Source organism: Drosophila pseudoobscura, chromosome 2, assembly GCF_009870125.1.
Source record: "Drosophila pseudoobscura strain MV-25-SWS-2005 chromosome 2, UCI_Dpse_MV25, whole genome shotgun sequence".
Taxonomy (NCBI): domain Eukaryota; kingdom Metazoa; phylum Arthropoda; class Insecta; order Diptera; family Drosophilidae; genus Drosophila; species Drosophila pseudoobscura.
In genome coordinates, this window is record NC_046679.1 from 15,703,408 (window position 1) to 15,827,216 (window position 123,809).

The window sequence follows — 123,809 nt, forward strand, 5'->3', positions numbered from 1 at the left end:
ATGAGCCCACACATGGTGGCTCTGATTCCCCCCTTAAGTGTGCAGGCGACAAAAGGTAAGCGATCGAATTGGATAATGAAATTGAGATAATATAGTGAAAATATAGTGAATAAACTGGCTACAAAGATATCAAATGCGGCTGTAGATCGAAGAGAAACTTAAGATATCAATTCAAAAAGCATCGACTGGGACTACTAATTCTTATATACATACATCCATAATGTGGAAAAACACTGAGAGAAAATGGCATAGTAACAAGAATCACAACCGTATTTAAATAAATATTTGGTTTTTATATACAATGATTTAAAAAAAATTGATTAAAAAGTATTTTTATTACAGCCCGTATTTAATTTAAATAAAAAACAAATTAACATATATATAATTTATTAATTTGGGTACGAAATATAATTAATTTTAATATAAAATATATTTATATTAATGTCAAAATATAAATAAAGGCACTTCTTGTTTATAAATCTCCACTTTCGGTGCAAATTAAATTGCATAAAAACGGAAAAAATAAGTGAAACCATTCGGATCTCACTGTATTTTTTCCTAAAGAGCACCTATTTTTCAGTGGTTTCTTTAAAGTTTAGTGACTTATGTAAAAAATGTGAGCTCACTCCGTAGTTAATTAAATCAGAGACAGTGCTTAAAGAAAACTAATGTTGAACAAATTTGGGAGTGTCGGCAAAAAGTGCGACTTATTATTCTTCGAATTGTGGCTCGAGATAGGAACAGATTTAAACTTTGGTCGCCTGATATTCACACGGACACATGTATACATATACAGATACATCCATATGCATTCGTATTAGTTACTTTGAAAAGTCCTTATAGACTCTGCACTCACTGCGTTGGATTCGTTGAAATCCTACGGGCTTGTGCCGTTTGTGAGCCCACAACTATTTCACACGCACGCAGTTTTCCTCCAATCCTTGCCTCTCTGGGACCAAGAGCAGACCACTTTTGCTTGCCTTTTATTTCAGTTCTACCTTCACCTATTCATCCACGTTCGGCATAAGCTCAGTTTTCAATTTCATTACTTTTGCCCATGCTGGTTCTGCTCCTTGTTGGTCTTGTTGTTCTCGCTGCCTTTGTTTGTGGTAAACAGTTATGTATTATTATTTTGTGATATTATCAGTAAATATTTTCCCATTTTATTAAACTTGAATGGGAGTGGGGGCGGGAGCGGGAGCTGGTGGAGGCAGATGGGCCACCGAAATCGTAAGCCAAATGCCAAAAGTGGTTGGGAAAAGTTTTTGCCGTCTGACGGCTGATGGCTAATACTCCTAGTAGTTTGTTTTGCATCTGATTTAATTTGAAATACACTTTCTAAGGCGAGTATACTATACAGGACTCAGTCATAGTTACACAGGTGCCTCGAGAGGGATGGATAAGCAAGGGTATCGCATGCTTCGACTCCAGAAGATGGCTTTCTTTTTGGTTTTATTTGGTTTGGCTTTGCATTGTTGGGTTTTTTGTTTGGTTGTGCGTGCCATTAATTAAATATGGAAAAGAAGCAAAAGTATCTTGAAGATAAATCTGTTAAGTGGGCGAGCAATTAAATCAAAACTAAATGCCGCCTTTCAACATGCCAAAGCCATTTATAAAAACCAACAGACAAAGAAGACACACAGCCCCAGTCCCCCAGTCTCCGCCCAGCCAGCCACCATGCTACACCAGTCAACCCACAGGCACTGGCACCCACAAAACCATAAAACAAAAGCCCGAACAAAAGCTAATTAAGTTTATGTCACCGGAAATTTGTTTCACCTCAAAAACCTCGAATTGTGTTGAGCGCAGGGGCCCACCAGGAGCAGCAGAAGAAGCAGGAGCAGCAGATAAAATGTACGTGGCCCCCACTTTGGATGCCACACGGAGCGGAACGGAGACGCAATGGAGCAGAGACAGATGGAGGAGGATGGCGGCTAAGAGGAAGAGTTCTGAAAAACTTTCATCTCGAACTTGTACACACTCATTGGCAATTAATCTGGTAGCCAGCCAAAGACAAATGTAATGTGGAGCGAACATTTGTTCCTTCTGCGACTGCCATTGCAATTCTGGTCGTGCATTTCGAATGAAACTTTAGGCTGGAACTGGGAGTAGAACAGGAGCCAGGGACTGTGGCAAGCTGGCCACCGCACTAATGAATTGATTATCTTAATTTGCACCAGCTCTCCGGCTCAAGTTCATTGTGCATAACTTAGATGGTGTCAACAAGAATTATTAGCTGTGTGCCCCGATACGGACGGGGGATGTTGCTGTCCGGGTGGCTGTCAGTTCCGGAGTGGGCCTGCTGCGTGTTAAGTTGATTTACGAGCAGTTTGTGGCAAGCCAGCTTGACGCTTTATGGTCGATTTTTATGGCCTCTCCTCTGCAACTTTGCAAGTGCAAGTGCAGCGCCGCCTGAAACTTATGCGCCATATAACCCAAAAGCGAACGATTGCACTTTGAACTTTTGCCCTCTTGGCATAGCTCCGCTCGCACTCTTTTTTCTGCCCCCAGCTTCAGCTGGTGGTAACTTTTTGCACCTTGTGCACATTGTCATTTGGCCAATTACATGGTGGCTTCTCGTTGGCTTCCTTCTGATGTTCCTTGCCTTTGGTTTCCTTTTGCGGATGAGCCCTAAATGGGCGTGGACAAGCGCACACTTGACGCCGTATTGACGACGCTGCCAAGAGCTCCCACTCAAGTGTGTACTTATGATTCCGCCTCCTAGTATTTTTAGGGATTTTTAGTTTGTGTTTCTTTGGCAAGTTCTGGCGCTGGTGTCGCCTTTTTCACACCTCGATGACTGTTGGCGGCTGTCGATGCTGTCGATGTCAACCGTGTGGCGCCGCCCCGCTCGCTGTCAACAACTCAAAATGCTTCCGTGCAATCGCTTTTTACAGCTTCCGAACAATTTGATTTGATTCCATTAAAAAAGTTGCTCTAGTGATTTCCGTCAAGTTCTCACCTCTTATCCCCTCTCTGGCATGCGGGAAGTTGGCAGCAGTTGCAACGGATACGACATCTTTTTTGGGCTCCCCACCCCACCATCGCCTTCCTGCTGGTGGAGGGCTTTGCTTTGCTTTGATGGTATGGGGATGGTGATGGGGATGGGTTCTCTAAATAATTGTGACATTGGCACGTCAGCATCGTGCATGGCGGCGCCAAGTGTTGCATGCTCTTAAGCGCCCCACTCATCGTCGGCGTCGATGCATGTCATTTGCTGGCAGATTGACAAACTTTTGTGCGTTCATCAGTATAGCTGCACTGAACGCAAATACTAGCTAGAAACGACTCAATCTGAAATCAGAGCTAAAACAATTTATAATTCAAATGATGAAGGTTGATTGGGATTCAGCATAAGCCAAGAATCATGTCTGACTGAGACTTCTAATATTTTTAAAACTACAATTTCTTTCTGTTTACCAGAATATATTGCATTTTCCCTCAGTGTGTGTGTGTGTGTGTGGGAGAACGGAAGTGTGATGTATATTGAGAACGTCAGCGCGTAATGAGAACTTCAGCTGATGCCAAGCAATTTCAATCGAGGACACGAACGATGGCAATTGCCAGCTTTAAAGGCACGTAAGGATAAGACCTACATAATGATAAAGCATTAGAGCTTCTGGAATTGTCATAAAAACGCTCTGGCATCGTGACAGTCGTAAACCCCGAAGAACCCTGTGCCATCCCGGACTACGGTAATGAATGCAAGTGATGCTCGTAGTTATAATTGCAGAGTGGAAGTTGTTAAACTTCAAGTCGATAAAAAATGACAGGCCACAAAAGATAACGCAGGGATGGTTGAGTAAACGGATGGTTGACAGCTTAGGGAACTACTCGTATCTGGCATTTATGCAAATTCGAATTCGGGTTAACCATTGCAAAAGGGTAAGTATGAAATTTACTAGCCAAGCTGTTACCGATTGTCATCTGTCGGCAATGGAATTTAAGCTCCACAAATATGCATTTAACACACTTCCACACTTTCTGACAGCGGGGACAGGGGCCGGGTGGGCGTGTCGAGATGTTGCAACACTCTGCTGGGTATATGTATGTACATACATCTCAACGTATGTATAAATAAAAATCGCCAGCAGCTGTTGGACGGGATGGATGGTTGGATGGATAGATGGTTGGATGCTTGCGACTGTGGGACTGTGGGACAGACCGTTGCGGCATTTTGAGGAGCATATGAAAAGTTTGGCTCCCATGTTGTCGCATGGAATTTATGATGAATTTTCCAACTCGACGCATATTGCAGAACATTTTTGGGTCTGTTCGGCCGGCCTATGCCCCTTCCATGCCTCCCCCTCTGTGGGGCTCTGGCTGCCATGAACTGCAACCACAGCAGCCGCAACGTAGGCAGATCCAGAACCAGAACCAGAACCAGGACAGCATTTGGTCCGATGCTTGTTGCAGGTTCCTTTTTTCCCCCCATCTTTTTCGTTTGGTGCGTCGAGTGTTATGTCGTTCCTGTCGCTGTTCCTCTGCCCGTTGCTCCGTTGTTCGGCCACATGTTCAGTCCTCGTAGTTCCCAGTCCCAGTCCCAGCTTAAGTCCAGTCCTCTCCCTTCACGGGCCCGTATTCTGGAATGGTTTTAATGCTGCGAATGCGATTGGCTGCGGAAAGGCCAAGGGCGTGAATAATACTAACAAATTCTGTTAGAATGCATACCGCAGTTAGCTTTGAGTTGATTATGGGATCAGACATTTTTGGCTTTAGCCTATTAACAACTCTGTTTGCAGCATTTAGATGCTTGGAACGTCCGTTCTATGGGAGCTGGAATGCAATGCATAAATGTCCTCTACTGTTTTCTCTTGAGTTTAAGAAAGAGACAAACAGCCCTTAGTTGTACTTTATATAGAATAGCGATTGTATATGTTCAGGATCACTTTACTAGGTTTGGAATTTCCCCTTGCGATAACCAGGCCTATTTTAGGACCCCAAAAATAAAATATGATTGAAATTAGCATAATCCATAGTATAATGAGCTTCTCATCTTGCTTATAATGATGCTTGCTTCTTGCTTCTATGACTTTAAGAGGCCCTTGTAAAAGGTTGGTTGGCCTTTGAAGTCCCTTGCCTGTCGCTCGGTATGACACCTCCCATCCCACTATTCGACTTTTCAGCTTTTTGGTGTCATCCATTGTGTATGGATTATGCTAATTGAGGCGCTCTTTGAGGTGCAGTTCCTGCTGACTGATAAAAAAGGGTGACAAGGAGTTGCTGAGGGATTCATGGCATGTGTTTGGCTTTCGTTCCCATGAACGATTGCCCCTATACCAGTTCAAAGTGACTTGCCAGGATGGTCATGTCAAGCTGATGGCCTGAATTAAGTTACAAATGCCAGGGACCATCTGAGTCCTTCTTCGCTTGCTTAAATTTAAATTGCTTCGGAGGTTCTCAGGAAACAGACAATAAAGGGCTTTAAAACTAGATGACCAGTCAACTAGGTTATTGGTAATAATATACACATATACAATACATTTTAAATGGCTTTTTTAAAGGAGAGAAATGATTTTAAAGCCTTGCCATAATCAAATCATTTAATTATTCACATTTTCCTCATATTTTCGGCATAATCCGCTTGATTATGGTGCTGCTCCTTCCTCGAACTCCGCAGATTATTATGCCATTTTGCCAGGCCATAATCATAATCATAGCATTTATCTAATATGCCAGCGAAAATATTTGCTCGTTTAATAAGGGAGCGCAGCGCGCTGCCGACGGCTATTGACGGCTATTGACGGCGAACAAATCGAACCCAACCGCACAGGATCGACCCGAATGGGGCGGATCTGAAACGATGCCCGGCGCAAACAAGTCGCAAATTGAATTGATTGGCGGGTAAATAGAGCCCGGATCCCTATCTGTCCAGCCGCTCCCAAAAACCATAGCCAGACCAACACGACCAGCAACCAGCAGCCACAGCCCTTAATTGAGCGTGAACATAGAGAGCATAATGCCGGGCATCAGGCCGGGCCCTGGCCGTCCAGCTCAATGCTCACTTCAATTTTGATAAGAAGCTGAAAAGCACTGGCGCGGGGAAAATTCACAATTAGCCCCAACACAAAATGGCCAGGAAAATTGTCAAAGAGCAGCCAAAATTGTTTACAAACCAATTACAAGCATCAACTTCCAGACAATGGCAACAGATTTCCAGCTTGCTGACCTTTGAACCCCATCTCCAGTCCCCAGCCCCCCAGCTCCTAACCGGAGGCAAAACCACGGAGGCAGCTGTTTGCAAGAAAGTAAAATTAAGCAGAGCGCCAAGAATTGCGTTATCTTAATGAGTTTAAACGTTAATCAGACAAAGAAAAGCCACCAAAGCTGGTCCGAGAAGAGAGTTTCAAGAATGAGAGTAAAGCTCTATATACGGACTACAGAGTACCCGCTAAACAGACCTATTTTGAGAGGACAAAATATCCAGCATTTCGGTAGATAATGGCTTATATTATCAGAACCATATTCTATAAGTTGGTGATGCGTCATTTGAGTATTAAAGCGAATAACATCAATATTTAATATTATATTCTTGAATCTCATCAATCCTTTGCTCATAATTAAAGAAATATAATGGTTCTGCTGCTCACATGCGGTTATTCTGCCTATAAGATCCAAATGCAATATACCCTCGAACTCAACGACTACTGGGTAGAAACAGTGAGTGGGAGCAGCGGAAATGGTGGCCATTTTGTGGCCATCCCGTGTCATAGGTCTTGAGTGGGCCAGTGGGCATCCAAACAGAATGTATAACCCACAAAAATGGTTGGTCGTGGGGCAAGTTGACGCTGCGGCAAACGGAAGTCCAAAAAGTCCGAGTCGGCACGGATGCATATTAAATTAATAATTTGACCTCATCCTGAAAATGCTGCGAGGCAGTGGCAGCAGCAATAGAGGCAGGAGCAGAAGCAGAAGCAGGAGCAGGCGGACAGAAAAGCCTTGAGAGAGAGTGGGCTAATTTTTGCATCCGCTTGGAAAGATTTTTGTGTGCTGATTGCGACAAGGACAACATCGCTGTGGCGTGGCCATGTTGCGCTAATGTTTCGCCCGAGACCGAGATAAACAATTAAAAACTTTTGCAATTTGCGGTAATTCCACTCTGACCCCTTTAACTAGCCCCAATTGCGCATAGTAAGTAGCCAGTAACGTTTATCGGGGGCTTTGTAAGACTAACTGGGGGACAGCAATCTAAGGGGATTCCATCCCCTGTCCCCTATCTTATCACTGACTGATAAGAAGGGTTCCCCAACTCGTTTTCTGTTGACTGCTGACTGCAGTCGAGTATGTTCTGTTGATTTTGCACACGTTTTTCTTTATCAAACGAGCAGAGTGCAAAATATTTACACGCGGCCCTCAGCTGGTGGTCGAGCCTATAAATACTCAGGCACAAACCCGCACTGACCAACAACAAGTTGTAAAGTACAACCGATTCAATCTTTAAAATGGTTTGCAAGGGCTGTGGATCTAGTGAGTCGAAGGTGTAACCATTGTCTGGTCGCTCATTTTTTAAACAAATTCTATTTTTCAGACTGCAAGTGCACGGCGACCAAGTGCGGCGATAATTGCGCCTGCGATCAGGAGTGCAAGTGCGTCTGCAAGTCTGGTCCCAAGGATAAGTGCTGCACCACCAAGGCCAAGTGATCCACCAGGGTATCCTGGCATTCCCTGACAGAATGAGCAATAAAATAAAGTAAACTTTAAGCTATTACATCGTTTATTACGTCGACTGTCGCTTACTGTCGCAAATGATATTCGCTTAATTAGAATTGCGTTTGCCGCAGCTAAATTCCAGCAAAACACATGTCGAGGACAAATATTTGCCCCTCGCTAGCGTCATAGCAGAGATGACGGGGCCATTCCAGTTTTTGCCTCTCGGGTCGTTTAAATCCTCTTTTGGCCTAGTGTCACATTTGGCCAGGGTCACATGGTCAAAACGCGCAGTTATTGCATTTGCGGCGCGTGGCGCGTGGCAGTCAGGCAAGCAGGCTGCAAAATTTATGCGGTCTCATTTGGACCAGCGAGGACACTACTCGAAATTGTGACACTTGTAAGTGAGCGTGAAATAATTTCTCGCATTAAGTATACGCAACGGGGACCCCACAACAATGCGCGGTTGCTGTTAGAGTGCAATTGTTTAAGCAATTAATTAGCGCTGCTCCAGGACATCCATTGCCACCCAGTCCCACCACAGCGAAGATGTGACAAAGGGAAATCAAGTAAAACAAACTCAAGAACTCAAGAAAGCCAACTTCAGAACCGAAGTTATGATACTCTCATCATCATACTGTTTCTCGATCTCGCCCTCTTTTACTAAGTCTACCTACAAAAGAAGGAAGACTAGGTGCCAGGTCTTGCCTTGCATATGAATATAGTTTTTGATATTATGGAGTAATCCTGGCCAAGAATACATCAAGTTTGTTGAGTCGGAGAGGGCTGCTTCTAAGTGTTGCAATTATATGACCAAAATGATAATACCCTCTTAAATATGAATTGGCGGCCACTTAGGGACTTCGCGCAGAGCTGCTGCTCTCAGATTGCTCAGCAAAAGCCTCTTGAAAGTAAGTCTGAGCCTCATGTTTAGTCTAACAATGGTATTGGGGACTGGCACAGAAATGTTAAAAATCCCAACCACAAATTGTGGAAATGCCTGTCTGGGCTGCTGTCCTGTCTGCCTGTCTAATTGTCTGTACATAATTTAGGCAAACATTTTTAATTAAGTGCACTGCTCAACTCATACACAGGCAGCCACATTACATGGCTTGGCTTGGTTTTTAATTCCATCATTAATCTTGCAGAGCCATGGGCGAGGTGTGCTCGAACAGTTGATTGCAATTAACAATCGGTGCAAGTCATAAGCAGCTTTTAGACTTTGGTGTTTGCCTCCTCGGCTCTCTGGGTCTGGGCCACAACAAGGCAAACAAAACCATCCGCAAACACAGTTGCCACACCAAATCCCAACACTTTTTGTTGGAGGCGACCAACGCACAACTTTATTTAGTTGGCTGCGGTTTCTTGTTGTTTGCGGCTTGCCCGGCATACCCTTTTGCTAATGGTTCTATTAGCTTAATTATAGAGTTTGCCCAGTGCCGTCAGATGTCGGACATCTGGTTACCGCTGGGGTATTGTCTTTTAAGCGTTTAAAACTTGAGATTCCTTTCCATATGCCCAATATACGAGAGTGCACAGAAACCGTAGTCTGTTAATTATGAAAATACTCGTATCTCTGGCTAAGAACTTGTTGAATTACTTTGGCAAGAGGATGAAAACTTCCACACTTTGCGAAATCTTTTCTTTCACATCGTATCGTTTTAGTTGCTATACCCGGTAATCGCAGAGTACAAAGGAATATTTTATTTCTGATACATGCAGCAGACAGCTCTTCCAAAAGCTTTTTTAACCAACCAAAATAGGTTATCGTAATGTCAGTCGCTCTGTGAAATGAAACGAACTTATTGCCCCTACTTAATTATTTTTATTAAATGCTATTTCAGGTAATTGGTTCTTGAGTAGTGGGTATCTTTTAGTCGGATTATTGTCTTTAGCCTTCTGTCTTGTGTTGTGCTTGTTTTGCTTGTTCAGCCGCTGTCTGTGGCACTCGTAACTTGGCCGCAAAATTGCTTGTTTCCGCTTCCGCCCACTCAACCCTCGACAGCCCTTGCTCGGCCCTCGTCGCCCACTGATAGATGCCATTATGACCTACACTTTGGCATAAGTTTCCCCCTTCTTGGGCGACTTCGGGCGCTGACGACGGTGTCGGGGATGCTGGAAGCAATTAAAGCCAATTATTCTGAAATAATTGTTTTAAGCAGATTTCTTGTGAGCCTCCCCATCTTGGCCAGTTTATTGTGGTTTCGTTCTTTGTATTTTTTTTGGTTGAGGATGTTGTCTGTTAGCTGCTTGGGGCTTTATTCGGCTTTGGGCCTGACGTTTGAGTTTTCTTTATAACGATTTTTATTTTCAATTTGCATTGCAAAAAGCTCGTTAAAATAATTTGTCACAGTTTGCTGTTTAATTAAAAAGTTTCAAATGAATGTGCCATGCCATTAAATGGTTCTCTCTCGGGCTCTCTACCTTCCTCCTCCCACTATATTGTATTGTGTGTTCCTCTTTCCCTCTGTGTTTTTGCATGCCTAAAAACAATTAACCCGAATGCAATGCATTGCAATGGGATGCATATCCACATCCATTCGTACGAGTGCGTTCATTTGTATACTCTTAGCATAGTAGAATTTAACATAGTGACGAAATATGCCCTGTGAAAATGTACATCAGGGGTACTTTGGGTCTTGAATTTTGATATTCATTCAATAGTTGCTATAATCAAACTATTAAGCCAGCTATTGACCAAACTTTTCTTCCCTCAGTCGGTTTAATTAGTTGGAATTAAGGACATTTTGCCTTTCTTAGAACTAATCCATCTTTGACTAGAAAGTAGTGAGTTGATGTTAAGTTAAAGTGATCTTGGCCTTGCCAAACAGTTCAAAAGGAGCCCAACCATCACTAAATACACCTTACAGAGAACTGGATAATAATAAGAAATCCTCGAATATTTTAGACCAAGGCACCCGGTTAGTGCTTCTGCTTTCTTTACGGATCGGTTGCTTATCTAATGTATATATTTCTGCGTGTGTCAGAGTGGCTGTCTCTATGCATGTGCATTGCTCTACAATTTCATTTGCCAACCAAATAACAGGAGTACGAAAAAAGAGCGCCATACAAAATTCGCAACGAGAATTTTGTGTATGCACAATAAAATTTATTGTTGTACTAGCAATTGTTGTAAGCCTTTGTATTTGTCTGTGTGTGTCTGTGAGTCGCCCACAATGTCCGTCAGGGGCTTCATTGTTCAGCCACATAATTAATTGTCGTAGTTTTTGGGTGTTAAATAATTAGAAAACAAGTTTTTCAGCTATTAATCACACGGAGTGTGGCGCAGGATAGCAGGGTGAACAAAGTAAGAGAACTTTTTATACGAAAACTAGCAAAAATGTGTTGTTAAATTTAATGGCCAGAGAGCACCCATCACACCACATAAAAACTCGAATTAACCTCAACACCTTATCAATGGGAAGTGGTTCCTAATAGGCTCCCTAAGCTCCAATTGTAACCCATTCTAAATCACAACATAATCCCATAATTTACATAAAATTGAGCCAAATAGCCGCCACAAGCATACCAAGAAGCACCCACAAAAGAAACGCTCCTCAGACTCCTTCCCAACCTCGGGGCTAACACAATTTGCCCCACTCAAATATCATTATGTCATAAATTGAAGTGGAATCCTGGTTCATTTATGAAATTTTCCCATTCCCATTGAGGGTCCGGTGCGTGTGTGTGTGTATAGAAATTTCACAAATTCGATTTTCGTACAAGTTCAATGGGGGAAAAGTGAAAAAGGAAGAGCAAGTGTGTGCTCGAATTTAAGTTTTTATGAGTGCCATCATTGGTATCATCACGTCACCATCATCATCATCATCATCATCATCATAAGCTTGACCTTTCTAATTGCCAAGACAACAACTTTAAAGTGAGTGTTTGAGGATGGAAGTGGGGAGCATCAAGTAAGTTGGACATTTGCATGGTAAATCTTCTTTAAACAGAGGCAGAGATGCTGCTAATGAAACGTCAATTATGTGCGACCGTTTACAGGGCGGGTACCATCCAGGAAAGAAATAGAAGAAACGACTAAAGAATACCGTATGCTCAGACTGTGTTGTCCAATGGAATGTATCATTTTGATATTCAATGAATAATTAGATATTGGGTCCAACAAAAATAAAATCTCAATATATTTTTCTAGATACGCACTATGAAACTCCTCTGAATTTGAGTTTGGAGTACAAGAGAAATGTGGGAATCGACTGAAGCTCGCTTTTTCCTGTCATATAATATACCCTTGTGCCCTACGGGTAGCGGGTATAAAAATGAGCACGTGACCAACTTTGTCAACGCTTCAAGCATATCCAATTTAACCCTCAAATTGCTGTCATTATGACAGCCACCAGAGCAGAGAACAGAGGCAGCGGCATCAGCATCCGGAGTAGCATCGGTGGAGTCGCTGAGTTATTAGCGAAGCGTGATTGGCATAAATCAATGCAGAAGCAGCGCGACGTCAGAGGTGAGGTCAACGGAGGTGGAGACAACGAGGACGACGACAACTGGAGACAACAGAGAAATGCACCTGCCGGAGACACTTCGCGAACTCGCTGGCCGGCTCTTTGCCCTAATGGGATTCAAGCCAGTGAAAAATTTATGACTGCCATTCCTTACCTCCCACTCATCCGCCCACTTGTCGATGACATTGTTCCGCTGTGGGTTCCGCGTGTAATCCCTCTTATATCAAGACGGATGTCGCTGATGCGCCATTTATGCTGAAATCGAAAGCATATTGATTCGTCGATCGCATTAACATAAATATATAGCTGCACCGGATTTGTGGGCGCCTTTGGCTTCCTTGGCGCATTGCAGATGGGGATACTCGTACTCTGATTTGCATAGAGCGCGGGATTGTTAAGGAATGTAAATGCTATCTTGAATAACTTTTAGCAAGCGATCTGTTTATACACCTCCCTCCCACTATCCCACTCTCCCAGCTCTCGTCCATTTCATGTACGAGTAATCCTATTTTTTTTTTGACTTGCTTCTTTGTTTGACAAAATGTTGGACAAAGGATTTAATTAGTTTTTCTTTCATTTGCCATGGGAGCAGAGCAGCTCTCTAGTAATTGCATTTGAACAGATATCACGACACGCGAGAACGTTTCGTGCACGGAACGGGTGGAAAAGCCAAATTGAAAACAAGAAACGGATGGCTAGTTTCGTGGTCGAAACATTAGATACCTTTTCGAATCCCTTGTGCATTAAAGAGGTATATTAGAATACTCGTTTTTGTCCCATCCGTCCTTTGGGATCTCTATGAACTTGGCTTTGACGTGAGTTTCAGTCAGAGGTTCTGTGAGCTTCAATGACAGAGTTCCCTTTCCCGCATTTCAAACACTTACTAGAATTGATAAAGCCCCAATTCAAAGGGTAACAAATTAGGGGAAACACTACTGACGAGTGACCGACTGGCAGTTGGGGCTAGGAGGTTGCCGCCTTCCTTTCTCTCTAATGAAATACTTGTGTCGTGTGCCTGTCGACATTATTAACAGCTTCCGAACTTTTGAATCTACGAATTGCAAACTGCAAAGGGAGCGAAAATGGGAGCGCCAACACGGTATCAACAGCAAAGGGAAAATGTGAAAAGTGTGCTAATTTCCATTAAGAGTGCAGGAGCAGCAAAGGCAACATCCACAGCAACATCATCCAGAGCAACACCATCAGCACAAAGGCAGCGCCAGAAAAGTGTTTAATTCAAATTGTGGCTCAAAAGCAGCCACTGTGGCGCCATTCTGCCATGACCATGGCCGGAAAAGCAGCTCCTCTTTGGTTGAGTCAAGTGCAGTGGCAGTCAGTTTATTTATTCCTCCAGCAAGAGTTGGGATTAGGTTTGGGCTTGGGTTCGGGTTGCAGTTCCAGCTCCAGTTCCGGGGTCGCATCGAATAAGTCGCTGCTGCCTTGGCGACAGAAAGCCAATTTATGTGCTTTGTGCATTTTTTGTTTGAGTTTGCTATATTTTTTATTGGCAGCACAATTTATTCACAAATATGGTTGCACTTCTCCCCGTGCTGTGTATGCCTGTGAGCGATGTTTATTGTACAAAGGATATATGGTATTGCCAGAGCAACAAAGAGTAGTATTTTTTATATACATATATTCTCCGGCCCCCGCTCAGCTTAGACGAGACTAGTTTGTTTGGCCAGATTTGATAAATGTGGGAAACATTTTGAGAAAACCAAAGTTCACTTTTGCACATTGAAATCATATAATAAAAATGGTATAAATATTTAAAGTGATGGCTAGGCTAGGCTAGGAAATGTGATGATGTTATGAATATTGTTCGATTTGGATTTTATTTCAATTTCATTGAATATTTTCCTAATTTGTCCAATTTCCCGATCCTTCGCTTTTTATTCCGCTCTATTTCTTCGAATTCTTTTCGCATTTGATATTTTTTGGGACATCCATCTTTCAAGTATTTTATTTGACTCGCATTAAAACTCTTCTTAAACTCTTGAAAAAAGAGTAACAATAGTGTTTTCAAATTTGTCTCTTACCCAAGAATATTTTTCAACGCGCCATGTGAGCAATTTCCGATTGTACTATACAGGCAACAAAAGGCCATGAAGCGGCTGCATAAATCCGATATACCGTATTAAAGACCCAGGCTGGGACAACCCAACATGAGAGTATTGTACGTATACGATACCTTTGGCATTTTCTGAAGTCAGCATACAATATTTGTCGTTACTTGGTGGCCCGATGGTGGTTGGCGGCTGGCCGTCGCCCTGCCTTTTGGCTTTGTTGTGGGCGAAGCTTTTAAAAGTTAATAAATCCTTTTAACTTATTCCATATTTCAATGCTGCTGCTTTTTGCCGTTACTGCTGCTGGTGCTCTTGCTTTTGCTGCTGGTGTGGCGGGATTCGTTTAAATCGGGAGAAATGCCAACCAACAATGTGAATTTTCTTGTGTGATGCTGCCGTGCCCTGGTATGCCCTGGCGTGCTCTTGTGGACAGAATCAATGGGGAAACTGGCTGAATGAAAGCAATTCACTTTATTGAACAGCATTATTCAAATGGAGTTTCTCTGCTCTGGCAAAACGGTCTCTAGATTATGAAGCTGTATTGTGTGTACGATTTGTACAGCTCATCGGCAGACATCATTCATATCAGTTTGAACATAGAACGGAACTATCATTAAACTTTTCATCTATTTCAATTTCTATTTTCATTTCTATTTCAATCTGTAGGCCTCTGTGTCCCGTTCCGTCCAGAGACAGCGGGATTGAGTGACTGGCTCATCATATATCATGGCCTTTGTCATCCATTGTCTTCCATTTCCGACATACATCTCTTGAATATTGCGTTATTTTTCCGTTTCTTGCCATTGCGTTACACGTTGTTTTTTTTTGTTTTCTGATTTGTTGTGGCAACCAACATTTATATTCCTTTATAAGTATTCGAATATATATTTATATATAGTAGGTCTGTATGTCTGTGTTGTGTGGCCGTTGTGCGGCCTTTTAACGATTCATTTTTTATAAGAGAGAGCCCGCGCCGGCGAAGACTTACTATAAGCTCAGTTTCCATTCAGGACTGGCTCGGGTTTCTGTGCTGCCTTCGCCTGAATCGCCCTGTATTTTTATTATTTATTATCCGTTTTAAATCCCAGCTAAAGATCATTATACACATCAGTGCGTCCGATTGTGAGAATCGCAGCTACTTCTGATTTTCTGATTTCTTGTTTTCGACGTTTTCCCCCAGTCACCAGTTCCAGCAAAAGCTGGAGTCCCCCAGCATTTGGTCTCCCCTCTGTCCCCCAAAACAGCTCTCAAGTCCCTTGCAGAATCCCTGTGCTGGGGGAAGGACGCACAAGCGCCAAACGAAGGCAAGGAAAACGATTTAACTGAAAATTGAGGTTGAACTTAATCATAAATCAATGCTAATGATGCTAAAATGCTAGAAAATTTCTTACACAGCCCAGCCCGGGACGCGCCATTTCGAGTGGATATCACTTCCACGAAGGATGGAAATCTGTGGGAAGGAAATCCAGATTCAGGCAAGGATTTGCAGAGCTGGCATTTGCCAAGGCACCATTCGCAACCCACACCCACACCCCCAATGCCCACGCCAGCGCCCACGCCCACCTCCAAGCCCACGCCCACGTCCTTGCCCATTTGGCAGATGTCTGACTGTCATTTATTACAATTGCTTTGACTTTTGTTAGTTTGTTGTCGCTGGCATTTTGTATTATGCATCTCATTGTGGATATCCCTGAACTCAGTTGGCCCTGAGATTTATAATCTGTTTTTCCGATATTGTCACTTTCGCAATAGGCATTGTAGGAACAGTTTCGTTACAAGCAAAATAGTTTTCGGAGCGCACGGAAAGGATTTTTATTTTAAAAGATTTTTACTAAAATTTCTCAACTTTTGTCGTACGTTTTTTGGGAATATTTTCAACCTTTTTTAAAAGAACGATTTCTGAACGCTTTCTTTAAACGGTTTTTTTCAGATTGCTGAACTTTCGTGGAACGCCGCTACGAAGATGAGCTCGACTAATTTGGATTACGAGCATATGTCTCAGCGTCGCGAGAAGCTGCCACAGGATGTGTGCCGTCTGATTATGCAGGGACGCCAGGCCAAGGGGCTAAGCCAGAAGGATCTTGCCAGCAAGATTTGCGAGAAGCCGCAAGTCATTGGTGACTACGAGGCCGGCCGCGGTATACCCAAGGATCAAATTCTTGCCAAGATCGAGCGCATCATCGGCATCAAGCTGCGCGGCAAGAACCGCGGTATGCCACTTGAGACCATGGGGAAAAAGAAGTAAAAAACCACCAGAATACCACCAACAGTATCTGTTTGACCACGTTATTGATTAAAGGCTTGCTTGGATTACCTGAAATGCTATGCTTTTCCCTTCTGCCCTGATCATTGTCTAGTCAATTTCCGCAGGCCAATAGCCTCTTTCAAATGCCTTTTCTGCCAAAAACTGCTCGGGAGTGATAGCTCGTTAAAGTGACGCCATAAAAGTGGAGCATAATGTGACGCCCGAGAATTGCAAAATTCATGAAGGCAATGCAAGGGAAATTTAGGTGCGATATATACTTTCCCTGTTACCTCAAAGTTTGTATACTCTTTCAGGGAAATTGTTAATTTTTGATATAAGACATTCGGTGGAAGAATTTATTTGACATTTGCAGCTGAAATTTTTGGAAGGGAATTGCTTTGTTTTCTTAGTTCTTGTTTTCATAATTTTCCATTAGATATCATTGGAACTCATTTTAGTCATCAAAGGACGATTCTCTAAGGTATCTAAAGACTTTATTATAGTAGCTTGATATTAAGAATTATTATAATACCAGGGTGCAAGTCCCCGACTCACTCGTTTAGCTCGCAGACACAGATATGAGTAAAATATCGGGCCACGTGCCAAAAGCGCTAAAGCTAACCAATCTTGTCGTTTCAATTAACATTTTATTTAGAAATATAGAACAAAAATTGGATTTGTTCATATGTTTCAGTAAATAGTCAAACTATCCCCAGTACAGGGCATAACGTGCACATTATATATTCAAAGCACTTTAAGTCATTTATATTTCGATAAAAGTGTTTATGCAAATCTTGTAAAACGTAATCGTAAAGCGAACGAAGAACCGCCAACGATACCGAAGCCAATGTCGATGCCTGAAAGCGCATTACCAGAGCTGAAGGCGGTTCCTGGGGAAGGAGGACGGAGACAGAGCGAGCGAGCGAGAGAAAGAGAGAGATGGCTCCGAGTTGTAAAAATTGAAATAAATGTATGCTGGGACACGGAGACCTCCACACACAGACATATTGTATGCAAAACATGTGTGTGAGAGCGAATATACGGGTGTGCGTGAGTGTCTGTGGCATAAGTTATGCCTCGCTGGTGCCCAAATGGACAGAGGGTGGCACCTGACTGCTACTCAACATACACACCCTCATGCACCCACCCAGCAGCAGCACCAGGCTCAAGCCACCTCCAGTTATTCTGACCTCAGACGCAGACCCAACCACAATGGAACAAACATTTTTGCAAATAGAAAATTGAGTTAGCGTCTCCCGCTCCCTGAAATCATGTGAAAGTCCTATAGTTGAGTCGAATTTATGTGACCCTATATACGCTTCAGTGTTGGCAAAGAGAGAAGTATTGCAATGTCAGAAAGGTGCATGGCTATTGACACTTGTAGATTAGATTTGGTTAGCCAAATGAGCTTAGTATAGTCTGGAAGTTTTTGGAAGTGTGTTGCTAATTTAGTCGGAAAATATAATTATATTTGCATGTCCTCCAAGAACATAGTACACCCCTGAGATACCACAATTACAGGGTACCAAAAAAAAAAAAACAAATGCGTGAGAGCTGGGCCAGAGGTGGCTGAGGTGCGTTGAATTTGTGGAAATTGCCTTTTTACGAGCGTATTAGCATGCGTGTGTGGGTATTTGCATTCGAGCTGGGCCGCGTGTGTGGGGCCCGCGCCTAATGTGTCCCCAGTGAATGAGTGCGGACCCTCTCCCTCCAGCTCCAGGCCACCGACTTGCCTCCCCTTCTTGGGCCGCAGATAAATCAATTTACTCTCATTTTATTTGTATGCATAAATTTGTGCGTAATAAACAGTGCGTTGCGTCGCAGTAACCAGCGTTTTTTGAAATGATTTTCTTAAGCAGCTTCTCCCCTCCATATTCAATTTACGCACGCCTGCAGTCAGGCGCCGCTTCTTAGTTTTTTGTGAATCATTTTGATTATTCTCGTTCTTAGAACTCAAAAGAGAAACCATTCCTTTTGTTTAGTTTAATTTTTTAGCTGGTTTGGATTTGACCAGCTTACGAATTCTTTTCTGAATACTGACGAATTTTGTTCTTAATATATCGTATATTCAGTCCCAAACTCTATTGGCCACCTAAGGAATGTTTTCCTGTGCAAAAATACTGTCACAGATACAAACTGACTCTGCTGATGATCTTTTTAAACTCCAATTTTTTAAACACTCGTATGTGAACATAATTATTTAATTTGAAATTTGTGCTCGTAAGAAGGTATCGCTTTTTGAATAGGCAATGATGTCCTTGTAAAGGCACCTGCTGCCGTGTGTATGTGTGAGTAATGGAAGCAGCTAACATAACATTTTCCAATTCATTGAGTTTTACAGATGCCATCCATTGGCGTCATCAGTGATTTAGAATTGTATTGTAACCTCCCCAAACGGAGAGGGATATCGATGGGGATAAGGACGAGTTGCTATCCCCTTTGTCACGTTCCCGAGCGTGTATTTGTGTGTTTGTGTGTGACGTCAACAAATGTCAACATCCGATTTGTCAAATTGTTGAAAAATCCATATATGTATAAGTATTGCAAACACACTGTGAGTCAGAGCCTAAACTCTGGCGGCTTTCTATGGATGGATCTGGTCGAGCGTTAAAATGAAATTAGATTGACGTTTGACACATTTGCTTTTTTTGGGTATGCCTAGAAGATGATTTTGCCTACAGCCTACAGACTACAGCCTCTTGGCATTTGCTCTTCCGAAGCCCCACCTGCCAGACAGCAAGCCACCGCCATCCAGCCGGCTGTCACTTTAAATCCGTGGTAGTCTGTCAGCAGAGAGAGCCCCACCTGGGGGAATTCTCGTGGCACACTTACAGGCGTATCAATATTCGGGAATTCGGGAAGTGCTCGACATGTTTTCGATTTCGGGGATAAACAAAGAGCACAACAAATCACTAAAGTGAAAAGTGTTCGACGAGAGGAAAAAAGAAAAGCAGGAAAAAACATGAAAAACAATTTACAATTGACATGTAAATAAGCGTTGAAAGAGAGGAGCCTTGGATGGGCCCTAGAATCATCGGGTGGGGTGTTGCCTGGCAACACAGCTGCCAACAGAGTTTAGGTCTTTAGTTTTTCCTAGTACTTCGCCCACTGCAGTGGTCTAATTGAACGCTAAAAGCTGTCCCCCAGCAGCAGAGCCTAATGAGCCTATCCTGGAGACTGCAACACGTTTTGCCACTCACATACATATTTATGACCGTCTTTGAAGGCAGGATCGTAAAATATTTAAACACATCATCGTCCTGAACTTTGTGAACACTTTCACCGCGCATAAATTTGACCTTTACACCAGTTTTTGGGCTGGCTTCTCGCTTTGACGCCATCAATCTGAGTCTGGAGGCAATCTCCCCTGGAAATCCATCAGCAAAGTGCACACAGCCACACCACATTGGCAGCCTCCGGCCCCGGCCTGGCAGTTTGACAGTTTCTTGCCTGGAGCCTGTGCGGCAACACTGCGCGCTTCATTTTTCTTCATTTAGCTGCAAAACAGCTTGAGGGCAGGCGCCTCTGATTTATCTGCCAGCTAGCTTATAAATATTTCAAGTTCTTGCATTTTAGTGCACGTGTGCTGCATTATCATCAGTGGGCAGAGGCTCTTTCCGGGAGCGCATTTAATATGCAAAGAAATTTCACGGAGCTTGTTGAGATTTGACGCCATCTCCGAAGCTAAAATACTTGCAAGCCATTAAAGAACGTGATTCCTAAAGATACGGCAGCCAAATGCTGCACTTTATGGACCAGGGAGTAGTTTTGGTCAGAGTCAAACTGATGGAAAGATTGATGGTTTTGTGACTGGTCAATTATTTACAATTATACACAAACTCAGATAAAGATAAATACCGAATTAATTAATTACATAGAAACTAATAGGCAACGCAAAGATTGAAATATGAAAGAAGGTGTTTGTGGTATGCGAATTATAAAAATATTTTATGGCCAAAAATGTGAGTGTGAATACACTTTATATTTTGATAGTTTTTTGATTGACCTTTTATTTGCCTCTATCGCTTTCATTTTAAAGGTGATTTAAGCTAATTACAATATTTTACAAAACCGAAAGACAACATCTTTAAAATGCCATCAACAACATATTGCTGGGGCTAAACGTGCTTCCATCTCCATGTGTGTGCGTATGAGTTTGCAAGTTTACTTTATGGTTGAGGTAATTTAAAGCCACATATAGACACAGACACAGACACTGACACACCATCGTGTGTAATATTAACTAACGCACACACGTACAAACTAAATGAAATTCATGGCATATGTGCGTGCGTTCCATGCGTGTGTCCGTGTTTCTGTGTATCTGTGTGTGGTGCTTTCCCTGCTGGTGTATGCGTGCATCTCTGCTGGTGTGAAGCGACATGCATGGCATGGCGATAGTATCTGGCTAGCTGGCGCTGCCTCTAACAGCCACACTTGTGTCTTACAGTAACCGAGCCAGCGTCCCAGAAAGTGGTCTTCTTTTAGTACCCTTGGAGAGGGCATTACAACTTTGACCAGAATTCTGAAACGGAATAATTGGCGCAGTTCGCGCAATGTCCAATAGCTATGGGCAAACGTATATGATACTAAATATAATTTACCAAACAGTTCGCTGTCTCCATCATATATGTATGTAATTATCAGCTTGGAAGTGTATCTACGCCTCGGTCTTCGTCTTGCGTTTCGATATTTTTTGGTTCTTACTTTTAAGAAATTCCTCTGCCGCTGCAGGCCAAATGAGATTTAAAGAGGGGATATGGTGGCAAGGGAGCGAGAGAGAGAGAGAGACACAATTATGGCACTTTCTGCAGTAAGTTCTGGCCACACACTTGCCCCTGTTTCATCTTTTTCTGTGTTTTTTTTTTTCGTGGCTGGTCTGACTTTTTAGCATATTTTCCCTTAGCATATTTTTATTTGTAGCATTTATAAGTGAATAAATGCGAGCATTTAAATGCCACTTCCTGGTCGCCCCATCTCCCGCGTCCGTTCGGCTTGGGGCATGGCCTGGTTTGGTCTGGGACGGTCCTGGACTGGTCTGGTCTGGTCTGGGAATCGTATTCGCTCTGAGGCTCATTATGTATGCAGTGGAACAGTTTTTTCTGCTGCTGCTCAGCATTTTATGCACGTCTTGCCAATTTATAAATCATTTTTGTTTGTCTGTTTGCATTTAGCTTGTTTGCTGCCGGATCTCAGGCTGTAACTGGGAGAGAGGAGAGTGTGTGTTTGAGCCTGGACGTGGCCGGCTACGTGGCGTATACGTAATGTCTGCACTTGCATATGTTCGCTTAGCTTCTCTTCTTTATCCCTCTCCTCTCTTAGGATCTCTCTCTTTCTATACATTATGATTTATTTTAATCATTATGCTAAATGATTTTTTCGGAGCCTCATCTTTCACTTTTACGACCTCGACTTCAAGCTCTGACAAAATTATTTTCTTGTAACTGTCTGGGTTTGTAATATCAATAAAACTGAGGCGCTGATAAATCATAATTCTTACCTATATGGCAGAAAGTTCCCAACTTCATTAGAAACACAGAAACTTGAAGACACTCACATTCGTAGATATACTGCTTGTGGAAGGAAGCAGGAGCTTGGAGGATTTTTCATCGTTGCCCGGTTTATATTTCGACGAATTTTGGCCTGGCTAAAAGCATTTCCGTGTCTCAGTATTAGATTTTCGTGTTGCTTTATTGAATTGTTTTTCGTTTCTTTTGTACACCAGAGCCAGAGCCTGGTAGCAAAATGCTGCAAAGAGATACATACATATCTTTGGCTATGAAAATCTCTCAAATATGATGTCGTCGCACAGCAAATGACCCGCATATGTCTCCGTGGACCTGGTCATCAGGTCGGTGAGCCAGATGGACAGAGAGCCTGAACGATACGGGGCACTCTTGAAGGACATTGAATAACACGCAACACTTGAGCGGAGCGAACACATCTGACTAGATTTCAATCTTGTGTGAATATGGATGCGTTGGGCACAATCCAGGAACAGCTGTCAGGCATGGTAAGAGAGAATGGTGCTGGAGTGGTTTGGTGTGGAGCGTAGCAGTGTGGCAGGGTGGTGCGGGTGGGAGTGGGGGTGGTGCCACAAGTGCGCTTGTTGTCCGCTTGTTGCGCACTGAATTATTTATTAGGCATGTGTTCTCCTGTTTTGCACTAAGTGTCATTTTGTTGGCCAACAGAATTTGCCTTGTACCGTTTTTGGGTTTTGTCTGCCCCTCAACCAAAGTCCGAACCACTCTCTACTCTGTACAGTCGCCAGATCAGACAACCAAAGTGTGTCAAAGTGTCTGAATATTTTATGGGGATGCTCAAATGAAGCGCACAAATAAAATAAAAAGCAGAGAACCGAATAGAAAAAGCGGTAGACAGAGGAGAAAATTGATTTAAAGTTGAGCTGTGCTTTTCCTAATTAAACTTGAGATTTGCATAATTTGGTTTTCGCTGAAGTGGGAAGTGGGAATGGGAGTGGGAGTGGCAGTGGCAGTGGGAGCTGCAGCTGCAGCTGCACGACCCTCAAAGTGGGTCGAGGAATGTAATAAACTTGCACTTTGGATATGTACGAGTATGTATGTGGGGGGTCTTTGACTTTTGTTTTGGCAATTGGAAGAAGCATTCCCAAAGTTGCCAGAAAAAATGTGCAAAATTTGCACTCCTCGAAGATTTCATATTTGAGCTTCTCCTCTTCTCCTCGACCTTCTCCTGGCTTCTGGCTCGGCACAGGAATGCAATCAATTTGCAAATTTTCGCTACTTTGCCGCGTTTGCAAATGCTCGAGTATTTGGCTGCTTAGCAGTTTTTTCCCCCATAGTATACACATATATTTTTGTATTTTTTAGTCTTCTTTTGCCTCTTGCATTGCCATCTATTTTGTGTTATTTCTGCACTTGGCTGCTTGTCTGGAGCGCATCGAACGCTGAGACTATGCCGGAGCCGGAGCCTGAGCCGTCTATCTGTCTTCGATATTCTCTTGAATTCCACTCCTCTTCGGCTTTGTTCTTCTCTGGGAAGCAGCGAGTTATGCAAATGCAGCTCCTGAGGGTCCTGGCCATGTTTTGTTGAGCCAAAGGTGGTCGGGCCTGAGCCTGGGCCTGGGCCTGGGCTTGGGCCTGGCCAGTGTTGGCCTGGCTTTTTGGCCTGGGTTTTTTGGCAAATGGCGTAAAAATAGTTTGCGACTGCAGGCCATCAAAAAATGTTCACTGATCATTGGCCACCGTAGCGCTCTAATGAAAGCTAGAATCGGGTCTTTGCACTTGCCTGGAATACCTATGTACATACCATACCTATACTTTATGCATAGATGACTTCCTCCTTCTTTTTCATTTCTACATTTTCCTATGTGCCATGTGTAAAATCGACAAATAATGGATGCCTCCCCTCTCTCTGTGTGCTGGCAGTGCGCATTTGAATATCAATTCAATTGAATTCTTTGTGCTGCTGCGGCGCCTCCTGCTGAGGATTCTGTGGCGGTGGCTTCTTACTCAGGCATCCGGCACTCAGCCTGACTGCCTGGCAATATACATTCCCCACAGCGTTATGCAAAGGAATTCGTAATGTGTAAATGCGCCAGCCAAGTAGGAACTCTTCTGTACGAGTGTACGAGTATTCGCAATAAATTGCAGCGGAAAATGTTGCATCTTTGCATGGCCATGTCGACACGAGTTTCAGCTCGACTTTAACTGCGTTTTTTCCCTATCGAAGTCGCTTGGCAATTAATAAAGTTTTCCACCTTAAAGCTGCTATTAAACGTAAATCCGTTGATATAGAGCAAGCCCTATTAAATGTACGTAGAAAAAAATATGTTCTGTATGAATGCTGAAAGGGGAGCTTCTTAAACAATTGCGAGACGATAAACCGATTTAAATACTTGGATCTGGCCATTAATTACCTCAACTCAAATCAACTGACAGCCAGCACACTTGCCTTTTCGCATTAGTCCAAGCTCTATACATACATATATGGTTTTATTTATGTTCGAAATAAATTATTCTACTCACTCATCAGCATTATGCGCTGTTATAAACACGTTTTTAATTAAAATTGCAAAAACAGGCAAAACATAGAAGCGGCAATAAAAGCAAACAGCACGAGGATATGTGGGCTATGCTTGTGGGGGAGGTGAAGAGAGAAAAAAAATGTATATGTATATATGATGGCAGCAACTTCAATTAGCGCAAAATAAAAGGCAATTCCAAGTAGAACAAAGCCAGCAGCAGCCACAGAAACAGCAACAGAGTCACAAACAGACAGAGAGACAGAGACAGAGACAGAGACCCACTTACCCCAGCAGCTCAGCAGCGCTGGGGAGAGGGTATGGACGGAGAGTTGTAGGCGCAACAGTTTTAGCCATAAAATGGGAAACACGTAATCATCGCAGCCTGATAAATGTGCGTGCAACAACAGCAAAACGGCCACGCACTCTCTGGAACACTAGATACGAGTACGAGTATCAACGAGTATAAAAGAATTAGAGATGGGCGGAGACTGTTTCATTTTCAACATCTCTCACGAAAAAAGATATACCTAGATACCTGTAGGTATCTAGAATGTTTTCTTTTCGTTCCATTCGGGTTGGTAAGACTTGCAGGAGTGACGAGGACGCACGGCCCAGATGCACATCTCTAGGGCGTCCATCCTTACGCTGTATCTGTATAGTATAGGCCCCACATCATCGACCTTCAGCATTTGTGCCATTTTAATGAACTGGCAAGCCCGCATATACTCACTCAGTGCCTCCCCGCATTCATTACGGTTCATTTTCAGTTTTGCTATTCAGCCATCGTTCTTCCCCTGTGAATGATATTAAATGTGAACAAATATATGTATCTATGTGAAGCTGATTATTTATGGAAGTGTATAGATATTGTATGAAAACTTTGCCACTTAGCCGCGGCAGGTACGAGTATAACAAATTGAATACAAGAGAACAAAAGAACACAAACAATTGTTTACAATCTTCCTTTCCTTGCCGTCAAATCAAACCAAATACCTTTCGAATTTATGTATATGAGTCACACACCCATATGTGATTGTTTTCCTCTCGTTCCTTTTGTGTGTGTGTGTGCCCACACTTCGCTCCCTCTCTCAGGCGTTGTGTGATTGTGTGGAAATTCGTAACATTTTAACCCCTCACGTGCCAGAAATGAATTGGCTCCCAGTCAAAGTATGTGGCCCCCAGGCCAAGACATCGAAATTGTCCTCACGTCTAGACATAATTTCTTCAATCATTTATTACCTAATTAAGTGGAAGCATAAATGCCGAACTCAGCCACCCGGTATGCACATAATGGGCGTGGCAGGTCAGGGGGCACAGAGGCAGAGAAGGAACTCTAGCAGCCTCGTGCTATTTTCATTCTCTTCTGGGCCAGCGCCTTTTGTATGCGAATTAACTGGCAAAATTCCAATGATTGACCTTACTCTTTGTTGCTCTCTGGCTCTCCGGCTCTCTGGCGCTCTGGCTCTCTGGATGGGTGTGTTTGTGTCGTCGAGTGCGGCGCATTGGAGTGGTTCCTGGGAACTTGAGTTTAAGCCATGAAACGGCGTGGCGTTGCCTTGAGCAAGTGTCTTTGTCTTGTGCTCATCTTTTGTTCCTTGCAAAAATACAAAAGCATTGTGTGGCTTTTTCTTTTTATTTTTTTTCCATTTTCTTTATTCTTTTCTTGTTATACCCTGGCAGAGGGTATTCGAATTGTATCCAGTATTTCCGACACTATTTGATGTATATATCCTTGATCAGAATCAAACAATTAATATACATCTGTCTGTGGGTTGCTAGTCTTTTAATTTCCACTTCCCTAAAATATGTATAAGTTGACATAGCACAGTCGATATGTGTCTGAATCGAGTGTCCTATATCATATAGTTGTCAGAGAGAGTAACGATGGATCTGTAAGGGTATGCAAAGTTTCGGTCGCCAAGCATGTTCTTCCTTTCTGGCTCGTTTTGCTGTAGCCTTGTTTATGGATATGTTTGCTCCTGAAGCAGGTCTTTTTTCCAGCTGTCTTTGTTGCATACGTATCCTCCGCCTTGTACGTATATTTTCCATTGTAGTCCTGGCTTTGTTCGACTCAATAGTGTCACATACTTAGTTGCCGATCGCTGTGGGGCTTTTGGGGGTCAATAATGAAGTGCACATCGAGAGTTGCACGTGGCCCACAAAAGTGAACGGTTTTACTCACCAGAAAACAGTTTCCAATAGCTTTAAAATCCAGATCAGAACAGAACAGAACCCCAGCCTAGAACCAAGAAAACTTTAAAAGTCGATTGTTTAATTTTACTTTCTATATTTTGTTGCTTTTTTTCTCTTACAATGTTTTATTACAAATATCGCTTGGTTTCTCATTTATGTTTCGCTTTATTTCATAATTTATATTTAACTTTATCCATGTACTTCAGTTGGTTGTATACGCTAACATAAAGCCCACAAATGTATTCCTAACATATCGTATAGATCCTATTTACTGTTTACTGTTTAGGTTTCCACTTAAGGTTTTTCTCATGCAAGTATGCCCGATGCACAATTGCCAGAGTTATGCTCTGCTTTAAGTTCATGCTACTTTTTATGCATCCATGCTAGGGATTCGTATTTGTGTGCTAGTTTTTATTTCCTTCATTTTCTTTGCTTTTTACATTAATGCGTCTATTTTGTAATTTCCTTTCGTTTTCCTTTCTATTTTTATCATTTATTTTCTTCAACGGTACTTTACATTGTAGCTACGCTTTGTCTTGTGCCGCACCCCGAGTGACGGGCTGAAACAATACACTCGAGTGGACTCCGATATACCCCCAACTGATAACGATATAGTAGCCATTAAAACGATATGCAGTTGCCCAGCAAATGAACAACTGCTCCACTTATAATTCCCATAATCCTAGAGATACAGTTTCCCCTCCTCTGCTTCATCTTTGTCACTCCTCTGACTGCGGCTGTTATTGGGGCTGGCCTGGTTGGTTAGATTTAAATTCGTCTAATATTTAGCTATAATATAGTATGCCTTAAGCAGGTTCTCAATAAACTTTACACACTTTTTGCTAGATGTATTTCTTTATTTTAAGGTTAAAGCGCTGCTTTTTCTCTAGAGACTATTAAAGTAGTTGCCAATGCTCTCTAACGTTTATAACTTTACTCGTACTGTATGTATATTTTGTATATATTAATATGTATAATTAGTTAGGGGTATATTTGCTTAGATATGCTGGGATTAGTTCATAGTTTTATGTCAACAGTGGTATAATTTGCAAGGATATTTGATAATGATATGGTTTAGCCCCTTGCTATATATGCACTATATAATCGTATATTACATTATCAATTTTCTAACTGAAGCGCAGGCTATGGTCTTGCCAGAAATTGTATATTGTATAGGTATATATAGATATATATTTATATGTATATAAACATAATACATATCGCCATGTATATGCATTAAGGAAGACATTTTTTCATGATTGTGACCATTTTCGTTATGCGCACATTTTCCACATTGCTCTCCGCCACAAAGTATGTGACAAAAAGAAACTCGTACTGCTGTCTCTTTGTCAAATGGTCAAGCTTAGGCTTAGAGTGTGTTTGTGTTAGTGTGAGTGTGTTTGAGTGTGTGTCTGTGTGTCGAACACTCAATTAATATTCATAGAATTTTCATTCAGCCAGGTGTTGTTTTTCTTCTTATACTTCTGCCTCTTTCCCCCCATACTATTTACAATAGTTTTATTCTTTACATATTTCGTTTAAGGCTCAACTGAAGTTTCAATCGATACACAGTTCAATTTATCTGATAGTTTCGTATCCATAACTGTTGTATATTTATCGTATGTTATATTATATCGTTGTATATTGTTATAAAGTACTATATACAAAAGATTCGAGCAGGGGCATTGTAAGAACTTGGTTTTGTGTGTAAACTTTGTTTAGGTGTTCATATTGATATGTACTGTTAGTATTTAATTACGTTAATTGAGTTTTTTAAGTTGTCGGTTGTACGATATATACAGAAAAACGGAAATGCTAATCGGGATTCTGGGATAGCAATGAAACCTGTTGAAACGAGGCGCGAATATGGCTGCTGGCCGGAGATCTTCCTGCGGCTTTGCGAGAGAGCTGTGTGTGTGTGAGTGTGTGGAAACAATTGAAATGCAGAACGCATAATGGATAATGAAACCGTAATTGTTTTCGCGCCTCCAAACGAAACGGAAAACGGTGAAATAAATTAACAATAATATTTCGCTTGGGAGTGTTAAATGAGTTCATTCGCTTGGCCGTTGGTGTTGGCTGTGGAAAAGGCCTGCGCCTGACCGACCGGTTCCGACCGTTCGCACACATTAAAATGTAATTAAAAATCAAAAGAGAGAAAAGTAGTATGCATGAGAAATAAACATTGTTAAGGCGGTTAATAATTCTTTTTAATGGAGGCGGCCAAGAACTTTATAGAGCTTAAATAGCAACAAAAAGTAGCAATGGAATATTGCCTGCAGTGGATATGATAATGATGAATGACTGACAGAGTGTATATATATATTGTTTACCGTATAAAACACTAGCTACGGGTAGTACCATATTTTAAACCCATTCTATGTACAGGCCACATCAAATCCAACTCTCGAGTGTCTGTTTTTGTTATTAGCTAAGAATATTATTATGTAGACAGCAGTTTTACTTTTCACGTTAAAGTATAGATAAATCTAGGTTGAGTTCCATATTGTATATACTCGTATGTACTGTATCGTAATGCTTCACATACGTCTCAAAACAGACATCGGCAACATCGTCAGGGTTCAACAACAAAGCATTACAAAAATCGCAGCTAAACACAGAACTAGCCCCTAAATGTATACAACATATATTCATATCATACGCTACGCTATATAAGATACGTTTTACCACTCGACTCCCCGATCCCCGATGCCTGTCATGGCATATATTCAGTTATAGCTATCATTACACACGATCCGTATATCGTGTATAGTTGCACCACTCCCGCCCTTACAGATATCTACTACGTACAGTTATCCAATTGCAATCCTCAGCCCTTAGCTATGCGGCTGTCATGTCGCTAGCCCTAGCCGGCCCTGTCTGCTCGCATCGCTCATACGCAGCGTGGTCGTGGAGAGATAGGCAAGCGAGAGGAGGAGCGCGAGGTGGAGCAGCCTGTGGCAGCCACGCGCCTGCCCATGCCCACTCTGGGCAGCACTCGTGCTCTCCGGCCAGATGACCTCGACTTCGGACATTTTGAAAATGCTCAGCAGTCGGTGGGATTGTAGCTCATTGTGCTCGGTATTGATTTGATGACTGATGGTCTTCAGAATCGCGGTGCACTCGTCCTGCAAGCAGCCAGATAAGCCATAAATGTTGGGTTATTGGGTAAATGGATTATTAGGGAAAAGGAAATAGATTTGCTGGAGTCTGTCTCTGTGTGGCCTCTGGCATGTTGACCCACCTTCTCTTTCCGCAGCAGCTCAATATCTTTGAGTTTGCCATCGTGCGGCAGGCGTGCAGCAATGATGATGTTCTCCTCGGTCATATTGAAGAGCGTCAGCGTGCACTGGGTCTGCGCCAGGTCAAAGTAGAGTGGAAAGTGGAGTGGAAAGCATCAGCGAAATGCAATTAATATACGTACATTGTTGGCCATAGTTCTTTCGCTGGCTTACCTGATTATCGATGTATGTGGTTACGTACTGCTGCAGGGCACGAACGGCATCCTGCACCCCCAGATTGGTGTGTGGTCGGAGCAGTGCCTCATCTGCAGCACTGTAGCCCAGCAGCAAGAAGACGCCACCTGGTCAAAGAACGAAACAAATAGGGGGGAGAATGCAACATCAATTGCAGCAAACGTAATTTACTGGTGGCCATCGCACGGAGAAAAACGCACGCAAGTGGCATGTGGCAAGCATGGACAAGAACCACGCAACATTTAACCCTGCACCCTGCACCCACAGTGGGTTTTTGTGTCAAATGTGGCCTGAAGTGCTCTACAGAGTGAAGAAGATGAAGCCCCCGACAAAGGTTTTTCAAGTAGAATAGAGATGCGTTGGTGCCGTGAAAAGGGAGTAGGAGGAGCCGCAAAAATGCTGCGTACTTGACAGCCCTGCATCGTCATCGCCTGTCGCCGGCGATAATCGTTAAGTGCTCAACCCGTGGCGGACCCCCGACACGTTCCATAATGGGGCAGTGACGTAGCCAAAGTCGCGACTCACCTGGCAGGATGTACTCCCCGAGCGGCGGCTTCATGCAGATGAAGCGACCCGAGTAGCAGAGGCAGCGACCGCGGAACGCTTGGTAGGCGGGCGAGGCGTGGCTGTAGAACGCCAGGGCCGTGCGGCAGGGGGCGAATGGCACGCAGAGGGCGTGGCAGGTCAGGGTGAGGGACTCCCCGCAGCTGCACAGCTCGCTGCACTCGGCGTCGTCCAAAGAGTAGATCTGAAAATAAATCCCCCCAGAATACAGGAAAAGAAACGGTGAAAAAGGGCTCCGATTAAGGCTAATATTACGCGCACGTCATGTATAATAATAATTAAGGTCCCTCGTAGTCGAAAGTGAAATTAATTTCTTGTTAACATTTCTTGCTCCCATTCTATTTATATTTTTGTTTTATTTGCTGCCTTACCACGTGCTGACACGTATGTAAGCTGTGAATGCCGGGAAATGCAGCTTTTCCACATAAATATTTTCCACTTTTCGCTGCCATTCCGTTTGGCTTTTCACGTTTCGTTGCTGTTTGCCGTTGGCTTAACTTTTAGTTATGTAAATGCGCCAAAAAAGCGCTTTCTCAACTCCAACAGAAAAAGCCCCAACAAATATGTAATCCAAAACGACACACAAAATTAAATATATAAATTTTGCACTGACTTGCAAATGCCATTCAACTTAAATAATACTTTAATCGCTGTAAATTGATCACGACTGCACAATTATTTTTGGGGGAACGTGTGTGTGGAATATGATGGATCCAAAATTATTAATTAACTCACCCGTTTGCTGCTGCCTTCTCGAATCAGCTGATCCGATTGGTAAGGACGTTGAACCACACAGTTTCCTAAAGGGGGTAAAAAGAAAATTAAATTTATTGTACATAAAGCTGTTTTTTCTCTATTCTATATTTTCTCGATACAGCTTATTTTTTGTTTATCCCGAAAATATTCACTATTTAATGTCTTAAGAAAAACTAACTCAAATCATTCATTTTGAGGTATAATTCAATTTTCACTACTTTGCTACATTTAACATTCAATTAAATGCAATTTTCACTTCTATTTAAGCTTGTGGTGTGGCCATGTCTGTGTGGGCCATAGTCTTGCCTTGTGTAGCTGCAGCCATGGCAAACACAGACACAAACAAAACCAAGCATGCACACACACACAGACACAGACAGTCGAGTCCTTTATATTTTTTTTTGGTTGGTGGCAGGCAGCGTACACAATGCGACCCTGCCACTCATTCGCAAATAACGGATGTCCGCCACTCATGTGGAGTATTCATCATGTCATCAACGCCATTACGAGTTTTTCCAGGCTGAAGTTTATGGCTGGAGAGGGTGCAAATGTGTGTTTATGTAACACACATTTTCACATTCGAGACTTGAGTTGGAGCGGAGACCTTTCGACTTTCTCCACTTAATTACGGACAATGGGCCGGGCTTTGCAATTTTAAATTCTGACTAACTGTCAGTCTAACTGGCACCCTGGGCTTTCACTAATCAAATCCATTTTGCCAAAAACTTTACCAATAAAGCCGCTGCGAAATGTGCATAAATAATTGAGCTCAACAATAGTTAAATATAGTTTTAAAATTTCCGCCTCACTGCCAACGAAAATCAATTATAGATGAGACACAAACAGGCTCTATCTGCCGCCGGGGCACAGCAACATTTCATGCAAAATTCAAAGCCAAATGTCCCAAGTGTCTAAATAATTACAACAGTCGAGTTGACCACACAGACTGACAGACTGTCTGACAGCCCAACTGGGGTCTGGCACACGTTTTGGGCTCTCGGACACACCGTTTGATGGGCGGACTGATGGACTGGATGGCAAACAAACAAACTCATTTACATTTTTAATGATGTTGGCAAACACGTTTCGCCCTCACCCCCTTTCTCTCCCTCCTTTCGCTGGATCTCTGTTGGAGTTTGTTTGATAAATGAATGGACAATAAACGATGTCCTCTGTCGGAGATTTTAACTAACGGAAGTATTATCACAATGCAGTCGAGTGATACGTTTTGATGGGTATCCCCACTCTACGTGTGTGCGTTTGGACACACAATATAACATACTCGTGTATAGTCGCATAATCGGATTTGGAATGTACCTAGGATCGCAAGACGCATTCTGGCCGAACTTTTCACTAGAGAGAAGGCCGCACATAATTGCCACATCATCCGAAAGCAAACTCATTTCCGGCCACAGACACAGACACAAACAAAGACACAAACACACACGAATAGTCGTACAAATACAAATATGCAAGCGGATATGGGGGTAACCAATGTGGATACTGAATTTTAAATGATTTTTGCACAAAATATTAAAATAATAATGATGGTCGGGCGCTGAGTTATGCTTTCAATTAGCCAAACAACCGCAGCCACCGCATCAATTATGTGGAGGACTTTCAAAACGGAAACGAATCCCAAACACGAGGATGACTGATTGGTGGGAAAACCCTACCTCCCTATGCAAGGTGTGTGAGGAGGGGCCCATAATTGGTATTAAGCTGGTCAAAACTTTAAATTAGGCATGAGAGAGTCGTGCCATGTTTGTTTAAAATACAAACTTTTCTTTTATAAGCGAACACGTGTGCATACATCAAGGAAGAGGAGGTCCCAACTCCTGGACTCCAGCGACTCTGTCACCCAGCTCCAATTTATAACCCACTTGCATTTACTTACTTGGCGGCTGCGTTGTTGTTGTGGTTGCCATTGTTGTGGTTGTGGTCACCGGCTCTGTGATGCTGATGCCCACAAACTCTGTTGTTTCCCTTGGGTCAACGAAAATTACTGGATCATCGAAATCTACACTGCCGGCACTGGCACGTCCCTTTCCGCCATTTTTACGTCGGCTGCCATTGCCATTGCCGCTACCGTTGCTGTTGCTGTTGCCGTTGCCATTGCCGTGGCCATTGCCATTGCCATTTCCGTGTCCATTGGCATTGCCGTTGTGATAATCGTCATTTCCGCCATTTCCGCCGCTCTCGACGTTTACGCTGGGTAACGGTATCGAATCGGGCGGATCGAGATAATTGTGTTCTACCGATGCTGGCTCTGATTTCTCTTTTGGCTGCTGTTTCCATCCGTTCGTCCGCGTTTTCCCCCCAGTTTTTTTTTGTTGTTTTTTGTTTGGTTTTGCGTTTCGTGGTTTTTCAATTTTGTTGTGCAGTGTACGTTGGTTTTTTTTTTGTTTTTGTTTTCGTACATTTTTATTTATTTATTTGCATTTTTTGTGGTTTTCGTTGCGGTTCATTGTTGCAATTGTTCGCAGTTATTGTTATAGTTGTTGTTGTTGTTGCCACATGAAAGGGAAGGACGAAAAGATGTTAAAGAGTTTGAATGCGAATATTTTGTGTATGGGGGGGGCTTAATCTTTTTGCTGCTGTTGCTGCTTCTGGTGCAGCTGCAGGTCAGGAATTGATTGCTTTGTCGGTTTGCCAACCGGAGGAACTGGGCCAAAAGCAGAACCAGAACCAGCAACAGACCCTGGCTTGGGCCCTGGCTCTGCACCAGAATCAAAGCGAAGCGAGGCGGAGTGGAGCTGGATGTGGACTTTGGTCTGGCTGGTATGTTGTGGCATATTGTACCCGCCGCCACCGCTTCCCCTGTAGAGCCACTGATTGAGTGCTGATTGGAAAACAGAAACCGGACCGACAAACTATATGGATTGATAGTCCCAGTCCCAGAAAGGGGAGTGGGGTGCGAGAGGGAGAATTGGACAGGTAACTGTTGTTGATGCTTGTTAAAATCGGGTAGCGCTGAATGGACGGCCACTAGTTGACCGCAGTGGGGCAATTAGGATTCAAACATGCCCCGCCTGGACCTGGACCTGAACCTGGACCCTACTTACCGCATTGAAGTCCTTGAAGATGTGCGTGGCCGGCTTCCGGGCCGTTTGCTTCGGCTGCAGGCTCGTCGTCGTCGTCGTTGTTGTGCTGGTCGGTGGTGGCGGTGGGGGTGGTGGTGCCCGGGTTGTTGTCGTTGTTGTTGTCGTCGTGGTCGTCGTCGTTGTTGTGGTGGTGGTAAGGAAACCCAGCTCAGCCAATCGCTTCATATGGAAATCCTTTTGAGCCTCAACTGTCAAAGAGCGGAAAATTGTCGGTTAGTGAGGATGCAGGAAATGTATACAGCAAGCTGTCATTAAGATAAAGAGACATATAAAGTAAAGTTAACTTTCAGTAGGAGGTTTCTGCACTGAATTGATGTGTATATTTTAAAGAAAAAGTATTAAAAGTATAGAGGAATGACTCCAGGAGCTACAGTGGATAGGGATCACTTACCCACACACGGATTCATCCACAACAGACGCCGCCAGCCCACACACTGGTACAGATGCTGGGGATCGGTGCCCTGGCAGGCACAGGTGGTCCGCAGCATAGTGCCCAGGATGCCAATCATTGCCGTTCGACAGCCGCTGGGTCGCCCGGCACACTTCTTGGTGACGCTGTCCACGGCGCAGGCCTGCTCGTAGTACTCCAGCTTGAGCCTGCCCCAAGAAGTGAGAGAAACACGAAGTTCAGATAATGCTAAACAGAACAGAAAAACCCGAGTAAGCTGCTCAAAGGTAATGCCCATCCCCATGTCCATGCAGGAAATGTCTCTGTTTATGTCTTCAGGTTTGCTGTCATGCGCTAGTTAGCTCCAGTTGCATGCCTCGTCCCTGCTACATGTGATGTCTGTGAATGAGTGCCAGTTACCGTTACCTGCACTGCAGTCGTCGGTGGCACATTCTCTCAGCACCCTGGCCTGAGATTGATGTCGTCCAATTTATGCTGAAATTACTCTCGGCATTCTACTGCATTTCATAGTCTTGGGCAAATGCTTCTTCCGCTACAAAATTTACGAGGCTCCTGGTTTCTGGAATCTGGGTGAGATTTTTGTCAAGTGCCATGCGACGTATACGTAATATTTCACTTGCGGATTATTGACTGAGGCTCATGGCTGAGTCGTTAGCATTCCAATCAGATTGGTTGCAGCCTAATTAGGGTTCAATGCATCGGATGCATTGCTGTAAAGCAGATTGCATTTCCCCAAAGCTTAAGTCTCCAGGGGCATCGTTTCAATAAGGAAAAAAAGAAATATTTCCATGGGAAAATACTCATAATTGCTTTGAGGAATTTTCTATGGCGAAGCTGCCTTGAATACTCTTTCTGAGCCCACCTTTTTTTTATGCAATCTTCGCAACTTTTTTCCCCCATTAGCCTCGCTGAAACTTTGCCCACTTACAAGATGAATATTTCTCCGAGTCAGCGCCAGCGTCAGCGTCGGCCCAATCAACCGCTGACGCAATCGTTCGGAGATTGTAAGCCTGGACTGGTAGTACACTGCGTGTAGTCGCTTGTGCAACGAAAAGTTGCAGCACGCAGCCGGCCAAGTGCAGTTTAAGACATCGGAGCAGCTTCAATGAAACGGCAGCCAAACAAATGGGCATTCAGTTGGAACACAGCTCCCTCTCCTGGGTTCTCGGCAGGCGCAGGCACGTGTTGGCGCACAACCCGTCGTATACGTAATAAGTCAACATAAGCACTCGACACAGAGAGAGCGTGAGCGTGAGGGGCACACGTTGCATAGAAGTTCTCAAGCATGGGGCAGACACCCACCACCACCTCCACCTTCTCCTGCTCACTGCCTGTCCCTGTCTCTCTGCAGCATACAAAATGAGCGTCATTAGTCCAATTTAGTTGTTTGCCAAAGCAAGTGCGATTCACTTAAAAGGCAATTAATTTCCAGAGCCACAGCTACGACCACGTACTTTGCGGTCGTTCAGCCGTAACATGGCAACAAACAAACACCCAAACACTCTTGTGCCCCCAGAGCTATGCAAACACACACTCGCACTCTCACACACACACACACACATCACTCTCCCTCTCGCGCTGGAGATGGTGTTGCTGTTGCATGTGGGTGTTGCATCCTATTTATAACTTAACTTTGTGTTTGACACATTCGCGCGGTCTGGCCCAGCCTAGCTGGAGAGGTTCTTAGTTTGGCTGTCAACTCTCTGCCGCAGCCTGCAACTTGGCCTGCTTAAATGGCAGCCTGGTATAATGAAGAGCATGGTCTGGCGAGCGGAGTCTGACAGTCTCCCGGCCAACTGCCAACAGCCAACTGGTAATTTTATGCCCCGCTTGCTTGCAACTGCTAAATTTGAGAGAAAATCCAGCCGTAGCACCTCTCCTGGCCACTCCTGTCGGTTGTTGGCTGTGGGTCCTGTTCCTGTTGCCGTTGTCAATTTAACGAGTTTAGCAAAGTGCCATCAAAGTTGCGGCTTTCGCCGACTTTGCCGTGGCTAAACGCTTCTAATTCAATATGAACGCGAGCGTGTGACTAAGTCTATTAAATGCAATTTGCCTTAATTGAATTGAAAACGAAAAGGGAACCAGAAACTGCACTAGTAAGGAAGTTTGGGCCGACTATCGGATTTCCGTTGCTCAAATTAATTTGATATTTTATTACGTGAAATTCTTATAACCTTCTGAATGCCAATACTTCAATAGATAATTTTCGTTTGCCTCCGAGAAGAATGATATTTTTATTGGGTAAATAGCAGATCAAAAACTGCGCAAAACCAAAATGGGATGGACAAATGGGGAAGAAAAGAAAACACGTCTCTTTATCGCGGGATCAGGCTGAAAACCCTAAGGTGCTACCTGACTCAAACGTTTTCAAGGATTCGATATACCCTTCCACTCTCTCGTTACGTGGTACTAAAAGAGATAACCGCCATGTACTTGTGTATCGTTTTCATGGCGAGAAATTTACATTGCGCTGCGCATATTTCCGCTTCCGCTTAACGGTAAATTTTTGATATATGGCCTTTGTACCCACCTGCACTCGCGATCCTCCTTGCAGCTCTCGGCCACTACATGACAGGCGGGCGGTGGATGGTAGTAAATGCCATTGGAGCTGGCCGGATTACTGTTATCGGGCGGCCGCTGTGCACAGACGGGATGCAGTTTTTCCTGTGCAATCATGCACATGTCGTGCCGATTGCTGTTCTGCTGCATGCTGCTGGTTTTTCTGCGACGAACAATGAGAGAATTGTTGGCGATTGTTGGTGGTGCGTGGTGGTGCTGCTGGTGGTTTTTGGGGAATTGCTGCTGGACTGTCCAGCCACTTACTTGCATAGACAAAAGGCAATGTCTAGATTGAGGTCCTCGTGCGGCCCCTTATAAAAGGCCTGCAGCGATGTCATGCACGCGTTGCGATTGCACCGATGCAGTTCACAATGCATCAGCATTGGCTGCAGGGACGACGAGCAGGACGGATCTTCCCGGCAGGTGTCCAATGCTGTGTGACAGGTACTCTAAGGAAGGTTGTGTTGGGAGTGGGATGTGAACAGAGGAAAGGGAAAAAGTAATAAGCGCTCAAAATTGTGTACTGCTGCAGCAGCACTTGGAATTGTCCTGCGTGCCTCGATTTGGGCTTTTCTTTGCGGCACTCACCTGAAAGTGTTGCTTGATTATTTCCGTTGAGAGGTCAACTTCCACATCCTGACCACCTGCATCGGCAAACGGACCGAAACGTGCCCAAGTGTGGCAGTGGCAATGGGATTTGCATTTCCATTTCCATTTGCATTTGCATCGAGCAAATGTTACCCAGGAGAGTCGGAGTCGAATCGTTGGACAGAGAGTTTAGTGACCACAGCGGGGCAGGGCAGGCGTGGAGAAAATGTTTGAAATAGTTCATTAGTTTTCAATTTACCCAACCGTTCTCAACATATTCGATTCGGGTTCGGATTTTTCGACTTATCCGCTATACCCACACCCACACCCGCATCTGCATCTGCACCCGAACCCGAACCCCATGTACACACACCCTTCCATCTGTCGACCCCAACCTGGTGAAACTGCATTAGCCGGGTAAATGATTTGGTTTGGCTCTTTTTCTGGTTAAAGCCCTCTCCAATCCACATCCAATTGTACGTGAAATCCTTGATTACGCCAATTGAGAGAACTTTGGGACTAATTAAAATGTTAAATAAATGCGAGCTCTGGCTTTGCCTTTGTTTGTGCATATTTGCCGCTCTATGCTCTTAATTAATTTCATTTATTTGTTTTAATTTCGCTCTCAATTGGCTTATTTATTTATTCCATTCACATATAATTTACACATGGAACTGTATTTAATGTTTAACTGTTATGATTATAGGCGCTTAGGGCCTAGCACACAACTCAATTACGTTTTGGGGAGGATGGGGGAACAATTCCCATTTATATTTCCATAACCAAATCAAATCGAATGTTCATATGAGAATATCAATCACAGAGGCCGCCAGCAAAGCAGATAGCCACCAGGTTGTCGCGGGTGACAGCTATCGATTGCTTTTTAATTAACCAACTTTTTGTTCGCTCTTCCCCTCGCCGCAGCACAACACAAAAAAATTATCAAAATTATTGAATAAAAACCAACAAAAATGTACATAAATAACGTAAATTAAATGCAAATATTCCACAAATTTTGTTTATTGCCTATGACTGTAATCCAGGGGGGAGAATGGAGATTCGGAGAGTAGAAAGTGAGAGTCAATAAGGGGATTTATGGGCTATTACTTGAGGGTCTGAGGGGAGGGGGGCGTAATCGTAGGGTCGCAGGGCTGGCAAAACACAACTAGGTTCTAGAGATATATTTATTTATTATTAAATATAAAGGTATTTATTTAAGTTATTTGTTCGACTTTAAAAACTACCAAAACCTACTGATAAAAAGATTCTTTTTAAGGGGATCGGCAACGATATGTTCTAACTCCTGTGTATGTTTGTGTGTGTGTGTGTGGGTGGGTGAATGGCTGTCTGTATGGGTACACCTCAAAAGTAGGCAGTACTTTGTGCCCGGCTCAGGAATTCATAGCTCTCATGATTCTATGCAAATTTTATTCCGATTGAACGAGTGTTTCTTTGGCACACTTTATTGGTTTTCTGAATGAATACTCTTTGTGTGTGTGTGTATGTGTGTTCATTGAAACGAACATAACAACTCGTTGCAGACTCGGCAGAAATGAAATGAATACGTAATCAAAAAAAAAAAAAAAACCAACAAATGTACACGCAAATAATTAAATTTTAAACGGAAAACGGAATAAGCCAAACACAAATTCGAGTAGCAGCAGCAAAGCCAACAAAAAATGTCTTAACACAATCAATTTGTATTCGTATACTCGTTTTTTCTGTTTGAGGGGATTTCTTTATTGCTTTCTGCTCTTTTTTTTCAAATTTAACCTTAGGTCAAGTAGTTTTTGTCTGCATGAAAAGTTCCTAGGCGCTGTCTTTGAAGTACAAAGAAATCAGATGCTTTTGTGTTTTTTTTGTATGAAACAATGAATTTGATGTCTAGTGTAGTACTTCCATGTAGATTGTTGTATGACACAAATGGTACAAATATATTTTTGCATTTGAAGGGTATGGTACGAGTATAATGACTTGGAGCCAAAAAAATGAAACGCTTTGTCGTTGGGTTATTTGTTGTTTGGTTTGGTTTGGATTCAAAAAACTGTTAGTGCGTTGGAAAAAATTTGAAAAAAGTGTGCTTGAATTGAGTTGTAACAAAATTGGTTTTGGGTTCTTTGGTTTTTGTATTGGTCTTTCTTTTTGGTTTTAGTTTGAATATATATTTTAGGAAAGAAATTAAATGAATTCTGTTTAAGTCTGGGTTTTGTTTAAGATTTTCATTTTGCTCAATTAACGCTAAACGAAAGAAATAAGTTTTTATCGAAAATATTACCATTTTTTTACAATTTTGAGTTTGTTCGTTTTTACTTTTCATTTAGTTAAACAAAATGACAAACAAAATTCATAGTAGAAAATATTGTTGTAACGCATTTGAAGCAAATTGTTTGGTTTTAGTATATTCTTGTAGGAACATTTTCAAAAACTCTCAAATCAAATGGCAAGCTACGTAAAAATGATGGAACACAAAAGAGAGTTAAAGTTGTATAAATATTTATATATTTATAAATAAGCTGTAATGTATATTTGTTTTTTTTTTATTTGAGCTGTAACTGTACTTTCACTGGTTGGATTTGTTGAATATTTAAAAGTTGATCAAATGCCAAAAATTATGCACAAAGCCACGAACCGCGCTCGGTTCACGCCATTTTGTGGTTCTGGATTCTGTATATGTTCAGTATATATTCACTTTCAACGCAAAAACGAAAACTGGAATGATTTGGATTTGGTTTTCCAACAAAATGTACCTACAACATGGAAGGGGGAGGGGGTGTACTTAGTTACAGGGGGGCGGGGACGGCACAAATGGAAATCATAAAAAATTCACAAAAATCTATCTAAAATGGTGAACGAACGAACGAACGAATGAACAAACGAACTTTCTTTTTTTTTTTGTTGCCTGTTAATTAGTTCTAGGAGTTTGCACACACAAATACATGGATATGTATGTATATCTGGATATTTCATTTGGTATATACTTTTTGCAGCTTTTTTTTGTATTTTTGTTTTCCTATGCAGTTGTAGTACGTGGATTCTGTTATTTATGGATTACGTTCATGCTATTACGTGTACACATACTTTGATAGTAAACACCGGAATTTCCGTTTCCGCCATAGCCGAGGCCCGTATCAATGATATCGAATGGCTCATTTTCGACGGCCGCCGCTGCCATGTGCCGCTGATGGAAGCCGCTTATATTGAACGGATAGCTGGGCACGCCGTGCATCGAGCCCGGATAGTTATAGTTATAGCCGCCCGAGAACCCAAACCCGGATCCGGAGCTAGAGCCGGAGCCAGAGCCGAAGCCAGAGCCAGAGCCGGAACCGATGACGGTGCCAGAGCCGGAGCCCGGGCCGCCCATGGCAATCAAGGGCGTATCAATTACGGCCAAATTATCATTGAAGATTCTCTGATGCAGTCTCTCGTCCATGCCCAATATTCTTACTGCAATTTGGAATTAGCAAGAAGAGAGAGGGGTAGAATGGTTGTAGTTGTAGTTGTGGTTGTTGTTCTTGTTCAGTGCCTTCTATATAAGATTTGTTGTTGTAGTCTTAGTTGTTATTTTGTTTTAGTTGTTATTGTTATTGTTATTTGTGGTTGTTGCAGCTACGCAGCATTTGAGTTTTCCAATCAAATTCGCATTAATTTCTGTATCGATTTTTTGCTTGGTCATTGGCTTTCTTACAATCGACTTTTGATTAATTATTTGGTATGAAAATAAAATGATATATATGCCAAATATATTTGGCACATCATTTTTGCTACAAAAGAGTTTATTAAATCAAGAAAAAGTGAACCGAAACACAAGTCAGAGAGTGTTAACCAAAGTGAAGAGAAAAGTTGATTAAACATACGAGTACAGAGGAGAAAAAAATGTGCTCTTAATTATTACTGGTGTTATCCACAATTAGTGCTGGGAACAGAGACCGGTAAAACGTTTTGCATTGAATCGGCTTTGCTGGGGAACCACCACGGGCTAAAGCGATTTCCATTTCAGTCTGGCCACGCTTCGATGGACATTTTCGGGGTTTTGGCCCCGTTGCTATCAATGGCCACACATAAACAGAATGTCTGTCAAATGTCATGCGCTGATAGAGCGCGCAAATGGCAAACGGTTCGACGACAGCCAGCTCCAGGTCTGAGGACAGACTCCCTGCTGCAGCCAGCCATTGCCATTGCTTATCTCGGCAAAAGCACGCCAAAGTGCGCTTCATTGGAGGTGCCTGGCTCAAAGTTCAAAAGGATGCCAGCGAACGTCCCACCCAGAAGCCTCTCCTGCCACGGAGTGTGCTGGGAGCTGGGAGCCAGCAGACATATCGCTGGAGGGTCAACTGCTGGCGCTAAATGGCTAAGGATTTGTCGGGAGACGTCTGTCTCTACGAGTACGAATATACTATATATGTATGTATGCGTTGATTCGTATTTATGTTTGTTGCTCGCATTCCCTGGCAAATATTTGCCAAACAAGCACACTGAAGGGGGAGCTCAGGATGTCTTTTGGGGGAGCTTGAATGGGATTAGCTCCGTTTGCTAACTGCTATCGCGCTTGTAAACGGTTTGTCGTGGAGTGGATCAGAGCCATGTTATCTAATTGTTGCGTATACGCAATGTGGTCCCCGCTTGATTGTTTCAATACAAAACGAATTTACTGCATTTCGGTCATTTTGCTTGCCGTTTTACCACACACAAAAGCAAACAAAACAGTTCATGCAATGTTAACTGTGTAGAAAAGAGCATTAAAGGCGATTTACACAGATGCTCGCACATGAATCGCCACACACAGAAACATAAACGTGCACATAAACATTGAGACACAGATACGGTAATACAGGGATACGGGGATACGGAAAAGCAGAAATGGGAGCGTGAACTAGAACGAAAATAGAAACAGAAACATGAACAGTCGGAGTGCGCGAATTTTAAACAAACTCATAAACAACGCATATAAATTTCAGAATGTGCAATAATTCCAAAATTACGTTATGTGTCTGCATGTGTCTGCGTGTGTGTGTGAGTGTGTTCGAGGGTGTGAATAGAAATTGGAGCAGGCTGCATCTGGCTGGGAATCGGGTTACGGCTGCCATATCAAATAGCCGAACGGCCATCCGTGGTTTTCATGCCCTAATTGGGCGCAGGAGCAGGAGCAGGAGCAGCCCTGCAAGCAGCTGCAACAAGCTCTCACATTCATGCATGACAGACATGCACAATACAAGCATGCTGCCAGAGGTGTTGGGAATGGTGCACTGAAATAGCGGGGGTGTGTGTTTGTGGTATCAACCCTGTGGCCCTCTGCTCTGCGCTGCTACTTCTAAGTGGATTGTACAATATTATGAAAATATTTATTACACGCAAACATCCACATCCCAACCCATACTGGTGTGTATATGTGTCTGTGAAAGAGTATGTGCATGAGTGGGTTGGAGGTGGTACTGCTGGAGGTGCTGGAGGTGACGTTGGGTTGGGTCAGTCGCGGAGTGCATGTTTGACTTGTTTTGTTATTGGCGCAGTGCTGACAAATCGCTTTATTTGCTTTTTAGTTGTGCTTAATTAAATTTTCAAATTGAAAGCTCGGCTTGATTTTTATACACCAAATACCCCTCACCTAAAAGGCTACATATAAACTCTATCAAACAGAAATGATTAATAACAGTGAAACTGATTACTGACGGACAAAAAAGGAAGAAATTTTATAAACATAGTTTAAAAAGAAGCTATTGTCCACAATGTTATGAAATTACTTATTTCATTTGGAATAGACAAATCTGTTATGTTCAAGACGATTTTTTTTCATCAAATAAAATCACGTTAAAATATAAAGCATGGGCCTTGTCCTGCAATACATTTCGTATGAACTTATTTGAAGAACCATCCTTAAACTTTACACTTTTCCATGAACTAAGAAGACTATAAATTTAAATAATAATCTGGATGGGCTGTTCTAGTCCGATCATTTTTAAATTGCTGAGCATCAAGTGAGTCCGAAGGCTTTTACAGCCCCGATCATATTTATTTATTTTCACGAGCTATTGTTGCCGGATATTGTTGATGCTATTCCTACAGATTTGAAGCCCTCCAGGCCATCCGCAATGTTTATGCTTTGCATTTGAGAAATTCCAATCAGCAACAAAAGCAATTCAATTTAAATTTTGTAGTAAAATATAAAAAATAACGAACTGCCTCGATACTATTATTTATGGCTATCTATTGGTATTTCTGGCATGGAATGCCCCTAAACTGATTACCGCTGCTAGCTGTTGTTAATTTACTGGTCGCCATATACGTAAATAAGGCAATACATGCACATACATATTGTATGGGGATCGCTGGGTCTGTGTGTGTGTATGTGTGTTTGACGTGCATAAATAGTTTGCTAATACGAGTATCTACAACAACGGGCAGCCGCAGTCCCCCGGCTGGGAGGCTGCTGCTGCTGCAACAATGGACAATGCAGAGGCAGATTGGGAATTGACAGCTTTGTCCAGCAGCTTTGTCCACAGTGAGGGCTGAAGCAAAACAACAACGTTGCAAACAAAACACCATCGAGAGCATGATGGACGGCCAGCGTCAAATGCGAGTGAAGTTTGTGGCAATAAACAAAAATAGAAATGCACAACGAACAATTGAGGGCTATATATTGTACGAGTTCCAGAGTAACAGAGTACCAGAGGGGATGCATTGATTAGGCCATTAACAAATGCTGGAAAGATGATTGGAGTCTGGGTGAATGGCTGGCTGGCTGCATGTAAAAATAGGGACAACAAAAAGATAACTATTCTATATAATATAGGGACTAAGAGTATAATAGTAGTACCAGTATACAAAGAGCCGCAGTGGAGTGCAGAGTAATTCGATGCTTCGATTTTGATATAGAGAACAAAATGCTTATTTATGGCACCTGTGCGCCTTCCACGAGTCTGTAGGGAATGTGTCTGTGCATGTTAGTATCTATGTCTGTGCGTTTATTTAACTGCTGGTGATTTCTCTGGCAGATATGTAGCTAATGCCAAGAAGCAGGAGCTACAAGCAACAAAGGATGGCAGGCCCTATCCTTTAGCTCCTTTGTCTAATAAGCTTGGAAGGACAGAGAAAGAGGGTTTGTGCAGTGTGTGCAAGTGAAAGGTGCTGAGCAAGTAAGAAAGAGAGAGAGAGAGAGAGCCAGGTGCTGAGAGATATAGGATATGACTGCAGTGCTTCAGTGCTCAAATTCATCTAACCACGTTCTTGGGGATACTTACTTACACGCACATTGTCTAATGCATGGTTTGACCTGACCTTTCGCTCACTACGCATTTACAGTGGACGAATAACCGAACAGAATTATTCGTATTATAAGACGTATTATTAGGCTTAACTTTCGATACATTTCAATGGGACCCCAAAATAAAAGAAAAGCACAAAAATAATAGTAAAGAACGTCTTCTCGGAAGTTAAATATAGTTTTTTTTTTATATTAAATACAGATTTCCGAATTAATTGGTCTTCATTGGAAATTATACAGCTTTATGACCGAATATGATTTAGATTTTCTTGTAAAAGAACTGATATAATTTCGCTGATTCAGTATAGCATTATTTTCCATTAAATTATAACTCAATTTCAAGCTCTCATCCAAAGAAGATTTAGAGCCGGTTAAACTTTTGATAAGTTTATGAACAAAATGGAAAAATTTAATAAATCTATCAATTTGGCCTTAGATGTACATATCTCTAAAGCTTGTCCTTCCGAATAAAAAATTATTGAATTTCTATCCCCAAAAGTTTGGTGGAACCAAGTGCAATTAGTTAAAGGTCTTACTTACCTCGCTCGTCCATGGAAGGGCCCGTGTAGGTGCGGTGGGTTATATCGCTGCCGGCGACTAAGTCACCAAGAAGTGCTGTTTTGTGCAGTTTTGTGCCAGTGCTAAATAGATTGCAGAGTTATACAGATAATTAAGTGCAAATTACAAACAGGCCTGGTGAGATACAGGAAGTACAGTGAAATGTTGTGCTGTGAACGTGTGAGTCATGTGCGTGGTGCTTGGTTTATTTGCATAGTTGCATAAGTACTTGTATTTGGCAAATTACATAACTTTTGTTTGTTTGTTTCGGTAAGAAAATGGCTTTGAGTCAGGGTCGGGCATTAATCGGCTTAAAGCATTACTGATATTCCTGGAATAACAATGAGAGGGGTGATGGTGATACAATGGCCAATTACCACTATGAGGGGCGGAACAGAAGCAGGTTGGCTATCGGACCGGCAGACTGACTCCCTTGACTTCCGCTACAGGCATTACAAATTAATTGTACATGCCTCCCGGGTACACCGCCTTCTCCCTGCTTGTCTGGGTTCGTTCCAGCTTAGAGGAACTGCTGTCCAAGTGCATGACTCATTTGAATATTTATTAAGATGAAATGCATTAAAATCAGATTATATAAGTGGTCTACAAGTGCCCAGGGATCAAAAAGCAAAGAGCACACAAATCGCCTGTTTATTTGTAGTCTGCTAGCAGTTGTTGGACTTATTCATTAGTTGGCTTTTTAACCGGAAATTGTGGCATACCCAAGTGAGTCAATTATTTTAAAAGCTTTCTGCATAAAGTTTTCAGCTGCCTCGGTGGTTAAGAGTCGAGTTAATGAAAGGCTTTATATGGGGCGTTGTGGGCGGGTCTGCTGTAGAAGGTTCGGATAGAGGCGCAATCACACATGTGCATGTGTATGGTAAAGTTTCGTGAAAAGTTTCCCCCCTCTCTTGATCCAAGATGCCACCAGCATAAGCCCCAAGTGAGGGAAGTTTTCAGCTCTGCCACGCCGAGTACACACCCGAACCCAAGCCGCTTTTCAGCCCCAGACATACTTAGGTGGGCTGGGAATCGTTGGCGGAGGCCCTGCCGATCCAATGGTCGAAGTGCCTGACTGCTCCCCATGCGTATAGTAGGTGTGCGTATGCGGATGGGAATGCGAGTGCGGTCCGGCATCGACTACCACCACAACGTTATCCACTGAGCTGCGTTCCAAGTCATCCATATGGGAGTGGTTGGGGGGCTTCTTGTGGTGGTTCGTTGTGGCCACCTCTACGACGACATCGTCATCGTCCAGAGTGTGCGGACTGTGGGAGGCGAGCACCAGCGGATTGTTGATCCCCCACGACGGTGGATGCAGATAGTGTGGATAATTTGAATAAATTTCAGCCCGTATGCGGTCATCATAATCATCGTCGTCGGAGTCCTCCTCATCGCCGTCGACGTCGGCATCGCCATTAGCATCTGCGTTGTCGTCATCCGTCTCGTTCTCCTCCTGGTTCCCATCCTCGGGATCCTCTCGTGCCTCATTGTTTGGCTCGTCGTGGTACTCTATGTTGTTGGACATGAGCTCGGTGGTGCCATTGAGGCTGTGCGAAGGATGTTTCTGCTTCGGTTTGGGCCTCGGTCTCGGCTTCGGTTTCGGTTTTGCTTTCGGTTTCGGTTGCTTCATTTTGGGCAGACCGTTGGGGAAAAATATTATTCTATCTGCAAAGAGCCGGCAAAAGGGGGTGCGGATTGGTGGTGATGCAAGGAAGGGCATGCGTGCGGTGCGGGGAACAGAAGAGACAAAAAGAGAGAGAGAATCGTTTAGTGCCGCAGAGGTGCAAATTGTTGTAGCTGCTTCTCCATTAAAATAACAGTGTGCAACAGTGTGGGTTGTGGGTTTATTCGAAGTGTGCGAGTATTTAATTAGTGCAATTAGTGCGCGCTCTTATAATGTAATACAATATAATATTATCTGGCGGATCGCTCTACTCGTGGGTGCTCTTAATCCATTAGTGAGTGCAGTGCTCTAGAAGCGGGGACATGGTTGAAAATGAAATTATGTTTCGGCGTGATAAAATCAAAGCATTTAACTGACTGATAGGAGGATAGGAGAACAGGAGGATATAGAGGAATGGGACTCCTGTATGGAACTGTATGAAGCCCTGTGGTTCTTGAGAAAGTAGAGACTGTCTCTCTGTGGGTGTGGGTGGCTGTTAGTGTGTGGGTTAGATATAGTAGTAGTGTTAGTAGTAGTAGAGCTTTAGCTAGAGTTTGAGAGCGGTTAGATAGTTCTAGAAGTGTTCGAGTGCAATCAATCCAAAGCACAGACTCGGTTTGGTTTCGGTGGCAGTTTACTTAGCATGTGACTAAATATAGTTTATGGGCTGGCTTAGTGAGATCTTTTTTAAGACTTACTGCTACTACATACTTTGATGGTGACAGATACAGAAGGAGAGAGAGAGATATATATAGAGAGAGAGATAGTTTACGGTGACTTCAAACACGGCAGCTTGGATTTACATTGATATATTGTAGGTATATATGGCATATTGATATACATTCGTATACGTGATATTAACGATTACTGAGCATAGCTAATATTCATATTGTATATGGGGATATAAAGGCATATCGATTACAGTTTACTGATCGCAGAACATGGGTTTCTTTTGGTTGGGTTTTCTCTAGTTTGGTTTTTATTTTTTTGTTGTTGATGCAGAAGCGTGCGATAATTTTAGTTTCTGGTATTTGTTTAGGTTACTTAAATGTTTAGGCTAGTTTCGGGTTTTGAGCGTTTCACAAAGGTACATTAAACCGAAAGGAAAATTCCGAAACAAAAACGAAACCAAATGAAATGAAAATCAGTTTCTTGGTACATAATAGTTTACGAGTACCATACGGATAAGAAAGGAACTCAAGAACTGTGTACCAGAGGTTGACAGATAGAAAATAGTTAGAGAGATATAGAGAGAGACACACACATAAGAACAGAGGATAATGAAAAGATAAACAATATTGTTTTCCACGATTTTCGAGGCAATTTTTCACTCTCTCTTTGCTGTTGACGCGTTGTGGGGTTTGTGTTGTTATTGCTTGTTGTTGTTATTGTTATTGTAGTTGTATTTGTTGTTGTTGTTATAGTTGTGGTTGCAGTCGGTCAACAGTGGAACATCGGCAGACGAAACTTACCCACGCACGGATTGTGATTAACAATATTAAAGATACGATCACAGCGCTTTTTCATATGGTTGTTCGGACAGATGCACCCGAACATGGGCGAGAGACGGAGATTAGTCCAGGAATCGTGGCAGGCATCCCTGTAATGAATCAAGTTGGAAATAGTTTAACCATTTTCTCGTTTACCCTCGGATAACCGCAACCCCAACTCCCACCCCACAGCTAATTGAATTCATTTGGATTCCCCAAGCACCCCGAAAACCTCCAGAAACCATCACCGAAGCGACTTCCGCTTGGCGCAAGCAAAGTTTAAAATTGGCAATTACATCAAAAATGCATATACACACGGCACTGCAATTAATATTTTATCGCATAAGGTGGATCTCAGGCACCCGGGAGCCCCGACCCCGGAGAACCCCAGGTCCCCGAGCCAGACTGCTCGGCATGCGTGTCGAAAGTTTTAGGCGGCGCCGGGAGAGAGGACTTTAAGCCCAAGTTTCACAACTCCCAACAGGACTCCTCCCTCGTGCTCTCAACAGCCGCCGCAAAAAGTCATTTCGAGTTATTAAAACATTCAGAACGTTTGCATTCAAGTGTATCGAAGTCGGGCCGGGCCAGACTCAGACGCGGACCCGGACCCGGACCCGGCACCGACCCGGCCAGGAGGAAGTCGTGTCAGTAAGGATATGTGATGGCTAAAGGAAGCAGCAAGATGCCGGCAAGCAGGAAGTTTCATTTCGCCCTCTGTTCGCTCAACTTGACTCCTGTATACGTTGCTGTCTGCGTGCTCTCCTTTCTTTCTGTGTGTGTGTGTGTGTGTATGCAGTGTTTTTTGCCAATAAAATCGAATATCGAAATTGAATGTTCAAAGAAGAAGGAAAGAAGGACTCTGCCGCCATTGGAAGGCAGGTGGTACGAATACGAGTTCAGCACCCCCTCGACTCTATTTTTGCTGGCTGGCACTGCCAATGCAATTTGCATTTACCGTTAACCATTAAGCGTTATGGCCAAGTCACGCCGTGGCTGTGTGGCAAGGGGCAAATCAATTTTCTTATTAAGCCAAACATTCCTTAATTGAATTTTCATTATTTCAATTGGGATTATGGTGGGGACTTGGCTTCCGTTTCTCTAATTTTATAATTTTTTCATACTTACTATTTTTGTCTTCTTATAATACGGAATATTAATGTTTATATTTTCTAGGCAGAACTTTTTGTGTTCGTTCTGTAGGACAATTACCTGTTTTCCATTTTGCACTTATTGTCGCGCACTTTGCAATGGGTTTTGAAGTCCTCGAAGAGCTTCAGGCATTTGCGCTCCTGCTGGCACACGGACAGTGCATGGTTGCACGTGGGCAAGGCATCAATTGGATAGGGATCCTTTTCGGCTGTTCCGGGATGAACTGATTAGTAATCCAAAAAGACTAAGTCAAGCGGACAACTTACCTTTCTTGAGGACAAATCCGCATGGATGATCGAAGAGAAAGTCCCGAAAGTGATTACAGTCGGGATCCATGCCGGGCTCCTTGCACAGGCAAGTGGGTCGAAAGAACTGAAAGGCCTGGAGGGTGCGCAGTGCGGCCTGGCACTTGGTGACAGTCACCGTGCTGCAGGACACTGCAAAAGAGAGAGTGAGAGGGTGAGATGTGTGCCAAGTGAGTGACAGTGGAAACATTGGGAGTGGGCGGATGGGAGTATATGCTTAATGATCTATAAATGGCAGCCATGCTTAAACTCTGACATTCTCTTTCTTGTTGTTCATTTCGTTTCGCTTCGTTTCGAATCGAATCGTTTGCTGGCTGCCAGTTTGGCAGGAGGGCTGCACATCGATTACCAAGTGGTGGCCCATGACAGTTGTTATAAATGGCAGCGTAGCCAGACAACTACCAACCAGATCCAGACACATGTCATAATAAGAGCTACAACGGCAACAACAACAGAAACAGTATGAATAATTGAGTCTCCAAACAAAACGGTCGATTTAAGCGACCAATGAAGCGAGCCATGGACGTGGTCCGGATAATATTTTATAACATAATAAATTATGTTTCATATCACACAAGCACAAGAACGACATACGTATACGCAGGCACATGAGCATGTGACAGCTTATTGGAGCATATGACAACTACTACCAAACAAAAGGCAAACATCTGTTGGCCATCTATTGTCCTTTTGGCCATAAAACATAAGCCCTACTAATAAACTCGGCTACGCCAACACTTCACAAACATGACCAAGCACAGACACACCCTCCACCTATCCATACAGAGAGGGGAACAGACAGAAGGAGACCCGGACTCTCGTTTGGCTCGTCATAAGCCGTAAAATCGCCAAAAAGCAAAACAAGCAAACTGCCGGACAATGGGATCCGAGCATAATGGGAAGAGAAGAGTGGCCACGCCATGTGGTTCACGTCACTCATCCGACCCGTGCGCAACGCACACACACACACACATACCAATCCTCAACCTCAACTCTTGTGATTGCCCCACGACCCCACGACCCCACGACCATGGGGTCCAGTTCACTTCGGTCCAGTCCAGTCCAGACCAGTCCGGACATGATTATTTGCTAGTTGAACATAAAGTTGCTTCCGCCATGGGGGCCACATCGGAACATTGACATCGACTACGCAACAAGTGACATTTTTCACAGGCATCCATCATTTTTATGCCCCTGCCCTGATCCAACACTTTTTTGGGTGGTTTTTCGGACTTTAGGTTTTCCACTGAGGGATAAATGAAATAATAGGAATTAGGAAATAATATTATTTATTCCTGATAATATCCTTTAAAGGTGAGAGGATTACAAGCATGTTTCGCTTTACGAAACTCTTCAAAGGATATTGGAAAACAATCGAAATCGTTGCTTATTATTATTCGTTCCTTCAAAAAAATTCTTGTAGGTTTATTACTTTTGAGAACTGTGACAAGGTTGAAAGTTTTATCGATTTTAAAAAGCATTGCAATACTGAAAAATTGATTTTATAATGCCAATAATAATAAATTATTTATTAATAAACACCACTTCAAACTGGACAAACACACCTCCTTTCCGAATTTAAGATTATTCTATACCCAAATGTTTTTTTCAGTGTGTTCAGTTTTTCACTCTCAGTGGCCTCAATTAATACTCATTGGCTCTCCAATAGCAGTAGCTTTTGGTTTGCCACAGAGCTCGCTCTCCTCAGAATTCCCATTCCCGACTTAAGTTCTTAGTGCATTTGATGGCTGGCTGGCTAACTAGTTCCAGCCAGCTCTTGACTACTGGGGCTCTGTGGCGGCTAGTGGCACCTTTGGCTTTGGTTTCGTTTGGTTTCGTCATTGCATGCTGGCCAGTCATAAAAAAATAAAGGCAAGGCGAGTGGTTTTTATGCTTCGTCGCCATCAACTGACGCCATTTGCTGTTTGTTGTTGCTGCTACTGCCACTGGTGTTTTTTTCTGTTTTTTTGTATGTTTTTGTATTTTTTTCATTGCCGTCGCCGTCGCAGTCGCAGTCGCAGTAGCCGCCGCCATTGCCATTGCCCTTGCCTTTTACTGTTATTGTTAAGTCCTCAATTCGTTTTTATTCGAAACGCGTTTCCGGTTGTTGAGTTGGTCGCTGAATTGGTTCAATGATTTCTTTGTTTGTTTGTAGTTGTGTTCGGCTTTTGTGAGTGCGAGTGTGAGAGCGCGAGTGTGACTTTGAGAGAGTGTATGTGCATGTGAGAGTGAGTGAATGGGTGAGTGTATGTGAGTGTATTTGATTTTTTTCCCCCCTGCTTTATTTGATTTTAGTTTGTTATTTGGCATTTTCTATTGCTTTTTCCTGGTTTTGGCTTTTTATTGCCCGGTTCTAGATGAAATTTATGAGTCATTTATTAAGTTTGGGGCATTCAAAGTCACATAAATTATTATTATCGAGCATATTAATTACGCTGAGACGCGTAAGGCAAATTGTGGACAGCTTGGCGTCTACCATCGATCCCCATTGGGGCTGTCAACGCCTTTTGTGGGTCTTTTGTGTTTGAGATATTTGTTCGTGCCCAGCCTTCCTGGGCATCCCACAGCCCGGCAGCCGGTGGCATTTCCTGAAGTCCTGGACTCCAAAATATGACGGCGCTGGGAACACATGTCCTTTGTGTCCATATTAAACAGGCGCAGCATGCACAATGTGCACTGCACGAGCTGCAGCATTTGCTGATTTTATTGAACCTTCGACAAGTACCCCCCATGGCTCAAAGTGAGTGCTGGGCTCTGGCAGTGGCAGTGGAATGCCGAAAAATATGCCATGCAAAGGCACGACTGCTGCAGCTTCCGGCGAAGAGGAGAAACTACCAAAATATATACGGATACATACATACATACATATGTACATATATGCTCGTATTTATCGCCCAGCTGGGGCATTGAAGCTGCTTTTAAAGGCTTTTGACGGTCGTGCCGATGCATATGAACAGCCAGCTCCGACGAGAGGAAAAACATAAAAAGGCGAAGAAAAAGAAAAACCTGCATGAAATGCAATTATCATAAATATTCAGACAGTGTTCTCGCATGCTTTCGGCTGCTTTAAGTCTGGTCCTGTTCTATTGCTCTTGTTTTATCCCTGTCTCATATCCATATTTGGGGGACATATAAAGGACAACGCGACAGCCATTAACCTGAAGCGCCAACAGCCAACAACAAAAAGTAATTTCACTTTTAAATGAAAAAGTTCAAAGTGCGTTTTGTTTATGCTACACACACACAGACACACTCATGAGAGAGTGAGAGACCCTGGACATAAAAACAAATGCCAAATGATTTCTCCTGTTTCCCATTTGGCTTTTTGTGGAATCCTCCCCGCTCTTTTCTGATCAAAATTAGACGCTGGCCAGCAATTGTAATCGTAACTTTTTATTGCGGACATGATGCGTTTGCATTTGCATTTGCAATTGAAATTGAATGAATGGGGAAGGAGAGCTGCTGCTCCTATTCGATGATGCCGAGGACACGGGCCTTGCTGAGGAAGTCCGTGCGCTGCACATACGCCCCGGACATGGTGCGACGTCCCGTGTAGGCCTGGCGACCGTGCAACACCCGCCAGTTGTCAAAGAGTACGATGCTTCCCGGCAGCATCTTAAGGCTCCACTGCTGCTGCTCCTCGCGGACAATTTGCAAGAGCTGGCGGAGACTGTCATAGAAATCGGCCATCTCTGACTGAGGGACAGTATCAAATACGCCACGATCGTAGACATTGAGACGCAGCTGAACGAAATCCCCATTAAGCGGATCCACGCGGATAATGGGAGCCGTGAAACAATGGTGTTCTCCCTCTTCAATATACTCTCCAGGCACCTGGACACGACACAGCACTTCATAGGCGGTGGGAAAGCGACGGCGAAGCTCGTGGACCACATGCAGACCATCTACAAAGAAGTTCTCCCCACCTGTCCCGCCAGAATGTTCAATGCAGTGGAGGGCCTGCAGGCCAGCGGCATCGCAGAAGTACGTGTTGTCCGTGTGGGAGCCCAGATAGAGCTTTGTATAAGCCGTGTCGGCGTGATCTTGCTTATCGCTGAAGGTCCACATCTCGCCGAAGAAGGTCTTCATCAGGGGAAAGACGCAACGCAGAGCCAGCTCCGTCATTGTTGGTGTGGGCGCCACGTCATCGATGAACACAATGCCGTATCGAACCAAGGAGGCCACCAGAGACTTGACCACCTCGTCAGTTGCCACCAGCTGGGGCAGTGAGAAGCGCAGATGGCGCTCATTTTGCAAGACTATGCTGCGATTCCAGGGCGTCAGCGATGTGGACTTTGATCGACGCCTTATCACCCGCTCCAGCTGCGAATCGAAGATGAAGTCCAAGTCATAGTTTGACTGGTGGCCGTCGCTCCCTAAAAACCACAGATGTATTTCATCGTGATCTCGGCAGAACGACAGATCTTCTCACTTACACTGAACAAAGAACTTTTCCAATATATATTTGCTCTCCAGAGCCCGCACATCGACAGGTAGATCCAGTAGATCATAGCGCCGCTGATTTGTCTCCAAATTGAGACACTCCCCACAACGACAGTGATCCCGCAGCCAGAACTCGTTTATCTCTAGACTTTCACCGGTCTTCGGGTGGTTTAATAGCAACATCTTGACATCAAGACAACATCCGACTGTTTCAGAGAGCAACAGCATACTAAAGTAAGCTGATTAGAGCTGACTTGGGAGCCGATCCAACAGAAGCTTATCAGTGGAAGATTTTCCGCGTTTCTGCCATGACAGCGATAACCAAACAATTGATGGAAATCTGCCTGATTACACTACGAAACAATGCTTTCTATCAATGATTATATTTAGAATGTATTATTAAACAAATTAAATAATCAATGACCAACGTCACGTGCGTTTACCATGTGCTGACAGTATCTTTTCCAATGTTTGAGAGTTCATTCTGAAACTATAATGAATATTCGATACGCCCCAAAAGTCTATACTAATTTGAGAGAAATGAAAAACACATAAATCGATGCTCTTATATATGTTAATTTTATCGTTCTGTCTTTGCGCTACAGTCGATTCTAGTCATACCAAAATTATACTCGGAGCATATGAACACAAACAAGTAACTCTTATAGAAATTGGCAGCAATAATGATGTTAAAATATTTCCTACAACTTTGTGATAAATAGCGAACCATAATACTAGGCAAATGTGAAAATAACTGTGAGGATAATACGAGTTTTCTGTTATCTGATCTTTACTCTTTCTCCTCTGGATGGATGCGCCATTTAGAATAATCGAGCGTCTATCGACATACTTTTTAAGCGACCGTATATGCGGTATTATTCTCATGTGGAGTGCCACAGTAGGGTTGCCGTATTGGATGATATATGTTATTATTATACAATGGGATGGTTGCCGTATTGACCAATACAGGTTATGCTACCCCAAACGTTAGGGTTTATACATTTTGCCATTAAATCATTAACAAAAAGTGCTATATTTCCAATTATTCAAATGCATTCTTGAATGTATTCTCAAATTAAATATTTGTTTCATCTTGACAGCAGAAGCAAGGGAACACGTTCACTTTGATATGAGCAATCGCAGTAGGCATAAAGATAACACTCCGAATATCCAGGAATAACTTTCCATTCAATCATTTGGAATTATCGAGCAGTCGCAATACAATTTTGGGTGAGAAAAAAGTGAAAAATTAAACACTAGCTGAAGAAAACATTTTAGTTTGTTCAAAATCCGTAGCACTCGTTTTCCGTTCAATCATTTCGAATTGTTACAGCTTACAAGGAATCTATTTAAAACTTGTAGGCAAGGAGAAATTAAAATCAATTTATTTTATAGAAATAAAAATGAAACCAATGAAGACTTCCTGGGCCGATGAGGTGGAGGCGGATTACGTGGATGGCCTGCCACCTACAAAGGAGTACACTCAGGGCAACTTGAAATTTGTGGCCGAGTACAAGTACAACGAGGACGGCAAGAAGGTGAAGGTGGTCCGCACCTATAAAATTCAGAAGCAGACCGTGCCCAAGGTCGTGGCGCGCCGTCGCAACTGGTCGAAGTTCGGGGACTCCCGTCTGGACAAGCCGGGTCCCTGCTCGCAGACCACAATGGTCGCCGAGGAGGTTCACATGGTCTTCATAAGTTCCAAGGAGCTCGAGCAGGCCCAGGCCCAAGAGCCTCAGATGGAGCCGGGAAAGAACATCGCAAGGTGCCGCATCTGCAATGGCGAGCACTGGTCCGTGAACTGCCCCTACAAGGGCACATCCATGGACAGTAAGACTTTGATGGAGAGCAAGGCCACAGCGGCGGCTGCCGCTGCCGTCAGCGATGCTTCAAAAACGGGAAAGTATGTGTCGCCGTTCCTCAAGGAGGGCGGATGCGCGATCGGTGGCGGTATCGGGGCCAAGCCCTGGGTCCGCGAGCGCTCGGCTGTGCGCATCTCCAACCTGTCCGAGTCGATGACCGAGGCCGATCTGGAGGAGCTGGTGAAGAAGATCGGACCCCACACCAAGTTGTACCTGGCACGCGAGAAGAACACTGGTCTTTGCAAGGGATTCGCCTACGTGCACTTCAAGTTCCGCCAGGATGCCGCTGCCGCCATCGAGATTCTCAACGGCCATGGCTACGATCACTTGATCCTCTGCGTGGAGTGGTCCAAGCCACAGCCCTAAAGGGAATCGCCATTAACATTAATTTAATTTTCATACATTTTCCTTCTCTCCGTTGAGTCGAGCTGAGGCCACACCGCAAAAGAAATCGAAATAAAATATATGTATGGTCCAGAGAGCTCCTTTCGTGCATGAGCCCAGACTAAAGCCGTTAATACTTCGTTTTAAATGCGATTTTTTTTCGCTGTATTTCCCGCAACCGCACAAAGGTGAAAGCCACTTAAATGGAAGCCAAGGTAGTGGGGGCTGCGACAGGGATTGGGGAAAGGAAAAGCTGAGAAATGCCGCAAGACGTTGGCTGGACTGAATGAACATTAATAATTAAATATAAGAGCAGACTTATGCTCACGAAACTACAGGGCCATGACGATGGGGAGGGGGAGGGGGAGGCATACTCGTACTCGTAGATGGGAATAGTTCGCGGAAAGTCTGTCTTAGATACACATTTTGAATGAGGGGCGGATCAAAGAGAGGCACAAAAGAAATTTATTCCTGCCGTTGCATTGTTGTTGCTTTTGCTGTTGTTTATCCTATGGTATGGAGGTGGAACCCGGCTAAAGCAAAGTCTAAAACAAATTACTGAATAATTTATAAATTAAGTTTTTCTTTGGACCGAGCTCATTCGTTCGTCCTTGTTCGTCGCTGGCCATTGTTGGCCACGAATCGAGTGGATGGCCAGCGGGGTAGTTGCTGGAGCAGGAGCACGGGGCAAGCCGCCGGCTACGCGTCTTTCGTTTCTTTTTATTTTGCACCTTTGGGTCATATGCGAGGAACACACAAAAATACCAACTACAGGATACCACCTGCTCTCAGATTTAGGTATATATTCTTCCTTAAATGTTGAGGATGTCATGAGGATAGTCAAATTAGGATTATTTTTGATAGTTCAGAATATATAGTTATTGCTATGTTATATGGTGGATTCTTTCAAATAGGAGACATGTTTAGATTGAAGCATATGAGAATGGTGACGTTCCTTATCTATACCATTAATCAGCACTTTCGGATGAGCGAAATATTCAATGCTTGGCTCCTACTCGAATGTGAGACGGAGAAACGAAGTGAGTGTTCTCAATGTACTTGATGATTAAATCCCGATCTGAAAATGGTGGGCGGTGGTAGGAAGGTGAGAAATACTTTACGACCTATCTTTTTTCTAAATATACATATCAAATTTCCAACAAATCGGTCGATGAGTTTTAGGAGTTCAACCACAAACACCGTGAAAATATATTTTTATATATTATATATGTACATATATGATCATGGGATCGGGGGCTCTAAATTCTTCAAGAATACAATATACCCTTGTTCTCTATGAGCACGGGATATAAAAACATGCCATCGGCTCGAGGGGCGGCGTCATTCTCTCTTTCTCTAGGGCATTTGAATATTCAAATGCTTTTTCTTGACTTCTCCCTCTCCTCTCATTTTGTTCCTGTCTCGCTGACTTCTTCTTCTTGTTCCTCGTCTCTGCGCTTTAAGTATATACCGTTATTTACTGTTTTACTGCACGCGCGCGCCTGCTCACGGAACACACAAAAATTGTTGAAATAATTATACAGTTGTCGGAACAACCTCTCACACCACAAACACACACACATATACACGTTTTCCAGGCAAACGACAACAGAAAAAAAGAGGAAGAAAAAGTAAATAAAATGAATTCTCAAATGACCAAAAGCCTGGCACATAATCAGCGTTGATGGTGCCACAAAATGCTCAAGAGCTCTGCCAACACTTGCCACACAAAACTTTTGGATTTGTGTGTAAACATATCATCAGAGGGGGGAATAAAATATATATCGATTTGATTTGAATTGCGTTTTACCTGGAATGGGCCCGCAGACTCGGGGTATAATTTCCAGAATGGCCGAACATGAGGGATCTTCGAAGCACAGTTGACGTGCCAGAATGCAGTTCAGAATGGCCACAACACCTTTGATGGTAGAACCTGAAAAAAATTACAAAATAATTGAGATCAATAGTTCATTTTATTTTATTTTTTAATTGAAGTGCTATTTTATCGGTTTGAGAATTGAAATTGAAAGAAACTCGATAAGAATGGAGCTTGATCCGGATTTAATAGAGCAATTTTCAAATCTGATGGTCTCCACGCGCCCCATTAGTGCCGAGGAGTTGGCCAGATTTGACGAGAACGCACCGCTGCGTCAACGCAATGAGATCGACCACCCCTCATACAAGACGATACCGAAGTTCTTTGAAGCGCCGCTGCCCCCAGGGGACACCATCCGACAGAACCTGCGCAAAGAGGCGCATTCGTTGTATCTGCAGCAAAAGTCGCAGGAGCTGCTGGACAGCAACGAGCTGGACGAGCTGTGGAGCATGCTGTTGAAGCACGTCACCCAGATGACGGCAACGGGTCAGCAGCTGATCGACTTCGATGCCTACCTTCAGTTGCAGGGCGCGGTGAATGCCAAGATCCGAAATTACCTGACGGCCCGACTCTTTGGCACTCTGCTCGTCCTTTCGACACACCTTGATGGAATGGTGGACATTGTGTCGGTGTTTAACTACATCATGCGCAAGGTTTGGCTGAAGCAGGCAAGGATTGGTCTCTCTTTCTACGACGAAATGGGTCGGGGCTATCTGCGAGAGAGCGACATGGAGAGCTACATAATCGACCTCATACCCAATATGGCACAGATACGCGACTGCATGCAGCCCTCGTTCCAGAGCTTCTACGTCTGTACCGTGCTCAAGAGGTTCTTCTTCTTTCTGGACGCACAGCACAGAGGACGCATTTGTATCCGGGCTATGCTGGAATCGGGAATGGTCACAGATCTGCTGGATCTCCGCGAAGAGGCCGATCCAGAGGATCCGCAGGACAAAAACTGTTTCTCAATGCCGGCTGTCCTCGCGGTGTATAGGAACTATCTGAGCCTGGACAAGGACCACAATGGAATGCTCAGCCAGAAAGAACTGGCTGACTATGGTTCTGGCACCCTTACAACCATCTTTCTGGAACGCGTTTTCGAGGAGTGTCGCACCTACCAGGGTGAAATGGACTACAAGACCTACCTCGACTTTGATATGGCTATGAATAATCGTAGAGTAAGGAGGCTATACTATTTGTATTTAATTTATTTCTGAAAAAATACTCCCCAAGTCCCCTCAAGCACTGCAATATCTATTCCGCATCTTGGATGTGGACCACAAGGGCTACTTAACAGTCCAGACATTGCACTTCTTCTTCAAGGGCATTCAGGAGGCGTTCCAATCACATAATGAGGTTCCCGTCAATTTTGAGGACATCAATAATGAGATATTCGACATGGTCAAGCCAAACGATCCCTGCAAGATTACCCTGCAGGACCTGATCAAGAGGTGAGTTAAGCACGAAGCACAATTCCATATTCTCGTACGACTAGCATTGCATCCTTCTCGCCGCAGCGGAAAGGCCGAGACTGTGGTGTCCATACTAATTGAATTTCATAAATTCTGGGCATACGAGACCCGTGAGGAGAATCCGCAGAATGTTTAATAACAGCATTCCACCCGGCAAGGCGCAGCACGAGTGCGGTAATAGCATTAAGCGAAATTTAATTAAATCCCCCGACTGGCCGGCCAGCCCGAGTCCTCGGGTAATGCACTGCCATACTGCAGCCTACAGGCTGCAGGCTGCAGACTGCTGGTATTCTAGGATTTAACCCTGTTGTTCGCTTTTTTCCGTGTCATACTTACATGCAAATTCGTTGTGAAAAGATTCGCAAATATTTCTGGCCCATTTGTATATGCGAGTGTTTTATTTTAATTGCAAATTGCTCATAAATATTTATTCGAGTACTTTAATTATGTTAATTGAGCGTGCCCAATATGTAAGGGTTTAAGGAATTTGCAATAATTTGTATTGAAAATCAGGTACGAAAAACATGAGGGCTCTTGGATTTTATCATAATTTTATGTTCGACAAGAGCAAGAGCTAGGGAGAGACAGGAGCTGGCGGTTTATAAAACATTCATTTCAATTTCATTTCATTACGTAAAATAAACCAAGTCATCCGGACGGACAGCAATGCTACAACTGCAGAGGGAGAGTCATCCAGGACCCGCCACTGCTGCTGCTGTCTATCTAAGCAGTCAAGTTTATACTCGACTCGCGGCAGAGGCAGTGCCTACCCGGTCATGGGCCATGATTCACTCTGCCACTGGCACTGCATCTGCCCCACTCTTTCTGGCACTCCTTCTGCCACTCTACTCATCCGCCGGATGCCCAGTAAAAGTTGTAGTCTTCCACTGGTTCCACTGCTTCCACTCCTCCTTTCCTCCTGCTGCTCATTAACGAAATGACCGTTTGCATATTGCAAGCAAGGTCGGTAGCCGGAGTGGGACTGGATCCGGACTCGGAATAACAAAAGAAGTGCCTTCAAAAATTCACGAATTGCATGCGGACGCAGCTGGAGTTGCTCCGCTCCGCTCCGCCGCAACTGCAGGATCTGCAGGAAGTGGCCTACTGGCCGGTAACAAGTACGGGTAACAGCAGTGGCCGTAACAGTAACAGCCGGTCGTGCCGTAAAAGTTTCGTGGCACCGCCACTCGAATTGTTTGCGGAAATAAAAATAAACAAAAGTCAGGAGAGAAAATTCCACCGACACGAAACAACAACCAAGTGACGAGGTGAGAGCCGGACTCGGTTCTCGGCTCGTTTCGGTTGGACCTTAAAGTGTTTTATGGTTATTGGGTGCTTAGAATTGCATTGAGATATGCAGCGCGCGTCTGTCCCGATGACAGTCGAAGAAATTATCAGCGTCAGCTGGCCCCGAACACAAATTGCCAGGCAGTAGTCGGCCAGGAGGGGTTTGAACGGCGTCTCCCACCATTTAGCCGGGAGCGAGTCCAAGCCGGCCCCCTGCGACCCATTTGGAATCACTTAAAACACACAAATCAAGCAAAAGTTGAAAACACAATAACAATTGTTTTGGGACACACCATAAATTTGCATGCCAAGAAGAGTAATGCTCTCCGCCTCCGCCAGCCCCCGCCAGCCCCCGCCACAAGGAAAAAACGCGAAATAGGCACATAAATATGCGACCGACCGCTGCCGAGGCGCCACCTTCGGTTCCACACCCATCTCCTGCCCACCAGCTACTGGGACGCCGACGACAACCAGAACAATTCGTTTGTGTCACAATCAGATTCGGCACAGGCACAGCGCACAGGCACAAAAATGTTCGCTTTTCGCGTTTCGCGTTGTTCGCTATGTTTCATGAATTATTTTTCTCAAACCCCAAAAAGTTTTCCCCCAAAAACTTTGACTGCAAAAAGTATGCCAGCCAAAAAAAGCATAGTGAGCGGGGGTGGGGCAAGAAATTGACTGGGAGCTGGCCAGTGTTGCAGCCAGCTCATCCTGGGGAGCAGCTCCAGCACCATTACCAGTACCAGCACCAGCCACGGCTTGTTTGCGTTGATTCGTGCGGCGAACATTTCGATTACCATTTTGCCTGGTTCACCAGCCGCCCCAGCCGCACCAGCCGATCCCCCGAGGAAGAGGTCGTGTGGGGGATTCCTCCAGTGTTTCGCATTTTCTGCATGGAGCAGAAAAGGCCTATCCTTACTCGGATATCTCCAGCAAATGTCAACAGTAGAAAGAGCGTGACCGAAATTATTTCATTTCATTTTATTTAATTTATGGTCCAGGCTCGCGCAGAGGTCCTTGGCTGCTGTGGCGGCTGGCATTTAAATTTAACTGCAGACAGACAATGCGAACAGGGCTCAGTGGAACAACAGCCACAGCAACCAGCAACGACTCTTCCCCACGAGAACGAGCACAAGCAGCAGCAGCAGTGGCAGTGGCAACAGCAACAACCACTCTGCCCCATCAAAAGCAGCAACAACAAGGCAAGGGGCGACAACAACGGCAACATAAAATGTCGCCTGCGGCCATTTTCATGGGCAACCAACCGAATTGGGTGTTGAAGCAACAACAGCAGCAATAATAGCGGAAAGGAAAAAAATCTGTTATTCGTGGGGCGGTGGAGGGAGGCCGGGTTGGGGATGCTTCTGGGGATTATGGTCAATTATGTGTAAATACAATTATTGTTATTGTTGTCGCTGTTGTTGCTGTTGGCCATGATGCTGTTGTTGCCCCTGGGTGTTGGCCATGTTGCTGGTTGTTTTTATACCCTCCAACAGGGTATTTTGATTGCAACGCAAAGAAGGAATCATTTTGGACAATATTTCAGAGCTATCTGGCTGATAAGGTTAATCTTAACCTTAATCATCACTCTTAACTTGTTTTTTTTTAACTAGTCGCTTGGGTTTCTTGGTATCTATTACCAAATGGAATCAATTCACACTAGCTTATCATAAATAGCTAATAACAACGATCTACCTGCAAAGGGTATCAACAGTTGTCACATCCAAGGACAGCTCTCGCTTTTTGTTGCTGAATTTTGTTTCGGTTAGTTGTTATTGCCATTGTCATTTATGTTTTTCCATAATTGTAGTTACTGTTGCTGTCGTTGTTGCGGCCGATGTTGCTGTTGTCCATATTCGAACCGATACATTCCATAAATATTGTTGTTTTTTATTGCACGCCAGCCTGATCTTCCAGACCTTTAAAAGCAAAAATGCCACCAGCAGGAGACCTTTTCCCACACCATTGGGAACATCCTCCTGTTGCTGGCTGGCTGTTTCGTTGCTTTGCACGTTTTGCCGTGATTTAAGTACATTCTGAGTCCGTTGCCAAGTCAGCAGAAAATACAAATAAAATGTAAGTAAAAGTACGGAAACATTTGCAGAGACGCTGCAGCAAATGCCTTGCCAGCTCTGGCTGCTCTTTCCAATAGCGACTTAGTCACGTCACCAATGCTGCACTTGGCTGGGGTCGAGATTGAACGGGGTTACAGGGATTTCCTACGCTCCAATATTTGTATTCTATTTTTATTTAAGTTTATGTTTCTATCGAACGTTTCAGCATGGAATGAACAATTGGAAATTAAAACTACAAAGTCCACTTTCCATAATCCATTCTTAGTACGCTACCACGTTTAGATAAGGGCCTTGTGTCGTAAAGTACAGATTTTAAAGGTGATCCCACTACGTTTCGCATTAATAAAGGCTTATTTAATAGATTTACATGTTTTTATTTACACAGATATTACGATCCTATGTAATCCCCCAAGCATCCCTATCAGCAATCATTATTAGCTTGTTAACTTCAACACTCAATAGGAGTCAAAGCATTCCCCCAAATGTATTCAATTCCACTTTCTAAATGTTATTCGTCGTCTGGCCTGCCCTGCCAAGAGCCAAGAGGCATTGCCAGCGGAAAACCAAAACAAAATAAACACATCAATAAACAGAGTTGACAAAGATTTGATTGCATTATTATAAAACAATTTGCATTCGATAAAAGTCAAAAGCAGGCGGCCAGAGTCATAAAAGTCGCGCAATGAAAATTGAGGGGGCTGCCAGAATGGGACCGTGGAAAAGCTGCTGAATCAGAATCAGAATCAGAAGCGGAGCGGAGGCAAAGTCACTTTTGTTGGCTTTGAAATGAAGAGGAAAAGAAATATGCAAAATGCGCATAAATCTAAAGGCTCGACGCAGACGGAAATCACGACGGAGGCAGGACCCGGATGAGTCCTCTTCCACTGCGGCTTCCATTTCCATTTCCCTCCCCTGTGCGAAATCGAATCCCCCTGCCGGCACGGGCCATGGCGCCCAGGCTCCCAGGCTCCCGATGCGTCCACGTTCGCGCATGCAGAATAAATGATTTTCTATTTGTTAAGTCAAAGTGAAATTGTCTATGGGCGGGCGTCTGTGCGTGAGCTCTGTACGGGCCTGCCTCTCTGGGTGTATGTGTGTGTGTGTGTGTTGACATTTCTTTGAGCCGCCATCACTCACTGGCTTTGAGAGAAAATCGTGAGTCAGAGAATGGTGGAGTACACTGGGAGAAGAATATAATTTTATAATTTAAAATAAAAGTCCTGTAAAATGATTTCAATATATATAAGAATTAGAAAACCACATACATGTCGTACATGTTTGATACAGTAGTGTTCGTAAGTATATTATTTTAATATAATAATAATTGAATTAAAGACATGTACAACATATTACAGGTTTGCTTTGGGCTAGAAAGTACTGGTACATGATATTTTCTTTCCAATAGTTGCAATGGCTGCTATTTTCACATTTCACTTCCCTGTTTTTTCCAGTTCGATGTCTTTCAGCTGAGAGCTTTCTTTTTTTTGTTAAGCGTAGGCTCCGCGTTTGTGAGTGCGTATGAGGTAAGGATAACATTCTGAGCATTTACATTTAATTTTTTGTCGTTCGTCAAATGTTTAGGCCGCCTTGTCGTCTCATTTACAAGATGCCCTCCGCCACTCCACATGGCTCTCATCAAGAGAAAGAGGTCAAAGGGCGGCACATACATATGTCAAGTGTTGCGCTCGGGTCGAAAGCAGCACAGAAGAAGAAAGCGATAGTGGGCGTTGGAAAGAGACACAAGAAGAGAAAGAGAGCTGTGTCTGTGTGTCTTTGGGCCAGCATCTCTGGGCCATGCTAAAAAAATGTATATATATGTATGTATATATACTCGTACATTTTTATTCTTATCTTCCTGTTCGTTTTTCCACCGTTTTTTACTTTTCCGCTCTCACTTTTGTCCTGTGCGGGAGCTTTTTTTGCGAGCCTGGCTACGTCTGCTGCATTATCCTTTTTCCTTTTTACGTGTGTTCCATTGTTTTAAATTATTTATGCCTGTGTAAAATATTCAAAGCTTTGCCAAATGCAGAAAGGCAGAGGCGATGGCGATGGCGGTGGCAGCACTGACGTAAAATTCGAACGCACCATAACAAAACAACAACGAATTTGTAGCTTTGCGGACAGCGGCTACAGATACCCTAGCAGCTCTATATATTTTCCTTCTGGCATTCTATCCACCCTATCTAAGATATTTTTTAACGATTGAAACTGTGAAAAGCTTCATTTAAATGATGTTGTTATCCGATCTTGGACCTGGACGATATTTTGCTGGCCTTAACATTCGAAAGTCCTTCCCTGAGTCCGTTGCGAACATCAGTTCGAAATCATAGTACTCTCTGCCAGGGTATAAAGCGAACTACAGGAGCAGCCATAGAGATGGGAAGTGGAGGCGAGGCGAGGCGTCAGTCAGTCAGGCCGGTCGGTCCAAGTTATTATTCATAACACAGCAGCATCAAAGTGTAAAGGAGTCTGCGACAATTCCCACTGCCATTTGGAAGCCCCCTACTTTCCTCCGCATTGCAAACCTTCAAGTTTACATAAATTATTTACGACCTTCAGAGGCAAAAATATAAATAAAAAAAAAACGAACCGAAAGCAAAAGCGAGAGAAAATGGCATTTCGACAATAATTCCAGGGAACCATCTAATTTCGTGCTTTGTTTGCCATTTCGATTTCACCCTGCCTACCGCTTTTGCCCTTCGCCTGTCTCTCTACCACGATTTTCCTTTTTCCCAAAAAAAGGATTCACCCGCGCACTGATTTGCCACTGCTTTTTCCCCGCTGTGTTTACTTTTTGCCAAGTTCCGAAATGATATTTTAATTAATTTAAGTGCTTTTCCTGGCTTATTTTCACTTGGCAATTCGAAATTACGTCAGCGAATTTATTGAATTTAAGTTTCGAGTCCTTATCGGGCTGTCAGACCTGACCTTGTGTTCGGCCTTAAAGTGCTCAAAAGTCTTAAGCATCTTAATTGGAAGGAGGAAAGGGGTTGGGGCACGAGCTCCTCTGTCGCTCTAATGCCGCCCATAATACCAGTCGAAGCAGGTCATTAGAGCAACAAACTGAAACTGAAACTAAGACGGAACTAAAGCAATTGAAAAATCCAACACCAAGGGAGCGAGCGCAGGATCAAAAGTTGGGAAGTCGACGCCAGAGTCAAGGCGTTGCATTAAGTTAAGGTTTTGACATCCCACACCTTGCAACTGCAAGTGCCGCGTGCCACTGCGGCTGTAGCGGTGGCAGGAACGGCGCCCGAGCTCAAGTGTGGCCAGCCCTTTGGCTGGTCCTAAGAAGCACTTGGTTTTAGGTTATCAGCCAACCGAAGCCTCTAAAAGCAGAACCTGCTTCGCACTGAGCCAAAAGGTTCACTCAGAAAGGAACAACGAATTTTGAAGGAGCTCGAAAAAGAGAAAAAAATAAGTTCGCATATTAACACAGATAATATGGATAGAATTCTTTATATATTATCTGACAATTATTAACTATATATGCCTAAAATGCTTATAGTCCCTGAAAATATTCAATCTATGATCGTTGATGATGATAAGTAGTGCTATATTTCGCCTTGTCTTTATAATGTGTTATTGGAACATAAACATGATTCCACAATTTCCCACAGTACATTCTTCAACCACTTAGTTTTGGCACAGTGTAGCCGCCAGCTAGTGTTCCTTGTGAAATGTTCTCGTTTTGTTTTACAGCCAAAAAGTAGACCACCTCCTGACCCACGACATCCTCTTTGCGACATCTCAGTTGAAGGTGTGTTGCAACTTCAAGTGGAAGGGCATGCGGATTGGGTGGTGGCTGGGATTGGCCGCACACAAAAATATTGTCGCGCATTTGTTCGCAGCTTACGGAAACATTTTTCTTAACACGCTCGGCAATTTTTTGCACGCTCCTTGCCACAACTTTTGTTTTGCTTTGTTTGGCTCCGTTTCGCCAAGTTTTGCTTCCGTTCCATGGCCAGCCATCAGTTTTTCCAGCTCAACTTCAATTTGGAGCAGAGAAAAGCAGAGTTTTTTTTCAGCTCAACTTCAATTCGGAGCGGAGCCAAATACAGAGCAGAGCAGAGCGGTGAAGAAGCAGAAGCAGAGGGCACAATTTAAAGCGTTTACGAGCGCAATTTGTCTGCTGCCTGCTCAGGGCCAAAGTGGCAGAAGACCGCAGTCAAGTTGCAGTTGGATTCCTTACTACCCGATGTTTTTTTTTTTAGTTTTTTTAGGAGACAGGTGCGGGCAGGCTGGCTGCCCGCAGATGCTGGGTTCTGACATTTTTCATGGCGTAAATCTGGAAGCAACTTTGGTGCAGCTTTTTGCAGCTCATTGAATTCCGTGCGCTTTTGTCTGCCACTGCCAATGCCATAAAAATGGATGCACTTTTGTCCCTCGTTCCGCTCGGAGCGTCCTTCCTTTGCCAGGCCTCAGGCAAGTTCGCAACAAACTAAACCTATTTGAAAGCATCATCGCAGTGTGCGGGCTTTATCTCCGGGGAATGTGAAGTAAAAGTACAACTACTATAAGAGTACGAGTAAGAGTAGGAGTATGTGCATATGCACTCTCAACTTGTCAGTTTCCCCCTTAGCTGTACCCATACCCCCATACCCTCATCCAGCTGCAGCTCCTCTGCATATTCCATATTGGAAAGAAACTCTTCTGTCGTCGTTTATTGTCAATACGAAAGTTTTATGCATTTGCGAAAACTTTTTTTTCCAGCGTTAAATTGTGTAAACGGATTTTTACAGCAGATCCAAGCCCGGCTGCGACTGCAACTGCGGCTTCGGCTGAGGATGCGGGATCGCTGGGAGAATGGCTTTGGAGAGACTTTCAAGTTGTTCACCGCACACACACACAGATACGCACTCAGCCACCAGGCACGGCACTTGTGAACAAGTTAACAAAACGTTTTCGCTGTTGGCAAACTTTTATTGTGTGAATCCCAGGCAGACAGACACTGGCAATGGCTTTAATGTTCTGTCCTGCTCACAGAAAGCCATGTTTTATTCATGCGGCAACACTCACGCCATAAGTCTGACCCTGCTTCCGTTTCCGTTCTGTGTATGCAGCGATAATCGTAGGTCAATTTCATAAGCAAATAGCGGGACAGCTATCTGTGAACCCATCAGGAGTGCGATTGAGCCCACTGCAGGATAACCATAATGAAGCCATTCCGTTCAGGCAGCAGACACACTCGTATGTGTACGAGTACTACATTCAGGGCTTATCTTAATTATAGATCGATACAGCCCACAACATTCAGCACATGTCTGGTAGGTGTCGGCCATTGTCTGCGTGTCGGAGGCTAATTCATGCCCCTCGCACTCTCAGGCCTGCCCCACATTTGACACCATAATTTATAACGATTCGTACGCCCGTGCAATCCACTGACACGTTGCAAAAATGTGTACCTCCGCAATTAATTGTAGAGATTCTGTTCAGTTAATTGCTGCAGGATCTGCAAGTGGAATGCAGCTCAAATTAAATTTGGGCCCATGAAGAGAGAGATTGCTGACGACATCGACAAGGGTCGGGTCTTGGCTGCATTTATCCATTTTATTGACGCTCTAATTAAAGTGTTGGCATCATCAATATGCCGAAGGTGAAGCCGCCCTGCCATGTCTATGTGGCAAGGACAGCAGTGGTGTGTCTCTGGTTGGGGACTTGGCAGTTTTGTTGCAACGGACGACACGACACGACACCGATACAAGGTAAAGCACTGGCTTCAACTAAGCTCCAACTGAACACGAACCGGTGGCAGCAGTAACTGTGGTAGTAGCCGTAACAGTAACTGTAACTGTAACAGTTTTATCGCCAGCGACAACGCAAAGGTAGAAGCCAAAGTCGTAATAACAACGGCCAGAGTAAGTGACTGAAATTGCCTAGAAACAAAGACCTGCCGCACCTGCCCCACTTGCTCTCTCCGGTGTGTGTGGACTTTTGGAATTCATGACTAGGTGGAAACCGCAGGGAAACAACATTGCGGTGCAACGCAAAAGAACAAAAGGCCAGAAAAAAAGGAGAAGCCAAAAGGGAAAGGAAAGGCTCCGGCTCGGGCTCAGGCTCAGGCCCCCACAATGGAGGCAACAAAGTTGATGACGTACCGTGACGACTACGTTACTCATACGCAGCGTATGCCTTGATGAGTTTTTAGCCAGGTTAGCAAGGCACGAGTACTGGCACTCTCTTAAGCCCTCTTGACGTATTTCCGATGAGCTTCTCAACCGCTTTTTGTTCAGCTTTCATCTCTCCCTCTCTCTCTCTCTCTCTCTACAATTCTGACTAGGTTTTTGTGCTGTAAGCTGTGGATATGCAGCTGCAGATATCTCAAACGGAATGGCTGATAAATCAATATTGTCCCCGTTCTCAGTCATGGCCATCAGCATTCATAATTCCCTAATAGCCGTACGAGAAATGCGATATCTGGCATTCAATCACCGCAATGCCGCAAAGGTCAATTGCCACCGAGTAAACAATTAAACGAGGGCCCAGACACAAACCGCAGGACAGTCGACAATTTTCCGTCGAGGCCCTCAAGCAAGCAATGAATTTTTGTCGTACTCAATAACGGAGCGAGACAGCTAAAATGGCAATAAAAACAGCAATTGATAAGCAGCAGGAGCCACGCCAAATAGGCAAACAAACCAACAGACCAACCAACCAGGCTGGCAAGGAGGCCCAAAGGAGGCTAAAATGAAGGGCAAGGCGAGCAAACAATCAAACGATAAACGGATGCCAAAAAGAGGAGAGAGGAAGCGACGGCAGGCCACAGGCGGAGGCAGTGGCAGTGGCAGAGCTTTTCAACCTCAATTTGGCAAATTCTATTACGATAATAAGAGTGCGGCAGGGGGTCCCAGAAAATAGCCGGAAAATGCTTTATGTGGAGGCAGCAACAACAACAACAACAGGCAGTTAAAAGCAAAACAAAGCCGAAACGGAAAAGGAGGCTGGGATGGGATGGGAAGTGTATTGAGGGAATGAGCCAGATCCAATTTCAGTTCGATTCTTATCCAATTGCCGAGCAAATAAGTGAAAATGTTTTCATTTTCATGCCTTTGAGCAATGGATTTTCCACCCTATACACAAACACTCCCTTCTGTTTGGATGTGTATGCGTGGAGCGTGTCAATAAGTTGTCTCGAGCTTCTTGGCCTGGTCCAAAGTGTGAATAAGAGCCAAGTGGAAATGGAATTAGAAATGAGCAAGTATCGACAGGGCCAATAAGTGAAAGATTTTCTAGCAAAGGGGTTCTGTTTGGGTCGGTTCGGTTCAGAATTTAAGCGGCTTTACAGCCCCAACCACAAAGTTCTACCCTGTTCTGTCATCAAAAATTGATGTGCAACTCAGTTCGGACAAAAGTTCTTTTAAATTATTTGATTCCTTGTTTTCCCAATGCCGAAAATCTTTGATTTTAAGCCCGATTAGAAGCATTAAAGCTGAGCTTATCCGAGCGTAAAAGGAAGTGTTTCTGGGGGAAGCAGCGGAAACATAAAATGCAAATCTGAGATTTGGTTTGTTGAACATTTGCTTAACCACAAAAATGAAAGAGAAAATCCAACCCGAAAGCGAGTCAAGCCGAAGTGTCGCAACGGGGGAAAATGATGAGAAAGTAAAAGGAAAAACAAGGCGGAAGGACTCAAAATAAACTCAAAGACGTAGATAGAGATGGAGACGGAGACAACAACAGCGTCACCACGTGGCACGAGTCGAGCTGCCAAATATGCCACATTATGAGGCAAGGAGAAGGCAACATATGCTCAGCCCCAAAACCATGGCAGGAACAATGCGGCAAATATGCGTGGTGAAATGAGCTGGCTGGCCAAGAGGAGACCAAGGAGGAGGAGAACGAAGAGATCACGAGAGCAGACAAAGCAAATAAGGGGAAATTACGTTAAATAGAAAAGAAAAACTTTTCCACTTTTTAACTTTGGGCGGGCAGTGTCGTGGGCGTGGGCGTGCACAGCGCTGTGCGGTTGTTGAACATTTTACAAACAATTTAAGAGCCGCATTAAATTATTGTTACGCTCGCAGCTTAAACTTTAAGACAGCTCCGACGGGCACGGCACGGCACAACGCGGCACGGCTCGACTTGAGTCCAACTGTTTTTCATTTGCCTGCCACCGTTTTGGCCTTATTTTTATGGGCAACACCAACCACCCACCCACCTCGTGCTGTAGTCCTCTCCATCCCTCTAGAGGGGCGATAAGAGTGAAAAATGGTAAATTAAGCAAAGGCGGCAGCGGAATCTTCCCAGAGGGTAGGAGAAAACAAGTTAAGGGGCCTGTAGTCAATGACTGCGACTACAAGATACCCCGCACTATCGAAAATTATGTGACTTGCCGTTTATTGGCTGAGAGAAAGTTAAACCAAGCTAGAGGCAGAAATATAAAGGATCCCTGGTGGCAATATACGGAGATTTTTTCTATTTCTACGATTGTAACAAATACGCAAGAGCGTAATGAATAATTAAGGCTATAGTCGAGGATTCGATATTCTTCCAATAAACCTTCTAACGCTGCCTACGGAAGAAGGTATTTTTCAGGTTTTTTTGACTGTAATTGAATTTCGACTTTCAGATTTTCATAGAATCTTCCTTCTTTTTCCTGTTTCATTCACCACTTGATACTTGATGCATACAACTCGTACACCCTTGTGCTTTACGCTTACAGGGTATAGAAATAAGGAAAAGAAAGCCGCGATTGCCGCTTGTTATGAGTGTTGTTCTCGTTTTGGCCAACGCGCGTCAGACTAAATTAGAGCAAAAAACTTAATTTGCCTTTTTTTTTGGATTGAGCCAGAAAGTCGGCAACGAAATGTTGCCAGAAAGGAAAATCAAAAGAGGAAAAGGCGCAAAATAACAATTATGTTTTGAGGCAATTGTTTTGGTTTTTCTTTTCGTTTGCCTTCTACTTTTACTTCTGTTCCTGATTTTCCTTTTTCCTCTCACAATTAGTGTTGTTTTTTCTCTTGTTTGTTCTTGTGCTTGTAATTGAGAATGAAATAAGGTTAATTAGTGTAACGGCCACTTTGCCGCTTTGGCTCAGTCGCTACGCTCCGACTGTGGCAAAGATGTTACCGTTCCGGTCAAGGCTGATTGACACTGTGTCGGTCCGGGTGGGATACGCATGCAAAGTGACCGGATCGCCTCCTGCGATGGCACCACGAGTAAATTTAAGTAGTTAATTTATTTATGACTCAACCTCAACCAACCCTCAACCATTCAAGGCTAGGCCAGTTTTAGTGTGCCCAACTGTGATAGTAAACTTGCCGATAACTAAACCAACACGTGCTCCAACTCCGGTCATTTCCAATACTCGTACCTCGTACCTCATACCTCGTACCTCATACCTCGTACTCCTCTCGAAAATCTCGCACCACGACCCAGGCACACCACGTAGTTTGGCGAAAACACTTTTGAAATATTAAACACTTGAACCCATTTACTTTATTTGGTACCCCCAGAACCTGTCAGAGCCAGAAGAGGCGAAGTGCTTCCCTGACAGCGGACAGCGGGCGGCGGCCATAGACCTGTCCTCTGTCAGGGTCCCTTTCCCGCCTCCTCTAGTGTGTGTGTGTGTGTGTTTGTATGGACTTGATACGGGGGTAGATGTTAAATGACTTTTAATTGGTGTTAGCTCACGTTGTCTTCTCGTCCGCTCATGTTGTTGTTCGTGTCATGCGATAGTCCTATACCATGAAAATTCTACCAAAACTTTGCGCACATAAGTTTTACTCAATTTCTTCTTTTTTTTTTGGTACGAATACGTTTTACATATGTAGCTACAAGGAGAAATAGAGAGCTAGACAGACTTTTCGACCATGCCGCAAAAGTTTCCATACAATAATAATCACTTTGTAAAAGTTCTGCCTTGGCCAAAAACCATTGCAGTTAACGAATTTGCTGGTGACGCTACTCGCACACACGCATCCCCCCACATAGAGAGATTGGGCCAACCGCTCAAATCTGGTAAAGGCCAAACTGAGGGCCAAAAACTTGTCCCTTCTTCGTTCGGTTATCTCATGCTACACAAATTGAGAGTTACAGAGTTGGTCAGGGTGGTGGGTGGTGGGGAGGAGAGAGTGTTTGTAAATGGTGCCACTAGCCTGGCCAATTAATATGTCGACGTGATATGCACATACGCAAGGAAAATTCTGTCAAATGATGACATTTATTATGTCATAGAGAGCGATATTCTGACGGGCTCTCTGGCATCTCGTGCCACATAAATGGTCATATGAATGATTAAATCGCGCGTTCTGTTGTGCGAGTATATTTTTCGCAAATGCTTAATAAATTACATTTTTTACTACGCCACACAACTTCCTTTTTTTTGCTGCTGCTGTTGCTGTTTCGTTCTGGCTCTGACTCAGTCGCTTTAAAAATTTATGCATGAATTTGATGTGCAAATTCAAATTAAATTTTTGCTGGTGTTGTTGCGTGTCCTCGCACACACAAATACATATTTTTTACAGCATGACTTTGCGACACACAGACATGTGCAAAAGAAAGTCAGCTATATATTTCATGCCAGACGGAAATTCACAAAAACAGGCAACAAAAAACCGAGTCAAAAAGGGTTGCCAGAGCACAGGAGTCGCAAAAACAAGGACAACAAGAGAAAGCTATATTCAGCGTCGAAGCTTTAGATACCTTGCAGGTTCTTTTCTCTATGATGGGTGGTGTTTTTGTGTACCATTTTTCTGTACTTAATGGCGAAAGCCATGCATTCTCCAATAATTTTTCGAGCGTTCAAACCATTCCGGGATGAAAAGACCATCTGTTTTGACCCTCACGTGGACAAGCTACAAAAATGTCCGCGAGATAGGGACTATGTTTTGCAAAGATGCGTAATGATATAAGTATAAAAGTCTCTTGATTCTATTCAAGAATGTGGTGACTTTAAAACATATGAAAAAGGGCTCCTCCTTTGCGTTGCAAAAACCTCTCTGAAAATCGAATAACCCTCCACGAGGGTATTACGACACGTTGATGATGATGTGTAGGCCTATACAGGCAACACAGAAATCCTACACGCAATTTTTGTTGTTTTTGACGTTTCATTTTGAACATTTTGCGTTTTTTGACCTTTTTTTTGACACACATACAGGCTGGCATGCTCATTACCCATACACACGCACTCACTCTTACACACACACAAATACATACACACTCAAAGTGCACTCAATCATAAATGAATGCACACACTCACGAAAACGAACGGGCCATGTGAGTGTGAGTGGCATATGAGCGGAGCGGAACGAGTTAGCATTTGTACTCGTACGAAAGGAAGTTGTTACTTTGGCTTCCGGTTTAGCTGAATTGTTATTATTTATAAGCGCTCACGTACCAGTCATTCAATGCTACATTCAATATCCATCAAAATCCTTTTTACCTCCCTCTTTGGCTATTTGGCTCGGACTCCGACCCTCTCTCTCTCTCCGTATGGTCCATGACCAATGCAAAATTGGAGCTTTGACTTGGGTCAACGGGGTAAAGGTCAACAGCAGAGGATTGCAAACTGCCTACTCATCATATGGGGATGGGGGCTCGGACGAGGGGATCATTAATCAATTAGGCCAGCTTCACTGAGTTGCAAATAATCGGTGGAGCTGTGTGCTCTGCCCCTGCATGCGCGCCATTCGCCGGCCTGCATTTCTAACTCTACCCAATGGCCAACAACTTGATCTGGTCCAGGACTCGACCGACCGTCCTTTGGCTGACTGCCCAAATGCAATTGGCTTCATGCAAAATGCAGGAGCTTAATTTGTTTGTCCTTGCCGGCCATTTGTTGGCTTTGCATTTCGTTCGGGCTTTCCCGGAGTGAAGTTCGAGTTTCAGTTGCATTTTCAGTTGCAGTTGCCGGTGCTGCTCCTGCTGCTCCTGATGCTCCTGCTGGTCCTGATGCTGCTGCTGCTGACATTTATTAGCTTGTAAACATAATGCGGAAGCTTTTATGAAGCTTACCAGAAGATTTGGCCGACTTTGCAGCTGCATAATTGTCGGGACAGCAACAGAAAGTGCTTCAATTATTTATACGAGTATATACTATTTACTCGCATTTATATTTCAATTTGGCCAATTGACAGTGGGACGGACAGACGTGCAGACGGACGGACTTGATGCTTAAATTGTTTTACTTGCATGACCATTAATTTATGCATATATATAATGTGGCCGCTTTTGATTCCCTGCCCTGCCTGACTGTCTGCACTTTTTATTCCATTTTAATTAAATCACATAAATGTCAATAAATTCAGGCAGCACTCAAAAGTACGCTTCAATTAACAGCGCGCTCGAAAGTGACCGCAAAAATTATGAATTATGCATATTATATCCAAAATTGTTATTACAAACGCTCCTGGCATTCAGAGTGTCATCCATCCATGCAAGCAGATATAATTGTATGTGCACAAAGACACAACCCACAGATGAGCCCACGTACCATGGGGTGGCAGTGGACTAGTTTGGCCCTACACATACACAGCATACACACTCGTACATGACATGTCTGTCCGTCGAAAAGCGACAGCTACACAACGGGTTAAGGCGATAATTGGGGCAATTTCGAGAGCGGAGCCCAACTACAAGGAACCAGCCTTTGGAATAGAATTGATAGGCATATTGTTTGAATTGTCATTACTAAAGAGGGTGGATTCAGCAACGATTAGCGCTGGAAGCCTTTCTCAGCATCATTGGGAAAATACGTATTCACCAGGCAAGAGCAAATCTGCCAATATATTTCATTGATTAAACTACACATTTTTCTTTTCTTTGAATATGCATATCTAAAAGTGCAATCAGAAGCCCAATTCGCCTTCTCTTGAGCTTCGCTTTCAAACCGAGCATATAAACAATCGCCCAAAATTTCATTTATAACTAGCTCAAAGCCAGCAGCAGCAACAACCAGAGACAGATATTCACGTAGTAAACCCATTTATATGTTCCCGCGAATAGAGACAGAGATCCTGCATGGAATATAAATAAATGCACGGCGGCAGCGGCAGACCCACCTAGATTATTTTCGGCCTGTCAACAAAATGCATACAAAATGTGAAAATGCCAGGAGAATAGCAGGAAAAAGTACACAACAGACACAAAAAAATCACGGCAAAATGTTTTTCAATCTACAAAGACACGCGACAGTCGTCGCAGGTCGCCAAGAGAGCGACAGGGGTTGCCACACCGTACCAGAGGGGTTGGAACAGGGAAAAACATTTGAAAAATGCAAAGCAGCTGCGGTGATTGTGCAGCAGCTAAGCCAAACCAAACGGAAGGCAGCAGGCGAACAAGATGTCGACGAAAATCATCGACTGGCAGCGCGGAAATGGAGTCAGAAACGGGGCAAAATGAAGCAATCGCTGGGGTAAGAGGAGTACAACGGATAAGGGGATCCTGGAGAAGAAAAATTCAGAGAATATGAACTCGTAAAAAGGCTCCGTGAGTGGTAATTCTGGGGTTGGGAGCTCCGAGAAGAGTGATTTTGAGAATGGCAACACGGAGAAGGGTAACTCCGAGTCGGAGAAGGTGATTTAACATTACCCAACCATCCAGCGAAGTGTTTAGTGAAAGTGTTTGCCTAGCCGCGAGGTGCGCACTGAAGAGGGGGAGGCATATTCCTGGCCAAAGACTGTCGACGGTTCGTTAGAGTCTACGTCTACCTCTCCGGGTTTGAGCAACAACAAGAGCAACACTAACAAGAAAAGCTACAATAGCAGCCCCTACAATGGAAAAGCGCGTAAGTGTTGGCTCCTTAAACGCATTGTGCTCGTCTGGGGTGTTGTTGTTGGGGCTGCTTTTGTCATTATACTCCATGCAGTGTCTGCATACACGAGGTTGCAGTGGCAAGGAGTGTACGAAACCCCCACAGAGACAGATCACACATGGAGACACATACTCGCACACACACTCGTACTCAGGCATATCGCCGTTGCTTATATAAAGTTGGCGCGCACGAAACACTTCCGCAGGCGAAAAGCTTTCCGCTTCCGGTGCGCTGCTGTTGCTCCTGTTGTTGCTGCTGCTTCCCCTTGCCACTGCTGCAACTTTAAATATTAACAGTTAAGTAGCGTGTGCCTCGAGTGTGTGGGTGTGTGCGCTACCTCGATTTTTCTTCCCCTTATCGCTGCCGCCATCGACTGCGTGCAACTTGAACCGAACTCGACTCGACCCCACTCCTGACCCTGCCTATCCAGGTAACCGCACCCCACGCTCTCAGGCTCCCTGGCTCTCTGGCTCCCTGGCCCGGCCTGGCCTGCTCCTGTCAAAGTGTCATTTAGATCGTAATGGTTTGATACGGAGCCCGCGCTCAAACACATTACAAGCGGCATGGGGTAACATCGTGCGGCAACATCGATATTCGGCCTCGTGTAAGCCACTTACGGGCTGATTGCCCGCCATTTGTTGTTGCCTTGTTTCGGATCGGCATCGACTCTTTTCCAATTTCCAATTTATTTATGAGCTCTTGCTCTAACTGCAACCAGCTCAAATGCCTGGCAATTAATTGAAATCAATAAAGTTACATTGCGGCATATGACGCATACGCGGCTTCCATAATGGATCAGCCATTACAAACATACCTGAAACGAAGCACAAGAGCGGAAACCAAGAACAAATTAGTAAAATTGCATTGGTTCAGACCATAATTTGGTTAGGATTAGGCATTCCTATATTAACATTCATAAAATTCACATGAGGAACAAAAAATTTCCAGCAAAGGCACATTTTTTATGGGTTTTTAATTTTATGCCCCACGACTTTCGACCTGTGGGAACTGTGTGGAAACGGGATGAGCAGCGCCTGAAACGCCATCAAAAGTGACTTTCTAATTAGTTTGGTTTGTCAAGCGAGGCGGGAAAGACATCTTCTGCTCCAGGTCTCACTTCTTCGTCCGGTCTCCGGGCTCCGGGCTCTCCCTCAGCTGCCTTTCCCACCATCGACATCAGGCGTCGCACTTGACTCAATTTGTGGCACAGAGGAGGGGAGCGGGAATCGGCCTACAAAGGGGAAGCTGCAACCACTTTGACGGTATCAAAACTCATATCTGCTTGGAATTCCGAGAATGTTTCGGAGACCCACTGAGCAGACGAGTATCCGACACGACACGACACGAAAACGTATGAAAGCAGAAAAATGTAAGGCCATAAAATATGTTACAATGCTTGGTTGCCTTATGAAAGAAATTATAAAGGCAACGCAAGCTGAAGAATCTTTCGTGGGGATATGTTTTTGGGGAGTGGGATGTGGGGGCGAAGCCACAATTTCCGCAATTAAATAAAAACGCAAACTTAAGCCGCTGGCAGCGGGTGAGTGTCGGTTTGGTTTGCCTGAAATATTTGCATATACTCGCACTCGGCCCCAGCCCAGCCGTGCCTTCTAGCCAACATGGTGATGAAGTGGCCTACCCACTCATCATCCGAGAGATGGGGGGCACAGTCTGAGGCACGCAACGCGTTAATGTATTTTGATTTCACCTAACATTCAAAGCTGATGGTGGTTCTGCCACTGATGGTGGATGGTTATGGTGTTGCTGTCGTTGGCACTGGCACTGGCACTGATGGCGGTTGTGTGAGTTCATTTTTAATTTCACAGACATGCAAAGACTGGCAAAGACACACGCGTGTTAATATTTCCACCATTTGCCTGATTTTCCTGGTGTATATATGACTTTTCTTTGTGTGCTTTCATTTGAACTTAACTTTCTGCCGTTTGTTTTGGGGCTAAAAAAAGAAGGCTGGAGAAACGAAGAGGAAACAGCTAGAAGGCTGGCTCTTTTCGTTTTGTGTCTCATGCAAATCAAATAAAAGTAAAACTTTGCTCATTTGTAGGCCGATGAATTTTGCGGTGCGTATTTATATAAATGTCCCTCTTCTTCTTCCACTCTCTCCCTCCCTATCTCTCTCTCCTTCTCTCTCTCTCTCTCTCTCTCTGTGTTTATCTGAGTATCTTTGAAGTTGTCGAGTTGGAAGAGTTACAAATTACGAGTATTTGCCATAAAAATATCAACACATGACTCGCGACAGAACACAGTTGAGCGAGCGCCTAAAAATATGCTTTTAATTTTATATGCATAACAAATTTATGCAAAGTACACGGGCGCTTCGCCAGGTGTCCCCTGTACCTGTACCTGTATCTCAGTGTGTGTATGCGTGTGTGTGGGTGTTTCGTCTGTCGACAGACTCATGAAATTGTATAAAGATGCTTACTAGGTCGTTGATATGCCTTCAACTCAGGGCTCGTCATAGCCTCGGACCCCGCCCCTGCTATTATATTAAAATTGAGTCTACGTGCGGGTTAAATGTGTGGCATTCAGACGCAGAGACAGACATCCAGGCAGAAGAGGAGTCTATATGAAAAGTGAATTTTGATAGATGATGAGTGTAGGGGCGTTTGCCCGTGATATATGTATCCTCGGGGTTCTATTTCAAAATGGGGGAAAAGTGTGATTTATTCTTCCAGCTGTGTCGGTGGATTTTGTAGCACATTAAAGTGTCATTAATGAAATGCCAAAAAATTGGAAGAATGGCCGTCTATTTATGAATATGAATGTTGAAAATTGCCCAATTAAATGAGTCCTACTTGGGAGTGGGGCAATACCACAATACTAGCTCATGCTTTGGTAAGATTCCCTCGCATTCAGCCAAAGGGTAATCCCTCAAAAATTGATGTTAAGCTCTGAGGCTTAGGGCATGATCCAGATCCCACAAGCAGACAAAGACACCGAGAGCAACTCTTAATGTACGAGGCAGAGGCGCAGAGGGAATCACGAGAGTAAATCCCAGATTGAGCCCGAGCTGTAACTGGAACTGAAGCTGACAGAGTCTTATATGTATATGCTGTATGTGTTTAACCCCTCCAAAAAAAAAAAACACTTAATTAGCAGCCTTGACTTTCAACTTTCACCCCAAACCTATGTTTATAGATGGCTTTAAAAGGCAGTAGACACCATCAGCAACCCAACGGAGGACTGAGCACTGTGGGTCTGGAGTATCCCGAACAAACTGCAGAGGCAGCATATTTTGCTCTTTGCTTTGCTGGAATTCTGTGCAAATAAACACACAATTTTAATTTACTTTTTGCTGGCTTTCCACCATCCTCTGCGGCCCTTGTAGCAGCGGGGAGCATTTTTTCTCATTTGAAGTGAAATCGAGACAGGTCGAGACCAGGGCCAGAACAACCTTTGCCATCGCTCTGAGGTCGTCGTCGTCGCCGCCTCTGCTGCTTCTACTACTGCTACTTTTTGTCTTGTGCTGAATTTTTAATTTGCCTGGCAAACAGTGCGCTGAAGAAAGCTGGCGAAAGAGAGTGAGTGAGTGCTGCTACTGCTACCTTTCGTTGATTTGATGAAGGTCGTATTCATACGGCGCCAGCAGAGGCCAGAACACCACCATCACCATCAGCATCAACATCAGTACCTCAAGACGAGTCTGAACTCGTAACAGGAAGGAAGGTTAAGTGCAGAAAGCTTCTTCTTGGGGTTACGTTTTGTTTTTTGTCGGCCGAGTGTGCTACAAATTGAAATATTTGAATGCTGTCCCTGTTCTCATACCGTGTAATCGTATGCAAGGATATATTTCATTTTTGCAGATTAGTCTAAAAGGTGATGGAATCACTTCAACTAGGGATCAAATGAAGATCTACCGTCTCCTATTTTCTGAATGTCTCTTTAAAGCGGGATAGCGATCCAAATTTATATATTACTTATTGTTCATTAATTTTCTTTGTATATCGCAGCCTGTCATAGTCTTTCATATCCTATAAAAACATAAAATACACATTTAAACATCATGACAATATAAAACGAATATAAAACCCTCGGAGTAACGGGCATTCCTTAGTCCAAACACTCGAAAATTCCGCTCTTGCTTGGCTGTTGCTGTTTTTTCCTCTCCTTCTGTTGCATTTCATTGTGGCATGCTCTCTGTGGCAGCTGGCTGACACGCATACATAATAATTTGCATTACTTATGGGAGAGTGTGTGTTGAATTTAATTACAATTTTAACTGCTGTAAATGTACAATACAATGAATGCATGGCACAATGCACGAGGCAGAGACTATTGATAATGCCGTCTGCTCATGGCCAACGGCACGTATACGCAATAACATTAAATTGGCATTGGCGGCATTCTAAAAATATGGCCACACTCAATGCAATAGCACCAATAGCAGCAGCAGAAGCAGCAGCTGTGAATGAAACACAGACTCGAACTGAAACAGAAGTGAAGTGGAGGGCAGTGCAGGGCAGTGGAGCCGGGCTATGGTAGCCGTTGCAGCGGGAAAAGAAGAACTGCTGGCTGACCCAGTTTGACTTTGGCTTCATAACTAATTCACGCACACACATACGGTGCTCGCTCCCCCTCCCCTCTCCCACCCGCGCCTCGTCCCGTGCAGCATGGCCAGTACATAAAACATTGTGTTACATGGACCTTCAGGCACCTGGGCGCGTTGTGTGCACGCCGCACGCCGCACGCCGTACGGCTTCGAATTGGGTCGGAATGGGTCGAGCATCGCATTGCATCGCATCGGGTCGGTACGAGTCGACTCGGGGTGTTGCAATATAATTAAGGTGGAATAACTTACGAGTGTTTGTGTGTGGAGTGAAGTGTCTGCTGTGTTTAAAATTGAAGCGTAAGCGTGTTAGCCAGCAAAAATGTGGCTGAAACACAATTTGAGATCCGCTTTAAGGCTTTAAGGTGAAAGGCTCGGACTTGTGCAAGCGCTTCCAGCCAAATATTAAATATGAAATTCCATTTTACAACTGACCAATTTCTTCTTTTTTTCATACATATGTCAAGGATAAGGAGAGCAAGCAATCGAAGGAATAACGAAAATTTTATGCTGATTAAAATCTTATGTCATGGCTCAGCCCAACGACAGTAGAGACAGACACACAGACAGACAGATCCACATTTCAAGGAGGCACATCCGTCGTAGAGAAGGACATCGTCATCCTCGATGGCCACTAAAGGAAATTTCCCATTCAAATGCGAATTCGAATTCGAACAACTTGTGTACATTCGTGCAAACTCAATCTAAAAGCTATATACATAAACTGCAAGATGTTCTCAGCGTTCTCCACACGTTTGTCTGTGTCTGTGTCCATGTCCGTGTCTAGGTCTGCGTCCGGGTGCTCATGTCGCAGGACGAAAGGACCATAGACTGGGCCAAGCATATGTATATGTAACATTGTTAGGAGAATGGAAAAAAAAGGGGCAAGCAGCTTACATAGAACGGAAATTTTTATGTCCCTCAACGTCAAACTCATTGCAGCAAGGACTATGTCCTTTTTGCAGTTCGTCTCTGCCTTTTCCACCGTACCCTTACACCGTTCGTCTTTCGTCTTTCGCTTTCTTAACGTCCAATCGATTCTGTAGTGTTCTCCCGACCTGCGTTTCGTTTCACTCAAAGCGTCTGGCATATTGAGAGCATCGTTTAATGACTAATTTTCCCTGTCTGTCCCGGGCCCAGTCAGGCAGTCAATCACGCTTGTTGCATAATCCACTTCTCTTTTTGAGCATTTTGCATTTTGCATTTGTGATGCACAATTTCCCATTATTATACAAATACCACTCCCTCCCCACCGCCAGTGCCCAGCTCCATTGAAGTCGAGTGCCAGGTGGGGCGGAATCGAGCCCAATCGATATCGGTGATTATTTAATAAACTCAATTACGAGGCATGGCCCACAGGCTATTCCGCTACCTTAACCAGCCGGTGCGTATATTGCTTCGATTCGTCCTGCCTCATTTCAGTGCAGTTGTGGGTTAATGCACTCGGCTTTTTCTTCGAACCAATTGAATGTCCGTCATAGTTATTTTATTCAGTGGAGAGGGGGGAAGTGGAGAGGTTGCATCGAGGCGGACCATTCAACTTTTTTCCACTGACATTTGTAATTTGTTGCTAACTTGACATTTACGGATAAATACAACCGGAATTTTAAACCAGAATTTGGCTGCCCAAAAAACTTTTCCGCACTCCTGGAGTGGACAAACTTTTTACAGCTACAGTCCTGTTGGCAGTGCCAGCGGCTGTGCGCCGTGAAAAGTGCAATTAAATGGTCTGCATTGGTTTTGGCCAAAAGCCAAGGGCCTAAGGGCATTGGGAAGTTATTTGTAAATCCTATTTTTATGCATTTCAATAAAATATCAATTTGGTTCTGCATTTGACAGTGATTTTCCCAGACAGTTCTTGGAATTCCGTCGATTGGAAGTGCGTCAAGTGCACATGAACATCTTTTGCCTATAGCACACGTGTCCCAAGGCGCTAGATAACAAAACATATTTTATAAATATTGTATATTACAATTGCAAAATCCCAATCGGAAGATTAGTTTACTTGTTGTCCTCTTTCAGACGTTATAATATTTGTAGACCAGAATCACGACTCCATTCTATGAAGACTCCAACTATCGTACAACTGCAACATAATCAATCGAAAACTGCACTTTTTAAGGGTAAGTAGAACTTCGGTTTGGATTTCTTTCTTTTAGCAGGTTGTTTCTGGTGGCTGCTGCTGTTTAAAGCACGTAGCAATGCTCAGTAAACATTTAATACGAGGGGTGCCACCAGAAACTGAGACGTACACACATAAAGTACATATCCCTTTCGCACCGCATCTCTTTCTGTCCGTCTGTGGCAGAGTGTTTCCCCCACCGATGTCGCACAATAAAATGCGAAACAAAACCTCAATCCAAAGTGAATATAAATTGTTTTACAGCTGACGTTTGCTTTGAATTTCAAATTTTTGCCACACGTCGCCAGACGCCCGCTGGTTAGAGGCGCTCCAACCGCAACCTCAGCCCCATCCATTGCATTTGACACTGTTGCAGAAGCCTCTGCGACATCGATGCTGCCTCAAAAGGTCATTGTGTTAATTGGAGCGTAAGTTCCGATGCCTTTCACTATCTGTCTATTAACAGCCCTCTGGCTGTTGTTTCTTTCTTGTCGTGCCCACTGAGGCGTTAAATATCGTTTGGCAATTAGACATCGGCCACATGAGGCAGCCATTTTTAGTGGCACTATGAATAGTAATGCGGTCTCCCCAGTCCCCATCACACTTGTGGCACTATGAATAGTGCCTGTTTCCGTTGTGAAACTTACCCGATCGTCCGATGGCCAGATCCGATTCCAAGGCCGTTGTGGCCGATGACAGGGATTTATCGGTGGGCATCGCTGCCGGCGGCATGGGCAGCGGACCCACTGTGGACGTGGTGGTTAGGTCGCAGCACTCCCGCTCGGGGAACTCGCTGCAGCGGGCCAGGTGCAGGGCGCCTCCAAAGAGCGTCACCCACACGCTGAGCCAGCAGCAGGAGAGGATTTTCAGGTTCTTGATACGAAAGCGGGTCATGTTGTGGCTGTTGGGTCCACCTCCTTCTCCTCCTTCTCAGCTTGCTGATGGTTCTGGTGGATTTCCCTTTGCTGATTATTATTGACTTTGCTGCCAATTTTAAACGGTGTCGTTGGCTTGATTTAAGGTTTAAACACTCTGTTTTTGTTGCCGTTTTTGGTTACAGTTTTTCGAGATGCATGCATTTTATGCAGCGTCGCCATTACTGCCACTGCTATTTCCGGTTTGTTCCGACATTTCCGCTCTGTATTTACAGTTCTCTTTTTCCATGGCTTGTATTTGTTTATTTTATTTTAAGCTCACTAAAATAAATTCAGGAATTTAAAACCAGACACACTTTTTCCTCTTCCTGGTTGACTTTAAATATAAGTATCTGTGTTTGCCTTGGAAAAACGGAGGAAAACTGGGCAACTGGAAACTGTTGAAGTGAGTGCAAGGGCAAATATTGACAACCACAGAACCACAAAAGAGCGGGGACGGCAGAAAGGGGAGTCACTGGATTCAGAGGAGTTGTGGGGGGGAGCGCCCAAGGAGAGTCGACAGTCAAACTATGAACAGCATTTACAATTACTTTCGACAAAAATGTACGAGTATATAGACAACAATAGACATAATGCAGCAATAACGACAGATACAGGCAACAGAAACACCAACAGCAACCGCCAAACGGAAAGAACGAGACAGGCAGCTGCGGAGAGAAAGAGACAGGGGCGAGGGGTCGCAGCAGCGGCGGATCCGCCCACTGCAAACACTGAATAACATAAAAACTTTTTCATTTACAATTTGCTCAGTGGGTCTATGGCTAAAAAGGAAGGGGACCAACAACAAAAACCCCCAACAACCGAGTAACAAGAAAATGTGCAAAAGTTTTGGGTAAATGCGAAAAGTTGTTGCTGCTGCTTCTGTCGCAAGTGCTGCGGTTTTTGGGCCGCTGTGCCGCTGAACCGCTGTGCCTGTGCCGCTATCTAAATCCGGCTTGTCGCTGGCGTATGCGCAGTATGCTAAATGCAAGCTGCAAAATGCAAGTCTCTCTCCTTCTCGCTGGCTCGCTGGCTGCTCAAATTAATTCACTTTGCTACTTTAGCCAAGCTTTTATCGAGCAAATCGCGCTGAAATGTTTGCCGAATCAATAAAAATATAATTTGCTGCGATTTGGCTCAAAGGAAAAGGCAAACAGCACTCGAGTGTTCTGGCAGAGGCAGAGAGTGGAAAAAGGATGACTGGGACTGGGACTGGCAAACACTCCTGTGCACAATCATGTAAACATACTGGAGGCGACAGATGCAACACGCATCTTTCGGGCGGAGGCAAGTGACGCCCGGGGCCAGCGAATAAACTCGGGGAAAATTATTACCAAACAGCGGCAGGAAGCAGACATGTTGCACTGCACAGTCAATCACTGGAGGAGCGAAGGGAATGGCTGCGAAGCGGAGTGGAAGCAGTGGCAAGGACGAAGGCCGAGGCGACGAAAGTTGCCAGCCAACGGAGCGAATGCAGGCAAACAGAGACGACAAACGCAGGAGAAAGCGGGGACTGGCGCCAAGGCGTTCTCTGCATTTCCCTTGTTGTTTCTGCTTGAAATGATTTTTTCACCATGCCCACAGTTGCCCCAGCCCGTGCCCCTGCCCTTTTCCCTATTTTTTGCCCTAGTGGAATATAACGAGAAGATGCAATGCATTTTTTTTTTACATTTTTTCCACGCTTCTCGGCCGCCGCCACCGTTTGAGATGTGTTCGCATCGCCATAGCCATAGCCATTGCCGTCGCTGTAGCCGTCGCCATGGCTGTCGTTTGCTTTTGAGCCAAAGTGTTGCCATAACGAGCGTAAAATGGCGGCAAAAAGACGACGCGCAGAGACAACATGAGGCTCGGAAGCAACGGCTTCCAATCTAAAAACAAACAGCAGGCAGGCACTGCCAGCATTTCCTCTTTTGTGAGCGAGTGTGTAAAAAAATAACGAAGCGAAAATTGAAACTAAAATAAAGCCATGTTTACCTCACAAATTGTTACCTGTGCCCCGACCCCCGACCCCAGACCCCCGACCCGGACTCTGGCCCCACCCCCCCACTGCCCAGTCTCCGACTCAAAGTTTATTTATTTAAAGTTTCAACTTTTTGCATAAGTTATCGTTACGGTTGAGGTCCTTAGCAAGTCCCGGCAGGCGGCGGCAGCTGGTAACCGTTTGGGCCATGTGTAGCATCCAGCAATTTGGATTGTAATGTGTAATAAATAAAGCAAATTAAAGAACATGGACTCGACCACACACAGGGGTCCATTTCGAAGTCAGACCAGAACCAGAATCCCCCCTGAGCGGTCTCAGTCCAGCATCTGTGCAAATATGTGTGTCAATGGCCCTGGCTTTGAGGCAGTCGCCGTCGGCCAGCTTAACATTTAAATATCATTTTACCCTTTGCTAGTACTCGTACTCCTGCCCTACTCTGCTTTGTCTGACCAAACAAGCCAATAAATGTACCACAAATTTGTATGTCAACCAGTGAGGCACTGCATTGACACACTTGGCCGGCTTGGCTCCGGTTTGGAAAATGGAGAAATGCCACATGCCTTTCACATGCCAAGCCGAAAATTCGATTTAAATTGGAATTCTTTGGGTCTTAAGTCCATCTTTTGGACACTGAGTCTGGCTGAGAGACTGAGACTGAGAGAGACATTCCTTTGCGAGGAATAGGAATGCCAAGTATGCAGGGGCCAGGGCCAGACCAAGTGCATTGAATAGGGCGATAAAATCTAATTAGCCGCCTGTCAGTGTCACCATCATCAGCATCTGCATGAGGATCTCATAAAAGTTACTTCTGACTGAGTGACTGACTGGCAGTCAACAAAATTGCCGGCGAAACTTTTGCGGGCCTGATGTAATTATGTGCCCCATTACAAGCTGATACTGCCGCTCCTCTGGGTACTCTGGTGTAAGAACACTATGCGGTTGCACCTTGACGTCAGCGCCCAGATGCAGTGTCGAGTGACAGTTGTTGTCTTCATCGTGCTGTCTGTGCATGACAAATGCAATTTGAGCGGCCCAAGCCAGAGCCAAAGCTAGAGCTGGCAAAGGGAATTGCACGCAGACATGGATATCATCCTAACACAACGAGAAAATATAAACGTTGAGTCGAGTTTTTAGGCACCCTTGCAAAATGATAGTTACCATAGAAAACGAATGTATAAAGGTTGGCCTGCCCTCACAAATGAAGGGACGATCGTTTTATGGTAAATAAAAGAGCAAAATGTTGTTTTCCCCAAAAAATATATCCATACATAGAAAGCAGAAATCTTTCCTTGTGTGTTTAAAACATTTGCGGCACAATACAGAGGAAAGTTCATCGCAATTTGTGATTGGGTCTAATGGACTTTGAATTTTGGGAAATCAGCTAATTTTTTATGTGACTTTTATTCGAGTTTGACTTGAATCTCTTTCTCTGTCTCGTGTATAGAAAAAGTTGTTGGCATTCGGGATGGCTGCTCCTGCTGATGTTGCATCTGGTCAAGTGGTGGACCACACTGTCCACGACTCCACTCATAATTCCATTCCAGGGCAGATCTGTAATGAATGTGTAATAGTCTCGCTGGGCTACGTGGCAGACAATGTACTCGGTAATGAGTCTGAAAATGTTTGCCTTCAAATGCAAAACTTATTTCCCTCTTTTGTTCCGGAAATCAGTCACGAATTCAGCGAACTTATTTTGCGGCCTGTCTGTCTGTCTGTCAAGCGTTTGCAACACGGTCTTATGTATTATGTAAGGCGAATTTTATTGTTTGTGAAAGTTTAAATGGGGCTTGCAGGTCGCTGATGCGGATGCGGCTGCTGTCTACCCGGCTTGGCCGACCTGTTATTCCCAAAATGCCCTTCGGATTCCCTCTAATTCAATTTGAAATACATCTGATAATTATAAAGAAGACCTGGGCAGGTTGTGGTTGAGTCTAAATTTGGTCAACTTTGATTTGTTTCGGAGGCTAAAAATCCTTGGACTGGCTTTAAACTTTGTCCTTTCTGGTACTTCACTTTTGGGAAAGTTCAGCCATAAAATGTCATCCAATAATCGAGGCTTTCGATTGATTTTTTCCCGTGCAGACAGGCAGCACTTGAAAATTCGTGTCTGGCCTCTTTTTGCCCGGCTATTTATATTTATGCTTGCCATTTTATGACTTTAATTTATGAGTATTGATTTCAGAGCTCCTTCCCCACCGCCAACGTCCTGTCGTGTGTGACTGTCTGAGAATCGAAGCAGGTGCAGGGCATCGGAGACACACGAATGTGCTGAGCGTTCATGAGGGTACATGGCCGGGAATGGGTTAGAAAATTGAATCAAACATTTAAATTATACGTATGACTGGGGTATTGGTATTGGGTGCTCTCGTGTTGGCTATTGGGGAGTGTGTAAGTGTAACCCCACTAATTGCCCTCATTTGAAGTGACGCACACGAACGTAGCCAAAGACAGCTTTGACCTTTTCGATTTTACAATTTTTGAACTATCGATCGAGTATGTCCGGCTGTACGACTGTCTCTTTGTGGGATTGTTGAAAGGGCACAGAGACATGGCCAATTAATACGATTACGTACAAATCGTTTTCGTGTCCAGCTCCCACACCACCGTGGAAGTAGGCAAAAATAAAATTCCAGTCGCATCATTAATAAAAGTCGCTGCAAAACTCGAGCGTACGCGTACGAGTGTACGCAGGTTAAAGGCATAATCCAATCTACCAGGAAAGCATATGTGTGTGGGGCACACACACACACACAGAGGGTCGGTCAGACCCGGGGGACTTGGGCATGGACCTGGCATTAGGATAATGGATGATTACTGGGAAACGTGTGGCCTGGCCTGGCCTGGCTTTCCTTGGCGTGCGGCATGGTGCCATTTACATGCGGCAGCAACGTTAGTCAAAGTCATGTTTCGGTCTAAGGTTTCACTGAACGCACACAGGGAGACGAGACCTCTATGGGAGTATGCATATATGTGTATGGCCCCTACATAAAGTCAATTTCGTGTACAATTTTATTTGCATACAAGAAGTGCAAGGCAGAAGGTACCGACCTGGAGCTGGAGGGACCAGCTAGACAAGCCAGAGACACACTTAGACACACATTTGGCTCGTCCTCGTCTTATTGCATGTCTTGCAATTTATTTGTCTGCCCTTCCAGAAACCCCAAGCCCTAGCCCGAGACTGCAATGCCCTCACTCATGGAAGAAAAATAGCTGCAAAAGTCATTGAATGAATTTTATGCATTGACATTCGTCCCCATTCCGTCCGCCTTTGCCCCGCCTCTTCTTCTCCCGTTGCCAAATATTGCAGGACGAAAGAGATGGATATAGTGTGGAGGAAAGAGATGGACAGAGAGAGGCAGCCCGTCAGGGTTTGCTGCGACAACGACATGTCAAACTGACCCAGTTATGCATTGTTTTCCATAGTGTGCTCTTGTGCTCGTTTTTTGCGGTATGTTTGCCTGAAAATTTGGTCAATAATTTTAAGGCCCCGCTGCCAAGGGTGTCCTCCCACTACTGCCACCATCGAAAATTCAGTCCTGTCCATCACATCATTCATATTTGCTGCCATTGTTGTTTGTCATTGTCGTGTTGCTGTTTAATGTTTGCACTCGCATTGATTTTCCGTTTTTCCGTTTTCATTGTGCATTTACTAGTATTTGGATTCACACAAAAAAAAGAAACTCCACAGAGGTATTTGAATTTGTTTGCTTTGGCACCCCACATTCGAATTAATTTGTGGATGGGATTTTTTAGATTTAAACTGCATATACAGCAAGCCAAATAGGCTCCGGTCCCGTTGCTATACCCCACATAAGCCGTGTGCCAGGGCCTGTCTCTGTCCCGACATTAATTATTCAAATTGTGCATAGATATAGGCGGTGGATTGTCTTGGGCCAGGTGCTTAACCTTTGACAGTTAATTGGGTCAGTCAGCAAACTGCAGCCAAATCACTTGAGTCGACAGTCTATAATTTAAACATGAGTGCAGTGCTCCCACACAGAGGGAGAGGAACACACCACACATGAGAGGGCTGCCCGGAACACAGGCAATTAGCTCTGGCAGGCAGGCAGTCAGCCAGTCAGGCGGACACTTGAGCCCACAGACAAGGCTCTTAAAAATATTAAAAACCAAAATACCAACAAGCCACGTCTGGCCAAAGTGACCGCATCAAAGCGTACGACGATGCGTATGAGCAATGTATGATAGAGCCCTGCCAGGATACGATCCAGAGCCGCTCGAGAGCTGTGTTCCGGGGTGGTATGCTGTGTGAAAGCACTTCACCAAATGCCGAATATATGTAGTTCCTTTTTTGTTTTATTCGAAATGTTTTCTTTTCCCACATGATATAGGAAACTTTGTCGTTTGTTTTATTTTTTTTTGGTGCTGCATGTGGCAGCAGTAGCCACGTGCACACAACAGAATGGACAGTATAGACAGACAGACATTCATACATACAAACATGTAGCTGCCATAAAGTAATTCAGTGTTGTTCCAATAAAGTGCTTCATAAATATTTATTGGATTATCGAACGCATCGGATATACAGACATACAGACAGCCACAGGAGCAAGAGCGGCAGCAGGAGCGGCTCTTGTCTGAAGAGCAGAACGCACATTGCTCCCATTGCCATAATGAATATGAAGCAATGAGCATTGCAATAAGCGCACGTATGAATAAATGAGAGCACACCAGAGAAGCAGTGTATAGAGAAAGAGAAAAAGCAGAGGCAAAGAAGGGAGAGAGCAGAGAAAGCATCGGAGAGAAAGAGTAATGGAGCCTTGCCATCTCTGAATGGGAATGAATGGATGGAATGCTTACGGCAAATAAACTAATAGTTCAAGTACTTTCAAGTGCAGGTTTTTGTTCTCATAATTTAATCAACGTCTCTTGATGTCTCCCTCTCTGCTTTGCTCTTTTCCCTGGATTGGTTAGCACTTATGGGATATTCCATATAGTAGATATATATACATATATAAATATGTAGCCATATACCTATTGATTGATAAATAAATGAAATAAATATATTCATCAACGCTTAATTAACTAACTTTCCGGGACGATCATCGTTGGCGTTAATTGCATAATCAATTAACACATTTTATGCTTTAATTATAATCAACTGAAGGCATTGGCCCTGCCTGTAATTAAACGAGGATTAAATCCATAATCAATTACATTAAAGGCTCGTTAAAACCTGGCTATTTAAGGCATGGAATATAAGGCGGCTTCTGAAAATTGCTATTTATTATTTATTTTGACATTTACATCAACAATCGAGAAATCAGGCGAGCAAACAACCTAAAAGCCGAACAAGAGCTGAACACAAGAGCCAAAACAGAACACAGCCCAAAGACAGGAGCCACCAGCACCTCTGGGCCTGGCTCTGCAGGTATTTAGGGTGCTTGCATATTTCATGGCCTGTCATTGTTTATATTGTTCAAATCTTTGGCCTTTGAGGAGTGCCTCACACATGTGTGTGGGCACGAGTATGTATGTCATTCTGTCCGTCTGCCTGGGAATCTCTTATTGTGACTTCATTTGCACATTTTACAAAAACATTGAGGCGTGTAATTCAAAAAAGGGGAAAGGCTGCACTCCTGCGTCCCCACCACAGACGAAAAAGTCAACTGAAAAACTGTTGAAAGTGCTGTGGGTTCGAGCTCGAGTATCGTAATGTATTCATAGAAAATGACAACTGACAAGAGAATCAGACAAATGGAAAATCTGACTTGCCATGTTCGTATCTCCGAGGGTTACAGACACTACAGACACTGAGGCACTGAGACAGTTAGACAGGATGGGAGGACGGGTGTACGGCAGGATGAGAGCAGGAGATGGAAGGAGGGCCAACACTAATCACACATAAATCAAAAAATTGACAGAAAGTGTAAGAACAACAGCAGCTGGTGGTGATCTTGCTGTCAGACATATGGCATAGGGCAAACTGCCGACATGATACACGAAATCAAAACGAATTGAATCGAATGGAAATCGAATGGAAATGTGAGGGAAAATAGTAGAAAATCGGATTGCATGGCACGGAGGAACATGGCTATAGACATATGGGATAGGGAAAATCTCAGCCATGAGGCAGCTGCTGGCGGCATGCAGCTCATGTAATATTAATTACAAATTACAAGCAAGTACATTAAACATGCATTGTCATCTCCCCCGGGCCATGGCAAACACGGTTGGCCCCCTTCAATTATGTGCCCCGCCGCTGCTCCTTTGTGAGCGATGCATGGGGGCGATAAAAAACATGGAAAAAGCCAGCCAGCGCCAGCCCTATCGAGTGCCTCTAACAGAATGCCATTGTAATATCGATTACAAAGCCCTCGAAAGCCATATTAGCCTACGCTTGCTGGCTGAACTGCGTATATGTTATATGTATTAATAAATCTATGTGTGTGCCTTGTGCCGTATGCCGTGCGCCGTATCCCGGGGCATGGGTGGGCGTCGGCCCGACCTCGCATAATTGCTGTCATGAAACTCGTTATAATACACCTTTTCCGGGCGGTGGTGGTTCATTTTGTCAGCTTATTCAGGCACCTCCCCTCACCTTACACACTTGCTCCACTCTACTTCACTCAATTTCACTCCCATCTCCCCCGCAGCATGGCCGCAGCGCATTGATTGATTCTTTTCACTGGCCATTGAGTAATTGTTGTTGATTTAATAATTTATTGCGGTGGCAATTATTTAAACTGCCCGGAGATGGACAAGCCATGACATCAGCCCGCCTCAAATAGGAACTGTAAACATTTTGATCAAATACGAAATGGGAATGGAGTGGCGTGGAGTGGACAAAATGTAGTCAAGCTCGAGGACGAGTACGAGTACGAGTACGAGTACGAGTAAGAGGACTGGAATGAATGGGGCAAATGGTAAATCCATGGCAGAGCGACACATTTGCATAAGCAAATCTGATGCTACTTGCAAAAAGTAGAAAGTAGAAAGTAGAAGCTAGAAAGAAGCACTCACACTAGCAGAGTATGTCAAAGCGAATGAGTTGAAAAGCTGCATTAAACAACACTTAGAAGTACCCGGAATGGATTGGAGAGTGGTGAGCGGAGTACGGAGTACGGAGAGTGGGTGCAGCAAAAATGATTCATGATTTGTATGCGGACAGCGACGAGTGCAAAGTGAAAGGAGGAACAAAAGGAGTGGATCGCTGAGCTCAAGCTGGAGCTGTAGCAAGAGGTCGGATTGTGTGTGGAGGAGTGTGGTAGAAAAACAAATATTGTTAAAAGTGTTGTACATGAGGTGTGTGGGAAGGGGTGCCGCCAGCTGCTATTGAGGTGCCTTCTGGGGCAGGTAACAAGCCAAACAAAGAGCACACTAGAAAAGCTGCACTAGAAAAACTGCATAAAATGTCAAGGTAAACTAACGAACTGGCTTAGACCTGGGACTGGTACATTGGTTAAGCGGAAACGGAAATGCCAGCGAACGTTTAAAGCGCCCCCAACTTTATACTGGGGTTGCATTTAAAGGACCCTTCCCCGGCACTACTGATAAACAGCTAGAAAAGGATAACACAACAGGAGACCCTGAATGGGCCGCGTAATTAGAGTGTAAACGAGCGACAGGACAGGCAGGCGCAAAGTTCAAATCGCTGCTCAAAAGTAATTAAAAAGTTGCAAATAAAAAGCAAAGAATAAGGCCAAATTACGCGATTGCGAAAAAAGTTTGCGACAGGCTCGAGACCTTCCCATTCCTCCTATTCCTCCCTATTTATCTATCTCTCTCGGAACTAAACCCCGCACTAAACTCTTTAAAATCCGGTTTAACTGTGGAATGAATGCACTCACTCCCACTGCCTGGAACTGCGAACAATTGCAGCAGCAATTCCAACTCCAACTCATTGAACAGCACTTGAAAAGTACGCCAGCAATTTTACGCCTCGGCCTAAGCCAGGAATTTCCCTCACCGAGACTACCAGACCAGTTCCCAAAACGAGGCTCGCAAATTCAGTTGAATGCATTGCAACTATTTTAGGGGCACTCATTTTTCAGTTGAGCGGTTGGATGGTTGGGGCCTGCCTCTGGCTTCTGGCTCCGGTTAGATTTGGGTTGTGTTGGGTTTGGGATGGATGTATTTAGGTGTAGTTTATGCCCAAGTCCCTGCCAGCAAGCCAGCAACCAAAACATTTTAGCTGGAAAATTGAGAAGGAAAGGCAACGACAAGGACATGTGCATGGATCTGCCTCCCAGTGTGACTGGGTATGTGCCTGTTCCTGTTTCTGTGCCTGTGCCTCTGTTGGTGTGTCAGGTAATCACGTCATTATCACGTGAAATTTCGGCATTAACGTGAATTTACGATTTGCACATGAGCACGAGCCAAGAAAAACGAGTCGAGCCGCACTAAAAGAGGCAACAAAAACAAAAACAAAAAAATAACTACCAAATAGTTGGTGCGCCCAGGCAGAGGCAGAAGCAGGGGCGGGGGACAGGGACACATGCAGAGGGTCCGTGGCAGTCAAGGTAGCGACGCACATAAACCCACATTAAATGCGATTGCCAATTTATTTACTAAGTGAACGCCACTGAGGCGCAGCAACTAGGAGCAGGTCCTCTTCCACGGAGCACGGTACGAGGGTACGAGCGAGCACAGCTGGCAACGGCAACGGCAACGGCTACAGCAACAGCACTGGCACTGGCACTGGCAACTTGGCTCAAATTTTAGAGCGGAAATAGTGTGGCAGGCAGGGAATGGGGCTGGCTGGGGCTGTAATTGAACCAGCCACCCAAAAGTTGTTGTAACATAAGGCCACAACAGCGAAAAACCTGAGCCAAAAACACACACACCATACACGCAGAGCGAGAGCGAGAGCGGAGAATGTTGGCAACTTTTTTGCATACAATTAACGAAAGTGGCGCACCTAGGTAAATAACATGAAATATATGTATTTTCCGAGAGGAGAGGGTTACGGAGCGGATCGGGAAGCGAGTGCTCAGCCGCATTAACCCATTACGAGCATAAGCAGTAAGCAGTAAGCCGCAGAGGGGCTCTCGCAACAATCACTGGAGCACGACCAGAAGTAGTACCAGAAGTAGAACCAGAAGCAGAACTTCAAGCAGAGGCAGCTGCTCCACTGATTCTCTACGAGTTGTTCACTTGCTTCCCACTTGCCATACAATTTTCCAACACATTTGCCAAATTAAATTATATGCCAAATCTGTGGTACTCATTCGCCTGATGATTTCCGTTTCGTTCTGGCTCCGAATATATGCAAAAAACGCACACTCGAGTGGCTTTCTGGTTTGCTGACACTTTATGATTTACGGATTTACTGGCAGGCAAGCCAGGCTTTGTTTTGATTTCACTTGGCCACGTTCGATGCTCGAGGATCGCTGGCACGGCACGGCACGCACACATGTCAGTCCATTGCCAATCAGTTTTCGTGGGACTGGGACTGCACTCACACATGCGATGATGATGATGATGGAGCCCGGCAACTACACTCGTAATTCTGGTCGAGCACTCGCCATCGAGCGACTGAATGCGATTTGAATGGATCTCAGGCTTGTTGTTCGCGCTGCCTGTCTGCCATTGGCCACGCGTCCGTTCATCACGAGTCTCAGTCGCAAACTGTTTCGCCTTGTGCACGCCAAAGGATGGCAATGACTTCGTGTCCTGCCACGCACGACGTCGGCTGTAAGGGCTGTTCGGCTGGCAATCGTCTAACCTTCCCAGTCGTGTGCCAGAGAGTGGGAGTACCCGAGAGAATACGAGAGCGCTGGTTTCTGTAGAGACATTTGGCGCCAATTTTGTGTAGAGTGTGACTCTCAAACTGTACGCCGCAAGTGGCCCCACGAAATGTCTTGCCAATTAAATGCTTTGTATTTAATCATCATCCCTGCCACCGAATCGCCGTGAACTGTTCATTTGATTCCCGCCTTTAATTTAATTTCAATTTGACCGACTTTTCGAATTTTTGCGATCCGGCGGAATGAGCATTAATTGCGGTAATTACATTATGGCCAACTCAATTGAGATGATGGCTTCTTTGAATGTGTGTCAAGTAGAAACAAACGCAGCAGCATTTCCCACACTCAACCACATGCACACACACAGTCACCCATAGAGACACAAAGACAGGTGGCCAGAGTGGAGACATTGCAGATCCACCAGCTGGCGGAGAATGAGCGGCTGAGACACACAAACACGCACAGAGAGAGAGAGTGAGAGAGAGACATAGATAGTGGGGATGGAGAGAGTGCGGCATTTCAGGTGGCCATGCAATTATCGGTTTTTGTTTTGGTAGCTCATTCGCCGAGCCAAAGCTCTCTACCGTGTGTTGGCCTAGGACTTTTGTTGACTGCTCTGCTGCGTACGAGCAAAAGCTCACGATTTGACACACAAACGGCGGCGAGACGAAGGCAATGGACGCCGACGCCGACGAGGACGAGGACGACGACGACAGACGATGTATGACGACGCGTGGAAGTGTCCAATAAAAATTACGTATACGCAGCGAGTGCCCGAAGCGGTATTTCTGTCCTCACGAAGCTTGCGGTAATTGGCAGCAAAAAAAAGAGCTCGTCGAGTGGTGTCGCAGTTCATACCCCTTAAAACCGTGCAGTCTCTCCCCCGCAGACATTTTTTTACCCAGCGCGACCCATAAAACAAGGAGCACGAAAACAAACGGCAAGAGGATTGGCCGTGTCTCAAGAAATTGGCCCCACAATCGACTAGGGCCCTGGCGCAGCATGTCAACATGTCGCCGACGCCATAAATCCGTAAAGGCTGGCAGAAACGCTGAACGCTCCAGCGAGTTGGATAGGCCAGCGTGCCGGGCCGGCTTCCCTTTTTCCCTTTTCTGCATAGCTGCACGAAACCACCGGAGTATTCGTATTTCTATGGAGGGCAAGTTGTAATTATCGCTTGAAATCAAAGCGCCGGCCCCTCTGAAACAATGGGGCCAAAGCCAGTGGCAGTGGCATGGCAACCCAGTCCCAGGCCAAGTCGAGGCTTCTCTGCTCCTTTGTGAAGTCCGACTTTTATGTTTGCCCACAGCCAAGTTAAGCTGATTATTTCATTTCCATTGTACTCGCCCCGGCATAACTTAATTTTTATGGCACTTATGATATTTTAATCTAATGAAAATATAATTACATTGCCATTGCTAATTTATACTCACTGCGAATGCGAATGAGAATGCGCGAGTAGGAGCCCGTGCCCATGACTTACCTGCAAGTGAAATAAAGCAAAAGAAATATTCATATAGTATTATTATTTGTGCGGTTGGTGGTATGCCTGGCGGGAAGTGGCAGAAACGGCTTCCGTGTTGCGAGGCCAACATCAAAGACAAGTGCTCCCACATTTAGTGAAATAAGCAAACTTCAATCGATTGGAGGCAGGGGAATAAAGCAAATTGTTGAACAAGAAAAATATGAACGCTTTACTGGCCATTTCGACTTTAAGATACCCGTTACTCAGATCACAAAACAGAAAAAAATATCATAATTTATACAATTTCACAATCAATCTTAAAAACGTTTTACTTCTCCATATAAATAGATATAAAAGGACATATAGTTGTGCCAAAGTGGTATGCTGTATCTTCCGTACACCAGATCCCGAAGATACGCTACATTTCACTGTTCTGACTCAATATACCCTACGAATACTGTGTATAAAAACGAAAACAATGTGGAAAAGAAACAATACTGAACGCGAAAGAAAAGAGGAGACACACAGTTCTGTGAAGGCTTCTGAGGTGTGCTGTAGAAGCACAGGATCTGGCTTTGGTGGAGATGACACACACTTACAGTTGCAAATTGACTTGCTTTTGAAGTACAAAGCGTTTGCTGTGGCTGCCACCTGCCGCCCGTTGGCTAAACAACAGCAAGACACGAGCTGGAATTGAATTCACTGGAAAAAAAAACACCACAGGCCAACGCCACAGACACACAGAACCGCACAGCCAGAGCCACATCTACCTCCACACGAGGCAGCCACAAGGACAAAGACGTGAGAATTGCTTATTTTGTGAAAATTAGAAAATATCACAAAACGCACCAAACATACGTACATTCATACATTCATACAGGCACACACAGGGAAATGTTGGGGGCACCGGCAGTAGAAATCTCAACTTGTGTGACAGTTGCAAGCTACTTCAGCGGCTCTTTGGCTCGTGTCTCCATCTCCAGATCTCCACATCTAACTCTGGCTATGTGTCAACATCAGCTTGGTTTGTTGGCCCGCAGTCTATGCATAATTAGTAGCAGAAATACCAACAGTAACAGCCAGCGCTAGCCAGCCACTTGAGAGCCGCAGCAGAAGCAGGAGCATGAGCGGCAGAAGGAGTAACGCGGAAGCAGCGCCAACAATCCCTATCCATGTCAGCCAGGACAATTGCAGCCCTGTCACTCTAAAAGTTGAGTGGAGGGGAGTGGACTGAACGTTAGAGTTGTGACATCCCGTATAGACCTTCTCCAAACAATTGTCGCCTTTTTCTGGGTGTAACCTTTTCTCAGCCTGCCAATGCATCAAAATCCCATTGACAAAATGTTAATCTTTAGACCCAAAGAAGAAGGTAACTTTCCGAAAGCAAATTGTGTACATTAGCCATCCCTGAGAGGTGTGGGGAGAGCAGTAAGGATTGAGCCTTCCAAATTGAGCCATTTTCAATAAAGGCCAACGCAAGGCAGCCAGGCCGAAAGGTAACATGGGCCAATGCCCCTTTGAAAACTATACACACACGGGTATTAGCTTCGGTTACGGTCAAAGGACACATATAATAGATTGCCAGTTAGTTGGCTCCGAAAGGGAACAAATAAACTTCAACATGGGCCGGAAGGTGACGAAAAATAAATTCTTAGAAAATTTAAATAGCCTATTGAACCCGGGGAAAAATAAGCTGCTTATTGAGAGTTTTCGTGTATCCTTTTCTCAGGCTTCATTCAAGTGTTAGCAGGCGTTTTCAATTAGCCAAAAGTTGCCGCTCTCTTTAGCAAAAACGCGTTGTAGTGGCGCCTTAAGTGAGTGAGTGAGTAGTATTCAAAGGGACAACCCCATATGGAAATGGGGAACCGCTCTTGGGGTAGATTACTTTACAAAGCGAATGAATTCCAAAACGTTGCCCACCAGCAAATGGCTCCACTTGCAGGCCAGACCAGAACCAACAACCACCCACACCCACCCATCCAGGCATTCACATTCTGACGCGTTGTTAGGAAGGTGTCTGGCTGTCTGTCTGGCTGTCTGTCTGTCTGTCTATCTGGTCGCATTGTCTAGGCAAGTGTGACGAAGTGCTGTCTGTGACTGTGTGGGTGTATCATCGTGTATCTGTGTGCTGTGTCTTGACTTCCGCTCATAACTCGACTCGACTTTAGCCACCTCAAGAGCCGACTTGACGGACGTGGCTTATTGTTTCATTTTGCTGCTGCCGCGTTTTGCTTATGAGTGAAACAGCATATAAAAGCAATTTATCAGGACCTAATTGTATGTACGAACATTGGTGTGTGTGTCTGGGAAACCTGGATCTAGTTTGTTGTACTCTCAAGATGTCTCTGTGCAACCCCAAGCCGGCCCATTTACTTGTGGCTGACAATTGATGAACTTGAATGCGGGTTATGCACCCACAACGTGGTCCGGAACAGGGCACAAGAAGTTAACCCCAAAAGAGAGAAAAAACTCGGATTGACACTTTCCATATTCCTTCCGAGCTGAACTCTGCTCTGCTCTGCTCTGTTTTATTCCACATTTCGGAGGCATATTTCATGCACGAGAATAAAAAGCTATTAGGAGCCCCACACAGAGGAGAGAATGAGGAGAAAAAAGACAGAGCAGAGCAAACGACAGCTGTCTTCAGCTGCAGCCCAAGTGCATAAATCTTGCGCTGAAATGTCAGCCAGGACGACAGGACGGAGGACCGGGCAAAAACGCGCCCAGCCCTGTGATAAAATGGCGCGGCGTGCAGCTTTTATGTTCCACTGTTACTGGAGCTACTTGCTCCATTCCGCTGCACTCCGCTACAGTCTGGGGTTTCTTAAGCTCGCAGATTAACTCAATGGCAGAGGGCTCTCCTCCTGCTTCTGGTAGCTGTCGACAGGCAACAGAACTGCGCGGTTTTTGGCCTCCCTTTAGGACCCACTTCCCACATCAGTCGCAGAGCCAAGTCAAATTGCAAATTGCATATTCAAATGCGGCGGCTTTTTCCAGTCTGCGGCTGTCGCTTGTACAAATACTAAAGATTTGCTCATGCAGCGCAAAAATAACTGGCTCTGGCTGTGGCTATGACTATGGATAGTATCCTCGAATATACTACATATAGTCCCCATTTGACTGGCAGACAGCGTGAAATGAACGGCGCAATATTTTGGCCCCAGATTGAAAATTAAATTCTTCCCTAGGACACAGCCCAACGAAAGAGTTGCACAATCCCATGCCTCATATCTGACCTGACCTGAAACGTAGAGCCCGCCCAGGCATGCTGAATGTCTCTCAAGAAAAGAAATGTCCCCAAAAGATGCAGCCCCGGGCAGACAGGCGACATCAGACGCTAATGCTGATATGGCTTCATTCTCGAAAAAGGCAAAGTGCATCCAGCGGCGGCTGCAGCCCCGGGGGGCGCATGCAGCGATTGCGCAATATGTGTGGATGTGGATGTGGGTGTGGGTGTAAGGATGAATAAGGATGCCACTACCTCTCCCTGTATCCCTGTATCCCTGGCTCTCTACGCTAATGATTCAACTCATTTTGTTGGTCTTACTCAATTTGATATTCCTCCATGCCCCATGCCCTATGCCCCATGCCCCATGCCCCATGCCACAACAACAATGGGAAGGAATGGCAATGGCGAAAGGAACCGCGGCACAGACAGGATAAGATGCCACCAAGTCAGAGCAGAGCAAGAGGCAGTCAGCCTGCCAAGATAGTTGGCCCAATCGCCGTCCCAGTCGACTAGACTCGACGCGACTCGACTGCTCCTCGACTCGACTGCGCCTGGACTACTGCTCCTGGCTCCTGGCCTGCCAGTTTCCATCCACTGATGACAACTTAAGAATGTCATTAAATTCTCATACAGCGCACAAAAGCTGCATGTGCTTCATGGCGAAAGAATTGCCACGAGGATTTTAGGGACAATTTAAGTAGCACGGATTTAGTGAACAACAGCAGTAGCAGTAGGACCATTGCTGCAGCAGCAGCACGAGCAGGGGCAGGAGCTGGGGCAGGGGCAGATGCTGCCACGCTGACAACATGAGGAAACATGAAGATGGGCCCACAAACATCGCAACAACAAATACAGCGGTTGCATGTGGAATAGCAAGCAGTCGTTGTCCTTTCCATTCCCCCCGAAGCCACCTTCAAGAAGAGAGGGCACAAAAAAAACGTTCTGCAAAGTAAAGTGAGAGAAACTAGAAAGATGGAATAGATGAGAAAGCCGAAGATGCAGATACTCCTACAGGTCCAGGGATGTAGACAACAATCTGGAGCTTTTTAGTTGAATTATAAAAACATAAATGATTTTCCACTGATAGTTCCTTTGATCGAGAATATGAATATTTGATAGCACTAAATTGAGCAATGAAGAGAAGCCATTAAAAACCTCCAGCCAGTACGATATTACTTCCAAGCAAAGGGTATAATAAAAACCTGGCCGTATTGCTGTGGGATTTCGTCTTCATTCCTTCTTTCTTATTTCCTTTCTCCTGCTACTTTCCTTTCCTTTCCATTCTTTTTTTGCTTGGTTTTTCTTCCTATTTCTAAGCGCCTCCCATCTGACATGTGCAACGCATTCGCATTCGCATTCAAAAAGTCTATTTCCCGTGCAATTCCAACAATGAATGTGTGCGTGTGGCTGTGGGTGTTTTGTGTGTATGCATGTGTGTTAGTGTTTTGGTATGTGGTCTATGTAATTGCATGAGCATGTGTGGCTGTGTGTTACAGTCTGTGTGCATAAGTGTGTGTTTGCGGGTGTCTTCTTGTGCCCTGCCTTTGGGCCCCCAAAAGAAAACAAATGAGTAGCGGCTGACGACTGCAAATGTAAAATGCATGAGGCCATAGAGGAGGGGAAGGTGGAGCTGTGGCACGGCACAGAGAGAGAGAGAGAGAGAGAGAGAGAGGGGCAAGTGCCAGAGCAGAAGTTGAGGCGGTGGCCAGATGGAGATGCGGATAGTGGCAGCCAGCGGCTCATTTAGTATGCAAGTTTGTAGGCGACATCAACTAACCAAAATTGCACACACATGAGCGTAAAAATTTAAATTCTTCCAACAATTTAATGTATCAGCCATTGCCAGGGCATGGCATTCAGGACTTCCATCTCTCTCTGGCTCCGATCCGGCAATTTAAATATAACTCCTGCGAAAGCTGCTTACAGAACAAACATTGAAATGATGGGATTTGGTCAAGTCATCTGGCTGCAATATCTATTTGCTTATGCGGCAGGCATCAGCCCAGACAGGGCTTCTTCATCGAAGGACCAATACCAGAGCAGCGGGCATTTATATTAAACATTAACATAACACACGGCGAAACGGAGGGAAACGGAGGCGAATTGAGGAAATGTGGAAATGCGAAGACAAGGCATTTGGTATGCTCAACATGTTTGCCAGAGGGCTCTGATAGCTCTGATGGTTCTGGCTTTGCTGTCATTGTTGATTGCTTGTAAAAATATTTATAAAATGCAGATTGCATAAATACAATATGCAGCTGCCATCGTCCCATCATCCTCTCTAATACGATAATCTGTGGACGCCCTGATGAGACAGATGACGACAATCTATTTGTGCATTTCTATTTGTAAACGTTTATTTATTCACATGGATTCGTTGTTATTTTTTTTCTTTTCCATTCCAGTTAGAAGTTTCCCTTTAGGCCATGGCTGTAACCACAACAATTGCCATTGTAATTGAAAACACACACGTATATAAAGACGAATGCCTGAAGGCCCTTGGGACTGGGCCGGGGCCGGGGCCGGGGAGTAGCCGAACACTTTGCTGATGTGTTTTCTCAGTGTTTTTCCTGTTCGCAACGCGATTTTCATTTTATTTCGCACATTTTTTCCCATTTCACACATGATTTCTGATTGCCAAGCCTAATGCGCTGTGCTCTGCTGTGCTTCGTGCCTGAAAACGTTGAACAGACCCAGATAAACGAAAGTGAAGACGGCGCAAAAAATTGCATGTAATGAATAAATTTCGAGCCGAGGGGCAGAGGCAGCGGGAGAGGGCCGAAACGCGGTGAAAATGAGCCTGGAAAACGTAATGGAATTGCTGTTGCGTTAAATTTTTCAATTTCATTCAATTTACACGAGGCCCACCGCAGACGCACGCAGGAAATATTTTGAAAGTACTCGAAGGAGCAGGGTCTGAAGCAGAGAACCTTCCTCTAACGCCTTGAAGTTTGGCGGAAATGTAGCAATTTGTATGCTGCGCCTAAACGAATTTTAACGATATGTGAAATGATATTCGAGGCTGATCAAAAATGCCAAGCCACGCCTTTTTCCGTGGCAGAGTAAGTGTAGGGGTGTCTTCTTCACCTTTCGGCAAATTACCGTGTTCATTAAAAAGTCAACGCCTGGTCGTAAAGTTGTATGTGGCATGGGCATGGCATGGAAATAGGAGCCAGACCCTCAAAGAGGGCTGCCACACACTCACGCAATATGCATACTTGAAAAGTAGGAGAACACACACAGACAACACGTGAACCGAATCACATCACGCAGTCTGGCAACGCTATCGAAGGACGAAGCAGACTGGCAGCCCCCCCCCCAAAGGCGAAGGCAGAAGCAGGACAGGACGAATCCTGTGGCGGCATGCGGCATGTTGGCCATGGCCACAAGCAACTTTTGCCTCTCCGCTTTGAGCCGATGTGAGTTGAGTTGTTGCCACAAACTGCAAAAGTGTCAACAACTTGTAATCACCAAGGCAGCCCAGCAGGGCAGAGCAGGGAGTAGGCGTGCCAAAAGCCAGCCAGCACTTGGTCACATTTTAACACCTGCTCGTTATCAACTTTTGCTGGCAACACAGAAAAATGCGGGACGGGGAGCGAGAAGCGAGGAGCGAGGAGCTAGAAGCGAGAATATTGCAGCGCCGACCGACACCCACAAACTTTCATATTTTTTGGCCAGCCTGGCAGCCCTGCCCTGAATTATGTCAAAGTTGTGGGCAAAAAACACAAAAAACAGAAAATATTTCCGAGCTAAGGAAGGTGAAAACTGCATAGAACAAATGCCATAAAGTTGCTTGGGCAAAGTCAAGGGAGAGCTGTGGAGGAGGTGGAGGTGGAGGCGCCGCCCATTGCTCGTTCATTAGTGTTGTCAGCTTTGGTGTCACAGCCTGCGGCAGGACCCGCCGCTTGCTGTTGACACTTTTTCATGCAAAACAAGTTGGCCAAAATACACACGCCCCCGCCACCAGCATGATGGCCCACTCTCTGCATCAAACGGATCTTAAATTTATGGCGCAAGCAATTGTAAATTCAAGCATGAAATAATTACCACCAAAGAATGTCTGGCCCCATAGATAAATTTAAAAATACCAATACACACATAGCGGAATAAAAAAAGGGGACCGAATTTATCTGCTTTATCTGCTTAACATATTCGAGACGGCGGAACGACGGCTAAGGGCGGCCCATACGAAGGAACGCAGAAAACAATTTAGATCGAATGGAAGGGATACTCGCATTCAAAGGGATAAGGTATCCACGGCTATAAATGGGTACATTTTCCCCAGCAATACTACTGATTAAATGCCATTGAAGGAATAAATTCCGTTTGGAATGTGTGTGCACTTTGACCTTAATTTGAATACAAATTAAGCGGCACTTTCGCTAGTCTTCCCCACAGGAAGCACCCCCGAGTCAAATGCCAACGCATTTCCATGGCGATTTCCCCGTCTCAAACTTTCGCGTTACGCCACTAATTACTTGGCAAACACAGAAGAAAAACTAAAACAAAACTAAACAAAAAAATTAAACATACGCCGCCGCGTGTGTGGTGGTTCAGAGTGCTGCTCTGCCATCGACACGAAATGTCTTCATAATAATAGAAAATGCAAACGACTGTTCGCCGAAACAAAACAAACCACGCCCATCCAGATCCAAGAGTCGCCCTCCTCCACAATGGGCCACATCTCTTGTCCGACTTGATTAATGGACGCCCACTTCAGGTCCAAGAGTTGATCCTCTTTGACTCTACTCCTGAGCCCCTGTCTGCAATCGGGCGAAAGTGTCGAAAAGTGAGCAATCACTGCAAAATGTGACGAGCTCTGGGAACAATCACGCAATCTACTTATTACCCATTAAGGCCGCCCACTGTGGGGCGGTTGCCGCTGCCTCTTTGTGGGGCTGTGGCTATGGGAGGGAAGCCATCGTGTTTGGTAATCGATCAAGGCACCGGCCATGAGGTGAAACCACAAAAGCCGACATGCCATGTACGCTGTAGGTTGACTCCCGCTCTCACAGACACTCATCTGTCAGGCCATTTTCATTTCCCTGCCTCCCCTTGCCTGGGGTGTCCCGTGAAGTGACAAATCATATTGCTGACAATAAAGTCAACAATGGAGGAGCCAAGGACACGGCGAGTGCAGAGATCGAAAGCAACGCCTTCACATGTCACTTGTCACCCCCTGACTATGGTGGAGCCTCCTAACATCCTTTTAAATGGCTTTAAACACAGAGGTAGACCTCAGGATTTCGTTCGGCTAGGAATTGGTCATGCACACGCCAATATAATTAAGCATTGGTCGGAGTCCGAGTGTTCCCGAGGCGCACGCACGAAAAATGAAAACTCAACACGCCAATCCGCCTGCTCTTTCCGTGCCACTTCAGCCCGCTGGCGGCGACTTCCGGCCACAGCGACGACAACTCCCAAAACGACAACGACTGGACGGGAGCTAAACCTGGCTGCGGTGCTGGGCTGCTGGGGTGCTGTTGTGGGTGCTCACTTGAGTTTGTGCGTGGCCTGTTTGTGTTTCTCATGTGGGGTTTAAGTGGATTCTCGAATACTTTACCGCTGGCAATTGAGGCCCAGACTTGGACGACAGTTGCGTGCCGGCTGCGAGCCATCGAAGCTCAATTAAAAATTTTGCACAGCCTGCTGATATGAGAGCTAGCCCTGGGACTCGTGTTTTAAGTCCGAGTCACCGGCAATAAAATCCTTTTGGCATGACATCCAGCCGACTATGGCCAGTCAGCCTCGATGAAATGTCCAAACAAAGCGACACTGTGTCCACACACTCCCGGGATAATGGAAAACCTACTTCAGAAAGAAGGTGCAAAGGAACTGATGGTCGAGTGCATTGAACTTTTCCGCGTCTACGGCGACGGCAGCTAAAAGGAATTAAGAATTATATACACTTTACAGGAAGCAAAATCTTGCTTTTCATTATATTTTATGAAATACCCCGACACGCCAAGTGTTACGAAGAGGGGAATGAGAGCAACCCCCAACGCACTGTGGGCTTTAAGGGCCCAGAACAGATACACGGCTATGGAAAAAGCCACAAAGTTGAAGTTCCTATAGGCCCGAACATCCCTCCTGAAGGATGGCTCACGAGTTTAAGCAAATTGCCATAATGAACCCTTTTTTTCTTGCCTGTTTGACGCCTTGCCAATTTCATGTAGTCGTGTCTGCCAAGGGAAAGCCAGCCAAAAGTCAGAAGTAGCACAATCCGGGAGGCAGAGCAGGAGCAGGAGCAGGTCTGCCATCGGTTAAGTTTCCATGCGTTTGCCTTTTTCGGTGTTAAAATGAAATCTATAAAAATAAGTGTGGCATGTTCTGTGCCATTCTGTTTTTTTCCTCTTTTTTGTGGGTTGCTTTTTTCCTTTGCCTACCATTTCTGTGTTGTCTGTGTGCGTACATGTTGGGGTCTGTGTCTGTGTGCATGGAGAGGGTACGTAGCCCGCATCGCTCGGCATTTAACCAGCTCACTTTTGGGTTATTAAATGATGAAGCAGTTTGCCGTTAATGACTGCCAAAATGGCGACGCTTGCCGTCAGTCGTGGGGGGATACTCGCAGGGCCCGCGCTGAGACAAACACAGTTGAGTCGGGCAGTCCTTTGAGTTTATTGAGCTCTCTAAAACGTTAGCAGGCATCGTCCTGACGGGCCCGGGGCCGGGACCGAGTTACGTCCCTCGGCTGGGGCTGCCAGCAGGCGCCTGTTCTGGCCTGGCCTGGTCTGGTCTGTCCTGGTCTGGCCTGGTCCTGGCATGTCAGTTTGTTTAATGAGGGTAAAATTAGCGCTGTCTCAAGCTTATTAGCCCCACTTGGGAGTTTGGTTAATGCCAGTCACTTTATGGCCTCAACTTCGACTCAGTCAATTTAAAGCGACTTAATTATTTTGATTTATCGGCTCCATTGAATGCGCCCACTGCGGACACTAGAACTATCGACAAACGGCCCTAAAAGAGAAATTGATTTTCGCCCGACTTTTGATTAGCATAAATGAGTCGGGGTTAGCTGAACAAAAGCTAAAGTTGATTGCAAACTAAGCACTTGACTTCCACTTGGAGTTGGAAATTTGCATGGCTTATGTAATCCACTGAAAGTATGGGCGGGTCTGGGACTGGGACTGGGACTGCGATTGGTGGGACACGTCCCGCCCCGCCACGGGAGGGCAGCAACAAATCAAGGTAATGACGTGCATTTTTATTTTGCGTGTGTCGTCCGGTCCGTCTTTGGCTACAAACTTCAGGCTTTTAGTTTGCAATGCGCATACGCCGGGTGGGCCCGGTGACCAGGACAGCCGAACAGCCCCACGGCACGCAAATGAAAATGACCAATGTGCTTAATTTCTTAGCATACTTTTCGGCGCTGCAAGGCGCAAGAAGTCAAGAACAAAAGGCTGTGCTGTGGAAGCAGCAATTGTTATGGCTGCCCCATGTCGCATTAGAGACGCGTGCTGCTCCACCTTCTCCGCTCTCACATTGTTCATCATACGTTTTATATGCAAATAGAGCTGAGGACGAGGAGGAGCATGAGTAGGAGTAGGAGGACAGAGGAGTAGAGGGCGAACAAAGGCGCCACTTGGTGGTGACCACTCGGGCACTTTCTGGCTTTCTGGTCGTTTGGACGAGTCGTGCTGTGATTGCTCACGCGACCACAGGAGGTGGAGTGAGTGGAGAGACGTCAAGAGGACTGGAGGCCGACCCGCCTGCATGTAATAATAATTCCTTAGGGGGTTCGCTGGAGCCCCGCCGCCAACCATAAACATGGCAAATTGTTGCTGACTTTGTTGCCGGTTAATAAGAAACTTACGTCACGCAATATAATTAAGATAAACATAATTATAGTTTGCTGTTATGCGTTGGTTTTCTCCCTTGCCTTTGTGGCCTTCTGATGGCTAGGGACGGTGGAGAAGCGTCTGCCGATTGAAGTTTGATTAAAGTTAATATTGTAAAAGGTTTTCAATATTAAGGGCAGTTAATAGGGAATTTTCTCTTCCCTAGCATTCAAGTTGTAGTCAAAAGATGGCGACTTGTACACTTAAAGACTGCTCCACACGTAACATACAGAAATTGTATTTCATGGGTAAAATTCTTCACTAAATATAAGTTTTTTTAGATCCATGTTCAAAAGCTCAAAAGTTTATTTGAATTGAGTTTTTAGAAAAGTTCCAAAATTCAAATGTCCTGAAGCTTCTTGCTTTTTAGCACAAAAAGTTAAACTTTGAAGCTTTATAATGATGAAAGCTATCCATCCTTTTGTTACAAAATAAACTTGCTTTAAAGCTTTACAGCTTTCTACAATTTCAAGTCACCGATGTCAAAGCAAGCAGTCCAAATATAATAGCAGGGATAAGAACTCAGACAAACAGTTTTACAGCCACTGATAAATATCACAGAATGCATCTGAAACTGTGAAAGCTTCCTGCTTGTACTGCATTTCGAATTGTTCCACTCACTTAAAATCACTCAATGGAGAAAGCCATTTTTGTCCGTGAGCATCAAAAAATTAATTATCATCAAAAATGCATTTGCAAATGGTATGTAATCCAATCAGATCGAATCGACTAGAGTCGACTCTAACGGAACAGAATAAAATTGAATCTCGACTTAATGAGCAAAAACATTTTGAACACAAATCGTTTACCGGCGAAATGTGATTAATTAACGCTCGTCCGCTCGCATATTTCGCATGTCGAGATTCAATTCAACGATTGTAATTAATAGTACACACGGTCCGGTTGATCCGGATAGGAAACTCGTGGGTAAAAGCGACTCACCTAAATAAAAAATTCCAATAATCACGGCCAACGGTTTCAGCATGTTGTCATCGGTTTAAGCACAAATGAAATCCAGATACAAGAGGATGTCGACTGTTTAACTGCAACAGAGAGAGAAATAAAATGAGAGAGTGAGATAGAGCAAGGGAAATTTGTTTAATTAATTATTGAAATTGAAGCGAACAGCTTTATAATTGCCAAAGGAAAATAATGTAAACTCTGACACGAGAACTATATTTACCATTTCCGATGGTCAAGGGACTGGGTTGACTACGGGCCCGAAATCAAATAATAAATACGAAATGTAAACTGCACATTTATGGACCAGTTAGCTGCCACTATCCGCATTACGGCGGACAAGTGCCCCGCTCCATCTTGACAAATGTAAATGTAAATGCAAATAGCAATATACAAATTATGCACATTTTGATTTGGCAAACTCAGCAGGAAACACTTAAAATTCATTTGTCAAACAACTGTAGCGTAAATAAAATTATGATACTGATTTAAAAAAACAAAATGAGAAAACACATTGCGGATACCGCTTGAAAACAAGTTCGTTAACTACAAATTCGTATTACTGACAGAAACAGAAAACAAATAATCAACAAATTAAAATATTAAGATAGAGCTTAGTATCGAAAGAGGTTTTGACAAAGGAAAGATACAAAAAAGTACAAAATCATATAAAATAAATTAATTCAACATTATTTAGATTATTTGTATAAATGCAGTAGCAAAGGACGCGGTTTTTTTTCAAAATCACCATATCATTGAAGATGAAAGAAAATTCGTCAATCTAAGATCTTTAAAGGATAAACATCTACATATGTGAGGTGTCTTACCACTCCAGCTTATTCAGGTAATGATAAATTTATTTATGGGTACAAGCCAACAGATTATGCTAGCCCCGGGCCTATACGAATGTTAATCGACTGGTCCCTGCAATTTTAATCTGCATAATGTGCGACTGCCACTTCGATTTCACACATTAATTATTCGCAGTTTGTGAATATAACCCAGGGGATTTATTAATGTCGCGTGATTGCATTGTTGTTGTTGTTTCTGTATTATGTTTTCTGTTCCTGTAATAATTAATGTGGCACTTTATTGATTTTACAACTCCAGTTTGTTTCTATTATCAGTGCGAATGCTAATGAGCCCAGTGACAATTGTTCCACAAAAGTGCAGAATTGAAACTGCAAAAAAAGGCACGGCAGTAGTATACAATATAATTGTGATTAATGGATTCTCAGAATTAGCATGCCATAAATAATTAATATACATTTGTAGCGCCCCGGAGCAAAAGGTGTATTTAATGAAGGAATTTTCCCGGGGTTTTTCTGCATCTTTAAGATTGGCCTCATTAAACCGAACCGGCTCTTGGCCCAGTTAGGGCCCTATTTGAGTAAACAGCAACTGGAGTTGGAAATAATAATAGTCGGCAATTCATCTTGCTTCTTAGCACATTTACAGCATGTTCCAGCAGGTCCGCCCACTTTTTATTTAGTTTTGACCAAGCTCTTTGCACCGACAGCTGCTTTCGGGTCCGGCATTAAAAGGGGCATTTAAGTTAATGAGAAGGGAGAGGAGAGCATTCCAGTGATTAAAGTTTCACAGCAGCTGTCGTAATATTGGCCAGCAACCACTAAGTCAACAATTGGCCAAGGGGTTCCAGTTGAGATTTCTGTGGCTTTTGCTCGGGACAACAACAAATAACTACGTTTTGCATAAATCTTGTTGCCAGGACAACAGCCAGGGCCAAAGCCAGAGCCAGAGCCAGAGAAGTGGCAACAGCAACAGTAGCATGCCACACAGCTAAGATCCAGGGCAAAGTCAAGTGGCGGGCACAAAAACAAAGCAGCCAAAGGACAATTATCGTCCTGCCTTCTGCGGTTTGTCCTTCCCTGTGACAGTGTGCGCAGCCAGGCGACTGAGCTCAAGCCCTTTGAGGCAGGTGAAAGCCTTAGGCAGCCAACTATTCATCCCCATTTATGATCGGAGCAGATCCAAAAAGGATTCATGGTGCCGGCTGACAGCATCGCGTGTGAATTGTGAATGCCGACAGACGCGTTCGACCCCAGTGCATTAACACGCTCCGTTGGACTTTTTCCGCCACTTAGATTCTGCTCAAATTGAAGTGAGTGGCAATTGATTTCGAATTGGCCCCAACAAATGTTCCCCCCTGCGGCACATGTGTGGGGTTTTATGTGCATTCATTCGTCACATCATTTAAGCGTTCAAATCGAATGGAATGGAAATCTAATTAGACCCGAATGCATAAAATGTTTTTGATGGCTGAAATTTGGGCCAGCAAGCAGTTGCAGTGGCAGTCGCATGGGGCATCTGGCCCCACAATGCAGGCGATCGAAACCATTTTTCTTGAATATGTCTCTAGTTGGCAATTGGCAGGCGGGACAGCTTCCGCCTTCGCTCTAGACTGGTTCAATTTGCGGTTCCATTACCAGCAGCATATTGGCACATCCTCAGCGTCCACACCCCCACCCACACTCACAACCCCCTGGCCTCTGGCTCATGGCAGGCCCCCTCTTAGTTGTCAAAGGGACAGACATTGGCACAGTTGATCCCGGAGCTGGCCACAGCTAGGCGGCCCCACGCTCACGTCTCGTCATCTGTGTGCTTCGGCGGTGTGGCAATTTTGGGGCTCGGCTCGGGCGATAAACTCGAACATGACGCATTACGTACACACACACATACATATATGTATGTATGTAATTATATGCTCGTAGGAGGCCACTCAGCTGCTATCTACGTGCTACGTAGAGTAGAGTAGGGTACAGTAAAGTGTACATATATGCCTGCTGCTACGCCCACACAGCCACACACACACATACAAACACAACCGAGAGCTGTTGGGGAAAAACTATCTACGTCGCAGAAAAAGTTTCCTTTTTGCACCACGTCCCCGTTCCCATGAGTAACTTGTACACGTTGCGGTTGTGGCATCCAGCTGAAATGTGAATCATCCTGCAGAATGGCCAGGAATCGAGCTGAACTAATGCTGCTCCTGATCCTAGTGCCTGTCAGTATATGGCATATCGTCTCAAGCATTTAAATTCGACATTAATTGGATTATGTCTGTAGTTTGTTTACTCGGGTGTGCCACTCATCTCACTCATGTGCAAATGGTGCCATGGCGACGACGACTCCAATGGTTGAGGTAGCGCACAGAAGTTGCATCCGCATCATCGTAGTCAAATAATTTTTAATTTATTTACTTTGCATAATTGCAGCCATGCTTATTAAATCACAAATTAAATCGCCCAGCGCAGACATCAGCCTCTATGAATGTCGTTCATCATCAGCTTCTGGTTGACATTTGTTTACGAGACAACCAGTAGAAATAATTGAAACGCAGAGCAAGGCGGGATTGAATTCAATGGCTTTTCAATTAAAATTCAATGTGGGATGTATCAATTCGACTAATGGCATTCTGTCCCCCTATTCCCCTGCTACCCGATTCGATCGGAGATTGTCTGCACATCCGCAGAGATGTGCGCTTCCTGTTTAAGCTCTGCTTTTGGTAGACTTCCAGTTTTATTTAGACAACTTCACTGCTGTCCTAACAGCAATATCGAGTCTTATGTGCATGTATAGGGCGAAGAAATCAAATCATAGTCGGACAGGCCAATCGAATGGATATCATTTTCATTTACTCATTGGCTTTGGGCTCCCAGGAAGCCGAAAATCATTTCATTTTGCAACGGATGCCTGCCAAATAGAACCTGACTGCTGAAAATGGGGAAAACAAGCAAACAACTTTTATATTGTTGCGTAAATTAGCTTGTTAGAATGGAAATAGGAAAGCAGCACCAGCTTCCCCATGTGTATGTGTACGAGCCACCCGAAACCACAACCACATGAACTCTCAATCCAACTGCCAACAAGTTTATAACTTTTCTTTTTTTTTCGGCACGCTCTGCCTCCGGATTGATTCGATTAAAACGTCAACCAGCAGGAGCGACAACAACAAGCCAAGGAAAAACAATTCACCAACTTATGAGCTTGTGTTAGTGCATGTATGTGCCACACACACGCGCCTGTGTCCGTGTGTCCATGTGTCCATGTGGGGCTGAGTGCGTGAGATGCCATTTCCGTTGGCCTCGTCATATCCATCTCGAACTGGCTGCCTGCAGAATTGTCACACCAAATTTTAGCTTTACTTTTATTTTGTCATCTTTGGCCCTCTGTTTGCTGTTTTACACTGACGAAGGGTATCATGATTTCGACTGGATTTTTGCTATCAAAAACAGCCATGGGATATATTCATGTCCACTTCTCCGGTTGCTTCTGTAAAAAGTAGTCCCATAGTCGTAAGGTTGCTGCCAAACACTTTTGCAAATCCAAATCGAAGATAATCCAAACAAACTTTAAAAATTACAGATTTAGGGTATCTAAAGGATCGGTACCACGCTTTTCTTGTTTTCTTCTTGTTTTTGCCATCATGTCGCACATTTAGGCCTCAGCCTTCGACCCACTCAAACGGCAGCCCTTTTGACATCTTGCTTCAGCCGAAGGCCGTGGTAGCGATGGCAGTATGGGTCTTAGCCTGTCATGTCGTTTGATCTTTTATTGTGTTTGTTTTACGAGGCGCCGTAAATCCCTTTCAAATTGCAAATTCTTTATGTTCGAATTTTTTTGGGCTCTCGCGTAAACACTCCTCTACCACCCATATGAATAATATACATATACGAGTATACACATGTATGCGTATGCTTCGATTTGTATTTATTTGTGAATTTCATTCGCAATTTTATGATTATTATTTTTCGCCTCTGTTTCCGCATCTTTATGCGCACATACATATTTTTTTGGGACTTTTCCCGGCCACGCAGGATAAGTGAAAGTGAGTGTGCCCTGCCATGTGATGTCGCCAGCGGCATTGTCACTCCTATATTTTACACCTCATGGAACCACGCCCACTGGAACCACTGGCCATGTCACTTTTCACTTTGACGGGGCTTGGGCCGCGGGACGTGGCCGGGCGCGCTACCCTGGTGAGTGATAAAAATTTATTGAATCGAAAACAATAAATATTTGATTTGATTCATTTCGTCGAGCATCGCTCGAGTGTGTCTGTGCCAGTTTGCGCAGTTTGCAGCTCATCATTCACTTGCGATTGATTTCGTGACGTGTCCACTTGGTTAATTGAAATAGCAAACTTTTTATAGGCTCTAAATTGCTGGGATGGGACGACACCGAATGGATGATGGTCCATTAACAAAAATGAAAGGAAAAGTGCCAGATATGAAGAGAAAGTTGCCTTAAATTTTTGGGTCAAAGTGTAATTAACTTTTGGGGCACGCCCTCATTTGCAGCCCATCAAGAAGATGAAGGAACGAATTAGGAGAAATCCGCACAACACGAAGAACAAAACCAGCAAGGAGACGGCGGAATAAAAGGCCAAAATCCCAACCATTTCAACGCCTATTACAACTGCAAATGAACCCATAAACCCATTTAAGCAATGCCCGGAACACGGAACACGAAAACTTTTGCAAGACGACGACTAGCATGGGGCCCCCGTCCAGTCCAGCCTTTCTGATTATTGCTCAACACTTGAAAAGTTTTTTGTGCGGGGCGGCTTACAACCGACCTGGGCTTACTGGCACCCACATGCGCCGAGGTACGAGTGTATCGCATCCGAGACAGCGGCAAGGCCAGCACTTTGAATAGAAGATAAAAATGTTACGTGCCCGTGTCGGGCGCTGAATGAAGAAATATTTCTGTTATCGCAGTGAAAAGATGTTTCGTGCTCTTCGTGTTTACCTTGGCCATTGTTGGTCCTACTCCTGATTCGCCATATCCATGCCCATGCCCATGCCAATGGAACAAAGTCGCAGCCTTACCAATTTCTTCAGCTTTAGCATTTAAATGAGCAAACTGCTCAAAGGCAAGTCGAAAAATGCTCCTTTGTGTTGAAAACGATAGGGACAGCCCAGCCCTGCGCTAAGCATATGCAATAGAAATACCGGAGATTGAAAACTGAGCCAGAATAGACAACAGATGCCCCGACTAGGACGACGACAAGTTGTGGTGGCACAAGCGTCCACCAGAGTCACTCAAGTTACAACAAAAGGAATCTAGGATGAGCGTGTCCCTACCCGGATTTCTATTCGCATATATTTTTTCTTCGTTCTCCCGTTCTTGATGGCCTTCTCCTTGTCTCAGCCTTTGTGCAACATCATCAACAAATCGTCAATAACACTTGACACTCGTTCTGGATTCTCGACCCTTTTGGCCCGAACCAGGCCAGCCAGTTGTGAACTTTTTTAAGAAATTACTTTTTCGGCTCTCCGATAAACGGTGATGGAGATGCCTGCGCCTAGAACTCCCCCGTCGTCCCTGTCTGTTGGTGGCTGCTAAGAATTTGCCACACATTGAGGCAGCCATCGAGTCATTGGAGCCGTTGTCAAAGGCAGTCAGACGAGGCAGACGAACCAACAAACAAAAAAGAAAAGTTTCGGCATCCCGGAACCTAAACTTACCGCCGAAACCATGGCAATGGGGGCATAGAAGAGTACCATCAACGTTTTGACCTTGATGAATTTTCCACGGCCTGACTGATAAGTATTTCTGCCCTTGCCTGACCCGGCCGCCAAATCAACGTGAAATGAATAAAAACCAAACTCAAATAATTCAATCAGACGAATCTTAAATACTCTAAGATTGCGGGTTTCTTTTTACCACAAATAAATATTAAAACATCAGCTTTTTCTTAATTTGATTCATGTGAATGTTAGTAAACTTTCGGTTATGTTGAGTTTTGTAAGTTTATGTGAAACCATTTTAATATCCGGTTTGGATGAATTATAGATAACTCGTAAGCATATAACAATAACTTGCTAAACTGATCCTCTGTTGAACCAAACTCTCCCATCCAATAAACATATGTACATACAAAATGATGTTACCTCCGGGAAGGGTACCAAAAAATGTGCATAAATAAAGTAAGAGAAGTGAAGGAGGAAACTTTTTACTTTAATTATTTGTCTCCTTTTGTTGTGTTTGAATTTTTTGCGCTGGGCTCTTGTCCTTCCTCTTCTGTTTGCCTTGCTGATTCCACTAGATGTTTGGTTTCCTGTCGCTGGCAGCATTTCCATTCCATTCCGTGCCGTACTCGTACGCCTCATGCTTAGTTTCTACTGATTGCGAGAGAGAGAGGGGTTGCCGTGACGGCGGATATGCAACATGTTTGAAATTCTACGAGCGTTGCTCACGTCCTTTTTCACTTTTATTAGTGTATATCTGTTGGGGCTCCCTGTACAGAGTGTGGGTGTATGTGTGTGCTTCGTAGGGGAGCTAAATTGAATGTCTTCCCTGGTTGGTTCTGTATCGAAGGTCTATCTCAGGCGCTGTCTCTTTCTCTGCCATTTGACAATGGTTCTCTATTTCAACCAGCACGTTAATGTCTCGCCCCGGCCTTTGCCCTCGTCTTCTGATAGTGACACTCATATCCGTGAAATGCAAATGTATGCGTGCCTCTTGAACATTATGAATAATTCCGGTTAAGATTCCTTTTCTGCCATTTTCCGTGCCCGTTTTTGCCCATTCCAATTCTCATTCTCATTCGCTTTTGCATTCGCATTGTGCTCTCTTTGCCGTGGTGCTCCACCTGAGCATAAGTAGTTGTTGCTTGTTAAGCGACTTGTTTTGTTCTTGCTGCTCATTCTCATTCTCATTCTGGTTCCCACTGCCATTGTAGTTCATTCTCGTTCGTTGTCGTGAGCTGTGACATTTATTATGCAAAGCGGAAAGCAAAGTAGCAGACGAGCAGACAGGCAGACGGCAGCCCGGGCAATCGGCAGCCGCCTAGGAAGCGAAGCTCTGGAAAAACGTTGTGGTTTGACACCCGGCCCGGGAGCGATGATTAAACCAACTGCCCCCCAGCCCGGATCCGATAAACGAGGCGACAGGCAGCAGTAGGCGGCAGCCGGAATGAATCCTATCCGATCCGATCCGGTTGCCCATGCATTTCTCATTATTTCCGCTACATTTACCGACTTTTGAATTTTGATTAACGAAAGGTGATAAAAAGGTCTTTCGAGCTGTGGAGCTCCAATTTAATTTGGGTGAAAGGCCTCTGCCTTTGCCATCTGACACGTTTTCAATTCGAAACGAAGATGGGCCGCCCGAAGTGAATGTGGGCTCAACGTTTCTGGCTCCGTCCCTTGTGGCCTGTTGTGGCCTAATTCGAAGGCGTCAAATTGATGGTCTGCCATTAAATCACACATTCTCACACACTCAGGACAGGGGGGGGGAGAAAGCCACAGTCTTGTCACCCACTGCGGTTTCCGCTGGGTCAGGGTCAATCAGTGGCAGTGTGGAGACGCAGACGGAGGAATGAATTATGCCAGCGGCTGAAAAACTATGACAACTCTCGAATTGGTATTGGTATTTGTCGTTGTGATTAATATATGCACATCATTACGCTCATCCAAAAATAATTTACTCCATTTACGTCCATTGTAAAGCAACGAGGATTGAGAATTACTTTCCATCAAATTCCGCTCAATTATACTAAGTGATACCAGAGGGGCGACACCAACAATGGTGGCTCTACTATTAATAATAATAGAGTACGCGCTGGCACTCTCCCTATCCGTGCCCCACCCAATTAGCTCAAGTATAATGGAGTGTATGTGTGTGTGTGAGTATATCTGGGTGTGTGTTTGCGGCAAATGTCGCCGGGATAATTGAAAATTAATTATGTTGACATATTTGGAAAGTGATTGTTGAGATGGCGACTCGTTGATGTTGATGCCCGCGCCATATAATTTCCCAGCCGGCCAGGAGCGTAGACAACCGGCCAGGAGCGACTGACTACTGGCCACAGGCCTTGTGGCAAATTAGCCATCCCCAGCGGGTGAGGTATGGCATACTGCTGTCCTGGCCCTAATAGAAGGCTGTCAGGTGGCCATTCATTTGGTGATGGCGCGCCGATGCTTTGTCGCTCGATTCGGGGCCACTTGATGACTGGGACCGACTCGATGGGCGGTTTACTTTTTATACCTGGCACATTGTCTTTTTGTTTGTTGAGCTTATAGATTTATCAGCATGAACAACGGAGTTGAAGTGGCCATATATTTTGGTAGGTTTGTCCTTAAGAATGATAAATAATAGAGTTTGGTTTTCTCCCAATCTAATGTAGAGCTCCACAAAACCGCTCTAAGTGAGGGCATACTATAGTCTGTATAGCGATTACACTATTCTACCGTGTTCATTTGTTATTTGGCCTTTACACGACACACAGTATTTGGCTTTAATTGATGAAAGCAGGTAAAGGCTTTAACCATGGCTTTGACATTTCGGCTTATTATGACTTTAAGCGTTGCACAGCGCGCGGCTCTCTGCGGTTCGGGACAAAGGATGCAGCATGCGAGGGGAAGCATGAATGGCAGGGCAGAAGACGAGTCGGAAGGAACCAAGGCAACTGCTCCACCGACCGTTCATTATGCGTCTGGGCTTCCGTGTGCCGCTTGTGTGTGCTCCGTGTATGTGTGTGTGCTGCCTTGTCAGTGTCTGTGCTTTTATCAGTGAGTGTGAGCAAACATAAAGACGGAAATGCAAACCAACTGGCAACAGCAAGAGAAACAACGAGCGAACAACGGCCACGGGAAAAAGGCAAATGTGAAAAGAGCGAAATAATAATTTCTAAAGAGCAGAAGTTAGGTTTGCATAAATAACGACAGTTTTGTTCCCATTTTGTTTGCATACTAAATGCAGTTGCTGCTTTCAAGACAAACACCACTCACCCGCACCACTCACATTAAAGCTAACCACTGGACCGGGACCGGGACCGGGACCGGGTGCGGAAACAGCCCTAAGGTTTTGCCCCAGGGACTAAGAGATTAAAGAGCTGCCCTTATTTCAGCGCCAAGTGGTCAGTACTGTTTAGAGAAGACTGAATCATGTAGTCGGCACACCCGCTATAGAATTCTCTGAACTCAACAGGCGAAAGGAAAATCAAAGTACTGTACATTCAAAATTGTGGATCCAATGGGTTGTTTCATGACCATTAAATACCGACGAAGACTGCACTAAATAACTAAATAACTCCTTAATTGTCTGATCTAACCTGATGTCATAAAATAATGCCAATGGAGCATTTAGTCGCTGCGCTTAAAAAACAGGGCATTGGATGTTATAAAGAAAAACACCCATAATTAAATCAAATATTCGGATCGAGTTTTTATCTCATTTCTAAGTGGGCATATTTTTAACCTTATGTTTTTTACTATGGCTGTACGGTGTAATATTTATTTTCATCCTAGATTCTGCAGAATAATGTATTACGTCTTCTTCCTGTTATTTTCTGTCAGATTTTTACCATTTGTATTTCTAAATTGAGACTTAATTTAAAAGGAATTTGGGTGTTGTTCCGAACAACTCTGAGCCAATATTAACTAATCCCAGTACATCCAGATAAACATCCTCAGTAAAATACATTTGAATTAAAACGATTTGGTAAGCAACAACAGACCAGCTACTCCACATTGTAGATCTAAGTAAGTACATTAAAAAATTAAACTAAATTTGTATATACATATATTACACAAATTGCTCTGCAAAGATAGCCCACATTTTCCGCTGGTCTATTAATACGCGGGCATATTACAATGTTGGCATGTGCCCCACTCCATCTTTTAGATGGAAAACAGACAAACAACTAATAAACCTTTGCAAAAAGACAAAAAAATACTACCCAAAGCGGTCTGAATGTGGCATTTCCTTGCTGTCCCCGACCATCAAAACAAACGCATTTCGAGACTAACGCGCAAATGTCACGCAAGCCCTGTTTTATTTGAGCATTGCACTGTGCCTGCTCTGTCGTGGAATGCGAGCCACACGCCCCCCATACCACCTGAGGGCACATTGCCACACGTACCAGCAGTACACCCCCTTTACCCACTCGATACGAATCCGGAACCATGACGCTATCAGGCGGAAGTGGCACATGCAGCCGACCGCGCACTGTTCACCACTCAATCGCAATTCGTGAAATACCAAAAATAGGACGAAAAGAATTCGAGTCCTGCGATGCGTTGCTCGGCAATTATGGGTCTGAATAGGCGCCAGTACGGGGTTGGCCAAATATCGAAGCAATTAGTAGTCGCGATTATAAGACAGGAGGAAGTTTTATATTTAACAATACCTATGTTACAGTACCAATGCCCCAAACATTCGCTGCAATTATCGACTCGAACTTTACACATTATTTCCCAAGCCCTGCGTCCGCTTTAACCTTTCAGTACAGTAATTATTATGTGGGTTAAACGCTTTTACAACCCTACACCCAACACCCAGAGAAACACAGCCACCCATTGGCAGAGGCGTGATGTGTGCGCTTCGAGAGGTGGACAGACAACGACACACATTCAGCCAGTGTGGCAGTGTCTTTTTATACCCGGTACTCATAGAGCAAAAGGGTATGTTGTGCTACGTCTAATGTATGCAATAGGTCGAAGGAAGGTATAATGTCCGATCCTATAAGGTATGTATACTCGTATACCTCCTCACAATTCCCTGAGGTCATTACTGTCGGTACGCAAATGTTCTATGCGCAAACTTCTGTGATTTTCGCTTTTATAGCTTGATATGGAACAAAGCATCGCGTAGGTATAGATGTACAGGATATCTCATAGTCGGTATGCTGACTATAGCGATGGTTCATGTTTTTAAAGAATTATTTCAATGGAAGGACCGCTTCTGCCTCTTGGGCAGGCACTGAGCCAAACCGTAGCCTCCGCATGGCCTGTCAGTGAACCAGTCACTCGTTCAGTCAGTCAGTCAGTCAGTCAGTCGGGGAGCCAGGCAGTCAGCCAGTCCGTCAGTTTATCAGTCAGTCAGGCAACCGCTTGGCGATGTGCCTCGGCAGTGCCGACTATCTGACGTCATCTGCAGATTGCGTGGCCGATTCAATAAAAGGGTTAAGTGTCTTTTGCTTTTTATGTTCACTTTTCATTAGTAAATAAAAATCGATATTTGAGCGAGTGGGCCCCGTCTTTGTCTTATTGGAAGCCGAGGCGCCTTCGAACCATCGTTTCTCACGGTCGCTCCCGGCCTTGTGCAAAGGCGAGAGATCCTCATGTCATCTTTGGCTCGGACCTGGGCCTGAGCCGGAGCACACACAAAGTGTGTACTTTGTTGCCAATCTTTATGATTGTCGGTTCCTTTGCTGCGAATGCTGCTGGAAAATCATTATGAGACGCCTCGGGCAAATAAACTTGACAAACATTTCAATCAAAAGGAGACCCAAAGTTTCTCCTGTCAGCGGCAGACATAAATTTAAAGCCACGCGGCGTATGCGCAATGTCAACGCACAAAGGCAAACATTAATATTTACTTAGCCGCACCGTCAGCGGCAGACAGCGGCGGCAGGTGCACAATTAAACAACATTTGCACTCACAAAAACATTAATTAATTATGGTTTTTTTGGTTGGCAAAAACCGAGAGACGCAAAACAACGAAACAGCAAAACACCGGAAAACCCAAGGCAAACACTTGAAGTGACTCCGGCTTCATCAAAGACGTGACGGGGGCATTGGCATGGGCATGGGCATGGGGACTGCTGGAAGTACGAGCAGAATGCAACCAAATAGCCATGTCCAACCATGGCCACGCCCACGACTGGAGCTGGCGCTGGGGCAAACATTTGCGCATTTCTTTCGCGACTTCGTTTTCCCTTTTTCTGGTCGGGACTGAAAGGGACTTGAGGGAATTTCATCGCGCATAATGTGCCGCATTGCGGTTTTTCCTTAGCCGTGGCAAGAGTTGCTGCTTGCTCAACGCCGCAGGACAACACACACACATACAGACAGACAGAGACTGGTGGAAGCCAAGTTACTTACTAAACTGTCTGTGAGTGCGAGTGTGAGAGTCGCGATGTGTGAGGAGAGTTGAGCTGAATTTTGAGCATAAACGGCATAAAATATGTGAGCAATAAAACAGACGATTGAAATGCTCAAGTCGGAAACTTTTGCGAAAATGCCTTTAAGCGCCATCGGCTGCAGCATTGGAAGGCTGCTCCCGCACGAGTCTGTATCTGTACGAGAGTGGCCTCCATGGGCTTGATTTATGCCACATCCACACACATACATACATATGCCGATGCCGATGTCGATGCCACACATTTCCCGTGTGTGTGTGTTTAAGCCGGTGAATGGGCGCCATTGAAGCCAATCTGGCAGCCCGTCTGCCTATGAATTGCCTGTTTTAGGCTGAGCTCCTGGCTCTTGGCTCCTGCTTCTTGCTAGACACATCACTCGAGCTTGGGCTTGGGCTTGGGCTTGGGCTTCCATTCACATTTATTTCACCGACTTTTCAAAGGCCGCCTGCCAACAAACAACTACGAATTTATGCATGT

The 123,809-nt window shown here is 44.4% G+C and overlaps 6 protein-coding genes across 15 annotated transcripts; 4 read left to right on the plus strand and 2 right to left on the minus strand.

Moving 5' to 3' along the window:
• The first annotated feature begins 7,317 nt into the window (after positions 1-7,317).
• Positions 7,318-7,705, plus strand: MtnC (Metallothionein C). Its single transcript, XM_002137479.3, has 2 exons — positions 7,318-7,467; positions 7,529-7,705. The coding sequence occupies exons 1-2, from the start codon at positions 7,443-7,445 to the stop codon at positions 7,639-7,641; spliced, it is 138 nt and encodes a 45-aa protein (XP_002137515.2). The 5' UTR covers positions 7,318-7,442; the 3' UTR covers positions 7,642-7,705.
• Positions 7,706-15,883: 8,178 nt separating this feature from the next.
• Positions 15,884-16,502, plus strand: LOC6897363 (endothelial differentiation-related factor 1 homolog). Its single transcript, XM_002137480.3, has 2 exons — positions 15,884-16,035; positions 16,113-16,502. Exon 2 carries the CDS (start codon positions 16,146-16,148, stop codon positions 16,425-16,427), a length of 282 nt encoding a protein of 93 aa, XP_002137516.1. The 5' UTR covers positions 15,884-16,035; positions 16,113-16,145; the 3' UTR covers positions 16,428-16,502.
• Positions 16,503-26,695: 10,193 nt separating this feature from the next.
• On the minus strand, positions 26,696-96,852 carry Gfrl (Glial cell line-derived neurotrophic family receptor-like). Of its 9 annotated transcripts, XM_015181950.2 has the most exons (20): positions 96,428-96,799; positions 84,996-85,544; positions 59,007-59,129; positions 50,469-50,639; positions 50,263-50,410; positions 49,036-49,163; positions 46,914-47,565; positions 45,880-45,980; positions 41,160-41,525; positions 38,082-38,137; positions 37,758-37,942; positions 37,465-37,656; positions 34,917-35,122; positions 34,487-34,713; positions 33,319-33,706; positions 31,401-31,465; positions 30,627-30,849; positions 30,081-30,208; positions 29,870-29,980; positions 26,696-29,753 (listed from the first exon to the last, which is right to left on the minus strand). In XM_015181950.2, the coding sequence occupies exons 2-20, from the start codon at positions 85,240-85,242 to the stop codon at positions 29,478-29,480; spliced, it is 3,993 nt and encodes a 1,330-aa protein (XP_015037436.2). In that variant the 5' UTR covers positions 85,243-85,544; positions 96,428-96,799; the 3' UTR covers positions 26,696-29,477. The 9 variants fall into 9 exon arrangements, with proteins under 9 accessions (XP_015037436.2, XP_033241789.1, XP_033241784.1 ...); XM_033385898.1 differs by lacking the exon at positions 41,160-41,525 and having other exon boundaries at positions 26,703-29,753; positions 96,666-96,848; XM_033385893.1 differs by lacking the exon at positions 41,160-41,525 and having other exon boundaries at positions 26,703-29,753; positions 33,319-33,709; positions 96,666-96,848.
• Tmlh (Trimethyllysine hydroxylase) lies at positions 53,882-55,193 on the minus strand. Its single transcript, XM_033385920.1, has 2 exons — positions 54,944-55,193; positions 53,882-54,883 (listed from the first exon to the last, which is right to left on the minus strand). The coding sequence occupies exons 1-2, from the start codon at positions 55,176-55,178 to the stop codon at positions 53,976-53,978; spliced, it is 1,143 nt and encodes a 380-aa protein (XP_033241811.1). The 5' UTR covers positions 55,179-55,193; the 3' UTR covers positions 53,882-53,975.
• On the plus strand, positions 56,051-57,330 carry eIF3g2 (eukaryotic translation initiation factor 3 subunit g2). Of its 2 annotated transcripts, none has more exons than XM_015181952.2 (2): positions 56,051-56,180; positions 56,346-57,330. In XM_015181952.2, exon 2 carries the CDS (start codon positions 56,354-56,356, stop codon positions 57,176-57,178), a length of 825 nt encoding a protein of 274 aa, XP_015037438.1. In that variant the 5' UTR covers positions 56,051-56,180; positions 56,346-56,353; the 3' UTR covers positions 57,179-57,330. The 2 variants fall into 2 exon arrangements, with proteins under 2 accessions (XP_015037438.1, XP_001358892.1); XM_001358855.4 differs by lacking the exon at positions 56,051-56,180 and adding an exon at positions 56,187-56,291.
• Positions 59,172-60,929, plus strand: LOC6897365 (serine/threonine-protein phosphatase 2A regulatory subunit B'' subunit gamma-like). The gene is made up of 3 exons (XM_002137482.3): positions 59,172-60,250; positions 60,306-60,523; positions 60,590-60,929. Exons 1-3 carry the CDS (start codon positions 59,240-59,242, stop codon positions 60,678-60,680), a joined length of 1,320 nt encoding a protein of 439 aa, XP_002137518.2. The 5' UTR covers positions 59,172-59,239; the 3' UTR covers positions 60,681-60,929.
• Positions 96,853-123,809: the final 26,957 nt, after the last annotated feature.

What these genes read in the sequence shown, in the direction of transcription:
- LOC6897365 (XM_002137482.3), top strand. Translation starts at nt 59,240, where the DNA reads ATGGAGCTTGATCCGGATTTAATAGAGCAATTTTCAAATCTGATGGTC. An exon ending in TGGCTATGAATAATCGTAGA is followed by an intron (nt 60,251 to 60,305) that starts GTAAGGAGGCTA and finishes ATACTCCCCAAG; the next exon opens with TCCCCTCAAGCACTGCAATA. An exon ending in CTGCAGGACCTGATCAAGAG is followed by an intron (nt 60,524 to 60,589) that starts GTGAGTTAAGCA and finishes TTCTCGCCGCAG; the next exon opens with CGGAAAGGCCGAGACTGTGG.
- MtnC (XM_002137479.3), top strand. Translation starts at nt 7,443, where the DNA reads ATGGTTTGCAAGGGCTGTGGATCTA. An exon ending in TTGCAAGGGCTGTGGATCTA is followed by an intron (nt 7,468 to 7,528) that starts GTGAGTCGAAGG and finishes TCTATTTTTCAG; the next exon opens with ACTGCAAGTGCACGGCGACC.
- LOC6897363 (XM_002137480.3), top strand. Translation starts at nt 16,146, where the DNA reads ATGAGCTCGACTAATTTGGATTACGAGCATATGTCTCAGCGTCGCGAG.
- eIF3g2 (XM_015181952.2), top strand. Translation starts at nt 56,354, where the DNA reads ATGAAACCAATGAAGACTTCCTGGGCCGATGAGGTGGAGGCGGATTAC.
- Gfrl (XM_015181950.2), bottom strand. Translation starts at nt 85,242, where the DNA reads ATGACCCGCTTTCGTATCAAGAACCTGAAAATCCTCTCCTGCTGCTGG. An exon ending in CGGATTTGTCCTCAAGAAAG is followed by an intron (nt 50,411 to 50,468) that starts GTAAGTTGTCCG and finishes ATCCCGGAACAG; the next exon opens with CCGAAAAGGATCCCTATCCA. An exon ending in AACAACAACGCAGCCGCCAA is followed by an intron (nt 31,466 to 33,318) that starts GTAAGTAAATGC and finishes TACCCCCTTTAG; the next exon opens with GAAACTGTGTGGTTCAACGT.
- Tmlh (XM_033385920.1), bottom strand. Translation starts at nt 55,178, where the DNA reads ATGCTGTTGCTCTCTGAAACAGTCGGATGTTGTCTTGATGTCAAGATG. An exon ending in GGAAAAGTTCTTTGTTCAGT is followed by an intron (nt 54,884 to 54,943) that starts GTAAGTGAGAAG and finishes TGTGGTTTTTAG; the next exon opens with GGAGCGACGGCCACCAGTCA.